Source organism: Vidua macroura, chromosome 8 (assembly GCF_024509145.1).
Source record: "Vidua macroura isolate BioBank_ID:100142 chromosome 8, ASM2450914v1, whole genome shotgun sequence".
NCBI lineage: Eukaryota > Metazoa > Chordata > Aves > Passeriformes > Viduidae > Vidua > Vidua macroura.
The window spans coordinates 26,407,874-26,551,356 of NC_071578.1; the positions used below are offsets into that span (position 1 = coordinate 26,407,874).

Genomic DNA, 143,483 nt, shown 5'->3' on the forward strand with positions numbered 1-143,483 from the left:
CAGAGACTGGACGAGTCTCTTTTGGAGACAGGCAGTCAGACCAGCTTTCCCCTTGGGCACTGCAGCTGGAGACCACCATCCCTTAAGCCCTGGCATCAGCCATTCATGGCAATGTCACTGCTGGGAACAAGCAGGGCTGGGAAGTAGGGGAAGAAGAGCTGTTCCTCACCTGGTTCCTGCCTGGAAGAGAGGCAGGGTTTGGAGCCTGACCTCACACTTCCCTCAGGATACTCAAGTCCCCTCATAATGGCATTTTCTGATCTTGCAGAATTTCTAGTTAGAAGTTAACCCTCTAATATCAATTTGACCTTCTCTAGAGAAATGTAAGATTTCCAACACATGCAAAACATGTTGTTAAAAACATGGCCTATTGAAAAGAAAAACAAGTTTTCCTGTTTATACTTTTGATTACTGAGGAATTGATCACCTATTTTCAAAAAACAGTATCTTCATGAGGTTTCTTTTTTATTACTGTTATTTTTGTTGCTTTGAAAATAACTTTTTTTACAACTATTTACTGTTTTCCAAATCCCTCTTATTGGTGCATATCCATCCTAAAAAAGCCAAAAGTGCTTCAGATCCTTCAGGAATCATCAATACTTTGTAGACTCATAGAATAGCTGAGGTTGGCAGGGACCTCTGGAGATGATCAAGGCCAACTCTCCTGCATAAGCAGGTTGCCTAGGACTATGTCCAGTCAGCTTTTGAAAATCTCCATAGAAGGATTCCACAATGCTCTGAGCAACCCGTCCCACTGTTCAACCACCCTTACAGTAAAAAAGAAAAAAAACTCTAAAAAATTCTTACGTTAAAAAAAAAAAAAAAAAGTTTTATATTTCAGTTTATGTCCATTGCCCATTGTCCTGTCACCAGAAATCAGAGAAGAGTCTGGCTCTTTGCTCCTGCCATCAGCTATTTACACACACTGATAAAGTGCCCTAAGTGCTCTCTTCTGGCGGAGCAGCCCCACCCTCCTCAGCCTGTCCTTGGCAGCCAGTCGCCCCTGGGGACTCTCTCTAGTGTGCCTGCATCTTTCTGCTCTCCAGCTGGGCAGCCCCAGCCTGTGCTGGTGGATGTGCCCCTGCCCAGGTGCAGGGCTTTCCACTCCCTTCTGCTGAGGTGCATGACACTCCTGTTCGCCCAGCTCTCCGGCCGGTCTTCCCCCTGGATGGCAGCACAACCACCGGCTGCAGCACCCACGCCTTGGAGTTCTGTGCCACTGCAAACCTGAGGGCACCTCTGTGCCACCAGCCAGGCTGCGAACAGAGGCGCTGAACAGCACCAGAGCAGGGGGTGGATGCACAGAGCACTTGAACAGGGCCCCAAGGAGGAGCAGTGCTCTGGAGTTCAAAACCCAGCTTCCATGGGGGCATTTGGCTGCTGTCTCCCCGCCAGGCCTCTCTGTCCTGCTGTTATCCCTGCTCTTGTCGGCCGGAGCTCCAAGTCTCAAAGCACAGCTCGGCAGCATCACCGGGTGGCACAGGGACCGAAGTCCTGCCGCAGGGAGAGGTGCAGGGACACCCCCAGGCAGGATCCAAGCTGCTGCTTCCAACCGAGAAACCCCTTGGGATTCAGAGACCGCTGCTGCCCCGCTCACACACAGATTTGGCCAGCTGGAGCATTTACAGGTGTTCACCATCGAGGAGGAAATGATATCTCTTAGCAGGCAAATTTCTGTGAGAAGGCTTCTACAGCTGAGTTTGCTGCAGGGTGGGCTGTGGGTTGCTTCTGACAAAATTATCTATTTAAGAAACAGTTTGGGGAAAAGCTGGGATGAGTATCTTATTTGAAAGTCTCAGGAGAGTTCTTTACGTGATTATATGTTGTAGTAAAAGAGGTTTGATTCCTTGCATAAATTATTACTATTAATAACTTAATTATAAATTTAAGTATTAATTATTATAATGAATCCTTTAGTACCTAACAATTATAGAGTGTTACAAACTCTGAAATAAGCACTACAAGTCTCTAAATAAACAATGCACTCATGGTCTGAAACTGACTTTATTTTTCTTGTGTTGTAGGAGACCTCACTACAACAGACACCAAAGCTCTGGGTTTTCACTTACTCCAACAGAAAGCAAACAAGTGTCAAAGTAAGAATCACATAGTAGGTCTGGCCTCTTCTGATAGAATTTCTATCTATCTGTCATGTATTCTTCTGCTTCATTCTTCTAAATTCCAATTCTTCCTCACAATCTTACATGCTGGTGCACTTTCAGATTTCCTCCGTATCTGATCTCTCCTATCTTGACTTTCATTTTGTGAACTAGCAGGTCACTGTATTGCCTTCCTTACAGTTTAAACAAGGAGGCTCTGAGATACAGAAAGGATAATCTCACAATTCTCAAAAGCCTATCTGTAACTCGCATTCTGTTTCTGGACTTAATTCCATATTCAAGGCATCTTTTTTTATTATACTTGTCTTTGATCCTGCTCAAGACCATTCACAGTCTGTTTTACTTGGCAGGGAAGAACCATGGCCATATGTAGTGTTAAGGTTGAAAGAAATGACACAGCTGTGGTTGGAGTGGAGCTAGAAAGGGGCTCCCAAAGCAAAATTTTATATCAATTTGAGGGTTTGATAGTCCAGGGAAGTGCTACTCTGTCCTTCCTAAGGCTTAGTTTAGGATTAGAGCTAAACATGGAAAAAAATTCAGAGCTCCATTTGGAGTGAGGCTGGAAGGAAGCTGCCACTAGAGAAATGGTTCAGCCCAAAATGGGATGTTTAGCCCGGGAAGGGCTGTGGAGCGCCCCTGCAACGCCGGGCTTAGAGCCGGCAGTGTCCACTTTTGTAATTTACATACACAACCCTGCTTTTTGTGCTCATCCGGCACGCGAGCACCAGCCTTAAAGCATGTACTGTGCCCACAAGGCAGAGAGACGTAACTCCAAAGAGGTTACACAGGGGGGGTGCTGTGCTGTAAGGGGAGGAAACGCAAAGCTCCTGAGCTGTCTGACACGCTGGGAAGGACGAGACCGAAATGCACAGGCGGCAGAGGCCGTGAGCTGTGTGCAGGCACGGGCAGCGTAACGCTGTACTCCCAGAACACTCAGCGCCGCCATGGCACCGCTCCGTTGCCGCATGGGCCCCTCACGAAGCCGCGGCCATTCCCGCAGCCCCGGGCGGGCACGCCCCGGGCCTGCGCCTGCGCCGAGCGCGCCCCCTGCCGGCGCGCCGCCCGCGCGCTTCCAGAACCATCGCCGCCCCGGCCAAAGATGGCGGCCGCGCGCGCGTCACAGCCCCGCCGGCCAATGGCGTCCGCGGGCCCGGGGTCACGTGGCGGGAGCGAGCCAGTCGCGAGGGGTGCGCGGGGCTGCTGGCGTCACTTCCGCTGGCGGGGGGGAGGGCCGGGCCCGGTGCGGCGGCGGAGCGGGGCCGAGCGCGCAGGAGGCGGCGGGGACCGCGCCGGGCCGGGGCCGGGGCCGGGGCCGGGGCAGGTGCGGGGCCGGGGCCGGGGCAGGTGCGGGGCCGGGCCGGGGCTGGGGCGGGGGCCGACAGCGGGAGAGGGCCCGACCCGGCCCGGGCTGAGTCGGGCGCCGCCCTGCCGGGGCTGGGAGGGGTTTGTGCGCGCTGTGGTGCGGCAGTGACTCCCCAGCGTTACGTTACGCTACTGCCAGTTAATGTGTGGGGATTTTAGCTCTCGGCTCTCCGCCCTCCTTGCTCTTGATAGAACACTTGAAGTTACCTTGCTCTGAATGGCAGTTTCCAAAAAGGAAAGTTAAAATCTCCGAGTTACAGCTCCCTTGAGTTAGTTAGTTAACCTGGCAGTTCCTGCAGGCCGTGGTGTCCCCGCGGGAGGGCTGCGTTTGCTGGCACAGTCATGAAGTGCTTCCCGTTACAAAAGCAGCATTTCAGAACTGCGCCGCAGAGCACAGTGACTTTCTAGCAGCAGGATTGTTCTATTCTCTGGCACTCCTGTGTGCTTAATGCGAGCTGTCCAATGCTGTGCGTCCTTGTTCCTCACCCGCGTTCTAACCTGCCTTTCTTTAGAATTCTCTTAGCTTATGTTGGTCGCTGAGCACATAAGGTATGACCGGGCATGTGAAAAAAGGCACTGGTAGTTGGGGTGTTCCGTGATATCAGAGGTTGTGTGTAATTGTAATTAAAGGACATTAAAGTGACTCCAAGGCCTTGGGGTTTTTTGTATGATGTGCACCGTTTGTGGCAGTGAGCTGGCAGTTTTCATGCTGCCAGTGCAACACACAGGCCGGTTCTGCTGCTGCTGTGGATTTACCCGTGAGTGGTGTCACTGTTTTCTGATCAGAATTGCTTTGGCTGATCTGAACCAGTGTTCTGGGCTGTGACCTTGACTGAATGCTGTGCCCACTGAGGTAACTGATTCTTTAAAGGCCAGCTTAAAATCTCTTTCTGCTGTCCTCCATCATACATAATGTGCTGTTTGTTCATTTGGGTTTATACTTACATGGAGTTTTAAGTAAATTGGGAGAACAGAGTAGTCATGCAGTGTTGTGTCTCAAAACAAAGGTTAGTTGCCAAAGTAACTCAAACATAAATACATTAAGGGTCTTGATTTAATTTATGCATGTGGAAAGTGGAATGTGCTCCTGTTTTTGAGTAAGTTTTGAGAGAGGAGTCTCTGCTGGAACTGAGAGACAAATACAGGTAAAGCAAAGTTAAACTGTGTCTTTAAGAAGGTTTTATCTCCTATTACAGTACTTCAGTGATAATATTGTTTTTACTACGAATTTTCAGGTTTTTTTACAGGTTGGTTGGTTTTTACTATTTCTGTTGTAGTTGAGAGTAAGTAGTAAGTGTACCTTGTCTGAAAACCATGTAACAAAACAGCAAAATACATTTTCTTGTGCATTTGCAGGAATACAGTGTGTTAAGTTTTCTCAGCAACCATGCTGGCTGCCAGGCTGGTGTGCCTGAGGGCACTGTCATGCCAGACCATCCGCCCCACCATCACTCAGGCTTCCCCAGCCTTGAGGAGCTCCAGCATAAAAGCATACAGGCTGTGGCAGCCTAGCCAGGTAAGGTAATTCTCTTTCTGATGGCCCTGACTGCACATATTTTAAAGGGTTGAGTGTATTGCTAAAGGAATCACTTTTCATGGAGTACCTGATGTGAATGAGCTTGAGCCTTCTGCTTGTTTGAGGTACCTGCTCTAATTTACTGAAGGAAAAATGTTCTTCAGTCAAAACACAGGGGTTTTGGAGCAGATGTAGTGAAATGTTCTGTTTCAATGACTGACTTGGGTCTTGAAATTAATGGGTGAAAGAGGATAGTTGTGGATGGACAGGCCTTACTAGGTAACGTGAGAGGAACAGAAATTCTTATCCTGTCTCTCTGTTCCCAAGTTAGAGTCTTAGATATACCATTGAAATAAACAGTTTCTTTTTAATTATTTTAGTCCCTATATGTGTTTGGAGCTGTAGTGTAGGTTAGAGCAGTTTCTGAGCTATGACAGGACAGTCACAGATCTAAGCAGCATTTTTAAAAACCACACTGTCATTATCCTGAGACATTGTTTCTCCTTCATTGAGAGAGGATGTCACAGACCTGCAGCTCACAACTGTTAGGGGCTGTTGTTGCTCTTCTGCCATCTTGATGAAAGTGCTAGCGGCAGATTCTTCATTTCTTTTGTGTTTTCCTCTTAAGCATTCTATGGTTTTAGGTGCATGGTGGGCTTTTTTGTGTGTGTGAGTTTTCTAGCATTGGACTGGATTTCATTAGCTGCTAAGCACAGCCAAACTGAAGGGCTCTGGTAAAACCCTTTGAATTGTAGTGCTCTAATGGCTCATGAGTAATGTTTGTAGGTTTTGTATTTTAGTGTTGAAACAAACTCACAGCTTGATGTGAGTCCTTGACTGCTCAGATGCAATTTTAATTTAAAAATTCCTGTAAAAATGGTAAGAAAACATAAAGTTGTTTTTGAACTTAAATATGAGTGTATTCTTTGCTGCTCTTGCAACTTACCAAGACTTTGAGCAGCATACTATAATTACTTGGAGCTTGTTGACCTTAAAAATCTTGAGTTTCTAGGCCTTCATTCAAGGTTTGTTCTATAAATCAAGGTTAGACTTGAAAGCAAGAAGTTTGTGCTGCTTTTCCAGCTTCAGTGTCTCTAAAATAGCAAAAAGTATTGTGGAAATTTTTTTTTTACATTTAAGTGTTTGCATGAAGAGTGTTTTAGCATAGAAAGGAAACAGCTTTTTTACAAAACAAAAAAGCAATTATTATGTTCTTACATTTAACAAAGAGGTTTGTGGCAGTGTTTAGTACAGTGGGACTAAAGCAGGAAGAAATGCAGTCTGAAAAATCCAGCTGCTGGAATTCACTGCATTGGTTCTGTACTTCTAGCATAAGTGAATGTTTTTCACAAGGGTTCCTAAAGTTTAATGTTCAGTTGTTTTCCTCGGCACAGTTGCTTGGTATGTATGAAGGTAAGCACAGATTAATAAGAGATTAATTAACAATTTTAAGTGTAGCAATAAGTTGGTAAGACTATCTTCTATTTTATTTTATTAAATATTTCTTATGTTATTTTTGAATTTAACAGAGTTATGCCACCAGAGCAAGAACGAGTGCAAGGCGTGGAAAACTTAGCCAGGAAGTGAAAGAGGCAGCATTTGAGCCATCTGCAGAAACTGCACTTAAAGGTAGAGGAGCTCTTCTTTAAACACGGAGTATCTTTCAGCCTGAACTAAAAACTTCCTTGGAGGAATATGTTTTTCCCTACTGACTGGAAATTAAGTGAAGCTTCTAGAAGGAGGGGTAAAGTGGAGCAGCTATTGCAGATACATCAAAATTCATGTGAGGATGTTGTTAACTATCCAAGAAAAAGCATTCATGAGAGTGTGTGTTTTTTATTTCTTCACACAGCTGATCGCCTGGGGAAATTCATTGTTGCTGGAGGTGCTGCTGTTGGCCTGGGAGCCCTCTGCTACTATGGAATGGGCATGTCCAGTGAGATCGGGGCTATCGAAAGGGCTGCGTAAGTGAGATGCTTTACCTCTTCAGTGAAGCAAATCTCCTCTTTAGCTGCTGTCACCCCGTGTACACTCAGCTTAGGTTTTTCTAATCTCTGAAGAATAAACCCCCAGCTATGTCTCTGCAGGTTTTTAAAGCAAAATTAGAATTATTCAGTCTTAAATGGGTAGTTTACCTAAATGACCTAAATGAGTTTGTTTGCTAAATCTAATGTGAAGAGTATGTAAACTTGTCTTATGAGGTGTGCTCCAGATAAGTTAGGAAGTGTGGTCTTCTGAAAAGCATTGCTAAGACCAGTTTCCTTGGTGTTCTTATGACACTGTTCATTAAACTTTAATTCAGCTGTTAGAAAGTCTTCATTAAACACAGTATTTTGGCATAAGCTTTGATCTAATAAATGTGTTCTTAAAACTTCGCTGAATTGCTTGTTGGTCAAAAAAAAGCCCTGGCTAATGGCAAAACTCTATAGTTAGACTTGAAAGATGGGTAGTAATCAGCATGGGCTTGGGAGAAATGTGTTGGGGACATTTTGCTTTATTTTGCATTTGTAATTGGAAGTGGCAGTCTGCATTTATGATGAACGTGTGCCATTTTTGTCTATGAGAAGCTTGTCATAGATAGAGCTATGTCTTATTTTTTTTCTTCACAAGTCTTGAATAACAGGTCAAAGGAGTGAAGTGAGAAAAAATATATGCACTGTGTTCAAATTTAGTGTTAGCAGGGAAAGTTTTCTTTCTACAGTGTGAGCAAATGATACTGCAGAAACTCACGTATGTCTAGGTCTGTAGCTATTGTTAGAGCTCTCAAAATGACGTTTGTGTCCTGTGGTGTCAGATAACCATGTGCACTATGACTCAGCAATTTGTGAGCTGCTCAGCGGGCTGCTTAGTGCCAGTACACATTCTGTAGACCTTTTACCTGAAACCAATTTATTACATACACACACCGTTCTTTTATTTTTTCTGTAGTTCAAAGCATCTGTTATTGTTTTCCATGCATGCTTCCTGCTTAGAATTGAATTGTAGTTAGCATTATTTGAATTTTCAGTGTTTCTACTGAGTTAACATTAGATTAAATCAGCAAGATTGACAAGTTCAGTCCCCATTGTAAAGTAAACTCATGGCAGAAGTTGCTAGACCACATCATTATAATGAAACCTCCCTTATATCCATGGCTATGAATGCACTTAACAGCTTGATTGTGTTTTTTAGCTGCTCTCTGTTCTGAACCTGGTACCTGCACAGCTCTGTATGACTGCTTATTTTTCAGTATTTGGCCACAGTATGTGAAGGACAGAATTCAGTCTACGTACATGTACTTTGCGGGCAGCATTGGCATGACAGCTCTGTCTGCTGCAGCAGTGAGCAGATCTCCTGCACTCATGAACCTCATGACAAAGGGCTCCTGGCTGGTAAGCTTTGTTATAAAAACAAAAGTATTTGCTGAGGAACGCCACCAAAGATGGTTGATATTAAAAAATCTGAGAAATGTAACTACTTGGTGGAAAGCAAGGCAAAACTTGACCTACATTAGTGTTCTTGTCCATAAAGACTGTTCAGGTATCCTGATGATATTTTTTGATGTAAGATTCTAGTCACATTCTGACATGTATTTTCTATACTGTTTTGATGGTTTGTCAAAGATAAACTACATGAGCAAAAACTGCTATGCTAGTCTTACCAGCTGTATATGTGCAAATAAGAACCTCTCAGAAATAGCTACCTAAAGGTAATATCACAGTTTCTTTTGCTGTCTGTAAATAGAAATTGAGGTGATCCCTGTGCATTCGTACTCTGCCCTGTGCTCTGCCATGCAGCACTTTTAAAGCTGTCTCTGTTTGCCAAGGCTGAAACAATACTGATAGGCTTAGTATGTATTCAGTGTATTAAGTGGAGCGAAACAGTAACAATTAAATGCCAACACCTACATAACTTAAGGAGATTAATTTGATAAAGCATCATTGGTGATAAAAGTTGAACATTTCTGACCAGTTTGGTAGATGTTGAATGATTCTGCTTGGAATCATGAGTAAGAAGAGCCACTGAGGTTAAAAAAACTTTGGTAGCAAAAGCTGGTAAACTAGGTGTTGGTTTTGGGTGGAGAAATGTACAAGAAAAGAAGGAAGGCTAATACATTCCAGGTACCTTCATGAGAGTGAGGGGCAGAACCATGGGTTTTCCTTTTCTTACTTTACACAGCCAAGAGAGTTGCCAACTTCATAATTAAATTTAGATTTCTAGAAAACTGAGTAAAAATAAATGAAAATTACTAAGATGTAAGCGAACTAAGATCTGCAAAGATTTGACTGTAACCGTACAGGAGCAGAATCAATGAATACTCCCTCCAGTTGTGAATTAGGTTGCTGTTTTCAGAATCAGTGTTGACTATTAGACTAGGAGATTAGAATAGAGACCATATGTCTGTATGCTAACTTGAGCTCTGTAATGCTGTTTCTTCAGGCAATTGGTGCAACTTTTGCAGCCATGATTGGTGCTGGGATGTTGGTCAGGACCATATCCTATGAACATAATCCCATAGCTAAACATGCAGCGTGGATGATGCATTCAGGTATGATGCATTTTAGTGTTTGTTGTAGAGATGTCTGTGTTTCAGCGTGACTAGATGCTTACTTTAGCTTTAAAGTAAATTTTTATATACTGCTCTGGGGGAGTTGAGATTTTTCAGAGATCAGAAAGAACTCCTGAATGTCAGGGAAAGATGTCTTAAGTGTCCTTAAACAGAACTCTAGTTTTTTTCATAGTCTTCTGAAAGTCATGCTCAAGTTAAACTTGAGGTATATATACTCCACACAGAAAATAGAATTAGATGGTTTCATGGCTGCTTTGGTTTTGTGAGTGCTTTCTAACACTACCACTTCTGTAAGTGCTCTTGTCTACACTAACCATTCTTCAGCTGTGCGGGATAGGAGGTATTTGAAACCTGACCAGAAAAAAAAGAGATTTTAGTATTAGTTTACTTTTGATTTGTACTCACAGCTAAAATACCTCATGGACACACATCTCAATTTCTCACTAATGATACCTACTTCAAATAACAATGGCTCTCATTTTTCAAAACTGTTTTGATAGAAATATTTTGTGGTTCAGAAAAGACGTTGGATGTTGGGCACTGGAATCATATTTGCCTCTCCAGAGCTAACATGTCTGCCAAGAAGAAATTATGTTCATTGTAGTGATTAAGTGAAACAACCTAATGAGATATTAATGGGCTAGATACACATTTCCTACAAGCCATTAGTAAAAAAAATCTTACTTGCCTAACTAATTTTTGTATCAGAAATCCATCCTGCTTTTCAGTGTTGAATGCTCCTAATGCTATTATGTAGTTGATAAGTCCATGCTAAATATCTCTTCTTACCAGCTCTGTTATGAACCAATCAGTATGTTGACTTTTGTTAGTCATATTTTTTCCCCAAGATAAACTCCCTGAAGTATTCTAGTGCTAAATAAAAGTACATAATGGAATTTAAGGTTGCTAATTTATTGTGCTCCCTTCTAGATAAGAGCACAATCAAGTTCATTGGTGTTTTGTCGTGCATGGATTAGTTTGAGCCATGCCATCTGGCTGGAGATGAAAATCAAGTGGGTTTGGCATGTGGTGTTCCAAGTCTTACCTGTGTTCTGTTTTGCTTTGCCTAGGTGTCATGGGTGCAGTGGTGGCTCCTCTGGCCTTCCTTGGTGGTCCTCTGCTGATCAGAGCTGCCTGGTACACTGCTGGAATCGTTGGGGGGCTCTCAACTGTGGCCATGTGTGCTCCGAGCGAAAAATTCCTCAACATGGGAGGACCACTCGGCATAGGCTTAGGCTTTGTTATTGCATCTTCAATTGGTAAGATACTGTTTCAGTACTGGCATATAAAGTAGATTATGAACTTAAGCTACTAAGGTGCAGCTCACAGTTGCAGACTGGTGTGCCCAGTGAAGATTTGCCTTAAATATAGCCCTTGCAGCTCCAGCAGAAAATATTCTGTCACATTTGTTCTTGAAAAGTCACATGAAGTTATGGTTCTGGCAGATATTAGTCTGACAAACAGCCGATAGGGGTGCCTTATATTTTAGATACTGCCAGTGAGTAGGGAAGGCAGTAAATGTGATCTTAGTTCTTGATCCACTTGTTTTCCTTCATGTGTTTTAGTCATTGTGGTAGTCATAGGTACTTTCACCTGAAGAAAAATGCGCAGTTCCTCGGGGTGTTCAAAATTAACAGATCAGGTTGTATATGGGACCTCTTCAGTGTGCATGCATAAAGCTCTTAGTATCAAACACACACCACAAACTGAGAATTGAACACGTACTGGAAAATGTGTGCTCCAGTGACTGGAGTTTGACCTAACTTGGAGTAGCAGATACACACAGTTACCTTTAACAGCCTTGTACATTCCTCTGCAGGATCCATGTTCTTGCCTCCCACCTCTGCTTTTGGCGCCGGCCTGTATTCGGTGGCGGTCTATGGTGGCCTGGTGCTCTTTGGCATGTTCCTGCTCTATGATACACAGCTGGTGGTCAAACGGGCTGAAGCTCTGCCCCTCTATGGAGTGGCTAAATACGACCCCATCAATGCGTAAGTGTTCTCTGTTACCACAGCTGATCTCTGTCTGGGTGAGAATTTGCTTCAAGTCTGAAGTATGCTTCAGAGTTTGAAGTATGCTTTGAAAATAGCCTTTTGTTCATTGTTCAAAAGTGTATTCTGTTAAATGTGAAGAATCACAGGGTTTGAAAACAACAGTGAGAAAATAGCTACTGAAGTTAAAACTGAAGTCATTGTGAGAAACAGAATTGAGCATGTGATATCACATACTTCCAGCAATACATTCTAAAATGTATTTTTGTTTTCTAAAGTACTGCTGGCAGAATTTATACCTGCTTTCTGAAAATAACTTTCTGAAAGTATCAGTTGAGACAAAAAAGTTAATCTTCCCATAGTCATTTAATATTTCTTATTCTTTGTCACTAAATAAAAAAGCTGAAATGGTGTGATAGGGAAGGAAGGATTGACTCTTCAATAAAGACCAAGTTTGACTAACAAGTAACTTTCTTGTAAATGTCTGTCTGATGCTAGGTAAATTCTTACCTCCTTTGGTTCTGTTTCATTCTAATTAAAGTATAGTAATATCAGTCTTCTTGAAAATTTTTGGAGATAAACAGCTCAAAGTTCAATATAAAAGCTGAGGCTCCTGTATGAGAGCAGTATACTGTCTGTTAGGATTTCTATAAATAGTTCTTGCTGGCAGAGGTGGTAGAACAAAACACAGATGTTCTTTGACATCCAGAGCACTGAGGGCAGTTATAGCTGGGTTTTGTAAAGATGGTTCATGCAGGCTCTTAAAATGAAGTATAATGGTGTGAAACAGCAAATAATTCTGTGTGTGTTGAACAGCAGTAACTGTGATTTCTTGTTTCCTAGATGCCTGGGTATCTACACTGATACACTGAACATCTTCATTCGGGTGGCCACCATGCTTGCAGGTGGTGGAGGTGGCAGGAAAAAGTAAACGGAGACTCACCTTTGCAACTGTCTGACAGCCTACCTAGTGCACATATTAAATAAACATTCATGATTAAAGCAGTAATGCTCCAAGTGAAAGTTATAAAGCATTTCAGTATATTGGTTCAGTGCAATGTGATTCAGTCTTAGTTTTTCTTCAAACACTTTCCAGCTCTGTGTTTAAAATAGTCTGAACTGCTTCTTCTAATTGTACATTATTTTGGAAAGTAAATTATTTTTAATATATGAATAAAATAGTCCTACCTGCTTTTTAAGGGGTTTCATGGCAGTTCAACTCTTCCTTTTTTTTTTTTTTTTTTTTTTAGCTATTGTTGCATAGTAAAGGAAGTAATTTTTGAACTGGTATCCCATAGGCAGATAGGGATACAAGCTACTTCATGAGATGCTGCTTAGTTGCATCAATTTTCTGTTAAGTTTCATAAATTTTATTTTAGTGGCATCTTCTGAAGAACTGAATAAATTGTATATGGCCCTAAATGCAATCATGACTTTGACCTGGGCAGAAATTTCAGAAAACTTGAAGCAGGATTTGACAGGTTAGATGACCAAAAAGTGTAAAGGAGACAAGATAAGGGAACTATGCAGCATTTGTCCCATATGAACTTCAGTCTCCTTCTGGAGTACACATGAGAATTCCTTGCTTTAATGTTGACTGGCTATAATAGCTAGCTTATTTTGATACTAGATTTATAAAACTGTTGAATGGCAGTATAGCTCTGTCTTTCTTCTGGTGGCTAAATTCCTGTACTGCAGATGAAGGTTTGTCCAGAAGAGCTCCTAGTGATCATCTCTTGGAAGCTTGTGCAATTGGCACAGAAACTGGGAATTCAGGATGGCATGCTGTAAACCCCAGGATTATAAACTTGCCATACTGTTGTGTGCTTTAGTCTGTTTAACTCTTCTCCAAATTGATATGTTAAATGTGGTCTAAAAATGAAATTGATTTAGCACTAAGAAATTTATACTTTCCAGACTCTATATGTTTGAATAAAAGGGGAGTTCTTGGGCCATGAAAATTTTGACCTAATATCAGCAGCTCATATTTTCAGTTTCTGGCAAATATGTTATGTTTATGTATTGACCTATGAACAATAAAATTTTGGCCTCACAAGTTGACTACTCTTACTTTTCCACATGTTAATAGAAATATCTTAGTATCTCTGCACTAACAGCTTGGTGAAGAGTACTATAAATATTTTTTTGGTTATGGTTACAGTTTCCTTTGTAAGAAAGTACATATTCCTCTGTAAAAAAAATCTGCAAAGATGATTCTCAGTTTCACTGGCTAGCACCTTTTTGAGGGTGTTTCCCAGTTGGAAGATACTGGTTACTCTTAAAGTGGTTCTGTTGGTGTAACCTTTTGGCCACTTACTGCAGCCAGTGCTGCTTTTATGTCTATTACACACTGTAGTATTTTTTGACTCTTCAAACAGAGGGAAGAAAGAGTGGATTGTGAAGAACCTTGTTGCAGCTCCTTTGTGCCAAAGATTATAAGGCACAGTCTAGTTCCTGGCACTATTACAGCTGGAGAGACATCTGTAGTTCTGAGAAGGAAGAAATCTTTGGATCATGTCGGTTGTAAGTAGCCTTTTCAGAGAGTTTCATCTTTTTAAGCAATTTGATATCCTTAATTTCTTATTTTACTATAGCCAAAAACAGCACTGTGCTTCTTCTCAAAATCTGAAGTGTACAGGGAGCTGTCTTAAAACTCTGACATTTGTGCTTGTTACAAAAGAAAACTCAGGCAAAAGACCTTTTGTCTAGATTCTGAGGCTGAAGTTTTAGAGCTTGACTATAACCCAAGGGAGGGATTCCAGACTGTTTGGAATAGTGAGGTGTAGAAACCAACGCACTGCTTATGGGAGGTGTTTGCATGGAAAGTTGAGACCAAGAGGAAATGTAATAACCTTTTCAGATAGAGTGCCTGAAGAAACCCGAGTATCACTTGTGCTCAGTCTTGTGGAAAGCTGTGACTTGGCTTCTGTGGATGACATTACAGCACTAGCAGTATTTTCCTAGTGTTTGTCTCCAAAAGAAGAAAAAAAAATTGAGTTCCTTTACATGTGAAGTCTTAAGTCAAAAAGTAAGATGTATCTTAATTAAGACAGCTCTGATTTGATGGGAGATGGTAATCTAAAGCCAGCACAACCATCCGTGACTCCTGACACGCCTACTTACGATGGTGAAATTCTGTGGGATTTTTTGCAGATCCAGGCATGACTCATCAATACGTAAATTGAATTTGCCTAAAAATTCCCCACCTTCTACGGTAATTCCTTATTATGTGTGCCAGAGGACATTAAAGGCATAAATACTGTGTTTAGCCCACAATTTAATTAAATTCTGATCTTTGCTACTGATTATAACTGGTTTCTACAGATTTTCATGATTTTTCAAGTAATTATTTTAAATTATTATCTAAATGAGTGGCTACATAATCATTTAATCATTTACTTCAATTTTATGAAGAATATAAACCAATTCTTTTCCTAAGAAAGTGTTCTTCACCAGCACCTAGTATAATTAAGAAGGCCAAGTCCAACTGACAGACATATTTTAAGTGTGCACAGCAGAATGTAACATAAAATTTAGATCTCATGCAATGAAATTATTTAATGTAATTAGCTGTGCAGTTTTCATCCAGATTGCCCCACCTTGAGAGGTGCTGCTAAAAGCTGTCAGGTAATACACACTTACCTTCATGACACCTTTATAATAGTTCACCTATGACACAGTAACAAGGCTGCCTCCTGTCTTGATGTAACTTGAATTGCTCCCAAGACAAAGATTATTCCTTCATATTCCTGCTGTCTTTAAGAATAGAACATTTTTTTAACTCTTCAATACTTGAAAATAATTCAGGAATACAGCATAATTTTGATTGAACTTCAGTTTATAGCAAACTTGGAATTTAGAAATTGTTGCCATAAGTTCACTTCAAATTTTGAAATAGACCATCTGGAAATAAAAAAGGGAAATGCATTTAAATAACCCCTCAACAGAGTATTTAAGTAAGAACTGGATTTTTATTTTAATATTCAACCATCTCGGTGACCTTTAGACATCATAAGAAGGAGAGATGGGGAAGGCAAGACAGGCTCTTGCAACACAGGAAACCATCCATCAGTCTGTGGCAGCAGTGGTGGGGATGGCTGTTCAGACTTGTCCCCTGTCACTGCAGGGACAGCTGCTACAAAGGTACGTGACCTTGTGGCACAAGGTGTGACATCTGGTGCTAGCCCAGCCTTCCCCCACCCCGTTTTTCCAAATACCACACAGAACTGGCAAACACAAACCCAGCATGTCTGAGAGTGATGGCTTTTAGATCTAACCACCTCTCCTCTGCCAGTGATGAATAGGAGTATGTCCAGAAAATATTATCTTTGCTAATTCCTTCACTCAGTTTTGACACCATTTGGTGTGTGCCTGCAGACATCATTAAGCTTCTGAACAAATCTTTAGTACTGCTGTAAGGCATTTCTTTTATGAGCTTGGGCACAGGAGCTAAACCTTTACTGCAATATAGTGGTGTTTGTTTTTCCTTGTATGAATGATCATTATGTACTATATTATGTAGTACATAATTACATTTTGTATTCTTTCTAGTAAAGAACACCAAAAGGAATTACTGAAACTGTTTCTTAAATTATCACAGTTTCCTTTAAAGAAAAAGCATGACATCACATTCTTGTAATGTTGGTCAACAAAAATTAAAGTGGGATGGGGAAGGTAAGGAAAAGCTTCTAAACATTATAAGAGAAAAAATTTAATCTAACTTTTTACTGGAAAGGCCAAGATTAAATATAGCTCCCATGAAAAATACTAATTTTACATTTTTATAATTTGCATAGTGATCTGCAAATCTATGGAAGTACCAGACTTCTTCCTGGACACTAAGTCAGCACCACGGCAGTGGTGAGATAGCAGAGGCATGATAATGTACATGTATCAAGGTAATGGCCTTGGAGTTACAGGTCTTCCTTTACTGCCTGCAAGCATAAAATCACTGCATCATCCCACCTAGATTGGACATGAGATCTTGCACATCTACTGACCCTACCAACTCAGCTTATTCCTGACTGTTGAGATGTCCATTCTAAGATCTTTTTTTCTTCCTAAGCAGTGCAATACATCCTCATCCATCACCATATTTTCTAAGAAGAATGATGCTACAAGTTTAAAAACCCCAACAAACTGCAAAACTAAACACAAATTGCATGTCTTGTAGCATGACATTTCTTAAGGACTTCTGAAGAACTTGTAGGAGCAAGAGCTGCTGATCAGATTCCTCCTCCTGCCCAAGACAATGTAAGAAAACAAAATTCCACATGTGTTTACAAATTATATTTGAGTCCCAAGGGGATGAGAAAAACTACTAGCTAAGCTGAAATGCAAAAATCTTAACTCTTCTTATGTCTGTCTTATATACAGATGGATTCATACAGAACATGGGTTCTTAAAAGCTTCAGTAGAGTTCTCCTGTCCCATCAAACTTTCACCTGAAAGTAAAGCCATTGTTGCTGAAGTCTTTTTTCTTTTACTACTTCCTAGTCACATTAAGTACAACTGAGGTGACCATAAATGCTTTGGTGGACAGACTGTGTTCAGTGCATTGAAATGGTGCCCAGTAAACTGGGTTATGGGATTTTAGCAAGCTGATAGTAAATCAACAATGGAGTGTTCTCCTCAAATGTCTTTCTGTCAGAAGTGGCTGGAAGAAAAATTGAGATTCATACCATTATAGAAATGGAAAGATCTTTGGCTTCTAAATTCCTTAGTTCAAGTTCAGGACTTTATTACCAGCTAATTTTATTTGTATGAATTAGCATATCTACAATGTACAGAATAACCAGAAAGAAGTGATAGCGGCCAAGTAACAGCATCAGGACAAAACACTGTTATCTCTGCAACCACCTCCTATCAGATAGCAGAGACAGGGCTAATTCATGTCTTTAAGAAAGAGATTAATATGCAGAACAATCTCAAAATCTTTCCAAAAGCCTAGGGGCTGACATCTGCACAGTATTTTCTATTTTGGAGGCTTGCCAGCTGAAGTAAACACCTTATCTATTCAGGAGAAAGAAGAGTGAGATGCCTGCCCAGACATCTGTCATTGTACCACTTCCTCTTACCAAGTTTTCTGGAACTAAGCACTGGGCAGCCAGACTAGTTACTTTGTACAGAAGACCAGATCGACTTCATATTCTTCTATCATCTTTCTGAAAAACAAAGTGCTGAGTGAAACAAGGACGAATCCTTTAGAGCCATGGTAAGTGGCAAGAGGGATAATCTTCCCTGCTTAGGTGCTTGTTTTTTCCCTACTTTGGGGGAAGTAACATGCAGTGGGAACAGATCTGCCTCCATAATGAGAAGGTTACACTCCATAATGAGAAGGTTACACAGCTCCTCTCACCACCCTGTCATGGAAGTGTGAGCTCTGGCAGATTACCTGTCAAAAACAGTCTCTTAAATCACGTCTTGCCTGAACTAGAAGACTGGGCTACCACAAAGAAATGTTTCCATCACACGTAGCACACTGAACACTGCACCCAATGTAAATTTTTCTGGCCTGAACCCTTGCCGCATTTCATTATGCTGTTCAGAAGCCTACAGCCATCAGATAAACCACATCCAAGGCTTGAAAAACTAGAGAGAGAACACATTAACTAAGCAGGGGGAAGGGGAAAACATCTGTTTTTGCAGTTTCCCAGCAGGAGGAAAGTTAAAACCAAGCCAAATAAAAACAGCTGCAAGTTCTATTTTAATACAACTATCTAAGACAGTGAGTGACCTGTGAAGGGAATGGAGTGAACAGCCTGGACACCCTGAACAGCACACAGATTCACAGACACACCAGCTGGCAGCTCTGCAGAGGCTGTACTTGCAGGCACAATGTGAGGAGTGGGAGGACACTCATTGAAAAAGCTGTGTCAAAGATGCTTTAAATGCTGTTCCAGGACAGTCTTCAAAGTGTTTATCAGCTCACCATAAACTGCTAGGAGAAATTATAACCTCAGTCTTGCTCTTCGTTCTGATCTTTGTTAGTATAGTTGGTATATCCCACATGTTGTCATTACTGCTTCTCATATAGTGACTGCTACTGCAGCTTTCAGTTTCTACACTATGTTCCCTTCTTCAAAGACCAGCACGTGCTCCTGGATAACTATGTTGGTTCACCATAAGTGGTCTACCTTGAATTAAATTAACTTTGTATCCTTAAAGTTCTTAATGTTTCCTGCCTTCTTACAGATCAAAAGTTAGTTTCTTTTAGCTCTAAATTTAAGAAGACCATTTGCCCCGTGTTATTCTCCTTATGTCACAAACAGCTGTTTCAACCTGGTTAGAAGAAATTTTCATATACAAAATGTAGATTCTTCTTAGAATGGCATGACCTTTAAAAATATTAGTGAATCTTATTAGCATACCACTTCCAGAAATAATGACTCTATGAAGATTCCAAATTTAAGAGTTTTGGCAAGCACAAAAGGAGACTCTGGACCATGCCTTAATTTAACGTTAAGAAATTTAACTACTTTCTTTAAGATTTTGAGAGACATCCTGTGTGGCTTTTGAACACCAGGTATTAATGCGATCATAATGCAAATCTCAGGATGCATCCCTTATTTCCCTGGATGATTCAGAAATACCTCTGCACTCAATTTTAAACTTTATTTCAACTGAAAAGATGTACAGCAGCTGCTGCTCCTTTCATAAAATTCACGTCCTACAGAAGACTATCATACAGATGCCTCAAACTTCCAGCTGACAGACCCTGAGGACACAGGTTACCAGGCTATTTAGTAATCAGTGTTTTTATTCCATCTCCTGTCTCCAGCCACTCCCTTTCTGTCTCATTATTTTGTATAGTCTGCAACCTTATTTGGTAAAGACTTTTATCTCAGGACAAGTCTAAGGATTATGCTAGGTCATTGCTTCTAGTCTTCCATTTTTAGTTTGCTTAACATTTCCTGTAACATTAGCATCTATAGAAGTATATGAAACAGGGCATTAAGAATTACAGGGTTTAACCACAGCAATGATCAGCTTTTACAGCCTGCAATTTAAGATATAAAGCACAGAAATTTCTTGTGAAAGTATTCAGTTTAGGTGGAAAAAAGGTCTTCCTCAGCTATGTTTCTTCTCAAAACTGCTAAGCAAGATATAGTGCATGGACCCCAATACCTACTCAAAAGAATCTCTCAAGGTTTGCAACTAGACCTCTCAACTGGTGAAAATAAACAAAAGAACTGCTTACAATATCCCCACCCCAATAAGTTATATCGATAAATTCATGCAGTATTTGAGTTTTAGAAAGCTTTTGGGTTTTCTGTTAGTGTTCCTAGAGAAGCCTGACAGTAAGACAGCACAGACTCCTCAAACCGATGCTGTCCTTGAAAAAATGGGCACTTGTTCCTTCCAAACCACTCTCTGGGACTTTTGGGTATGCAGTGATGACTGTACAGGTTTGCCTCATTTCCCTCATAGTAGCTGGAAGGCTTGGATTGTTGTAACAGAGACCAAGTAGCAGCCTGCCTCTTCCACACAGAAAACAAGTGGGGCATTCAGGTAGCATGTGCTATTTTCTTGCTTGGGGTGATTGGTAAAGTTACAGTGCAGTGATGTATACTTAGAAAAACAAGTCTTTGTAAATACCTCTGTTGCCAATATTATGTTGTAAATATTTCAGAAGAAAAGTTTTGAGGTAGGTGTTGGCAGAACTTTTTGTTTAAATGAGCATATTTGGAAATGTCGGTAGCCATCATGTAATGAGGTTCTGTTTTCCAAGTCATCTCCCATCTTACCTGGTTACTTTTCTGTATTCTTTTTTTGTTTCTTATCATGCACACAGAAAGAGAAGGTAATGCTTTTAGTTAAGGCTAAAAATACATTTGGGTATTAACCCCAGCTGGCAACTATGCCCCACACAGCCATTCACTCACATTCCCCAGTACATGAGCTTGCCTGCAACTTTCTCAGAAAGTTTAATGGAGATAAAATACTGTTTTCGCCAAGTGAAATCCTTGCTTCAGTGCTACCACTACTCACACAGCCTGATTGAGTGTTGCAGAAAAATTACTCTCCTACCAACCCTTTCATGTGCCTTATTGACATTTCAGATCCATGCAAACCTTTGTGAGTAGGCTGACCAGCTCCATTTTACATGCTCATACAGTTTATGTTGGGATTTATGTTATTTGATTCAGTCTTAACCAGCAAAAGTGTTGACTTTAAAAGTACAAAATGAGGACTCACACCCATGTGTTTCAGTATTCAAAAGAAACCTGAGATCATAACAACAACATTGTTGCTCTGTTGTCATTCATTTTTCTCTGCATCGACTGAACTGTAGAAGTCCCTCCTGACATGCTCAGCAGGAATGTGAACTAATGGCCTTATTGCAGGCTGAGCAAGGTGTGCCGGTGTGAGGCAGGGCTTTCATAAAGCACTTTGAAGGTAATACTATCTTGTAGCAAGATGTCTTAGTGATTTGATTCTTGAACCTTGGTAATGCTGGCCTTGGCAAACAAAAAAGGCTGTCAGGTATTAGCAATCTTCACCATATATGGCTATTGCTAGGTAGGACTGCAGAAATAAGCTTTTGGGACTAAATTTGATAGATTAAGGGGTGACCCAATTTGGAAGGCTGCTGATGAATGCAAGAAACAAGCCAAATCTCAAACCTGAAATAGGAAACCTTTAAAACTGGGGCTGGGAGCAATATTTGTGCACCAGAGTGAAGCCTTCTATCCTGCTGTAATTCCAAGTCTGGGTGGCTTGCAGATACTGCTCCCACCTTTTAAGGCTACATAGCTTTTAGCATATTCTGTTGTTAGAGACCCAAATCTTACCAGATTAAACTGGGAGGACTGAATGCTCTCAAACCTGACCTTTTTGCCTTTTTTAAGAGACACAGCGCTATAGTTGATCCCTCCTTGAAGCACTTTTTTTTTTTTTTTTTAAGTACACTCTGTGAACCTCGATACCATGTTGAATTTGATGACTTCTTAATCTTAACTGTTATTAGCTGGAATCTTCACAACTTAATTATTCAGATATAACAGAAACTGAGAAGTTAATAATAAACTCAGAAATCTGCTGCTTAACTGCCAGGGCTCACCCCCAGATTGGGGTGACCCCAAAAGATGGAAAAGTCTCTCCTCCAACCCGTGCCTTCAAAGAAAGACTCAGTAGTCTTCAGTCGTCCGGTCTCAAGGTAGATTATTGTATGTTATCTAAAAGATTTTCTTCCTGAACTGCTGCGGTCCATTCAGCAGGTCAGACAAAGGCACACACACTCCCTGACACTGTCTGTCTGTCTCTCCCTGCCCAGGGGGCTGGTGTTATCTTTTATATCACACATTACGTGTTAAATGTTTATGGGTTTTCCCCAATGCCTATTACCTATATTGAATGGTGACTTTCTACTCTAAACCAATCTGTGAGTGCCAACATCACCATGAACATGGAGGTTAGGAAGGAGAAAGAAGGAGGACAGGGCATGCCCAAATCCCTCCATCTTAGAACTAATGACCCCCATGTACAAAGCTTAGACCCCTCTGTACAAGGACTAAAACCCCCGCTGTACAGCATTCAAAGATTCTTCCTTTCACTTTGTGACTACTTCTACTAAAATATCTAAACTTTTGTGATTTCTTGTTCTTCCTGCAAGGTTGGTAAATTGTTCCATGGATCAGATTCAAAGCCACAGGGGTTTCTGGCTGCCTGCCAGGGTCTCAGATGCTTCTGACCTGGGCCCAGAATATCCAAGAGTGTCCAAGGGACATTCTGGGTTCTGACACTTAACGAGCTGTCTTGTTAATTATGCTAACAACACACTGGCAATTGCTTTGATTAAAAGGCGCTGGGTTTGGTTTGCCTTTTCAAGCCCCGATCATTGTCCATACAGATTCAGTTCTGCTGTGCTCCATCCCTTTCCAAGCATGCAGAGGAGCACACCAGGTCCTCTGGAGAGGCTGCTGCGAAGCACAGGACAAGGATTCTGCCTCAGAACATCCCTGTGTATTTTAATGCTACAAGCTCCTGTGTAACTGCTAAGGAACTCTCTATTCTGAGTAAATTGCTTCTTGAAATAGGAAGTGCAGTTTCTTTTCATCTGTTGAGGTGCAATACAAAGGCCAACTCTCCACCCATTCTGAACGTAACACTCCTTTGGCTCTATCTTATAAAAAGCTGAGGTTGTGCTGGCGGAGACCAAGACACTCCTTCAGCCTCCTCAGAAACCTCTCGTGACTAGTAGGAAGGATGAAGCTCCTGGCACTTTGTGGCTTTTTGTTTGTCTGTCTTCTGTGCCTCAATGTCTTTGCTGCAGAAGGTACAGTATTACAGTCTTCTAACACAGCCTTCTCTTTTCCTGTTCTTTCCTTTTTTGATATAAAATGCTTAATTACTCTGTTGATTTTAAAGGAAACAAACAGAGCTTGACAATGAAGAGGATTGAACTTAGAAAAGGACTTAGACTGCAGAATGTGGTAGCATATCAGTGCTTTGGTTTGTACAGTAGTGTTTCCTCTGTTACTGCCTGTTGCACAGCATGATTAATTTTTACCTTAATCTGTGTTCTGAAAAAATCTGCTTTTCTGAAAATACTTCCTGTTACATTTTCCCAGTACATAACCAACCATCCACCAATGTAAAAATAGTATAATTTTCTCTGTAGTGGGAAATGTATTAATGGAAAAAGCTTCTACCCTTATGAAATAAGGGAACATGAATCAGGTTAACAGAGTATATGATAAGTTCTTTATAGAAGAATGAAACAAATGAGAGTAACTCTTCTGACCTTCAATCAGTCGAAACCTTTTTTTCCTTTGTTTTTTGCTGGTTGGTTGGGTTTTTTTACTACTGATAATCCACACTTCATCTGCAGTACCTTGAGACACGTAGTTACCATTTTGCAGTATTCCAAATTCACAGGGCAGTTAAAATCTTGAAAACAGAGGATTTTCCATCTGTCTATAGCCACATCTCTGCAGATGTCATTGTGCATTTGCAGGACAGTTCAGTAGCATTTTTAAATTGAGAGGTGCAATCTAGAGTTACCTGTGCAGATTTGAGGTTTGATATTGTGAATCTCTGAGACTCACTATGATTTTTCACAATGTGTATTTTATACAAGATTTAGAGAGTAAATGTGAGATAAAAACAAATAAGCTAAGTGTCCAAAGGTCAGGAACAGCAGACTTGCTATGCCTGATATTTTCTAGAAACCTTCTAAGAATTGTTTTATGTATAAATATGAGCAAGGAGAAACGTGTGGAAGCTGTTTTTCTAATTGGTTAAGTCAGCTGCCCAGTTTTCTCATTTACTGGTGTCTGTGCTGGTCGATCTATTTGCCAGAGCAGTGGTACCTGAAGCCCTTCTGTTCCCTTTGCCTTTTCTACTTCTTTTTATTCAGGTTTTTCCATGACACTTGAGGAAAACTTTAGAAACAGTGCAAGGGAAGTTGGAGAATTTCTAGATGTGTCTTCAGGAGCATAAAGGAAGCCTGTCCAGGAAGGATATGTTTGTGTTTTATTGATATGGCCATATCAATAAAATACAAATTAATACCTGCCAGTTCCCCTAATAGTGTTTCCCTTCTGTTGATGTGCACGGTACTTCCATGTACAGGAAGGTGGGGAGGAAACGTGCAAAGGACACTCTTCCTTATCTGTAAGCACTGATGTCAAAGTGCTTAAAGTCTAGGTGTGTGCTTTGTATGTTAAACCTGTTACATCAGAACTTAAATTATGGTGATAAGATAGCTCAGCCTCCATCACCAACCTTGGCTGTAAACTGTGCCTCAGTGATTTCTAGAAACATTGACCATATGTTAGATTTTGTTGATGAGAAATCATCTGCCTCTGTCCTTTCTGCTCCATCCCAGATCCAGAGTAAACCTTTTTTTCCCCCTTTATTGTGACCAGCACTGTGGTCAACTGCAGTCAACAGCTCACTTATTTAGGTGTGGTGGGAGGGAATATTTCAGTGGTTTTGCCCATCCAAAACTGTTTATTCTACACTCCTGTGTATCTGGACACAGAGATACTCTTTTTTCCTGTTGGTAATTTTTTATATTTTCTTAAGGTGGTGTAACTATAATTGTTACACCTGCCAGTGTGACATTTTGAAGGATAAAGAAATCTTTACAATGTGTATCTGATGTATCTATGAGTAATGATGGAAAAGAGCAAATAAGTTCCTGTTCCACACTAGGGACAAAGCTGTGCAGAGATCTAAAAATCAGTCATGATAATCCTTTGTTTTACAGACCTCTCCATACAAGAATGTCAGTGGTAAATACAGTAAGCAAAATGTCTGTGGACTCTGACACATTTACTGTATATGTACAGTTATATGCATTACCTGTCTCCACTGATAATGTATTATTTTTCATCCTTAGGTCAGAAGATTAGAAGACGCTGCTGCCCAAAAATACCCAAACGCAACAAAAATCCACGTGAAGGTAAAAAGGTTTACAGTTTCATTAGATGAATTAGGTGATCATTAGAGAGAAATCACAGTACTCTGGGTTTTTTCCATAGGATGCAAACTTCACAGAATTTTCCATGCAGGTAAATATTAGCTTCATTGAATCACTGAGAACTTGTTCTCTTTCCCTTAGGAAACTTACTGAGTGTTTGGATTGGGAAGAAATAAGATTAGAAAATATTAGAATCCATTTAATGCCCACAGTATAAAACAATCAAGAGAAATATGATCAAGTCTGTTTAAAGGAGTTTCAGTGTTCCTCATTGATAAGAACAGTTGCAGAAGTGAAATATTATCCTGGCTTTGCCTTGCTGTATTCCATCACCATTCATCTGTGGCTGCATTCATCTTTATGTTTTGAGAGATCAACCAAAGTGTGGTTCTGTAAATTCTCAAAAATCCAATTTTTGAACCCACAGGTCTACCAGGAACAAGAATTAGCTGAGATTGAATTTGTTCTAAATATGTGCATCTAAAGACTGTGCAAGTAAAAGTACATAATATCCCTGGTTTCAGTGAGACCACAGTGGAAAAAAAGCTAAGCCATGAAGAAGTCTAGGATAAAAGGGTTAGTATTCTCTTTAGAATCTTAGCATCTTAAATTTTAATGTTTCTAAATTCAATAAAATGTCTAGCTGATAACTTCTGTTAAACTCTAAAGATAAAGAATTTGATCTAAAATAGTTTATTTCCTACTTCTAATCTTTTAATCATAAAATTACTAATTTCAAGTTCTGAACAAATGCGTTCTAGATGATAGAATATCTTAAATGCTTTATTACTTTTTATATTTAGATAACTTAGGTGGACATCTTTGTGTAACTCTACAGTTTTCCTTTAACTGGAGCCTTTCCTTCCTGTCCAGTCTCCCAGTGCTGAATCATGGGCTCTGTTTTATAGGCAGAGTCCCATTGGTACCAGGAGCAGTGAACAAATTGCAAAATTATTATGGGTCAGAGGTTTATAGCTGTCTGGGGCTCTTCATTTAATCAGCAGGTGTAGTAGCAACTGAGACTTGAGCAATAGCAGGTTCCCAGCTGGATGTGCAATGCCAGAGGCACAGAGGTAGCTTCTGTCACTCCTGGCCTGAGCTGGATTGCACATGCTGCTGCCTGCCTCAACCTGTGCCTTTTCCACATTACTGAGACTTCATGTGATCAGCACAGCTGTGGCTATTCAGTCTGAGTACTTTCTGCTATCAGACAAAATAGGGGGTGTTTCAGGGTTTTTTGCATGCAACAGGCATGAAAACCCTCTGCTAAAAGCGCTTGCAAAGAGAATGTTCCTTTGAAAGCAGACTGCTGTTTCCTGGGGATGAAGTCCAGTGGTGCTGGTCTCTCAGAGCAATAGAAGGTATTGTGCTGGGGGGCAGAAAGGAGTACAAAGGAAGCACTCCATTAAAACCTGTAAATTCACCACAGAGATCTCCTACAGAGGGAATGTGAAACGCTTTTCTCTGCTGCAAACACAGTAATAGTTTATGATCTTTGCTTGTCCCATTACACTCTGCCCTGGTTCTCAGAGCATTCCAATATGCTTACTGTAATCATCTCCTGTCCTTACCTCCAGCCAAACCTTTTTTAGGTCAGGGATTGTTGTTTATTTGCTTCCTCATAGGATGCACCTTTCTGCTGCAAATGACTTTCTCTAATCTGCTTGTATCAAAATGCTTGATCTGAATTGGTTTCTACTCTTACTGAGAGGCAGTTGTAAAAGCTTGGGCCTAATTCAGCAACTGCCCAAAGCTGAATTCTTCTGTTTAATGTGCAGTTCTTGACTGGAGTTGTACAATGTTGGCTTTGTTTTTTATTGTTGCTATGAGATTTCTGGGTGACTTGTGCTGTCTTTTTTTGGGGAGATATTATTTGCCTTATAGTCTGCAGGCAAAGCACAAGGACTGTTTTTCAGCATCGCTCTGCACTGTTCTTTGTGCTGGGCAATTGCCATGGGCAAGCTGCAAAAGCCACTTGGAGACCAGCTCAGTGTGTCTTGAGGAGAGGGTTTATACATAACCATATATAACCACACTGGCTACTTCTTTTGAAGCAAAACCACTGATTTCCTAGGATGTTGTCATTCCATCAGAAACAATTGCTGTCCCAGAAAGCAAATGCTTCAAGCCAAGTTAATCTATGGCTTCTGACCAGGAAATAGGGAGAATGTGATGATAAGTAAGGGGAATATACTGTTTAATGTGTCAATTGCAGAATTCAAGCTCTGGAGAGACAGTAGCACCATCCTGTCTCTATGAAGACCTTCACCTGACTATGGAAAGTTCCAGCAGCAGCAAACTTTTGCTGATTGAGTACTCTCACTAAAGGGATAATAGGCTGCTGGGCATCAGTGACCTCCAGCAACCTAATGAAAAGAAAAAAAAATCGCCATCACATCCCTATTTATTTTCAGATCACTGCTAGTCTAAGTCTGCCCACACAAACATGGCTGAACTTCAGATATTAAAGTTTTGTGCCATTCTCTGTGCTCCCAATTAAACAAATCTCTCATTTTTCTCTCTTTTTCATGTTTGTTTTACAGGTATAAGTTTTAAAATTATTCCAAGGGAAAAGAGACACTGCAATCCTTGTCGGCGAGACCCTGTGTTTTCTGGACCACTTCCACAGCTAAAATAAGCAGACTGAGAGGAGGGTGAAAAGCATCTGCCTACATGCATAACCAACAGTGCTTCACTATCTTGAGCACCCTCCTTTCACAGGCAGGACATGAGTGTACATTGCTTTGTGTTTGGGGAAAGGCTTCATTATTGTTTATTCATTCCTTCAATCAGGCACCTTTGATAGTATTAACCTGGCAGAAAGAGTCAGGCAAAGTTGTCTGGCTGCTGCCAGACTTTGCAGAATATTCCTCTGCACCAAGCAGGGATTTAGCTCCTCAAGTAAGAGAATGAAGAGGTAGCTGAATTCCACTGGTTTGCATTTCTAAATGCCTTTTAGGCATTCCATTGCCTAAAAGGTGGTGAAGGGCTGATGCTTTTGTTTCTAGTTATCAGTATACATGCATATTTAATCTTTTATTGAATGATTTATTTTATATTAACAAAGGTGTTTGGTTTTATGATCATCAATCATTGATGATTTTTCCTGCAGCCCTTGTGCTCGGTGCTTGCAATCCACTTGGAAGCAGAATTCTACAAATTATAAAAATCTCATCATTTACAAAGAGCTGAGAAACTAGATAAGCAGTTTGTTAAAATAGTGGTGATGGGCCAGATTCAAGTAAGCTTTTCAATATGTCCTCTGAGTGGGCTAAATCTGACTTTAAAATCAAAGTGGCCTGGTTTTAACTTCCTTAAGACTATCATCAGGTGGTTATTGAAGAGCATACTGAAAAGATATTGAACCTAATCAGATTTCATCTGTTCCTCTGAAGCCAGAAGGCAGCTGTTCTTTCAAGACAACGGAGTTGTGTGATCACCTCAATAAACAAAGCTTACTGGAGCATGAAATAAATGCTAATAATACCAAAGGGCTGAATAACAGAGAAACTGAAGCACCCACGGATACTTCAGCCGTGTATCTTCTGTTCTTTCCGAACTGTCCTCTGCATTGCTGCTATTTCTCTGCCTGGGGGAGAGTCCTTAAAACTGAATTACTTGGTTGTTCATAAATTCAGTTCTTCTTCTAGTGAATATGAGGAGGAGTAGAAACCTTTTCTGCTGCTGGGTAAATTGCAGATTGCAAATAGTAATTTTTCCGTCAGTACTCATAGTACTACTCTTTCTCTTAACATAATTGTCAGTGTGATAGAAATGGTTTTGGTGCCCTTCACAATTTGGGGGAGTTGAATGGGAACAGTCAGAGGTCTGTTGTAACTCACACAGGCAAATGCAATTCCAAAAGGTCAGGTTTATGGGCACTTGTTCAGGGTCCTGCTCTTATTGAGAATGTTTCTATTGTACTGAGCAATTGAACCTATTTTTGGGTCTTCTGTGTGCTTGCTATTACTTTATTTTCATATTGGATTTGAGAGTAGGTAGATCTGACACTCAGCTTCCTATTTTTGAAGACCTGACCATGCACAGCATTTTTTATATCAAGGATAAAGGAACTGCCAGTCCTCCTTGCAAGACCTCTGAGTCAGGAGGTTGGTGAAGGAACTGTGTTTCATTGTTCAGTTGCTGATCAGAGAGCCAACATAATTTATTTCTATTGTTTTTTGGAGCTCACAGAAAGAATCTGTAGAATATAAATGACAAGTAAATGTAAAAAGCATTTTTGGTATTGTTTGCAACAGGGTTTTTCTCTGTAAAATATGGCCATGTGTTACAGCTCTGTATAAAGCTTCACTAAGAGGCTTGAAGATTCTATTCTCTATTGTGAGTTTAAGGCCTTTTCTTTTATATCTGAAAAATGCTCTAAGATTTTCCTCTTTGCCTCACACCCTCCAAACAGCATGCTCCAAACTTTTAACCCTCCTTCATGCAAGATATTCCCTCTGATTAAAAAAGCATAAGCCCCAGAGACCACTAAAACAATTCTCACAGAAATACTCTGTGTAGGCACACAGAGTGTGGTGATTGGGAGTGGGGCTGTGGCTGAGCCTCATCCCCAGTGTGCACAGCTGTGAGAAACAGGTGAGCAGCACTGACAGCAATGAGCCATGGAGTGCCCAGGGGCACTGAGCAACCACCAAAGGGAACAGAGGGCACACAGGGGCAGTGCAGGAACATGAGGGGATAAAAGGTTGGGCTAAATGAACAAGCAGGACAGATGCTTGCAGCCTTCTGAAGTGACATGGTGAAACTCTGTATGGGCAGGCAGCTGAAGCCTTCTGATGGGGTATGGTGTTGCTCTGTAGGGGTGAATGCCTAAAACCTTCTGAAACTGTATGGGGATGCTCTGTGTGTGGTGGCTGTCTCAACTGTGGTGTGTGCTGTGGCATGTGTGCGACAGCTCTGGATCTCTGGAGAGATCCCAGGACATAATTTAATGCACTCACAAAGTTTCCCAGGCTGGGCTCAATCCCTGGTTGGGGGCTATTCCAGTTAAAAATGTTACTTGTCTGAAGTCCTAGCCTTGGCTGAGCAGACTACAGCAGGAACCTCCAAATAATTTCAGCATGGATTGTGACTGCTGCCCAAATATTTTGTTGCTTCATATAGAGGTATCAGAATGTTGTGTGTCCTCTTGAGAGTAATTCCTCAGCAGAGTTTTGACTCTTATGTACCAGGCTATTTCTCCGTGTGGTACAACAGAGCTACCATCTGATCATGGTTTCACTTACAGGCATCTGTGCTTCCTTTTTATTTTCCTTTCACTTCTACGTGTATTTGTCTGGCATTACCGGAAGAGAAACACATTTGCTCAGTGGCTTTTCAAAATACACAAGCTGTATGCTTATATAAAGTAAATTTATCTTGTCCAAACTGACAAATGCATTTTTTGTGTCTTGTGTTTTTGTGTGCAGTCGGCTGTCAAGCAAGAAAATTGCACAGCCCTTAAGTTGCAATAAAGATGTTTCTGAAGTGTCTCTATGCCTGACAGAACAGATGTTGAATCCTGGTCTGACCCTGTCAATTAAGTGAGCCAGGTGCCTCCTCACTTTGTTTACAGCTTAATACCACTAGCTAACACCAAATCAGTCTGTTTTATTTGGCACTATGACTGTAAATTGTCAGGAGCATGGGAGAAATGATCCCTGCTGACAGGGACTGTTGGTTTAGAGGCAAGTTTTGGGATCTCTTTTTCTAAGTGGGGAGTAGGAGAAATAAAAATATGTATTCTTTATACAAAATATTATCCCAAAAAGTGTAATGGGGGCTCTTGATATTGGCTTTTCAGCTCTCTAGACTGGCTCACAACTGATGCAAGGGCCCAGGTGTCCTCAAGGAATTCAGGATTTTGGCTGTGGTGAAGTTCTGTTCATCCAGAGTGTGGACTAAAGGGGCAACTTCTTGTGGTCCCATTTGCCAAGGAAAACTACACTCCTCCGTGAACAATTTCATCTCAAACAATAAGCTCAACTGGAATATAATAGCAGAAGGATATTTCCTGTGTAGATACATGGCTAACTCTTGCCAAAACTGAATAGAAGACTCATGGCTTCAGTGTTCTTTGGTTCAAGTCTGAGGACCTGTTGCCTGACTCTGTTTTGTCCAAAGTTATTGCTAACTAGTTTTAGGAAAATATTGTCAGATTGTGCAGGCAGGTCAGATGCATGTGCGCTTTTTACCAAAGTTTTTTCTGAGGAGAATTTATCCAAAGCTTGTATCTTTTGCCCCTCTTGTAGACTGAGAGGAAAACCCACTTATACAGTTTTTTACTTCTGTTGTCGTTAGATATAAGCAGTTATCTTTACCATAGATAATTGCTCTGCAGGACTAATTATTTTAATTGCTGTTGGGGAGCAAAGAGAGCCCTCTAATGGCAGGAGCAAGGGTGTTGGTTCCAATCCACGTATGCCTGTGGTTCCCAGTAGCCTTCAGTATTATAAGACTTACAGCAGCCATTGGATAATCTACCTTGCTTTTGAACATATAACTGTTCCATTATGCTTTGTCTTCTGATCTTAGAGCAGGACTCTTGGTATAGAAGGAATTCCCAGGAATTACTTCTGCTTTCAGTGTCTCAGTAGTGGATCTCTGCTAGAAAAGTTCAGTATCTGGATATGGATTTGTTCACACTGCCATTCAACCTTTGTGCCAACATCTGTTTGTGTGTTTAAGATGTACTGACTGTGAATATCTGTGAGGGAGGGACTTCAGCCCACGTTTCCAGGCTGATGCTCCACAAGGGAGCTAAGGACAGATTTCCTATAGGATAAGCACCTTACACTCACAATGCCATCTGGTCAGGCTCTGAACACGTTATCAGAGAAATCAGGTCACTATGTGTCTGTGAGCAATCCTCAGGTGAACGTGACTGGTCTGGCTTCTGCAGCCTCACAGCCACAACAACCTCAGCTGATTTGCAGAATAAGGGCTTTACAATTAAAAATTGTAAAGCAGGTATGTTTTATTCCAGCTGGAATAATGTTGCAGGTATGTTTTATTCCAGCTGGGACACATGGGGGATATTTCCACTAAAGACATGCGTATCTGGTGAGACAGATTCCAGGTTTAAATACACATTGATCCCCCAAGCCCACACCTCCCTGCCTGCCCATTCCCTTCCCAGAGTCTTTGGTGGTGCCACACCTCCTGGTGGTCCTGGGTGGGCGTCTTTGATGAAGTAACATCATCCTCCTTGATGTTCGCTGCTTGACCCTTTCTTCTGGGCAGGTGCAGTGGAGGTTTGGCTTTCTCTCAGGTCAGTTTGTCCTGGCTAAAACCAGCAGCCTGGTTCTTGCTGGCTCCTTAAGCAAGAGGTTCTGCTTTATGGGTTTCAACAATACTTGAGTCTTGCTTTACTAAGTTTTCTTATCTTTATGGCATTTACCTAGCAACTAATTTCTTATGTGTTCTGTTAGAAGTTGTCTCTACCTAGCAGGTTACATTCTGGTAACAAACTGTGTTCTGTACTTCGGCAAATTTGTTAAATAAGCTATATATATAGATAGATAGATAGATATATAGTTATAGATATATATTTCTGTTTTCCCCCACTTGCCTAAGTACATTATATGCTTCTAAAATTCTGACTTTTCATATAGATATGTGTTTCCTATATCATAGTTCTCCCAAGAAGCTCTCACACCAGGCCCAGTTACTGCCACTCAGGTTGCATTTGGGATGTTCTTTTAAGAACTGATTGCATCCAGCTGCTCATACAGCACAGGCACTCAGGGCTGATGATTTACACCTGGTCTAGGAGGCACTGGAGCTCCAGCATTCAAAGGTTCCACCACACAAAAATGCCTGTTTGTTAACTGCCCACCAGGCACCTGTACCTGTAGGCACAGTTTGTGGTAATTGGAGTGGAGCTGTGGCCGAGCCTCATCCCCAGTGGGCACAGCTGTGAGGAGCAGGTGAGCAGCACTGACAGCAATGAGCCATGGAGTGCCCAGGGGCACTGAGCAACCACCAAAGGGAACAGAGGGCACACAGGTGCAGTGCATGAACAATCAGGGCTATAAAAGGCTAAAGAACAAGAAAGGCAATGTTTGCAGCCTTCTGATGTGATAAGGTGTTATTCTGTATGGGCTGAAGCTTTCTGAAGTTGTGTGGTGATATTCTGTGTGTTGTGGCCATCTCAAATGCAACGTGTGCTGTAACGTGTACGATCATTTAACTGCATTGCTGCACACTCCGTTTGTGTTGTGTGTTGTAGTCACAGCAATGGCTGCATCCTAAAGGAACTCTGAGTGCAAAAGCCAAACAGCAACAGGGTTTCTCCTCAAACACCTGTCAAGCAAGGTGCTGCTTAGGTCAGTGAAGAAGAGTGCTTTTCTGCTGGGTTTTGATGTGTTATTTGGTCTTCAGTACTGATGCCAGCCTCAGGGGGCAAAATATTCCTGAGACATCCTTTGGTGCTTACCTGGTCTCTGAAAATCAAATCTCTGTAGCACGTGCTTCAAATTGTCTCCAAAAACTGAAGTGCACTGGAAAATGCTGTCTTTGCCAGGTGGGACCTCCACACAAAGCTTCCTGTTTGCATTGTCCCAGACAGTGCCAGTTGTGTGTTCTGTTCACTGAGCAATGCTCAAACCTATTTGCATCACAGATTTCTCCCCAAGGGATCAATATGCCTGTATAGGAAGATGTTTTCATTGGGGGGAAAAAAAAAAAAAAAAAGTGTGACAAAGTCCATCTGTTTATGAATGCTATCAGAGAAGCAATGAGGTGGTTAAAAACAAGATTCTGTATGAGCTGAGATAATGCAGTACTGTCTCCAAGTCCCTCTTTAAAGCATTCTTTTTGACTCAGTGGCTTTCTTGTTGTTAGCTTCCATTACTTGGGAAACCATAAATGATGGCAATTGTCACTGAGCTCTTATCTTGCTGTTGTTTGAGTGTACCAAGATTAAACAATTCAGCATTTCCTTTTTACTTAGTTAAATATATACCAATGCTGCTGCTTTATTCTGTACACATCTTCAGGAGCGTGGTTCATGAAAAGAGAGAAAACGCTCTGTGTGTCTTGACCTTTACCTTGTAAGCTCAATCTTTGATAGTCTTTAAAAGGAACTCCTCTTAAATTTCCATTTAAGTCAGGACTCAGCAGTTTTTAAAACAGATCCTTGATTCTGAGCAGTAAAATCAATCTACTCTTCATAATTTTATTATAAAATGTGCTTTGCACTTTTTCCTGTCTTTTGAACAGAACTTTCTATTTCCTTCCTCAACATTCTTTCCATGTTTTCTTTTGCTCCTAAACATGTCAAGTCTGCCTCCTCCTTGTCAGTTCTCATTGAATAGAAAATCAGTATTTTGCCTCTTGGCACAATGGTCCCTCACCCCTTCTTTGTCTATGTGGGATCTCAAATTCTGTGGTCTGAATTTCCTCAATTGCTGAACTACATTAATTTGTCTTCATGAAATTCTGTCCATAAGACTGACTGGAGTGTATATTTTCAAAAAAAATGTTGTAAAATGGGGCTGCATTGCTTTTTTTGCTTTCAGACACTAATTTTGTACCAAGGACACTTACAGGATTTTAACATCTCTGTTTCAAGGCCCCATATAATCATCTTAAAGCCATAGTATGATAAGGGATTTTTCTGTCATTTAATTTGTATTTCAGCTTTCACTGCAGTAACTTTGGATTGTGTAGTCTTAGTTAGCAGATGTGAAAGTCTTTTCTCAGATATTTTATTCATTCCTCATCTTAACATCTATTGTTGAGATTCTTGCTTTGTAGCTCTCTTGATTTATCTTATTGATAGATTGTTTAAAAAAAAAAAGCCAAGTAAGTACAGCATTTTGAGATAAAGTACTAGAAATTGTGGGAGGAGATGGTGAGAGCACAGTGCTCATAGGTAGAGCTAGTAGGAATGAAGAGACAATCTTTGGGCTCTCACCAGGTTAAACTATTTGATTTGAGAACCATATACACACGCTGATTGTAGAAATCTCTCCAGGCAAAGAGTAGATAGTTGATGGAAAACACGAGTGGGACTAGAGCAATAGTCCCATGTGTTTTGGAGGTAAATTACTTCAAAGCTAAGTATTTAATATTCTTGTAATAGAAAATCTGTTGACACATATCTTGTTTTTTAGGTTAAGGACAAGCACTGCCTTGGTATGAGGCTGCCTGGATGTTCAGGTTTCCTCTGGACACAGCAATCCAAGGCAAAGGCTGGTGTATGCCCTGGCCAGTGGGATCTCCATTCCCTAACAAGGTAAGTACCTTGTCACTTAGTCCAGTGTGAGAGTTGCTGACTTGTGGGATTCCCTTTTGAGAATGGTTTAAGGCACACCCCTGCATTCCCAAGAGAGATCATAGGAAGAGCCATCTGCAATCACAGTGTCATGCATTTGTTTACCTGAATAAAATCCAGAGGCTGCATCAGCCCCTGTGGCCAAAGTGCTGGTGTGGTTCAGAGCTAATCTCTAGTGAGAGCTTTGGTTCACCTGTAGTCTTTGCATTCATGCCATTCCTGTGCTGATCAGCTGAGTTTGGTCAGACATGGTACTGAAAGGAGCATGTTTTATTTTCATACATCACGTTCACAAGTCATGTTACAGTCTTGTAAGCAGGACATCCACACAGGGATGCCCCTGGCTTGCACACCAGCCAGGAGATTTATGGGGAGAACACAAGTGTTTCTTTGCTCTGCCTAAACAAGTCTCATTATTTTTCTCAGCCACACTGAGTAAACTATAAAATCTTGATTTATTCATTATTCACACCTCAACTCTGAGTTATATGTATAATTTTTACAGGCAAAACAATGAACAATACTAGTTCTTTCATAAATAACTTGGACTGCCTGTCTGCTGCTAAATGACATCCTTCACACAGATCTGTGCCATGCTCCACAGCACCACATCCATCACAGAACATGCTGCTGAAGTGAATGTAGGCTAGCTAAATATACCTGGATATTCTAGGGACTATTTGTTCATTTTTCCATCCCTGTCAAAAGAAAACGAGGAGAGTGATTTGTAGATCCAAAGAAGGAAAGTTACTGAATTGTAAATGGATTTTGCAGTGGTCTTTAAAAGCCTCTAAGCTAGCAAAATGGATAGCAAGAACTTTAATTACTTAGCAGCTGCAGAAAACGTTCCCCTTTTCTCAGTTACCCGCAGCACCCTTTTTGCGAATGCTATAAAACACTTTTTGGCAGACTAAAACCAGGAGAAGCTGTATCTGAGATGAAGTTACTTCTTTTTCCCACAGGTTCTCCAAACCTCTGCTGCCACCCACAGTGAATGACAATAACTCATGATAAATCATGCAGGCAAATGCTCTGAGATTTTTGGTGTGTAGACTAGCATTTTTTTCTGATGGGATGAAAGTACCATCTCTTTACCTGTGTGGAAAAAATGCCCACCACATTTTGTTGGGAAAGCACTCTGTTGTCTGTTTTGAAGCCATTGTGGAAATGCTAAACTGATAAATATTTGGTGTTTGCACTCCCTCTGTTTTCCTGACATTGTAATATTTAAATTCCTTTGGCGATAAGAACATCATAGCTGAGTGTTCCCGTTCTTGTTATCCAAAATAGGGGGGGTTCAAACCCAAGGGGCTCAAGTTGATATAATGCTGGTAGTCACCTCTCTAAATCTTGGCTTTTCTTTCCATAAATTGGGAATGTTTTCCTTCTTCTGCTCTTTGGGTGTATCTTCCTGAATCAGTTGAGTTACAAAGTCTTTTTCATGCTATGTGTTTATCAGATTAAATTTTTTGTGATGAGGGTGCTGAAATACTGGCACAGGCTGCCCTGAGAAGCTGTAGATGCCCTGTCCCTGGAAACATTCAGGAGCAACCTGATCTAGTTGAAGATGTCCTTGCTCATTGCAGGGCTTTAGACTAGATGAGCTTTAAAGGTCCCTTCCAACACAACCATTCTATGGTAGGACCCAGGTTTCACCATTCTCCTGCACACTGCTGAGCTTTAGCATAGCTGCTTAGTGGAGCTGCAATATAAAAAAGGATGTGTAGTGGAGCTGCAATATAAAAAAGGATGAGTTAGAACTCATGTTGTTCATTAATTTCCTTAAACCAAACAGTACAGTGTCACTTTCAGCCTGGAATTACTGAAGTAAGAGAGGTTTATAAATTTAATCAAGATCACTCATGAAAAACATCAGTATTTTTTGATTACTTTTATGTGATCTTTGGCTGATTATTTATAGACTGTCTGTGCTAGATATGAAAACCCCCATGTGTCAGAACTACAACAATGAGCTCATTTTCCTCTTAGAATGTTAAATTCATTCCATTAATAGCAAGAAAATAAAAGAGAGGAAGAAAGAGGTGTTTCTTTGTTTGCATTTTAATGTGTCATGACTACTAAAACTTCCATGTCATTTTAACAAATTTGCCTATCCTAAGTGATGAGAGGGGGCTGTGAAGAGATGCAGAAACTCTCATTTAAGGGGTGGCATATTTGTTCTGGCAACTGGGAGGAACAGAGGACTCAAGGACTCAAGCACACATCTCTGATTAGATTTAACCACCAAAACATAGGACTAATTCTCTTTTGTAGTTCCTACTGAGCAAGGTTTGGCCTATTGCAAGTCTGTTTCTCTCTCGCAGTTGGTAATTCAAAATGTAGAGATGGACCTTGAAGACTTCTGAGGGACTTTAGTCTTTTCTCTCCTGGCCCAGGTTCTTGCAGATTCCCCAGTTCCTATAATTTCTCCCAGCAATCAGACAGAAGGCATGGTGCTGTGCTACGAAAATGTAAAATTCTTCACCACCAAAACCAGTCATCTGAAATGTCATCAACAGCTGTTCCTCTGTATTTCCAGCATCATCTGTATTCTGTATTAATGGAAATTGGTGGAGAGTCATGATATGCCCCAGTAGAAGTCATCTCTCAGTCCTTTGCAGGGAGCTGTTTAGAAGGAGGAATTATGTGGTTTGGGCAGGCAGAGAGTTTTGTTTGGTTTGTGGTGGGAGCTGTGTGTTTAACTGTGTCTCAGCTCTGGTGAAACAAGAGTGCTCTGACCCTTCCCAGGTGCCAGCCAGGCAGCAAACACCCAGGCAATGAGTGTGATCATTACATTTACCTTACCTCAGCATGTCCTGCTGCTCCTAAGGTGTTTGGAGATCAGCTGAGACAATTCTTGCTCACACCATGCTGTGGGACTTGCTACTGAACTCACCCTTTGGTGCGCAAGGGACAGCCCAGCTGGGCCAGGGTTGTTAGGGTATCTGTCTTACCTATGGTTTTTGTCATAGCCCTTTCCTTTGTTTTCAAGCTAAAAAAAGAACTTCCCAATCACTTTCAAAGACGTGAGAATAGAGAGTTTTGAGAAGATTTGACTGAGGCTCCACTTCTCTCCTTTGCAGAATTGCATGAGGAATTCTGAGTGAACTGTGCTGTGCATAATGCCTCCAGGTATCAATGGCAAGTTCCACAGCCCCTTTTAGCATGTGATTTACAAAGAGAAGGCTACAGTGTGATTTGGTGTCTTCCTGCCCATGCTGAGGTTTATATAAAGTGTGCAGCACTTTCTATGTTGAATTTATTGACACGTACAAATGTGCACACAAAAAATGCTGAATATTCCTCTCCAGGGTAATGCCTAATGTCATATACACCCTGAATTCAAGGACAAGCATATTAAAAAAAAGCTTTATCTGTTGTTATATGAGTGTGAACTTTATTATTTATCAATACTTGTCCACAGCATAGAACAGAGGAAAATGGAAACACAAAATCTGAAGACAGTACATAGTAGTTAAAAAGAAAAGCAGGACAGTGGAAAACAATACCTGTTATTTCTTTCATTTTATTTTTCTCACTATTTTTAAATTGCAAATGCATGTAAGCATCCAAAAACTGCTCAAAATGCAACTCATGAAAACCTCCCATTTATATGCCAAGCAGGCATTCCCCAGGTGGGCAGCTCTAATGTGATCACCCCGAGGTGGAAGGGCCACTCGCGACGTGGAATGAGTCATTTCCCTCCGTGCCAGCTCAGTCATGCCCCCTGCTCAGCCTGCCAGCACAGGTGCCAGCTGGGATTCCAGTGGCACACCAGGGCACTCACTCCCTCAGCTGTGAGCAGGCCTGCCACTGCCCCCACCCCGAGCTCCTGGTGGCTCTGCTGTGCAGCATGAGGAGCTGTGCTCCTGGGGAGCTTTAGGTGCCATTGTACCTTTAGCAGCATCTGCTGCCCCTTCTAGTCTGGCCAACATTTTAGGCCGTGCTTTGGGACTGGGCTCAAGAGCGGCTGTCTTTGTGGGACCCAAATTCCCCCATTCAGGGTTGTGCAAACAGAAAAAGTGCAACTCTTGGTAGTGGTGAAAGCCCCTTTCTTGTCAGTCATATTTGATTAAGGAGGATTGCTAGTCTTAGGCTTAACGTTCAGGGCTAAAATTGAACATGGTGGGGCCCAGGATTCCCCAAGATGCTCAAAGAGATGAGAGTTAACAGGGCAGGAGCTGGCCTTGTGTGTGGCTGCTTTTGTGTCTGGCCCCTGTGCCCAGCAATGATCTAGTTTCATGTTGGGAAGTAGCTTTGTCTTGGGGGAGGAAAATCGCTCAGAGCATCCCAGGGGCTTCTCAGGGCACAATCCAGCAGTTTTACAGCCATGCACTTGTACACCCCAGTACACTCCAGCTGCACTCAGAGGTGGGGAAGTCAGAAAAAATATTCACTGCATTATTGTAGCATCCTTCAACATTTAAACTTAAATTGTATAAAAATTCACGTTGTCTAACAAGCTCCAGTAGATATTGCTAATCAGTCACCCAAACTTCTGTTCTGAAGATATGGGAATCTTTTCTGGATGTTTTTTTGTACTGAATGGTAAACAAAACCCTGGGAAACCAGTTGGTCCAGATCAGGTGGGTATATTTGAGATCAGATGGGTATATTTCATTTTTCTTTTATGTTTCTTGCTACTTGATATGCTAAAGATGTACAAAATAGCAAGTTTCTTCTACATAGAGAGAGACATCCTACCATTCCCAAAAATGTTGGGACAGAAGGTACTGCTTTCCTGAAAACCCCTCCTGCCCCTTTTCTTCCAAAGGAGAAAATTCATCAAAACAAGCCTGGATCCACGAGCTGTGTTGGTTTTGATCAAAGAGTATTTTCTGACAGAAAAAACAACTCTGTCGAATGTTGCTGTGTTAGGTATGGATCTGACTGCATAGACACATATTAGCTATGTAAGGGGATTAAGAGCTCAAACTCATTGAAATTCAGGAGGGAGGCATTTTGCTTCCTTGGAGATGCAGGCCCTAGAGATTCAGATCCCCAGGGGAACAGACAGCTATTAACTTTGACAAGAGCTCTCCATCACTTGTTCTAGGAAAATTCTCTGTAGAAAAAAAATCATGTTGTTAGTTCTGGATTGAGGAGGCAGATGAGAAGACATTTAGATGCTATTTATTTTTTCTTTTGGGCACCATGCAGATCTATTTCTGTGGTTTTTATCAGTGGTTTAATACTATTTTTGACAGAGGTGGGTGATTAAATCTATAACAGGGACTAAATTTATATCTATCTTCTCTATGTGTATCTGCTCCCACACAGTTTTCAGCTTTGGATCCCCATATCATGAATTTAAATGCACTAAAAATACATTTGTTTTTCATAGTTGCCTGCTGCAGGTTTCCCTGAGCTTTACAGGCCACTGCTGCAGTCACAGATTGGTTCAACATGGAGCTTTTGTAAATAGTGCTCTACAAATATCATAGAGTCAGAACAAAGGTTTGATCCCACAGGAGATGGTCAGAAAGAGATCAAGATGTTAAAGAGCCTTCCCCTGGTTTAACTTCCAAGCTTCTGGCAGGTGATAATGTAGTGCTGTACTGAACCAGGGTGTGCATCTGTGTCATCACATTTGTTAGTCATCAGTGAACCCAGTCTTCATTAATTTGTCTCATCCATTTGCAGCCTTCTTTTGCTCTCTGTACCATTCTCTGGTAAATTCCATTATGTATGATGAGTTTTGTTAATATTGGCCCAAGAGTTTTGCTTTTCTTCCTCAGAGAGCCTTACAGTTGATCTGTTCTGCAGGCAGAGATGTCCTGCCAGCAGCACTGTGGATCCCAGGGGATCTGCAGGTGCCCAAAAGCCCTGTCCACAGCATGGGAGCAGCACAGCACTGGCTGCAGCAAAGGCCTCTCCCATGGCCCCCTCCAGCATTTGTCAGGGTAAGGCACACTATAAATGTGTGACAGGATCTAACTGTCTGCTCCTTCTGGAGGAAAATTATATTGGAGCTGCCCAGCCTGTGCCTCCCCTCCATGAGTGATGAAAGCTGTCCTTGGAGCACTGCCCATCTTCAGCTCTGCACCCCACGGTCAGGGCTGCGAGGGGACACTGTCTGTGGGTTCTGTCTGGGTAACAATCACCTCTGCCCCGTGTGAAGCAGCGTCCTGGCTCTGCACCTGCTTTCAGTGCTGCCAGTGCATGTGCCCACCTCACCTGTGCCACTGCAGCCACCCAGCACGGGCAGCTTCTGCCATTTCCTAAAGCACTGTGATGGGGAACTCTGATTAATTCCCTGGACATGTCTTTCACTCTGGCTCTTGATTAACCCAGAAAACTCCATTAACACATCCTTAAAGAGCAAGTGCTTTGCTGCAGGTCAGGTTTAGAGAGCTCAGCTCCAATGTAAACGTCTCAGTGCTTGGCAGCCAGGTGCTGCAGGATCACTGTCACAGAATCATCTGAGCTGCAAGGGCCCACGAGGGTCATTGAGTCACGTCCTGCCACTGATGGAGCTCCTTTCAAACACGTTTATCTGTGAACATCCTCAGTGTGGCTGATTTTTAACCATACAGTGTATTGCAATATATGTACTTTTAGTTAGTGAAAACACCTTTTATATGTCAAACCAAGCAATTTTAAAAAGCTATCCTGTTAACTTTTTCAAAGTGTTGATGGTTAAACACACTTCTTAGTATGTTGAAAATTTCCTGCTGAAAGTAAAAGATGCTTTCAGCAATTCATGAAGTTTAAGAATTAAATTATCAGGCCAATTCATAAAAGGAACATTTTGACTTCTACATTTTTAATATGAAATGTTGTATATGTTTTTGCTATCATAAGTGCTTTCTTTTAAATTGTAACAATAATTTCTGTTGGTTTTGCTAATACTAGATTTTCTTCTTTTGTAGGTTCTCAACATTACCAGAGCTAAAATAAAAATAAACTTCTTTTAGCACTTAAAAACACAGAACTGTCTTAGAGAATTAGAGTTCAGAAAGAAAACAAATTTCTACTTTACCTTCTCCCTGACTTGTGTGTTTGGACAGCACAAATACAGTACCAGCAGCAAAACATGAGTTACACTGATTCCTCCAAATCTTGTCTCAGAGATGAGTCCCACAGCTCCCTGCAAAGTAATTGGTCTAATTAAGTGGTAGGAAGGAGCTTCTTTAAATTCCTCAGAAATTAAGACGTGTCATCCTCTTAACATCTAAGCATCTGTTACTGCCTCTTCCACATTTCTCTCCTACATCAGTCTGAAGGGCACTTTCCTGGACATTTCAGAGAGATAAAAAAATAAAAATAAATCAACAACAGCCAAGCCCTTAAAACACAGAAGAAGTTGTCTCTTTCTTCAGTGGGATGAAGCATGTAAGGCATTTCACCCCCTCCTTATTTCTCAGTCTGGTGCACATTTGCCTGGGTGAGTACAATAATCACTTTGCTAAGTAAAAATATAGGAGAATACAAGCATAACATTAAATCCTGTAGTTATCCTTACTGATGTAATGTTGATCTGAAATATTTTCCATGGCAACTGGTCCTTGTGCAAATGTTACCCTCTGTGTTTATATACTTGCAGTTTTGTTTCAAATGGGCTATTTTGATCTCTAACAGTCAGTCAGTAGAATGACAACTAATTTGTTGTTTTTTGTTTTGTTTTTTTTTTTTAACTTTGCTGTTGTCTGGCAGCAAGTAAGTATTTAATTATGGCTAATTGCTCATGTAGTAAGCATAATTTTAAGGCAGGATGTGCTTAGAACACTGGGTAAGAATACTGGGTAAGGTACTAAGGCACTGGGAAAGTTTCAGGCTTGTATGTGTAGAGTAGGGGAGAGGTGTTCCATCATTGCAAACTGAAAAAGTTAATTTTTCATTGAAGCTGTCTGGAACTGGTTGAGGTTTTTTTAAGGGAGATCCTGCTATTTGTTTTATTTCTGTTGGTTGGGAGGTTTTTTATATACTCTATTTCCTGCTGTGTAAATACTGGCACAGTGGTATGTAGAAGTAATTTTATTAAAAATATCTATACAGATACAGTTCTGAAAGTCCATTGCAGCAACTGGGTGTGTTTTACACTCCCTGTATTCCCTAAACAGCTCCTGTTTACTGAGAGTCAGGTAATTGAGGCAGCCAAATAACTGTCACCTACAAAATGCTTTTGTTTGGCTTCTGTTTTGTTTTAATTGCAGTTCAGGCAAATTATGCCCCCTATTTCTTTGATAATGGAGCCAGAAGCACAAATGGGAACATGGCACTTCTCAGCCTTTCAGAGGACACGCCTGTTGGTCAGTATTAAAATGTGTATGTTTAAACTGTGAAACTGGAATTGCTTGCTCTTATGATTAACATATATATTTTCTTGTAGGTTGTTGTTATATGCTGTGATCTTACATATTTTTCTCACAAGCTTTTAATTGGCCTCAATTTAAAATGACATGTTTGAATTGTAGCTGCAATTTAAAACATGAATTCTAGCTCACTCTTTTTTTGTCCACCAATCTATTCACAGCTTCAGAGAACAGACCTTTGGGGTTAGAAATAAATTTGAGGTGAGAGGCTTCTTACCAATTCTGTAAATGCTTATGAGAAGAAAGCCTAGTTTCTAGTAATTTTATCAGCCTTGAAAAAAGCAAGCTGTACATTGAAAAGTAAGGGGCATGATTTTTTTCTAAACACATTTTTAATATTTATGTACAAATGGTAGAAAATGTTGCCACTTGTGGTGAAAATTGCTTTGTCTACATAGCTGGTGTTTTTTAAAAAGGTTTTGTTTTATTGAAAATTCAAAAATTGATACAGCTTTCAGATTTCCGCACTCTGAGGCAGGTCTATTTATGCTTCTTTTAACTGTAGTTGCACTAAGAAAAGTTAAATAAGAATAAAAGGTGATTTAAAATCAATATTTTCTGTAGGGGGAAAATAATCTCCTAAGACCTAAACAATTACATTAAAAAATATATTAAGTGATGAACATCATCTTTACTTCAAACTTTGCACTGAGATTTTATTTAGGATTTTTTTCTATTCATCTGTAGCTTTCACAGGCTAAATCAGAAAAATATTTAGTTAATGCAAACTGGGTACCGAAGCACCCCTTTACTTGTGCCTCATGCAGGGAGGAGTGATATGGCTGCACAGGGTTGCAGCCAAACACCCCTCCCAGGGCTTAGGCAGCTGGGGAAGGCCAGGATGAGGGAGGGATCAGAGGGCACAGCCTGCTCTGCAAGCCTGACATTGCCACCCACACCTTCTTAAAGCAGACCAAGGTCACTCTCTGCTCTGGGAAGCAGCTGCCTGGGTTTGCTCTAAGTCTCCATTTCTGACCCAATGGTGTTAATGTCATCCAAGAGCCACACTGGGCCTGCTAGAGGGTGAGGAGAGGAGTATTTGGAAGCAGCAAATTCTGCTTTACCTGCTCAGCTTGAGAAGAGGAGGGGGAGAAGGCAGCACATAGTGTAGAAGTGACACATCTTGACAATGAACTTAAAAGAAGCTTGCTTATGATGCAGCAGGAATTTACTATAAGCTTGGTCAAGCTTAAGTGGAAACCTCAGCTTGAAGGCCAGTAGTAATGTAGTGGCATTTGCAAAAGCCAGAGGCAGACCAAGGAGCTGCAATTTTTGCTGTACTTCTGCCTGGATTCTCATGGAAACCACACTTAGTTCAGCCTTGGCAATCCCTATGGTTCTGCTGATAGCTGGAGTTGATTAGCCAGTGGAATCACTTGTCCAAGTGTAGATAAGGCTGTAATGCCAGACAGCCACAAAATGGGACCACAGCTCAGTTTGTTTGGGGTGGTTCTTGCCAACTCCACACTGAAACCGCAGGCAGTACAACTTGCTTGCCATCCAAGTCCCACTCCCTGGTGTGGTGCCAGCCCACAGCCACTTACAGAGCACCAGCCTCTCCCTGCCACCACTGGGAGCCTCCAGGCACCTGCGTGGGGATGAGGAGATAAAGATGGCACAGAGCCACAACAGGGGCAAAAATGTCCCTCCTGTCAGGACTGCAGCACCACATGGTCTCTCAGATGACAGCACTCCCTGCAGCAGTGAAGTACAGCAGTAATTTCCACTGCATCTGATCTGGTGCTCCAGCAGCCAAAAAAAGGACAGTGTGCCTCAACAGCAAAACAGCAGTGTGAGGGATCAGAGCCTGTGTTAGTGCTCTCCTAATTAGCCCGAGTAAGAATAATGAGATAGGCTTCTGTATGTGCTTTTGTAACATTAGCAACCAGACTAGGAACATAGAGGTCTCAGGAGAGTTTGTGCTTTGCTTTCAGCAGTGATGAAGCTCAGGCTGCTCCGTCTTGAGAGCTGCCGTGCTTTCTGCCTGCTAGCTTTATCCAGAACGTGGATGTGTTTAAATTGGCTGGCTTATACTTCTAATTTGATATGTAAATGTGCTTTAAAAGACAAGAGAGAAACAGCTTCTCTCTGAAAGTTCCAAAAGACCTGTAGAAACCCTTGGGAAAGAGAGATAAGACCTTACTTTTGAGAAGACCAAATGTGGTTGCTTTGTCACACAGCTTCCAGTGCTTCTTTGGGCTAATTCCCAGAATACCTTGACAAACAGCTCTAAGTACTGCAAGGTCCTCTCTTCTGAAAGCACTTTCAGAAGTTCCATTGGAACATGGTTGCTTGGGATTTGCTTAATGCAAACTGCTGCTGCCCATGTCAGCGTAGCCACTCCTCGGGGAAGCTTTGGCAGAGACAGTCACGGAGAAGGGCACAAACAGCATTGACACTTCAGTGCTGGGAGTACTTTCAGCTTTGTACAGGGCAAGAGGACCAGAGTTCACATCAAACCACAGCCAGAGCTTTGTGCCAGAGCTCAGTGCTAAATGGCTACCAGGCTGGCCCTTTTCTGTGGCACTGCAGAGGAGAATATTGTTCTTCATCACTTGCTCTGATCTCCTCCAGAAGCAGGAGAAGGAATCTGGTCTCCCATGTCCATGTGCAGTCTCAAACATCCACACTCCCGCAGCCATCTCTCAGGTTGAGCTGGATGATCAGTGACGAAACAGGGGAACTAAAACTTCCATATGTTTGATTCTGGATGGCTTCACTCAGGTTTATGTGCTGCAAAAATGGACAGGTTGCTATTAGATCTTCCCTGTCGTTAAAGTTTGGAGCCATGGGCAGGATGCTTTTCTTGGCAGCAGCTGGTATGTGATTTGTGCAACCCCCAGAAATTTTACAGTCTTTGACCCTGCTGAGATTGCAAGTGGTTGGCAAAGGAGTATGTGTTAGTTTTATTCCCAGACATCTGTAGGCAAGGGGCATGGAACATTTGGGAACACTGAAAGGACACAATGGAGTCTATGTGTGGCTCTAGAAAGAGACATTGCAGTTCTGCAGCTGTGTGAACACATCAAATTCATTGCCATTCGTGTATCCTCCTTAACTTGACCTTCTTTTCCCTTGTCCAGTTTTGCTTTTGTACCAAGTTATCATAAAACAGCAAGTACTATTTCTGCATGAATGCTTGAAAGTACCTGCAGATTCCCAGATCCTATTCATTGCTGCAGGGCTTGAGACCCCTCAGGGTAAGAGGGTCCAGGACAGCAGCCCCTTTCAGTGCCACATTTAAGAAGAATGGGAGAAGTTATGTTATATTTCAGTTATATTTACTGAAATAGCAGTTGGTGTTTGTGGTTTGGCAGGGCAGGTAGGTGATTAGCTCTTTGCATGTGTACATACAAAATGTGCGCGTGCTCCTAATCAAGGACTTAAGGCAGGAGTGGGATGCTATTTCAGGATGTTTGTTTCATCTTACCTCATAATCCCTGTAAGCCTCATGGTGGGGACAGAGTGGGGCTGGGAGCAGCTGCAGAGCAGGGGATTGAAGCATACTCAGAAGGCCTAAGTTCATTACTCTCTCAAAGCCCAAACATCATCAGTGCTCTGTAGATCTCTGCATGATCTCCTTGCATTTCCCTTTCTTGTTTTTCCCTTGCCCCCAAGAAGGCACTCATTCCCTTACAAGCCAGTTTGCAGTGGCAGTTCTTTGATCAAAGCTACAGCTGCCACCTACTCACCACTGGGTGACTGATTCCTTCAGATCCCTCCATCCTTCAAGCTTGCTCTGTTCCTACATGCTCCTGGTCTCCTTTCTTCCCATCATTCACAGCTGACTGAGGAAAGCCTTCTTGTGGCACCTATCATCTTTCCTTGTTTCTGTCACCCTGGTCAACCTCTAGGAAAGCTGGGAGCTACCAGAACAGGAGTGTTAAGCACAGCCTGCCTTCTGCACCCCTGCGGCAGTGCCAGCGTGCACAGAGCGAAGCCGAGCGCTGCACAGAGATGCTCTGAGGACTCACAGGTGTTACAGCCAATTTTGTTTCAATTCTTCTGACAGAAACTGCAGATACATCAGAAAATTGCACTCAGATTGGCTTCTCCTTGGAGTTGGTTGCCGTGGGTGTCGCAGGGACATGTTGCTGCTGTCCATGGGTCCGGGCCCCGTGCTGAGCCCCGTCTGCCATATCCCATCTCTCCAGGACAGGCACTGGCAGCTGCAGGGTGTGTTTTGGCTGCTGCTGCAGCAGCCGTGCCTTTTGGGCTGCTGATGCTGCCATGTCTCTGCTTTGCCAGCTGGCTGGTGCACCAGGGTGCAGGGAGGGAGCAGGAGTCACCTGGGCACGGTCTGGAAGGAGCAGTAGCAGGCAGTGAATGGGGAAGGGACTTTGGGGTTGTCATGGTGCATGTCCATGGCCTCCAGGAGCCTGAGCTCCCCTCTGCTTGGGGTGAATTTGGTGTGAAAACAGCCATCTCTAGCTTTAACTGTCCGTCTCCTCTTCTGCTGGGGAAATGAGCCCTCAGCTGAGACAGATGGAGAGCAGACATGTGACCCTGGGCAAGGTGGTATTTGCTGTGACATTAGGAACAGAGGTGCCTTGTCCTGGGAGCATGGCCACGCATGTCCCTCTCAGCATCTTGTTAACAGTTGTCAGCTGTGGTGGCTAAAATTTGAGTCACAAATGGAGTAAAATGGAGAAATGGCATCATGAGACAGCTATTCAGCCCAAGTGGCAGAGCAGAGAGCAAGTGACTTTTAAGATGAAATAGAAAAAACAGAGTGAAAAAGCCTGGCATGGCTCCTGGGAGGAAGCCACAGCAGGAAGCAGCAAGTAGCTCCCCAGGACTCCCCCGTCCCAGACTGATGCATCATCCTCTGGCTACGCAGAGTATCCAGCTCTCCTAACTGTGGCATTTGCCATATCCTCAAGTAAAGACCCTTCTATTCCCATATTTTTATGACAGGGAGAGGGTGTTTACTTGGTATCTTCTGGTAAGATTTTTATCTGTCTTTTTCATTTATTTCCTTTTCAGCAAGTAGAGGCAGCACACTGAGAACAGATTTTTAATTGGCATTAACACTGTGGTGAGAAGTGTTCCTGGGGGTGTTAATGATATGGAGAGTACTGTGCAGAGAAATTACAATTTGGAAAAAATAAGGAATTATAATGAGTTAGAAAATAATTTTTGATCCACAATCTAATTTAAAAGGCATGAGAGTATTTTGTATTATGAAAAATGAAGTATCAGCTTTAGCTAAAAAGCAAAGAGTCCAATGTAAAGATCAATGAAGTCCATCATTACTTGCTCAGAAAGCTCAGTAATCTCAGTCTGTACCAATATCAGTGTTTCTACTCACATTTAGCAGCAAGAAAGTTCCTGTCTTCCTTATAAGAAAAATCTAAGACATGTAGGAAAGGAAACTCTGAGATTTAAAGAACCAGCCCAGGTTCAAATGGGGTCACATAAACTTTCAGTCTGTTGTTCTCCAGCCCTGTGCCCCCTGAGAAGTGGTTTGCATTTGTGTACTGCTGATATTGGTGTTTCAGGGCAGCCACAGCAGAGACCTTGTGCCTGGTGGTTGCTCTGAGGCTCCAAGAGAGCCCAGATGTGGTGTCCACCCTGTTTCTCCACGGCACAGCGAGCACTGCTCAGCAGCGGCTGCAGATATCCACACAAGCTGGAAACAGGCAGGACAGCCAGCATTGTGTCAAGTGCAAGGGACAGAAGAGGTAGTAAGAAGGGCAGAAAACAACTGAGAAGTAGAGACAACTAATGACCAAAAAAAGGCTGCAGAAAAGCATATTTTTATAAACATATATTTATTTATTTAAAGCATATATTTATAAGGATATCAGTGAGATGATGGCAATTGACACCTTAAATCTCCAACTGGACCCAGCTGTGATACCAAGGCAAAGCTTTTGAGGAACAAGAATAAATAAGTCAGTGCTGGTGCTCCAGAACTCTCCAGTTTTCAAATTTCTCTCTCTTATTTGGATAGTTGTATCAGGAAGCAGGTGTCCTTTCAGGATACTGTTTTATATCAGTCCCAGTTAATTCCTCTCCTTTCATTTCCTTATGTTTAGAGAGTTTTTACAGTCAGAAGTGTCTCATCATACAGCTCGTTGTCTTTCCCCAGTATTTTTCAGGGACCACAGTTACAGATGTGTTATTTTCCATTCTGTTTTGTCGGAAAAGTACAAGAAAAATGTGGAAAAATGTTTTGTAGTTTTGTGAACTGTTTTGCAAGTCTTGATTATTTGATGGCTGGCTGAACCAGCTGATAACAGGGTCTCTTGTAAGTGCTCTTGTGGGTGCATTGGATTTTGCAATGTAACTTTTTTCTGTACAAAGGTGCCCAAATATTGCCCTGATAATTATCATAAGAGAGTTACTCCTAAGTGAGCACAGATTCCACATGGTTTGGTATAATCTCTTGCTATGACAAGAAGACAGCCATGCTTTGCAAATATCACCACTGGATGTCCCATGGCCACTAAGGCCCCTGAGCAGCTTCAGAGTTTGCATGCCAAGGAAGAAGCAAATGATGTCCAAAAGGTTGCCTTGCAAAACTGAGGAAACCTTGGAGAAGTTGACATGTCAGTGGTGTGGGCAATGCTCTAGAATTAAACACAAGCTTACAGATCTGGTCAGTGATCTATGCTACTGAAGAGAGGAGATAAGAAAAAAAAAAAATCTCACTTTTGTGTACTAAATTAAACATCTGCTGAACTTAGGGCCAGAGTAGTTCAAAACTGAGAGTCTTAGTGTTCTTCCTTAACTTTATGCTAACTTCCTTAGCAGGGATGCTTGCATCCTATATTTGGGTTGCATGCACGAGCAAAACTCACTCGTGACAGTGTCACTTGCTACAGTATTTCCATTGCAGAGGGCTTTGTTAGATGTAACACAGTTTCCATAAAGCTTAACTTCTACAACCTGAATGTCTCAGGTAATTTACCCAAGGTACAGCAGATAGGAAGGAAACAACAACAGTGGTTTATATTTCAGGCTCAGTTAACTGGTGTTTGTAAACTGCTTGAAGTTATTTAGATGAAGCTGTTAAAGAATGACAGACATGTAAGTTTAAAAAAATAATACTAATAAACACTCTCACCATGCTTGGAAAATATGGGTGTTATAACTCCCCCAGGAATTATCATTTATAATACACAAAGTCAGTTTAGTGGAAAAACTGGCACCAGCTTCTCGATGCTTAAAAATAGAAATAACAATCTTTCACCAGCTTCTGAAGGAAATACATTGATGAGTTTGAAAAATTTAATAATTGGTATGAGCATGAGTGGGTGTGTCAAGTAACGAATTTAATGAGAGCGAGCTAATGAGTGGGAGTGAAATAGGAAAGAAGACTTCTGCATCAATTAATTCTGAAAGTGGGATAGTATGAGACGTCCTTGCACCTCCCAAGTTCCAGATCTCGGTTCCAGTCCTGAGGGAGCTCTCCCTGAAGGGAGATTGCCAGATTTTCTGCATGCTAGTTTGCAGCTCTGTTGTTCCTACAAAGAAGAGGTCTGTGAGGGCCTTTTGGTGCTGCTGAGATTGTCACCCAGTTGAACAACAGCATCACTTCTGGCTCACCTGGGCTGAGAGCTGGTGAAGGGTTACATAGGATATGTAACCCTTGGATATGAACAGTCTTGACCTGGGTGCAGCTCCACAGGAAAGGGCCTGAAGTGACAGAAACCAGCACTGATGAACTCAATTTAACCAGCTGGCTAAAAAGTTGCCATCAGGACTATTGACCTGTCTGCTTATCCATATTTCCCAGTAAGTGGGTTTGATTGACAAAACCTTTTCCTGGTGCAGGGTAGTCAGGTTCCTAAGGAACAAACCAGTGTAACACTCAGTGATTGATATAACCACAGGGAAATGCTGTTGACTATCAATTTTTCAGGTACCCATGTGTACACTCTGAATGGAACTGACCCAGAAGGAGATCCTGTGACATATGGCCTGACCTATGAAGCTGGATCAAGGCGCTACTTTTCTGTTGACAAGAGTCTTGGAAATGTTACTTTGATCGAGGAGCTTGACAGAGAGGTACAATCAAATGGCACTACTCCAGGTGTTTGTGGAATTTCTTTCAGTTTAATTTGATCTGCGGCTTTGAGGGACAAGGCTAGTTTATTAGCCTCTGAAGCATGTAATATACTTTGCAATTCTAAGACATTATGCTTCACCCATCGTGTTGCATTCCAGTTGACTTGTGCCACTAACATTGCTATCAATTTTTTCAGCTGCTGTCTGTCCAGCTTTTTTCAAAAGAGAAGTATATTCTTTATTTCTTATCTTCCCCCACTCACACCCCATCGAGAGCTTAGGGGCAGCTGCAGTCACCAAATCCTCAGACAGGGAACTCTCCTATCATGAGGAAGAAGTAGAGATTTGTGTAAGCAGTGTTTCAAGACACTCCTCTAGTACATCACAGCCCTTTAGCCAATGTAACTATGCTGGTTAAAGATGCCTAAAGGCAGCCTTATTCTGGGAAGAAGGCATTGAACCCTTCACATCTCCTCACTGAGAAGCTTACACAATATTTGGTAAACACTTTAAAAATCTGTACACTAAAACAGAAGAATTTGGAACCAAAGTGCCATTTTAGGGAACATTTCTTGAAAAGGGTGACTGATTTTTATGAGCACTTTAGGAAGCAATAGGGATTATCAGAGCAATCTCCTGACAGTAGCCGCAGAAGGTTAAAGGAGCTGGAGCTTCCGAGGGGTCTTCCTGACCTCTGCTGGGATTGCTCTGTGGTAATAGTTGTTACTTTCATCTGCTTGCCTAGACAGGTTTAAATCTGCAGTCCCTTTTCCAATCAGGACAAACACCATCTCTCTAACAAAAGAATTTTCTTCATTTACAGAAGGAAGATGAGATTGAAGTTATTGTCAGTATTTCAGATGGCCTGAGTACAGTAAGTATTTAATTATGCTATAGCTTGTCAAACTGTCTGTCCTCACATATCCACTTCTATGAAATTACCTTAAAGGGACCATCTCATTTGATCAGAAAACATAATCTCATTAGAGTCTTACCTCCTGTTCCAAGAGCCACTGAACTCACAGTTACTCAAGTCTCACTTCATCTCCTTGCTCAGCTATTTGAGGATAATTACAATGAATTGTGAGCTGAAATACTGACTGAGCAGCCTGCAGAATTACAGCAGCTTCCTATGAAGTTTCACTGCCAGCACAGTCAGATTCATGCCTAAGATCTGGAGGCTTTTTGGAGAAATATGTGACATTATAGGAACTAGTGTTGGGCACCCAAGAGCTGCCTGTCCCCACCCCCACAGTGTTTGTCTAGCATTATGTTAAGAAGATTTGCTTAGGCTGAGGTGGTGGGGGTTTCTTGTTTGCTAGATAAAGCTTTGTTCATTTCTAATCATTAAGGACTTATCTGAGGCACTGAGCATCCAGTCCTTCTCTCACAGATTTTCTTGGTATTTTCAATTTATGGACTGATGCTGTCATGGCCAGGATGGCAGTCTGCCAGTAGGAGGATGTGGGCTTCATCACTAGAGGTACCACAAAACTGGGACCTTCTTCACATCCACAAGGCTGGATAAATCTAGAGCTCTTCTTCATCTCAAAGAAATTAATTGAGATTATTACAAGAAATATTTGGGATGCTCCAGCCTCCTACAGGCACAACTGCCCTGGAAACCTCTGTAAAAAGGAAATAATGGGATTAATAAATAATGGAAGTCATAATATGCTCTTCATATTCTACTCCAGGTTTCTGAAAAAGTCAGGATCCTTGTAATGGATGCCAATGATGAGAGCCCAGAGTTCATCAATACACCTTACATAGTCCAAGTCCCAGAGGTTGGTGAAGTTCCTTTGCATACTGGAAATATACTCCTATAGGATGTAAACAGGGGCTAATATGTTTTCAGTAAAATAACAGGTTGTGCAGGACACACTTGCATACTTTTGGTTTAGGGTTTGGGTAGATATTTAATATTCACTGCAAACTTGGGGAATAAGTCTGTAGGTACTTAGGGTGTGCTATTTTTGGGGTAAGTTCCAAGATGTGAGTCAATGTGAGTTTTTGGAATTTACTACAGTGGGAATAGGATACACCATGTCTCAGCTAAAATATTCAGTTATTTTTATTTCACAAATTGTTTCTTCTTGTTTTCCAGTTTTAATCTCTTCCCTCTTTCCTTTCTGCTCTTTGGTTCCTTCAGTGCTTTTACATTCTTTCTACCATCACTCTCTTTTTCTGCCTCCCTGCATGCTCATTTTTCATTTCTTTTACCTCACCTGGTTTTCTGTTTCTGTGTGACTTTGCTAACTCTTTCTGGTCACAGAACACTCCCTCCAGCAGCAGTATCTTTAAGGTCGAGGCAATAGACAAAGACACGGGTTCTGGAGGAAGTATTACCTACTTCTTGCAGGTAAAGTATTTTCTGTACCTTCACAAATCATCTCTCATTTACTGAGATTTGAGAAAGCAGATTTTGGGGGTTGAGTTCGCTGCTAGTGCCTATAGGACCAATTTTGTACCACACACAAGAAAATAAGCATTGGCAGAAGGGATGTTGTCTGATTGCAAGCAGCCAAGGGTGATCCAGCAGGCAGCAGGGGAGCTGGAGTTGCCACTGACACTCCTGTGCTTGCCAGCAGGATCCCTCATGGCAGGGCTCTTCCTGCCCCTTCCTTTGGAGTGACAGAGAGAGCGAGATAAGCTGGTAATCTTGTATGCTTATGGGATTTCTGTAGCATGAAATAGCTTTCTTTAGGCAGCAAAACACACTGGAAACATAAATGTGCCCTTTAGTGTATCAAGCTGGTGCATAATTGATACCTGGATCAGTGTGAAATGAGAGGTACTAAATCTTCTCCCCGACAAAGCAGTGGCTGCCTAAAACCCCCCTTTCAGTTGCTGCCCACTGGTGAAGAACTGAAAGGGCTCCAGATTTAAAGCAGAACCTCTGTATTACAGATCTTCTGTCTACCACAAGGGCAATTTTTTGCATTATGCCCTTCAAATTCCTTCTTCCTACAGGCAGTTTCATCCAGGTTATCTGCAGTTCTCTTTATTCAAAAGGAAACATGAAAAAAAGCAAACAAAAAAACCAAAGCAAATTTGTTTTGGATAAGAATATTGTTTAAATTTATTTTATCCAAATTTAATTTTGGATAAGAATATGGAGACAAGTTAGAAGATATTTGCATAGCACTAAAGCTAATCCTGTTAAGAACTTGGGCATACTGTGAAAGAGCACCTTGAGTGTCTTGTTGAAATTTAGCTTTGATTTCACAAATTACGATCCACGTGCAGGATTCAATTTTGTGCAGGGCTTTTATCAAAGAACTGACAGTCTATGAACCAAGGGACAGCAATTTCAAAATTTTATGTCAAGTTTATAATATATTTGTGTGGCAGAAAGGATAATAAATATGTGTATTTGTTGAAAAAATCTCACCATGTCTTTGGGCACAGTTTCTGAGAATTCTCAAGTTGCACAGAAAAAAACCTCTCCACAAGTATGATAAAGGCAGGTGGTAATGTCTGCTCAAATGGCCGAGATTATCTGACAGTGGCCATTGTGTCTGGATACAGGAACAGAGGTGTTTGGGCAGATATCTCCAGTTCAGAAGGAGAGGGAGGCATTTTTTAGGCCTCTTTTAAAATCAGATGTCCTTTAGATTTTGTTTGTACATCACAAAAATCACCGGACCACCTCTGTGTTTGACAATAATCTATACATGCAACCTTCCAGCTATTTTTTAAAACTAGTAGAACTTTGAAACACTAAGGGATAACACCATTTCTTTTTTTCTTCCTTTTTCCCTTCTTTTTTTTACTGTTAAGTCTCCCTACCTCTTTCCATGCAATTAACTGAGTTAACCAAAGTGTAAGTTTTTGCAATGAAATATGAAAATATTAAAAAAATCTACATTACAAGTAACTGATTTATTCTGAATAATGAGAGACTTGTGGTCGGTTCATGAATTGTTCATAAACACGCAGAGGTGAAATTCATCAAGTACATTATTCACCCAAGCCGTGTCATTATTCTAGTCTTCTCCCTTAGCAGATGAAATAAAAGGTGAATCCCTATGGCAATCCTATCTCCATATGTGTAATCCCTGGCTGTTTCTTATTTTCTTTCCTTCTAGAACATCCATGCTAATAAGTTTACAATAGACCGTCACAGCGGAGTCCTGCGCATCAAACCAGGGGTCACCCTGGACTATGAGAAATCAAGAACACATTTTGTTGTCGTCGTAGCCAAGGTAAAAGGTTTTTATGTGACACTAGAGGACGTGGGGTGCTGTGTTGGAGTGGGACCGATTAGTTTGAATACAGGAGCTGCTGAAACATGAAGGCAGCAGTGTTACTCCTGCTGTAACATCTGGAGGTGGGGGGGGTAACGTGGAAAGGTGAGGGAGGAAAGGTAGCAGGTGTCTGCTGCTGAACAACATCTGGAGGATTTGGGAGGGAGTTTCCCACATTTCATTCATGTCACCTGAATGCCATGAGACTCACCTAGAAGTGAAGGGTTGGTGTATCCAGCCCTGGCTTCAAGAATCATCCAGGGCTCCTCATGCTGCCCAGGGCACAGCCCTACCACCACAAGGACAAGCCCCTGGCAGGCAGATGGGCCACAATCACTATCCACAGTAAGACACAGGACACAGCTAAACCCAGCACAAGTGATGGAATTCTCTTCTGGAAATATCTGTGAATGTTTCTTTTTTTCACTTCCCTGCTGCCTCGTGGCAGGAGCTTATTTAAATCCTGCAAATATTGCTGCACATCCCTTCTTGCCACTGTCTTTCCCAGCAGTACTGTGCCTGTGACTGCACATGCTAACAGGCGTTACAAGTTTATAGCTTCTGAAGTCTCCCACAATCCTGTGGGGACCTGTCACACAGACAGACTCACATGGGTGGAAAGAGGGCAATTTTGCTGGAACTTATGGGGACTTGGAGTTGCTCTTATTTTTTAAAAAATGTATGGACCTTTTCATGTATTTTTTAGCCAAGGTTCATTTGAGGAGGAGTAAAAAAATTTGGCTTAAATTCTGCCTTTGGGGCAGTAAGGAAGAAAAAAAAACAGTGTATCTTTTTTTAAAAAATTGCAATTTTTAGAATTGGTACTGCAGACATGTTGAACAATTCACACTCTTACACACCAGCATGACTACTGACCTACAGCTGGTGCTCTGAGACTGAGGGTGTTAAAAGCTTCTGAAATAGCAAGTTGTCTTCCTAATTGGCTCTGGTGTATCAGTCACACAGAGCTGGTTGTAGCCAAGTCCCCAGCGACTGCTTACACAGTGTGGCTGTCTCACAGGTTTTGGCTGCACAGCTCCTCTGTGCTTGCACTTTATCACTTTGGAGTTCCTAGGAGACTGAGCATGTACACTGTTTATTTCCCTCTAGAGATGCACTACCTTGCTACTGTGCACTGTCTTGTGTTCATATGTGGGATGAAAAGTTGTAGACCTTGGTCACTAACTTTTGCTTCAGTTTCTAGTGTTCATTTTTCCTGAAAAAAATCTTTGAATTCCTTGTCCCTTCTCTAAAGATCATTTATGACTGCATAGATTGGCTCAATCACTTTTAATATAAGAAATTACTTATGAGGCACTGCAAGCTGTCTTCCTAATCAGAGAGAGAGCAGGACAAATGGAAAAGAGAAGGGAATTGGGCAGCACAGATTAAATCGATATGTTCAGAGAGAGAAAGGATTCCTGGAACTGTGCTCCTGAAGGCTCATGAGGTCCATGCAATGCCTCAGCTGATTTGCAGGCATGCTTCAGCAGAGGCATCTGACAATGGCTTCTTTTCTAGGATGGTGGTGGGAAGCTCAGGGGAGACAACAAAGTCTTTTCAGCTACAACAACAGTTACTATCAATGTGGAGGATGTTCAGGACACTCCTCCTATGTTCATCGGGACTCCCTACTACGGATATGTCTATGAGGACACGCTCGCAGTAAGTTCTGGTTTTCACCTGTGAGAGAACAAATACAGCCTTTCCCATCTAGCTAGCATAGGCTTTACTGGAAATAGGATCCAAACTCCTGACTCCTAGGTGAACTGAGCTGACCAAATCTCACTCTTGTTCTTCCTTATGTCTACTGCAAATTTGCCATGCGAGGCTTCCTGTTTTTTCCATTGAAGTCAAAAAAGTTTCTGCCCATGTACATTGGTCTAAGCCCAGACAGTGACTAAGAGCTCTTCTGTAGCTCTGACCTCCAGAGGCACTTGGCTGAAGGCTTAAGCAGGATACCAATCACGTCACCTGAACACATCATGCTTAAAAGCTTTTGTGCGTCTGTTTGCTCTGTGGTCTCACAGTGCTTTTATTTTCTAGCTCAGATCAGTCTGCTGCCACCAGTTAGTTGTACATGGTACAGAACTTATGCCCAAATACTCCAGACTCTCTGTTGTCCCATGGACATCACCTGGGGAGAAGCAACCCTGACATCCCCAAAATGCAGGATGCTTTCTGCTCAGTGATGGCTGGTTAGGCAGGATGGGCCAGGAAGGCCTCCTAGGCCTAAACTCAACCAGATTATCAGTCAAGCAGGGACATAATTAGGAGAACCAGTCATTTTCAGCCACATATTCTTGAAGCTGCAAATCAATGAATTTTCTCTGTATCTAAGCAGTGACATGATTGTGTATGGATCAGCTTTCACCCTGATACATAAGATTTAGTTAAAATTTTCTTCATATATAGGACAAGAAATGGTATCTACCCATTAAATTACCCAACATTAGGCTATTGATCAGTTTAGCAGTGTGATTGCACTCTCTTCATTTGACCTTCTGTCCTAGTTTAGGGCAAATTTGGGAGAAAACCTCCAGGAGGAGCCCCCAGAAAGCAAGCCCCCCACGGCCCCTCCCCGATCTGGTTTGGGAAGAATTTCCTTGGAGAGAAGTGGAAAAAACCTGTTTATTTAACAAGCAAAACACTCCCCAATAAAAAAAAAAAAAAAAAAAAAAAAAAACACCACCAGATGACAAAACTATTTCACCGCTCTGAAGAGAAGAAGAGAAGACAAATTCAGGAAGTCTCTCCTGGGAGTGGTCGCCCAGCTATCAGTCTCTGGCGCTGGGGATGGCTGCTGCAGGTCACAAAACGCAGACTCTCGGTGTTTCTTGGTGTTTCCCAGGTCTCAGTCCAGAGCAGGTTCAGATGATATTCAGGAAAGGGAAAGGGGAAAAAAAAAAAAATAGTTCAGGGTAAAAGTTGGACTGCCTAGCTAAACTAACTAATAAGCAAAAGCAAGGGCAAAGTGAAGCAAGCAAGCAAACCTAGGCTCTCCTAGACACACACACAGGGGGGAGGTGAGCTGGCTGATAACAAGACAAAACAAACCTTCACTTTTCAGAGTCGGTCCTGAAGGCACAGAACATAACATCATGCATAAACAGAACACACAGCTGGGGATACAAGCACCATAACGTCACCCTAGGACACCTTCCCTTGCGTTTCAGGAAAGATTGTGTTGTCTTACCTTTCTATCCAGAAAGGTACACTGCAGCCCGTGCATGACTATATACTGCAGTTCACTGCAGAGGCTGTTACATTTCAGCAGGGCAGAGAAGTAATGCCTGTGTACTTTGCAGGTGTTTAAAATGAATGATATTATGTATATTGATTTATTCTGCATAGTTACATATAGATCTTGAAATAACTATCAGGTGCAAACAGGAGTTGGTGTTTACTATGGAAATGAGAATCAATAAATGTTAATTACATCCAACTTGAGCTCATAACTTACACCATTATGATATAATGATGGAAGCACGAATCAGTCCTTCCCTGTATGGGTTTTGCCATTAGAATGAACTCCACAGAGAAAGAGGCAATAGCTGATTTTAGTGGTGTTTCTGCATTTGGTGTTAATTTTGTAAACTTGCTTCTTTTCTCCTTTGGTGGAGTTGTCAGGATTTACAAGTACTCTGTCACCTTCAAAGGGACTGCACTGCATTTTGCCCAATAGGCAGATTTTATTGCTGCTACCAGCATAAACAATAATAAACACAGTTCTGTATTTCCAGTTGCTTTAACAGAGCCTTGCTCTTGTTTGAAAAATTCACTCAAGGGTTGTCATGAAAATGTTCCTTGTTGCCATTTGTGATTCACTGACAGTTACTTCAATGTTCCCTGGTTCTGCAGCCTCAAACAGTAGCACTTTAGTTCAGAGGCCTGAATTGTACAGCTCATTGCCACTTGGGTGAGCATTTTAATGTGACACTTATCATCCCTCTGAGCTGATAGGAGCAGTCACATGAGCCAATAGGTCCTCTGTACACAAATTCTGTATACGTATGGCCCACGGCAATGTTACTTGTGCAGAAAGACAGACAGTGAAGCTTTAAGGGCAGTTAAATCACCATCATTTTCATCACAATTTTATGCCCTAGATGTTCTGTGGACCAAGTGCTCTGTGATCTCTGTTTGCTTCTGTCTGAACTTAATTAGGAAGGACCAAAGTGACCCAATGACTTCTTGGCAGCTGCCTGTGTCTCAGCACACAGTGTGGCCATGGGACACAGGAGCCTACACAGAGGCAGCCTGAGGGAATCTTGGTAGTGCCCCAAACTCAACTTTGGGTTTCAGATTGGCTGCTCCAAATCTTGTGGCTCCAGGCAGGGGTCCTTGGCCACAGCTTCCAACCATTCCTGTGACCAGCCAGCCCCCCGGGCTGAGGCACCCATGGCCACACAGGGTATACAGCCAGTTCACCCAGAGCAGTGGGCACTGGCCCTTTTTGTGCTCCCCATATGGCACAAGTGCCCACTCTGCCACCAGCACTTCACTGCAGAAATACTTACAGGAGTTCAGTTTATTAATGTGCAGCTGCAATTTCACTGCTCTGATCTTGGCACACAGACTGTGATTTCCCATTTCTCCCCAGGGCTCTGAGGTCCTTACTGTTGTTGCTCTTGATGGAGACAGAGGAAAGCCTAACAGTATTCATTACTGCATCGTGAATGGTGAGTAGGCTTGTCTTGTATGAAATTTGAAGGGCACTCAAAACTCCATCTGGCATTAAATTAGAACAGAATATGCTAGAGTTTAATAAACCTGAGACAAAATCTCAGGAAATAATGTCAGGTACCTCAAACAACTTCAGGGCCCTGTCTAGCAGAGTATAGCCAAGATTCAATTCAGTGAGTTTTAGTATCTTCACAGAACTGCACGTGGAGCTGTAAATGTTGCTGATTTGTTGGGCATCAGTAGCCTGCTTGCCATTTCAGAAAGTGTAAAGGGAGATGCATTCACTCTTCTGAGCATCTCTAATGACCCTAATCTGGGAGGTCAAATAATTCATTGGGAGACCCAGACATGGCATTTGGAGGGATATTTTTATTAATACAGTGATGAAAGTGACTAAACAGTCAAACCTCTGATTTCTTGGAAGAAATTATATTTACCAGTGAAGAGACATCGGCTGTACACTGAAGTGGAAGAAAACAGATGTTATCAGAAGAGTAATGCTTTCCATGAGCTATTCTGAGAGTGTCTGTCGCACATCTTTTAATAGCATGAATGTGAAGCTTAGTGGAATTGGTGATTCATTAGGTGGTGAAGACAACAGCTTAGAGCAACTAAACTCCAGGCTACAGCTTTGGGAGTTTTGGGTTTTATACACTCTCCCTTCCACAACAAGGCTTCTGCAGCAACTGGGCACCCCAACTCACAGGTGTGAAAGATCCCAACACTTCCTAAGAGAAATCTGAGGTGTAGTTGAAGAGCTGTGGAGTAAGTGCTTCATTGTGTTAAGTGATCTAAACAGCCAGAACAGACAGATACAGCTGAGTTTTTGCATTTGTATAGGATGAGACCCATGCTAAGGTTCCTTCTTAATGTGAGGAAATAAATAGGTCAAAGAAATGTAGAAACATTGAGGAAAAGAGAGTTGCAGAAGACATTGGATAGAAAATGAGAAAAGGTAAAAAGAAAGGTGCAAAATGAGGAGCAAGAACAAGTAAGTGGGATGAAAATATGCTAAACAAGGGAGAAATTAAGTAAGGAGAACAAGAAGGCAGAAGAACCAGGGAAAATGTCAAAGGGAAATAAGATTAATAAGGAAAGATACTGGATTGACAAAGAAAAGAGAGAAGGACCAAAAGAGTACTCTGGGTTAAAAAAAAAAAAAAAAGGTAAATGTTTAGGAAAGAGTGAGAAAGGAAGATGGAAGAGGATAACAGATAAGTAGAACAAAATATGACTTAATGGGGAGCAGGCTTTTCTCATGCCCATTAACAAAGGGCTTTGTTTGTGTGAAATGGAAAAGAGGGGAAGGGAATATGCTTTTAGTCCATAGAAAGTTGAAAAACAGAGAACAGAAGATTGCAACAGGTTTCTGCCCCTGCACCTCAAACACTGGCATTATTTTTGACAAGCCATTATTCCAATAACTGCAGGCTGGGATGTTAAAGGACAAGAAAACACTAACAGCAAAAAAGGAAATTGTTTGTTCTTAATAAGCATTTCTTATCCCAGGAGTGTGGGATAATGATAGGAAATGCTCCAATCTTCTGAACATGCTGTCTGGAGGAACACACATACACACATGTACTCCAGGTTACCAATTTCCCTGCGATAACTAGTTAATAACATGAAGTATGGTGGTTTGAAACTACTATTGACTTAAGCTTCTTCTCAGTCAGAATATATTTTGCAGGCCAATGTATCTTAATAATTGGGTATTGTGAGTCAATATCTGTTCAATGTTGTGTCTAGAGTGCTTTAATGAAGTTGCAGTTATTGTGGGTATTAGCAAAAGAGGATACTATCGGATGGTTTAAAAATCAGCATTGGGAATGAGTTTGAGGAAAAGAAGAATGACTGGGCTTTCAGGTCATCATCCTTTATTTCTGAAGGCTTGTTCTCCTACATTTAAAGGGATTTTCTCTCTTTTCCTTTCAATGGTAGACTGTCACAAAGCACAGGATGTGGCCAATACTGTACATGAGGCAGCATCAGGGCTGCCCTTCCTGGGCACCAGCCTGCCCTTGGCTGTGATGTGAGATAGTTCCTGACATCCTGGTGAGACGCTGCTGCCTCTCTGCAAGCTGCCATTTGCTTCAGATCAAACATACCAATCTCAGTAAACTGCTGCCTGGAACTGGTATTCTCTCCAGATCAATGGAAGTTGGGTAGGAGTAGCAAAGTCAGCTGCAGCCCTGTCCTGCCCTCTGTCAGACTCTGCCTCAGTTCAGAAACCTTGGGGTTTACCCCAGATACTCCAAAAATCCCTTATTGTTCAGGAAAGCCTTGCAACAGACTGAAATCTTTTTTCTGACAACTCAATGTTTAAGACAACTCAGCTTCTCCAGAGATGCTGTCTGAGGGAAGTGACTGTGTTTATTTTTGGCAGATTGTCAGATTTCTCACCTTAACTGATATTAGTGAGAGAAATGTTCTTGTTTCTCACAGACTTAATTAAGCATTTGCTAATTACAATGACAAATGTCTGGTTTTGTCTAAACTAGCATATAAAGAAGACAACATAATAAAAACTAATACCAAATTTGCATTGGTAATGTCTGGATGCTGAGGCTTGAGAGGAGCCCAAGCAGGATGGGAAGAGGAAAATGCTGACAGTTGCCCATAAGGGAAGAACTCCACTGTGCCATTCCTAGGGGAGAAAACCCTTTCAGGCTCTCATCTGTGTTTTCATCTCACTGTGACCAGTCACAGAAATGCTCCATTTTTGAAGAGTGACTTCAGATCTACTGATACATATGGATACACTATGGACAAAGATGTGCTTAATGAAGTGTACAGTTGATTTGCCCATGTTTGTTCAAGGAAAGAAAGTGTGGCATGTAACCAGAGCATCTTGGTTTCGTTGCAGGAAGTGAAGGTTCATTTGAAATCAGCAACACAACTGGAGCCATTTCTGTGATAAAAAGCCCAAATCAGCTCAAGAAAGAAGTGTATGAACTAAAAATTAAGGTAGGTACTGTGGCCACTTTAAGACTATTGGTCTAAAATGACATGAGGAGGCATGATTGTCCAAAATTGTGCAATTTGTAGCTGACTTTACCTGTTTCAGAAACTACCTCCTATATTTGAGCAGAGTGCCAGATAGTATAAAGCAGCACTAATTGCTTTTGTTGGTATGTTGGGATATTTAGTATCTCAAATTACTTCTTTCAAATGAAATCATCTTGTCCTAATTTCATCTCTGAGGCTAGAGAATCAATGTGCTTTACAGTCCGTAGATACTGTTCTCTGTGTTTCCAGATTTTATTGCTCAACTGGGAATTAATGTCTGGAAACCTCCATGTAACAGATATAACAGACAGGTAACATTCAAGTCTATGATTAGTAATAGCACTGGGCCAGATCATGCAGTGTCATGTCAGCATCCAGTCCTGAGGCACTCATCAGCCACGTACCAATACATGCTCACACCTTGATGAGCTAACACCGGATGAGCCAGTACTCATGTGACAGGCTGTGTTATTTTAAGCCATTTCTAAAGAAAAAGTGTTTAAAAATGAAATTGTGAAGACTGTATCAGTTTTCTCCAACACATTGGAACTGCACATTATTGTTGTGATAAAGACAATACCGGCTTAAAGGCAGCTTTGAGGAATTGCACACTGCCAGAACCAGTGTGTAGCACCCCAAAGGGCACTTGCTTGCTCCTGGGCTCAAGCAGTGAGCTGTACCTGGGAGAACACAGAGTTCTCATGGGCTCAGTTAAACTCAAGCACCATTTCTTCCTCTATCAGCTCTGCTTCACTGAGTCTCCTACCACTCCCCAGATGCAGAATGGGTTAAAGCCTTGCAAGCTTTTCTGATCTCCTAATTATGTATGTAGTGACCCAGAGCTCATGCAGGCTGCAAAAGCTGCTAGAGGAACCAAAAGGGTGTTAAATTACCCAGATACACAGTGACAGGCACCTCAGTAGCCAGACTAGTGTCTTTGGAGAAAGGGCCTTTGGTTTTGAGCCCTTTGAGCAAAAAGGCATGTTAGATACAGCTGTTGGGACAAAAATACCAGCCAGTTTCTGTCCTGGCAGAAGAAATGTCTCAGGTTCAATCCAGTGAATCGGGCCACATGTTGCAGTTGTTGAAACCCAGACAGATTTGATTTTGTAGTTCAGAAAAATACCAGCTAGGTTTGCCTGTCTGTCTAAATTATATCCACTTTAAATTAAGCTCATCTAAACATCACAGCAGAATTTTGAATTAGACTCAATCTTAAAAAAAAAAAAAAAAACAAAACAAAAACATGCACTTCTTCAAATATTTACCTAAATGCCACAAGTACAGTTTTTCTCACAGTATTAAAGACTGCAGTCCTTGCAGCAATGAGACAATGAACTGCCTGTGGTACCACAGCAAATTTAAACATTGTCTTTGTTTTCTATTCTATCAACACTTTAGGCAAGCAATTACCTTACCTCTATTGGATTGTTTTTAGAGAACTTTTTTCACCTAGAATGAGTTACTGAGATGACAAAATTAGAGAGAGAATCAACTGGGGCTCTACTGGGAGTGGTTTATTACCATTATCTTCTAATCATCATAAACTTCAGCGTGAAATGGGCTGAGGTTTTAGAGAAATATAAGTCTATGAATCTTCCTACAAGTTAGAGTGCTTTGTATATGTGGAATAATACCTGAACACGAATCTGAAGAAGGAGAAAACTGCTTCATCATTCTTTTCTTCCTCTTGCCTGCTGCAGGCATCAGAAGTCAGTCAGGAAGGTGACATCTCCGAGCACACGTTTGCCATGGTGACCATACGGGTGGTGGACCTCAACAACCATCCACCAACGTTCTATGGAGAAAATGGTCCCCAGAACAGGTTTGAACTGACCATGTACGAGCATCCCCCAGAAGGTGAAATCTTAAGGGGATTGAAGATTACAGTCAGTGACTCAGATCAGGTAAATGGAAACTGTGCAGACTTTCTGTTTTCCTGTCCTATTTTCCTAAAGACTAGAAAGAGCTCTCAGATGGAGAAATTTAATTTTAGAAATTCAACTGTTTCACCTGCATTCCCTAAAAGCCTGGGACAGACAAGGTAGTTGTAGGGTCCAGTACCACAGAGAGACTGGACCCAGGAGTTCAGTTAGTCTGTCATATACTGTTATGCCAATGGGAAGGGTGGTCCTAAACCTGCAGCCCAGGTATTGTGGCAACTGAAGTTGAATAATCCTTATGAACTTCCCTAACTATTGGTTGTGTTCATTTGTTGCCAGTGTATTCTCTGAGAACATACTCCCTCTGAAGATTTTCTTGGAGGTTCCAAGCCCTTTAGTAACTTCAGGTGCAATAACTGTCTGCATCTTCTTCTGGCCTTTATGTTACAGTCAGGGTCTGCAGTCATGTTTTGATTAGTCATTCCCAGTGGAATTATATTTTTAGGTAGTCTTAAAAATTATGCCTGAGCCAAACTAACTCTTACCAGATCGAGGAAAAGGAAAGGAGACTCCACCCATCTCAGCCTGCTGTCTAACTGACCTGTGATGCCTGTAGGTACTATGGCAGTGGTTGCTATAGGGACCCCTAAGCTAAATACTGTACAAATGACATCCATCTGAGTTAGCCTCAGGTTAGATAGTGACAAGAAAAAAGCTCAATGCATCTGAGAATTGTATTACTATTGGAAAGAACTCTCTTCTGTAACTGTGCTCAGTATTGTGCTGCTTTGATGGTATTGTACTTTATCAAACCCACTGGCTTCTTCCCCCTCCCTCCTGCTGCTCTGCAGCGAGCAGATAAATGACTGCTTTCAAAGCAGTGCTGTGTCTATCCTGCTATTGTCATGGGGGATGGTGCTGCAGAAGGGGAGAAACAAAACCCATCTCTTCTCTTTAGAGACAAAATATATATCTAGGCTGACAAAATATTCAGGCTGCAAGTTAGGCTATAAAATAAGCAGAAAACACTGATAAATACACTGTATAGATTTCTCAAGAAGCTTCCTAGTACAGTGTAAGGCATCACTCTAGGGGGGATGGGTTGCTCTTCTTCTAAGACAGAGAATGCAATGTTTTCCCTTCCCTCCAAGATGATTCCATAGAGAAGAAAATTAAGCATGTGTCTGTCTCTGTCACAGCTGCTAGAGACTCTTTGTTTTGGGGGAGTGGATGATACCAAGTGGAGGAGGAGGAGGAAGCTGTTGTCAAGATCTGGCTTAGGCCTACAGTATGATGGAAATGCCATGCTTACTTGCAAGAAAATTATACAGAAACCTCTCTCCCAGACCTCTTCAACATGGCTTAGAACTCAGTGCTGCTGTTCCCTCAGTCATTCCTGCCCCTTGCAGTCCCATGGCTGTCTGCCTGCAGACATGCAGCATCATGGCTGGCTCTGAGCAGATCTGGGTTCCGTGGACATCAGTGGCAGAAATCACTCAGCTGCTGGAGGGAGGCAGTTCTCTCCCTATCCCATGCCACCCTTCTAGTCATGTACAGTCCCATGCGCCACACACTTTGTATGACTTTGTCAGACTGTCCACTCTTCCCATCAGCACTATTTTCCATAGTCCAGCAGCTCTGGCTTTGTGTGCTTGGCTTTAGCACCCAGCAAAAGAGAGCCCATTATTATCTCTGCAGCTGGGGAGTGGGTTTGTGTGACCAAACTACACAGACCATTGAATTTGGATACAAGGTCATTCTGTTTCCCTTAAGGGACTACTGCTGACTACTTTTGCTCTTGACATGAGCTAGGGCTGCTCAAGAACTGCTCATAACAAGCTCTCCAGGGATACTGCTGAAACTAAAGTTGTCCTGTTTGAAAGTTATTATTAGAAATTCATCATCTCAGGCAGAATGTGGCACCAGGCAGGCAGTGAATCAGGCTGTTTGTCACAGTGTAAACATGACACTGAGAAACTGGTGAACCCAGAGAGTTTGGTGAGGTAGGCTCAGCTCATTTTCACATCTTCCCTGTAAGGCAGAAATACGATGATCCCCCTTTCATCTTTTCTTTTACATGTTCCAGTTTGGTTTAAAAGAACTAGCCTGGCCAGCTGGCTCTGGCTCACTCTTTCCAACTTGCACACACACAAGTGGTGATAACCTTTTAGATACTGCTGCTTCCCATGTTCTCTCTGGCTAGAAGGTTTACCTGTGTAATGATATTTGCCTTCTCACTTCACCTGGAGCTGTCAAATGTGTGTCAGATTTTGTCCAGCACAAATGGATCTCCTCTCTCCCCACAAGTGCATCAACTTCCAAAAAATTTGGTGTTTGCATCTCTGGACTAGCTTAATTCAATCGGTGCAAAATGTGGAGCACCACCTCTGTTTGGAAATTGCCTGTCTTTGTGATTCTGCGTCTTCATCACGCATCATGCAGAATGCATGAGGAACTCACACAGCATGTGAGTAATTAGGACACAGGCCGGACATGGGAAGTGTTCAAGGCCAGGCTGGATGGGGCTCTGAGCAACCTGGTCTAGTGGAAGGTTGAAATGTGGTGATTTCAAATGTCCCTTCCAACCCAAACCATTCTATGAGACTGGGTTTGTGAGGGTTGTGTTGTCTTTCCTCGAGCAGTTAACTTGTCTTTCCTTGGTAGGAAGCAGGAAGAGGCAGGACTTCCCTGCCAATATGCATGTGGTGTCATCTCTGTCTAGCTCCCAGTGTGTGGCCCGAAACCCAAGGCTGCTTGCCACAAGATTCCTCTCTTAGCCAGGCCTGCTGTAGGGTTTTTCCATTATGACTGAAAGAATAACCAAGCTTGTCAATCTATTTTAAGAAAAGCTGTGTCTGTCTTGTGACTAGGGCTGGAGGGATTATACAACTAAGCTTCTTAGTGATCTCCTGCCCAGGGGATGGAGAGCAGAGAGCTCTCAACAGTAAGGCTCGTTCTCATTTTATATAGTTTGAAGAAACAGAGCAATCTAGGCTGTAAGAAATGTGACATTACTGAAAACAATCAATGTCATATCTGCTTTTATTAACAGGGAGCCAATGCTAAATTCAACCTCCGTCTTGTTGGACCTGGTGGCATCTTCCGAGTGGTTCCTCAGACTGTCCTGAATGAGGCTCAGGTTACAATAATAGTGGAAAATTCTGCTGCTATTGACTATGAAAGCTTCAAGGTGTTAACCTTCAAGGTATTTCTGCTTTCCAGGTCCTCTTTTTCAATATATACAGTATGAGTATGATGGCTTTTGTATCTGATGTGATTTAGCTTCTTAATCCACCCAGAGTTGTCTGATGCATTATCAGAGATATGATAGTCCATGTAAGGGAATCTCATTTCTGCCTCTGGTTCACCACCTTCACAGGGTTTAATGGATGCATCTATGGACTGTTTTAGTCCAGTCAGTGCAAAATGTTGATTTTTATGTCCCTCTGGAAACTTAGATGTACATGTTGGTGGCTCTGAATCATTCTAGACTGAACCCTCAGGGTGTTACTTCTGCACTCACAATGATACAGGATTCACAGGATGAAATCCTAATTTCTCTGCAGCAAGAACTTTACCTGCTTAGTGCTAAGTAATTTGATTCATGATCATGCTTTTGGATATTGGCAGCCTGAAGACCCCAGCTGACTGGAAGATAATTCCCCAAAATTGTTCACTGCCTTTGTCAGAGTCGATCTATCTATATGGCCATTTGCAGGCTGACCTGAGGCTCACCCATGCTCTAAACCAGCCCTGCAAGAACCAGTCTCATCCAAAAGCTGGAACCTTGCATTATCACCTTCCCTGATGGATTCTTTGGCTCATCAACAAGATAATTAAGTAGTCTGGTTTTCTGTCAGCTGCCTCTGAACATGAGCGTAGATGTTTCAGTTCTGACTGCAAAGAACTGCATAGACAATCCCTGTAATCATAAAAAAATAAAAACTGCCAAAACAATCTAGTTGAGTATTTACATATGCTAGTTTTGTAACATACAAAGAGGAGCATTTCTTGCACAGTCCAAAAGCCAAAATTCCACAGTTTTGTTCTCCCCCTTGCTTGCACGGCTTTCTTTGTGTCCTTACCAAGTTTCACTTCAATATGTTTCAGGCCTCTTCTTGTAATGTTCCTAAGCCATTTTGAGCTTTATAGGTTATAGATGCTACAAAAATATGAGGCATCATTACTGTATTAAAGTGGAAGATTCTGAAAGGGCCATAAAGTGCTACTGAAGCTAATTATAACAAGTGCACATTTATTCAGGTTAAACAAACACAAGATCAGTAAAGGACTTACACATGGCCTCCTCATGAATGCCAATAGAAATCAAAGTAATTAATGTGATTGCCATGAACACCAAAAGAATTAATTATCAGGGAAAAGGATACATATTTTTACAGCTTAAGCAGTTATTCACCTTTTTTATTATTATTATTTCCACTGGAGAAAGACTTTCCAAAATTATTTCCACTGGAGACTATAAGACTTGGCTTAAAAAGTGCAGCCTTTTTCTGGATTCCAAATGGAGAAGGTGCAGATGGTAGCAATATATGGCAGCAAATACTTCATAAAGACCTCATTGCTGGCTTCATTTTCCTGCAAAGTTCAAATCACTTCCTCCCCAGTTTTAGCTGTCAGTGTAGTCATTCTGGTTAGAATTTTGGATGAAATGTATTTCTATTTAATGTGTATCTCACAACAGCTTTGAGAGGTTATCTTCAGGGTTTTGTTTTTTTTCTGTGAGCAATGATCCCTCTCCTCTAGTTCATTTTTGAAGAGTAAAATGCCAGAGAGTAATTAAAGCTAATTTGTCTGGGAGATGCACTGAAAAACTTTCCGAAGCAAAGGCTACTAGAGAAACCTAGCTTCCATTTAGTGCTGGCTCTTAAATGTAGGTGGTAGTCAGGAGTTCCTTCATTTTCAGCTGTCTAAGAGTTCAAATGTGTTTCCCAGAGTATGGCAGCTATGGTAGTTCACACATCTCTCCAATCCCTTTGCCACAGGGGCCAAATATTGCTGTTCCACCTTGTTGTGGGCTGCCATGCTTTGGGGGCAAACCTTCTGCTTCCATCTCCTTCAGCTTAGAGCACATCCTGCCTTGGCAGGAGCCTGGACATGCTGCAGACACTCACATCTACAGACTGGGACCTGGTGAGGCTGCAATTATCTTCAGCTGCCAAAATCAAGCTCTATTTTAGAAATTTACCTACCACTTTTAAGATTGCGTGTCAGTTTGCTCTTCTGGCACTTAAGTATGAATTGTTGATATGTAGTCCTGTTTTTTCTCTCTGCATGAAACAAACGATGCAGGTCTGCATAAAGCACTGCAAGCAAGTAAACTGACAAAATTTCCTCCCTGAAGGAAGATGTTTCAGCATGTTGACACAGCAGGACCGTGCTGCTTAAAGAAAAGGGAGTAAAAAATGAGTGTAGAAAAAAGTAAAAATAGTGACCTTTCATAAGGTGTACAAAGATGGGCTGATTGCAGCAGCAAAGTTGATTTAACAGCAGATATTATAATTTAGTAATAGCTCCATGTGCACAATCAGCACTAAGATTTTACCTCTGTACTGCTTTAGGAGCTGAGATTTCTCATGAGGAGGTTTTTGCTGATGTCTGCATGGCTGTCCCTTCAAAAATTTCTTTTGCTGTAACACCACTTGAGACTCGCAAACACGAAAGTTAGCACAGCAATGGAGTGACCAGGCTCCCCTTTTAGAGCAGAAGTGCCCTGCAGTAATTGCAAGCAATCCTTGGAGATTCATTTATTCTCTTTATTTCCCAACATTATAAATGTCCACACAGCAGGCACAGCTCTAAGATGACACTGAGATGGCCTTTTCCCTGTCTACTTGAACAGCTCCCTACCCTCTGCTTTCACCTCGAGGTGGTACAAATGTGTCCAAATCTGGCAGAGCAGAGGCTTGAGCCCAGTGTGTGTCCCCCAGGCAGTCGCTGGCGAGTGGCCTGGGGGAGCAGGGGATGCTGTGACAGCCCTGCTGCTCCTGCCAAAGCTCACTTAGGCACTCCCTCTTTGTGGGAGCTCCTGGGACACATCTCCTAGGAATTAAAACCCCTGCAGCCAGATTTTTCAGCTGAGCCTCTTAGATCTCAGTTCATGTCCTGCTCACTACTAGTCTATTAGTGGTGTGCTGTCTTCTTAGAGCCCTCCTGCTTTGTGTTAACTATGTCTCTGCCCAAGCATGAAAACCAAACATTAGACCATTGTTTTCGGTGTTAGCCATTTGGGCTCAACCCCCACAGAGCCCAAAACTCATGGCCTAGTGCTGATCCTGTGTGATGCAGCCACCCATGGGACAGATGCTGTGAAGGTCCCAGTGTCTCTCAGTACCTATTGCTGAAACTGCTCTTTCTTGCTCAGCCACAGACCACCTGAGCTTGCTGCTGTATCAGCTGAGGCATCCTACTGATGCTCCCCAAATCCAGTAGATTTTGCTCAGTAAGGAGCAGATAGATACAGAAAATACTCAGTTTACTCTATGAGACTGCCTGTCCTTTAGATGAGCAGAATGTGTGATGTCAGAGAGCTCTGTTCTCCTCAGAGACAGCGAGGCAATTCAAAAGCCCCCACGAGTATCTGATAAAGTCCTAATCAGCATGAGGCAATGAGGGTAGAAGTGCCATGAAGTTGGTAGTAGAAATCCTCACAATCTTTGGGAAATGCTGCTTCAAAACAACTGGTTCCCTCATCTTTTTACCCTGTTTGGTGCAGTTTATTGTTCCTGACTTCTTTTCCTGGTGAAGAACTTCCTTTACAAAGATCACAATTAAATTTATGTGGTTATTGAAAATAATTCAGTGCTTATGTTTCCTGAAGTTCTAGGAGCTGCCTAGATGATTGTTTGACAGTTTCTGTTCTGGCTTTTAGATGTGTGTTGGTTAGTTATGTTAGTTATGACTAGTCACATCTGTCACATGAAGTCTAATATGAATACACAGGTTTGAAGGCCTCTCCCCACAGCTTGATTGCCTGTCTCAAGCAAGCACACACAAGCAAGCTGAGGCCACACGCTGACCTGGCTCATCATCTCCCTCGTTCTGAGCTGTCTGGTCCAACCAGGCTAAAATGCACTGATGTGCCATGGGGTGGTGGAGGAAGCTCCTTTAAGAGAACTAATAGCTGCTTTGTAGTGATTTCTGGTCTTTGTCTTCTTAGCTTCTTGCAATAGAGGTGAACACACCGGAGAAATTCAGCTCGACGGCTGACGTAGTGATTCGCCTGCTGGATACCAATGACAATGTCCCGAAGTTCTCCTCTGACTACTACATTGCCAGGATCCCCGAGAACTCCCCAGGGGGCTCCAATGTAGTTGCTGTCACAGTAAGTTTCATTCACCTCTTAAGAATTGTTCTCTTTTCTGGATGTCTCTGGAGAGAGTTCAGGCACAGTAAAAATAGAGGACAGGGCAAATAGAAAATCTTACTCAACATTTGACTTCTGGACCAAACTCCAATTCCTTTCCAGAACCAACTGAAAAAAAAAACCGCTTTGGGAAAAAATAAAGTTTTAGACAAATATTATTTAGAACAACAAGAGCCATCTGCTTTTAAGACAAATCACATGGTCTTTGGGTATTAAGAAAGCCTCAGCCAAATCAGCGTCCAGTGGGAAGATTCAGTTATGGGTAAGTGGAATTGGATTTACTGGATTTACTTCCTTAAGTATGAGTAACAAGAAAACAAGATGGCTGCTTAGTCAGTATTAGTGTCCTCCTCTTGGGAGGAACCTGGCTGCTAAAGGAATAATTAAACAGTTAATGAGGGCAAGAATATAAAATTAAAGTGCTTAGGACTGGGGAAAAAAGATCCCTATGTATGTATCTTCTCACAGTGGGAAAAATATGCCTATAGCTTTTCCAGTATCTTGTGTTTTCATACAAAGAAAGCCAGGGTATTACATGGGCCCTGAGTGCTGGAGGAGCATTTCCAGCTGTCTCTCTCTAATGCAACTGCTGAGACTGGAAACAGCCCTGATCTCACAAAGCCAAGAAAGCTTCTGGCCACCTGGGCCTTGGTGGGGGATGCAAGTCACCTTGCAGAGGCCACACAGGTAAGGATGGTGGAGGCAGGTTGCCAGAGATCTCCAGCAGAAGCTGGCAACATGTAAGAAAGACAATTAAATAATCAGAATACTAAAGTGCTGAAGGCAAATTTTAGCAATGGAAGAATCAAAGAACTGAAACATAATCAACAGAGAAAAGGTTATTGCATGAAACTAATAGGAAATCTATTAGAGACTCTTAAATTAAACATTGCTATCTTTGAGGTAAGAGGAATAAAAAAATTCTAGTATGTGGAAAGCAAAAAAAAAAAAAAAAAGATATTTAAAAAATGTTTGCAGAAGCAACAAAACTTCTGAGCCAAAGTGCACGGGAAGGTGTAGCTGAGGAGCCCACGTAAAATTTAGTCATGAGCTGTCAACTCAGTACTTGACCCAGATCCACAATTATATGTGAAAAACTAAGATGTTTCAAGTACTCAGATTAACAATTCTGGAGGAAGTCCCAGGTATGCAGATGTTATAAATAAAGTTAGACAGTACTAAACTAGGCTGTGGTCAAAATTTTGGGGTCAGAGAATCTGACAAGCTCATGCCAAAGAACAAAACTACATCTTCCAGTAGGGCTGCAGGTGTGTTATGTTAATCATGCAGGAATCAAAGACATTGTTCCAGTTCTCAAATATTTAAACAGGAAGATGAATTAATCAACCAGGACCACCATGAATTTTGATGGCCAGATACAATGGTATAACACCTCCTCAGAGCTACCAGAGAAGCAGGAGCTTATGGAAATAGCTGCTACCAAATCAATAGCTTTCCTAAGCCTGAGCTAAGAAAGGAAGCCAACAAGAGTATGAAACAAAGATATCATCTGGTAGTAGTATTTGCATTATTAAAAGTCACACAGGCACAAGAGTGATTTAAAAATAGACAAAGCTGAAATACAATGTATAGATTGAAACATTTGTTATTCATTACTATAAATTGACTCAATTAAACAAGCAGAAGCTTAAAAATACAATATATAAAGTAAATAATTTTGTCTAGGGCATATTCATTAATGTTTAACTGATAATTAGGAAGGTCTGAGAGCTGGCAGTGTGTTCATGCCATTGAGATTATCTCCCTCTCTATCAAAGGAGGATGAGGTAAGTGTGGATGGATGGGGCCATCTAGCGTCGCTCTCCGTGCCAGAGCCCCCGGGCACCAGGGACAGCGTTCCGGGGACTGGCAGGGACATTTCCTGGCGTTAGGTTGTGCACTTTCTAGGTGCATATTTGCTCATGCGGTTTCCTACTAAAAATGTGATGGCAAAGGGAATGAAAAGCATTTGGGCCTGTTGTTAAAAGAAAAAATGAAACTGTTCTTTTTCCATTTTAGTAAAGTAAAACTCTCTCTCTCTCTCTCTTTTTTTTTTTTTTTTTTTTTTCCTTAAGGCTACAGATCCAGATTCAGGGCTTTGGGGGGAAATCAAGTACTCTATCTATGGAACAGGAGCAGATCTGTAAGTAACAAGTAAATAAATAAAACTACATAACCTCTAAGCAGAGTTCTAAAATCGTTTGAAAAGAAAGCTAGCAGGCTCATTCTCGGTCTGCTCATTTCCAAGGACATTTATGCCATGCTCTTTATGAGTTCTGTGAACACAACAGTAAAGTTATTGTGATCATTAAACATCTGCTTCATGAACCCAAGGAATTCTACCCACAAACCCCCAAAGTATCAATACACAGGATTTGTTCAATCACCATTTGAAAAACACTTGTAAGAGAAAGAGAGGCTTTGGTCTAGTTGTGAAAGGTCAGTTCTACAGAAAAATAATTTCTTGGTTTTTTCCCCTTCCCTTCCCATATGGCTTTACAAATAGCTCTTGTCAAGATAAATCAAGGAAGACAAGATACTCAAGGATATACACTTCAGCTTTGGAGGTCAGCTGCACTGGCTGTTAAAAGCCTTTCATATATTTAAACCTAATAGTCCTGCATCAGGAAAAAGGGAACCTGATGCTTACTTGATTTGGTAATAATACCTCCCTCCCTCTCCCTGTCTTTGGGGACAGTGCAGGGGGTAGAACACCTTGAAACACTGGTTCCTTCACACCATGTCCATCCCAGCTCCCAGACATGGCTGGGGTCAGTGGCATGGCTGTCACAGATATTCCTGCTGGAACCTGCATTCTGCAGGGCAGAATTCTGGAAAAGAATGAGCTTTTCAGGCACTCATCTCAAGAATCTTTTTTCCTCTGTACATTATCCACCTGGAGCTAAAGCTGAACTCTCCTTGTTAAGGTGAAAGCCGTTTAGGAGGCACAATCAAAGTCCAAAATCCAAGATGTTAAGGGTGAACCTCTTCTGTTGCCAGAAGGATACACATATGGGAGCATTTCCACGATGGATTATTTTGAGCTCTTCACTAAGTCTTTAAGCTAGCTGCTAACTGCACGGAGAGAAGCAAGAAAAGGTCATGTCATGCAGGCAGACCTCTTAGGTTTAGAATGTAGCAGCTGGTGGAAAGAAGCTTGAGAAGGTTGTTGACAAAGGATTTACAGGGAAAAAAATGTAAGCACAACTTTATTCTGATTGGCATTATGGGGATGCTCAGATTCACTGTTCTTGTGCTGTTGAATGAAAGATTTATGATGTGAACTTCTCTTTTCCTTCTTAAGTATTTTTGTTTGTTTTCCTCATGCCAGAATGGCATAGCTCTGTGAGGCTGGATTGATTTTCTAGCCCTGGCACCTCTAGATGTGCTGAACACACAGTTTGATGCAGATAGGAGAATTTCAACTAGAGGCACGATGTTTCTGTCTTGGATATTACATCAGTGGGTGTGCAGTTGCGTGGGCAGAAAGATGAGTTGTACTGGAGTAAGAGAAGTAGTGTTAAGTGTTGAAGATGAAATCCATCTGATGGTAATCCTACTGTGGTAATCCAAGCTGCCAGTGGGAGCACTTTTCTTCCACTAAAATGGGAATGATGAGAGTGCTGTCTGCATGGTTAGGCTGGGCTGGGTGCTGAGGAGACAGCACAGGCACTGTCTCCTACACAGCTATTCCCACCTCCAGATCTTAGATTTCATCAAAACTTGTATTTGTATTTAACAGGTTTATGAGAGCAATTGAAGACTCTGAATTGCTAAATGCCCCTTTTATAATCACTTTCAATTGTATTCAGAGTTGGAATACAGAAAATATTTTGCTACCTTGTACATTGATCAAAGGAAATACTGCTTGGAGCCTACAGTGGCAGTCCATTTTAAAAAGACACTGTGTTGGTATCCTCTCTATAAATCCAAACTTTGGGCTGACACTTTTGACAGTGTCTCTGTAATTACAAATGTGTAAAACTGAACTTGCAACAGATAAATCTGAACACCCACTCCATCCCAGTGTCAGTCTATGGAAAAAATTATTATTTTTGGAGAAGATAATTTGCCCTGTAGTTTGGGAGATTTAAGAGCAGATTTTTTTCCTACTCATTTCCTACCCAAGTGAAGAGCTTAAATATGATATTCATCACACTTCTTTTAGATATTTAGGCGACATAAATCAATCTTCATTTATGCAGGACATAATCTATTGCACTGTACTTTTAAACTGAAAAAAAAAAAGTAAAATTAGGTTTAATGTTTTTCCTTTTAATGCAAGAAAATCACTCTGGGAGAAGACCATCACACTGAGCATTTACTAAGGACAAAAGACTTTTAATGAAAAATGCAGCTGAAATGGCACAAGAGAGAGAAAACTATGAGACACTGATAGTTCTCTGGTTTTCAAGCCTAAAGGAACTAGACAAAAACTAGGTAGAGAGAAGGATTTGGAAACATCACCCAGAGAGGAATTAGGTTAAGAGTACAGGTGTCTGTGGTACAGCATTTCAGTGTTTACAGCCTGGAGCAAAGGTGAGATCTAAACACACATTAAGTGATCAAAAGTCTTCTCTTGCTTCTTTTCCAGGTTCCTAATCCACCCATCAACAGGTATAATTTACACCCAGCCCTGGGCTGTACTAGATGCTGAAGTGAACTCGAAGTATAATTTCTATGTGAAGGCAGAGGACACAGAAGGGAAATACAGCTTGGCTGAAGTGTTTATCACCGTGCTAGATGTCAATGACCACTCTCCAGAGTTCAATGAAAACATCCAGGAAAAGACGATGATCATTGGGTCACCGGTGAAGATAGAGGTGAGAGATGGCACCATGTGTCACAAAGCAGAGTGCTTTGGAAAAGCCCTGGCTCTGCTGTTTGCTCTCAGGGGTCATGATGAATGTCTGAAATTTGCCTTTTCTTGCAGCTTTATTTTGCACATCCATTTGGATGTAACAAAAGGATTAAAGTGTAGAATTACAGTATTTACTGACTGCTGAGGAGAAATAATTCTACAGGCAGACTATAAAGTCTTGTTATAGTATTTGAACAATCAGCTGGGAGACAGTCCTGGATTACACAGTGATCACAAGAAGCCCAGATAAGATAAGTGAATGAAAGTACAGGGTTTTGAACACGTAACCTTCTTGACACAGAAGGTGTGTTCAACCACACAACGTGGTTCCCTTCATTTTGAAGAACTGTATCCAATAATCCAGTGTGGAACAGAAGATGAAAAAATGCAATAACAATTCCCAGGCAGAACATCCTATGTTACACACATTTAAATGCATATCATGAAACCTGATCACACAACACCTAATGTTAGTAGAATAAATACTACAGCACAAAAATTAAGGCTGCTATAGTTTATGGCATTGAGCTAATCCCATTGTTCTGTATCACTCCACATTTGTCCCCCACACTGTGTGAGAAGCTCCCAGCTGAGGACCCTTTGCATTCTACAGATAAGTTACAGTTCAGTTTTTCCTCTGAGTTTATTTCATCTCAAATAGAAATAATTTACAAAGAAAGGAGCCTAGTCCTGCTGTTTTTCACTAGAAAATGTAGCCTAGCTTCCAAGATGAAATGGAAGTAGCCCAGTCATGGCATAGATACTATCAGAAATATGCTCAGAAGGTGTTTGTCCTCAGGCAAAGATACAATAACACCTTTGTTTTACACACTTCTCCTACTAGGCTATAGACCAAGATGCAGAAGAACCCAACAACATCGTGGATTATTCCATCATGCAAGCAGATCCAGCCAATGTGTTTGACATAGACCAAAGCACTGGGGAAATCAAGCTGAAATCCTATATCCGATCTCTGGACATCATCCACAACATCACAAACAATAAAGACTGCATATGGTCATTGGTGGTCCAGGCCAAAGACCGAGGCTCCCCATCCTTCAGTACCACAGCAGTTCTGAAGATTGATATCACAGAAGAGGTAAGAAAATGTTTTAGAAAAATTCTTATGGGAGACAATCCCTGAAAGGCATCAAAGGGTAGACATTGCTTACTCCATTTCTTTCCTGACGTGGAGACATGGAGACTTTCTTGCCAGCTCTGTTTTGCAGAGTATTTCTATAGCCTTGTGGTGAAGTTGGACTCTACAGCCACAAATGTGAAAGATATTTTGATCAGAAATATTGCAAAGGTACAAAGGTAGGAGCATAATGTAACCGGAAGATGAGTTTTTTGTTAGAGATTGTTAGATATGAATTAAGGTCTATAGACTTCTGAGAGTGAAGCTAAATCCCAACTGCTAAATTTCTGCTGCTTTATTTTCATCCAGATAAAAAAAAAAATCTTTTTTCCTTACAAAAAGTGAGTGGAAAGCAGCTGGTGTCAGAGTGAAATAAATCAGAGAAATCAACCCAAGTGACATAGAAAAAGTGAGAAAAAAACTTTACAGAAATACTTTAAAGTACATAGAACTTTGGATGAGAGTTTAATAATTGCAGTATTATTAGCAGATGAAACAAGAAGACTCTCTTAGAGTCTTGCACATGTAGGTTGAGATTTTCCTTAGTCCAGCTTTTATGTCAGCTGAAGAACAAGCAGCGATTTATGGTGTGCAGCACACGCACAATTCTTATTTATTGTAACTGCCTTGCCATGCCTTTAACTAGGTACCAGCAGGGAGGAAATGGGCTTTAAAGTAAAAGAGAAACACATCATTAGCCTAACAGTCTCTGGACCATACACATAAACTGGGCAAAGATGTAAATCTCATCCAACAGACAGCAGCTGGCCTTCTCTTTGTTTGGTCATAATGCTCCCACTGCTCTTAGGTCTGTTATAATCTTTCTCTGTTTTCTCCATCTCCTCTTATTCCACTGATACTCCATATGAGGCATATTCATATGATAGGTTTTGTACACAGTTCAGAGCCTGCTGGACTGCCAGGGGACTTGGGTCTGCCCTAGCCTGGCATGGGGCTGCCTTTTGGGGCTGTCCAGCCCCGTGGGCATGGGCTGGGCTTGCTGCTGCAAGGCTCTGCCATGTGGACCTGGGGGACTCTGCATGTGGGGTGTCTGTGGTAAGTCTACAGATTTAGCTGTTCTTACAGATACAAAGAATATGCTTAACACTTGGATTTCTCATGGAAATTAAGTTCTGGTGGGTTTTATACAACAAACAAGAATTGCTGCCCACAGCCAAGAGTGGGAGTACTTGCCCTCCCTGCCTTGCTTCCAGGCTCCTCACAGGCTTCACGTTTCAGGAGTGCATGGCAGCGGTGGACACAGGCACAGCCCTCAGGCATGTCCCTGCTGGTGGCCACCAGCCTTCCCTTCCCTCCCGGGTGACCTGCAAACCTCTGTCAGCATGTGGGGCTGATGGGTGTGAGTGGAGGGAGGGTGTCCCACACCTCCCCTGCTGGGGAACAACATGTCCCTGAAGCAGCTGATGAAGGACAACTGCAAGGAAAGCAAAAGTAGCTGATACTTTGGGATAAGGAGTTTCCTGAATTTCCTTCTAGTGCTTGAAGCAATAGCAGTACCTGATGAAAGATGGTGTCTTGTATGAAGTCCCCTGTCTGCTCCCTTTTCTCCCTCTCCAGCACAAAGTGAGGGAGAGCCCTCCTCATAAAGTCTAAAGGGGAAGCCGAGAGCATGTGATGACATGGATTTTCTCACACACAGTTTTTTTCCTTCTTCCCATGCTCTTCTTGATGCCAAGTCTCAACAGAGAGTCTGAGATAGCAACAGCATCTTCTTTCTTCGAGTAGGTTTCTTCAGCAGGATCTGGGCTACTAATCTAGTGTCACATCTTCCATAACCTTTTGTACATGTGTCTATTACTTCTTCCATGGCTTGTAATGATTTGGGTTGGTTGGGTTGGGGGATTTTTTTTTTATCCCATAGCATGCCATCTTTTTTGCAGAAACTAGATTTCAGTTTGCAGGTACGTGACATGCAAAACCCTTGGTCACTGCCTGTGTCCCAAGGACAGCACAGTCACTGCTGACACTTTGTGAAGCAAACAATCTCTTGGTGTAGGCATATTGCATACACACTCTCTCTCTCCTTCTCTAAGGCTGTTACAAATGTGCATTTCATCCCTCTGTGCTCTAGCTGTACAAAGGCTCTTATTTTGCTGTTTGGTGGGCATTTATGTATTACTGATTTTGGATAAGGAGGATATTTTTGAATGCATCCTCTGGAGGTTTCCTGCAGTGTTAATCACAGTAAGTAATTAAACAGGCATATTTTCTGATTAACGTTTACCATTGCAATTAGCACAAGTCTGTGTCCTTCGAGATGGATGCCTTGTGGCTAAGTTCAGCAGTATTGCACATCAAAAGGACCTTCTCTTGGAATAATACAGTGCTAAAAGAATCCAAAGGCCTTTTAATTTAACTGAGTCTGATTTTATGGAAATTGGTATTGAGGGGCATCTGTTAATATCCTATCCTTTCACAATAAATAAAAAATACCCTTTTACAGAATAAAAAACATGTGCTGGAAAAGCCAGTCTTTTTCCATCCATATGTCTCACTCAGAAATCTATTCCTGCTGCCTGATATTTTCAGAGAAGGCTGATTCCCACTCCTGTTCCTGAGAGTTGGCCTGATGGGGGCATCCCTGGGACTCCTGATGACCCCACTGAGGTTCTGCAAATGTAGAGGGGGCGTTTATTTACACCTCCTCACAGACTGAGGCTTAAGTCCATATTTAGACAGCATAATCTGTAGTTCTTAATAGCTTTGACCACTCATTTAGACTTCTAAATATAGCTGGTGAGTCTTAGTTTTAGATTCTCTTATCTGAAATGTTCAACAAAAATCTTTGAAGTAACATGGAGATCTTTTCCTCTCTCGTACTAATGGCAACCATGGGAGCTGTGGTTGATGGCACTGAACAGCCCTTGCCACATTTGCAGAGCAGTTACCCTCTTTCCACAGTTTCATGGACTTGAAAAAAATATTGGTTTGATTTGAGAAGTTTTGCTTCATGCTGGTGTTTGTATTGCAAAGCGATGCAAACACAGCTTTCATATACAGTGATAGCACTGAGCTTGGGGATAAGCACTGCAGGGGCAGCTGGTGTTCTAGCTGAGATCAGGAGTCACTTCTGAAGCAAATCTCCTGATCATCCCCACATACTGTGGGACGGCCTGCTCCTCACATAGCTCCAAGCACCAAGGTGGACTTCTTTCAGAGGAAAATGAAAATGTGTTTTGGGAGCACACCTAGTGTTCCTGGGCACCAATAGGCAGTCCCTCCCTGCAACCAGGCTAGAACAAAACCCCAGAAACACTGAATGTGTGGAAGTGGGCTCCTCAGAACCAGCTGGTTCATTGCACAGATTGTACAGATTCACTTGCTCAAGTCAACACAGCCCGAGTTGTCTTTAACACAATCACTGAACCAAACATTTAAAATTGAGTCCAACTGTTAACCCAGCACTGCCAAGTCCATCACAAAACCATGTCCCTTAAGTGCCACTTCTACAAATAATCTGCAATAGCTCTTAACAGGTTTGCCTACTTACTTAGACTCCTAAATATAGCTGGTGAGCCTTAGCTGCTCTTGTGATTGAAGAGCTCAACCACATTCCTTTTGGGTCCAGCTTCTGGATATTTGGCCCATGTGCTCTGCTCACTGCAACCCATGCATTAGGAAAGGCTCTTGAGAAGCTACCACAGCTAAAAAAAAAAAAAAAAAAGCAGCAGAGCATAATCTTCTGTGTGAGTATTTTAACTCCCTTGATGTCTGTTAAGAAGGAGTGTTTCTTCCAAGTCCTGGCCCACAGAGATATGACAGCTTTAATTTAGTCATGTATCTGCTTTATTTTATGTGTACCAGAAAAACTAATACCCTTCAAAATGCAGCCTGCCTTTTAGGAAAAAACAACAGCTTCAGCAATTGCAAAGTGGCACTGTTTGTTGAGCTGGCTACACGGCACTGCTGGTAATCAACACAAGGACTTGATGTTTTAAATGTGCACTTCCCATAAGTCTCTCTACAGCCTGGCTAAGATTATGGCATTCCTAGCCTGTATTGCAAGTTATTCCTTCTATTTAACCTGCCAGTGTCATGGCCATGACAAACAGGAACTCTCCCACTGTGTGTTTACAAAATACCTGATGTTTTTATGCAGAACAGTTGCTGTCCAAGGCTAATTCCAGGCAAAGCTTTGTATAGTAGAGGTCAAGTAACTAAAATAGAGGCTGAACCAGCTAGCTGTTAATGGGTTTAGTTTTGGTATTAATCATCTCTTCATCATTGGAGGCTCTGAATAGATGCCAGACTTTCTGAGACCAGGCAACTGAACAAAGCCAAATGTCAAAACTCTCCATACAGTTTTTATCTGTTCTTACCTCTGCAGCTGTAAAGCACAGGCAACGTGTACTTCTGTCTAATCTCATTTATTCAAGGTTTTCAAATAGCTAGTCAGATACTCTTCAGCCATCAGTGCCTTCCTGTAAAATAGATCTTGACAAAACTCGTAACAGGTGGACTCAGGTCGTGTACTACTTAGCAGGGTTTATCTGACACTTGATTCATCTGACTTTCACATGAAGTTAAGTAAGCCAGGGTAGAATTTCTATCATCTGATGGGATTTAAGTACAAAAAAAATCCATGTAATGCAGAACAGCAAAGCTGATGTGAGTCTAAGCTCCACCAAAGCCATGGGCTGCTTTGCTTTTGGTTTCAGGTCCACTCCTAATTAAATACTGGAAGAACTCTCTGTACAGCAAAATTATGAAAATTTGTCCCTACTTGCCCAGTGACATGGTCTGTGAGTTTCACTAGCATTTCTTTGCCCCTTTCTTGTTGGCAATGGGGCACATTCAGGGTAGGAGAAGAGTGGGCTTGATAATGTGTTTGAGATAGGTTGTGAAAAAACAGAAATTAAGACTAGGAGGTGTTTATTAGCTCATTTATATGCCCCAAGTTTATGGATGTGACATTAATGATGAGAGGTACTCTGAAGCACACTCTGGGATACTCTTAGTCATCTTCCCCCACAGACTGGGGAGGGCAAAGAGATGGGCATCCTAGATTAGAGTCATACAGCAAAATCCATCTGATCTACAAGTCAGAGGTTCAAGTCCAAGCTACTGACAAGGTTCTCCTTATACACACTGTCTTTGATACCTATTTTGGCACATGGTGACTACTGCTCCAGAGAGGTCCTTTTCTTCCCATTGACCAAAAGCTGGAGCTTAGACCTCTAACTAAAACACAGATCACTGGACATGCAAAGTTTGGGTGAGGATTCCCTCCTGTAGTCAAAGACAGAGGACTAGGGCACAGTGGACAGCCCTGTCTTTCTGCAGCCACACATCACTTTATGACCAGCTCTCAGTAACCAAAACTGCATGTGACTGTGCCATTTCTGAATGATCTCCTGGCCTTACGTAGCACTACTGTCTGTTCAGCCTATATTCATGATGAACTTCTCTTGGAAATGCAGTCCAAGGATAGGCTACGATGCCCTAAATTGGGGTGATCTATGTGCCATGCCTCTAGCCTTTACTCCCCAATCAGCCAGCTGTTTATATGTGCTTCCTAACTTCTTTTACTGTTTCTGGATTCAGTTCAACATCATTGCAACTGCCTCCTCTCCTGTGCCTAGTTCAACACTTAGCTCCATTTATTTTATAGGCTCTCTATCCTGTACACATTTCAGCCTAGTTCCCCAGCTGTATTTATAATATATACTGGCCTCTTTCAAATATAACCATGTGAGGGTTGACCATTTCTCTTATTTTTGATATTTCCAGATCAAGTCCAGGGTAAAATCCTATATTTTAGGCCTCAAGAAGCGTCCATGGACAATATATGGAATATGCATGAGTGGCGTCCTTTCCACCATTTCTGTTACAATGGTGATCTCCACCATCATGTACTGGAAAAGTGTGAAAAGATCCAAGCTCCACCCGCAGGGCAAAATCCGCAAAATTATACGGGGACCTCCAAGACGCACAGTGTGCTAAGCTGGAAAATGAACTGGCCATTCATTTGTCCTTAATATGCCATATGTAGCTTATGTCATTACTGATTTCTTTTCTTTCTATAAACAAAGCTCTTTAGCTCCACTTATCTCCCCTACCTCAAAGAGTTTTGTTATGTCTGTAAAAGAGTACTTGAAAACAGAATGCAGCACATATCTGCTAACTACTCATTTGTACACTGACATTTTATAAGCAGAAGCTTTCTCCTAATCCTTTTCAATGCCATGTTCAGTAATTGAACCAATTATTTTCTTGTTCCATTCTTGCAAGTTAAACACTATGGTCACATGCAGGAATCTGCCCTAATTTGGTGGCAGTGCTTCTGTAAGCTTTTGTGTTCAAGTCATCTACCTCACAATATTATAATGTTTACCCAGTCTCCAGCCCCATCTAAATTCTCCACAACTGAACTGGCTGTATACTTCTCATATTTTTTTTTAGAGACAACTTTCATCAATCAGCTCTACTTGTAACATATTTTGGACAAATGAAATTCCTGGGTCACTGTCTGTCCCCTAGAGTAAGTCATGTGTTTTCTTTGTACTCCTTTACAGACTCTTCACAAAGGGCCTATGGCCGCCTTTTTGATGCAAACTAAAGATAACCCCATGAAAGCCTTAGGAGTGCTAGCTGGTGTCATGGGCATAATGGTGCTGATAACTATCATGATCTCTACTGCCATGTTCTGGCGCAACAAGCGGTCCAACAAAGTCATGCCGGTGAGAAGGATCATAAAAAAGAGACAGATGCCGCCATCCCGGACAGTCAGGATGGAGTGGCTGAAGTTCAAGAGGCCCAGCAACGCTGCAGAGAAGTTTGTCGTTGAGGAGGACGTGAAGAGCCTACACAATGAGAACAGCAACAATAACGTCCAGGTTGTCCCCGTGCCGCCGGCAGCCCCCCTGCCCCCGCCACCCCCTGCCCTCGCTCCCCGGGGCGATGCCCCAGGGTGGCGGGTGCCGACTGTGTCTGGGTCCCTCACTCCCAAGCATATAATCAAGCCACCGAAGAAGAAAGGTCACAGCAGCACCCACAACGCCCTCGTGTCAGAGCTAAAAATGAGGTTTGAGAAGAGGAATGCAGCTTATGGGGAGCCCCACATCTAGGTGCTCTCAGCAGGCCCCAGAGACTGCAGACTGTGGCTGGGCATGGATGTTTTTACTTGCTGTCTCTTCCCTGTGTCTGTCAGCACCCTGTGAACCAGAGCAGCTTCTCGCTGTGATAGCCACCCCTCACCTTCTGCAAGTACCATCGTGACAGCGGTTCCCTCGGCCGTGTCCCGTGGGCCCTCCCTGCAGCTGTGTCTGACCACGGTGCTGAGTGTACCAGCCACAGCCTCCCCAGGTGAACAGGGACTCAGGTTGCCCCTGGTTTGAAGATCTCTGCCCAGAGCTTGGGTTTTCAAACAAGATGCTCTGCAGCCAAGGCCCTGGTGGATGCTTCTTCTGACCTGGTCTGGCAGGTGGGTTTGAGGTGTCTGAAAATCCATCACTTCAATTCTCAGACCCATTTTTGAAGATGTTGGCCTGGCTGTGGCAGCAGCACTGAGTCGAGGTGCAGGTCTCCTACAGCAGTGACACTGCCCTGTCCCATGCACAATGTGCACAACAGCTGGCGGAGCGATGTGCTCGTGGCCTGAGTACCTTCATTCCCAAAAGGTAAGCGGACAGGCTCGGAGAAGTTCTTTGTTTTCCTGCAGCTTGCGCTGGTTTTGCCAGAGCACATTGACATGATGCTGTGCTTTGCTCCTGCCCTGGACTTGCCTGCTGGGGAGGGACGGGATGGGCACCTCAGCCTTCCCTGGACCAGCAGGGGCAAGATTTGAGCACGGAAGTTCAATAGCAGCACTCAGCACTGCCTCCTTCTGACACTGAGCCCCAAAAGAGCAGGAGCCCAGCAGGAGAAGGACGTGAATAAAAACACTGGGAAGACAAGATAAAACTGAGAGGCAAATGATAAGCGGAAGACAGAGACAAGTGCTGTAAAGTTGCATATGTTGGTCAGGAAAGTGTCTGGAAAGATCATGTGGTGTTGTACACTGCTAGCAGAAGGTGTCAAGGAATATATTTCATCACCTCTCCTGGCTTGTTTTGCACACTGGTGTGTGCAAAAGGAGTTTTCCACAAAATATTGTTATTTCGTATCAGTATTTTTGAGTGAATTAAACAACAGTTGATGGAAGGGGATTGGCAGGGCAGCTGACAGGTTTTTTTTCCTGTTACGTGACAGTAAAAAGGAACCAAGAGCAGAGCACTGGATCTACCCCACAGACTCGCCCTCAGGTTGGTTTTGGAGGAGATGTTTTTTTAGCTGGACCTGTCTGTTTCTCATCCCTTGGGGAGAAGGCAGCACCAACCGAGCTGGCTGGGTAGCAGCACCCTGCACCCTCTCTCTGAGACCCAGCCCTGCAGAGAAGCTGTGCTGTCATGGTACCAGGAACATCAAGGTGGGGAGCACACCGTGTTAATTCAAGGGGTTCATGAGAGTTCTCCAGCTGTCATTTCAGTTGAACCAGCAGGCCTGGCCCTCAGGATCTCCTCTCACTCCAGTAGCTGAAAATAATTCCCCTTTTTGCACCAGGACTTCATCAGTTTAGAGGATGCCTGGTTGAATATGAAATTATGCAGTTACAAGGAAAATCTTGTATTTTTTAACCTGTTCAATCTGCCTAGAAGCCATAGTGCTCGTTGCTCATGTCACCCGTGAGCTGAGCCAGCAGCTGTAGCCAAGAGATACAGGGGAGAGTCCCAGCTGGGGGACATGTCAGGAAGGCTGCTCCCAGAGCCTCTCCTGTCACATCTCTCATTTTCTCTACTGTTTTCTTGCTTATCCCTCCTCCTCGGGCCCTGTGATGTGAGGCCAAGTTCTCACCTGTCCAATTGCCACATCCTTGTCCCCTGGCCATAAGCTGGCTGGAGGGAGGGGACGTGCAGCCCCTGACCCCAGTCCTGCTGCTCTGTGCAAGCACCTGACTTCTGCTGGCTGAATGTCTGCAGGTTCTGCAATGTTCCCCCAAGTTCCTGATTTATTCCCCATTCCACTGTCTTCCCAGTGTTGTGTTATTGCCAGTATTCAGTGTTCATTCTCTAATGAGGAAAGCCTATAAAGACCATTCAATTAAGTCAGATTTAACAGGAATTACAGGCTTATAGTCTTAGAGATTATATTTAAGAGGCAATAAAGATGTTTTATTACTATGTTGTGAGACTCTTTCCCAGTTACTCTGTATTTCAACTTCAAGGTTTTTTTTGTTGTTTTTTTTTTTTAATAAATAAATTTTCTAAAAATCTGCAAAAGGTGCTTCTGTGTGCTTCTGCTGGCAACGATGCCTTGTGCTCACCTGACAGCCATAGGCAGCCAGGCCACTTTTTAGGATGGCCAAAAGGACCCTTCTGTGGGCTGTGAGTCAGGAGAGGGGCTGTGTGGTTTTTGGACAACACCAGGCTGGAAGGAGGGCAGGTGAGAAGCTGGACGCCACTGGCACAGGCCATGGGCAGGGTCACAGGAGCCCCTGGCCGAGCTCCGGTGGTACAGCCCACTGCAGCATGCCCTGGGGCAGGGACGTTCAGTCTGATGCCAGTGTCCGGTGTCTGCGATTTGCTGTGAACTTCCTCCACGTGGTCAGGGCATGTTTTGTCTTGCCCTGGCTGTTTCCTCACTGTGATTCAGCAGCTTTCTCCAGTCTCTACAGTGTGCTGACGTCCCTCCCTGCTGACTGGGATGGAAGAAGGCCGGTCATTACTGACGGTGCTTTGTTATTTACTCCCCCTCACCCACGGCCCCACATTGGTCTTCAACCAGCATCAGCTCATGCCTCACTCTGTACTAGCTGTGTCTGCAGGTGGCTTTCCCAGGACAAGGTTTTCCTGCTTGGCCAGCTCCTGCTGCCCCTTCCTCACCACTTCAGACCCCTGTGACTTGTACTGAAGCTGCCTGGCTTTCTCCATCCCTGCAGCCAAACCCCAGAGCTCCTTGTAATCCAGGTTTCTTTACAATTTGTAACTGTAAAAGGCCAGAGATGAAGCACAGGACCTCTGTGTATTCTGAAAACCTGTCGTATTTATTCCTTTGACACTAAAAGACTGACAAGCCTAGGATGTCCTGTGAAGTATTAACAGTGAGAGTCAGCAGTGACAAAACAGATCTGTTCAAAAGCTGTGCAGTACGGTACAGCAGAAGGAGGTGCTGGGAGAGGAATCATAGGCCCTGAGGAGAGACAGCATGGAAAACACACACCAAAAAACACACCACCACAATTAGAAAGCCAAGCTACCACACAGCATGAAGTTCACAACAGCTGGGGTGTCTAGTCTAGATTTTTCTTTTTGAGATGATCTATAACACATATAACAAGGGCTGTGGGTCTGTGGGCCACATGCTTTGGTTGTGCTGGAAAGCATGAGGTCAAAAAAAGAAAAATAGTAAGTCACATGTCCTCAGACCTCTGAGAATCACAGCACTGAGCTGCTTCACAAGCAGGAGGCAGTTGCTTTTACATGCATCTTTGGGGTTTTTTTGCCTCTAGCAAAGAGGTGAGCTTTGGTTTCAAAGCAGCAGGGTAGGCAGGCACTGTTTGCACTTAGGGAATGTGCCTGGTTTGCATCCTCAGCTCCCAACCCCCTGCTCCACTATATTCTCTGCCCCTGTCCACTTATTCCACTAGCCTGGTTGAAGCACTTGAACTTTTCCTGTTTGTGGTACAACCAAAGCTGTGAATCTCTTAGGGCTGCGTAAACCTTAAAGAGGAGTAAAAAAAAAAAAAAAAAACACACAGCCAAAAAGGAAAAAAAAATCACAACAAACAAAAAACCCACCCCCAACACCAACACCTCTGGTCAAAAAAAAATTTTTTTCTCCAACTAAAATAAAATCTCTTCATCGTGTTGACCCAATCCTCCCCACCATTTGTTGTTGCTGGGCTGTGATGGCAGGCGTGCCCAGCTTCCCTGTCCATTCCCAGCAGCTGGCACACAGGAGAACCGGGCACCGAGCACTGGACAGAGCTGCGGACGCAAATATTTAAAGACACACCTGTGTGGGTGAGTGAGGGGACACTTCTGCCTTTGGCCACAAGCATTGCTATTGGTTCGGGGGTTGCTTTTTGTTAGTGTTGGTTTTCTTGGTGTGTCAGTGTGCGTTGCTCCGTGACAGTGCTGCAGGGACAGCCCGGGGCGATGGCGGCGCAGCTGCACCCACAGCTGCGGCCGGGCAGCCCGGGCGCCTCCATCCCAGGGCTCCCCACGCGTGCGGCCAGCACCGGCGGTGCGCCCGCCGTGCCCCGGGCCTCGCAGCGCAGAGCCGCCCTGGCGCTGTCCTTCGAGACGGCCAGCACCGGCTGCGGCCCGCGGTGGCGAGCGGAAGGTGCCGCAGCGCGGCAGAGCCGGGCTAGTAGAGGTCGGCGCTGTTCCTGTGGGGCGGCCGGGCCTTGCCGGGCTCCGGGCGGTCCGGAGGCCGCCGTGCGCCGCCGTCGGGGCGGCAGAGCCCGTCCTCGCTGCCGGCGGGCAGGCTGTCCAGCGTGCTCTCCTTGCTGCCCGCGGCCTGCGCCGGGCCCCCGCGGCGGCGGCGCGGGCAGGCGCTGGGGCAGCGGGCCAGGCAGCCGGGCAGCGCCTCGGCCGTGCAGGCGTACATGCCGGCCGGCACGGCCAGCACCATGGCGCACACGATGACCACGATGTGGATGAGCTTCTCGCGCTGCTCCATCTGGCTGACGTCGCTGCCCGTGACGAAGACGACGCACTGGCCCTTGCGGGGAGCCTGGTTGCGCACGGCCACGCACACCTCGTACTTGGTGGCGGGCAGCAGGTCGGTCACCGAGTACGTGTTGACGCCGGGCCCGATGTAGATGGTGTCCTTCTGGGCGGCGTCGTAGCGGCCCACAAGGAGGGTGTACCAGGTCTCCCCCGGCTCCGCTGCCGCCGCCGCCGCCGCGAACCACTCCAGCGTGATGCCGTAGACCGTCTGCTTGGCGATGCGCACCTCCACGTGGGCGCCCGGCTCCGCGGGGGCCATGGGCGCCCAGCCGCGCGGCGTGGTGGACGCCCACGGGGCCACCACGCGGAGGTTGATGGCCACCGAGGTGTTGCCCAAGAAGTTCGCGGCTGTGCAGGTGTAGTTGCCGGCGTCTGCTGGCCGTGCCGCCGGGATCAGCAGCTCCGAGCGGACGGCGTCCTCGCTGATGGGCTCCGTGGTCACTGCGGGCAGAGGTGAGCGGGTCAGCAGGGAGCCACCGTGCCCTTGGGCAGCCCCAAGGCCGGTCTGGGACGGGACCCGCCCTGCCCAGGGACAAAGGAAGAGGGGCACAGGAATGTGCCAAACCCCACAGAGCTGACAGCAAAGCGTTGTCTGTCTGAAGGGCAATAAACGCATTGGGCACCCAGGCATGGGAGACATGGGGTGTGTCCGACCCCTGACCCAGTACAAGCAGCTGGAGAAGCTGCTGCGGGCAGAGGCCGAGCTGCCCATTGCCATCAGCATTCTTAGGTCAGGGCAAACCAGGAGAGGCATTGAGGAGACGCACCTACATTTTGGACACATGCTCCATCCTGTGTTAGGATTAAAAATGTCAGTCTCAAGAGGCTCAGACCAAAATAGGTGTATGAAGCTAGAAAGTGTTGGGCTGGAAGTGAAATGCGGTTTTAAGAACAGTGTGAAACCCTGTCATCTACCCAAACAGAGGTGTGTGGCTGTGGTTGAGAAGAAACTGTATGTAATTAATCAGCATGTGCTTGTGAAAAGACACACAAGTGCTGCTACAGCACTGCAATTGAAGCAAATATCAGCCCAGGATTAAGGGCTAATGCTATCCTATTTAGTTAGCTGGCTTATTAGGGACACAGAACCTGTGTGCTGGCTGCCTGTGTGTCTTACTTTACCTGATGAAAATAGCAACTTGTCCTATTGAAGGCTCTTAGTAAAAATAAACATGAGGGAGGATGGATTGGGAGGAAGAGGAAAAGGTCTCATATTACAACACCTTTGCTAAAGAATGTAAATAAGCAATACTTCAGGTAAACAACAACCTCTGTTTCAGTTCATTCCAAACATGAATGGGCACAGACAGGAAACAGGGCTGCACAGTTTTGTGGTTTGTTTTCTATTTCTTGAGAGAATACATGGGAATAGTGTAGGAACATAGAAGTCTGCATATGGGTGTGGGCTCATACAAATACATGTACATGTACATATAATTATACAGAATGTGTGCAAATATATATAGTATATGACATAATAAATTGTGTAGTCTATAATATATAGTAAATATACATGCATATTTTGATAACTACATTTTTATTAAATATGTGCAACTAATATAGGATTAGTAGCTCCTACAATCACGTATCATGAAGAAAGAGCTGCTTCTTAAAATCCACAAGTATGATAATTGTATAAAAATGAGGCCATGCTCCTTTTATCTTTGACTGATATCCTGCATGAAGCAGCTCTTCTTATGCTGGTCAGATGTGCTTAGATGCACAGGATGATTGAGATCATTTGGATAACTGCCACCACAATAACTGTGGTGTTCTAAAGGGGCTGGGTTGCTGTGGTGACTGTGATGGCCTGGAGACCCTATGTAAGTAGAATAGTACAGCATAAATTTTTAATTAAAAAAAAAAAAAGAAGAAGAAGAAAAAGCTTTGCTTACCATTAAATGCCCTTAAAAGTTTGAGTGCATAGGTCCACCAGACAGCCGGGGAAGGGCTGGCTTGCACAAAGCAGGTCAGGGTGATGTTTAACCCTGCTGGGACTGTCAGGTTGGTGTCAAGGGCTGAGGTCAGGGGCTTCGTGCAGCTGTTAAGCTCCACTTCATGAAAAAACTTCCCTGTCCTGAATTTTGGGCCTGAGCAAGTTAAGTAGGAATTCATCAGAATAATAGGTGGGCCCACAGACTTGATAAACTGGACAAATCCCCGCAGGCGACAGTCGCAAATCCAGGGGTTGTCATGGAGGGCCAGGACGGCATTGGAAATAGCTTCTAGCGGCCCCTCCGTCCTCTGGCTTCTCTGGTACACGGGCCAGTTGTAGAAGACATCCCTGGATATGATGGTAAGCTGATTTGAGGACAGATCTAAATAGGTCAGGTTGGGCAGATAGCGGAGTGCGTGTTCTGGAAGGACATCCAGCCGGTTGTGCTTCAGATCCAGGATTTTCAGAGTCGGAGTGTCTTGAAATGCTGTCCATGGCACCGAACTTAATTTGTTCCCTTGCAAGCGCAGCTCCTTCAGAGCTGGCAGATATTCCAGGCTCTTGATGTGCATCACTGTGATGTTGTTAAAATTGAGCCACAGGTACTCCAAGGCACTAACGTTCTCAAAAGACCCACGAGGCAATTCTGTTAGGTGAGAATTTTCTATTCTGATTTTCCGGATGTCCTGAGGGATGTTTGCAGGGATCTGCCTCAGCAGTGCAGACATGCAGAGCAAACTCCTAGGGAGGAAACCAGAAAATTTTCCAGGTCACAGACTACATTTGAAGCTAATAAACCAGTTCCCTATGCAGGTCTGCAAGCACTTGAATAATTATAAGGTATTGTATACGGGGCGTGCATAAGCCATCCATCCATCCATCCCTGGAGTTTATACCAATTTTGCTGTAAAGAATGCAATTAAGTCATAAAAATGGCTATGTATGTAACTACATATCTCAGAGAAATAAGAGAGCTCTCATTCTATGCTCAAGACAGCACAATTCAAGTATTAGAGGTGGCACTACATGCATAAATCTGCTTGGTTTTGGTGCTCACATCATCAGCAAGTTCCTACTGGGGCTGTCTGAGCCACTTCACTGGTGCTACAACAGGGGTAACAGTGTTCTTACCTTCCAAAGTTGTCCTGAGAACAGGAGCATCCTGTGATGCAAGATGAAACAGATGGGTTTATCTTGTGGAAGGCCAGAAGAAGAAGAAAAATATGACAGACAGGGTCCATATTCTCCTTTAAGAAAGCACTGTGCAGGGGTTTGCACCAAACACGCCAACAGCCTCCAAGAAGCAAATCCTATTACCTGTAATCTTCCTTGACGCAGAAATAAATCCTGCTGGGGACCCAACCCTAAGGAAGACATGTAGTGTGGTTCTCAGTCTGTGTCCAAGTGCTAAAAACCACCGCCAGGATCACTCTTGGCATTTCTCCTCCACCTGAGGGGATTCTGACAGACATATTTATTTGGTTGGGAATATGAAGATGGAGCCAAAATCACTTCTTTTGCCAAGCCCTTGCAAATAATTAACCAGGCCAAATTTTTTTTTTTTTTAAATTTCACAGGGTCTGTCTCTATCTCCTATATTTTAATGACTTTTATCAAGGCAGAAAGCCACAGTAAGGGCCAGACTTCAGCTGTAATGTCCATAGTGCCCCATTGCACAGTCCATCCCCCCCAAACCCTGCCTGCAGTGCTGTGCAGGGTGTGTTCTGCTCATGGTGAGCATGAAGCCCGCTCCCCAGACCTAAAAGCATGGAAGCATAAGCATGGCAACTTTTTCCTTTGAAACATAGCTGTGGCCAGTCCATGGGTTTCTCTGAGTCTCTAAAAAGTCAATCTCTTTGTAGAAATAAAAATTTTCCGTGCTGTTCTCTGGCTTCCCTTATAAGATGTGTGCTGGCTACCTTTCAGTCATCTTGAAAAACTAAACCGTTCTGAAAAGGGATTTAGAGTAACCAAATTTATTGATCTCTTTTAAGCCAAAATAGCAGGTTTAGTTAAGCTTTCCAAGGAGTTCTGCGTTCTCCTGGGGCCATCTAGTGTGGATGGGCTTCACTACAGCCTGCACGGGAGCACGCCTGGGAAAAGGGCTGCACCTCACTGCCCGGGTGTGTGATGCTAGGTCACAAAGCAAGATTAACCTGAACCTGCTTAACCTCTAACCTATGGGACCAGGATAGGAAAGTACTTAAAGTGTGGCAGCTTAGAGCTATATGTGGCTCTCATGGTTGTGCTGCTTTCAGCCTACAGAAGACACAGGCTTGATTCTGAAGTGTTTAAATCAACAGGAGCTTTTATTTCATGGCAAATCAGCAAAATGAACTGGTGGGGAAACTTCTGGGGACTGATACAGTGCTCTGTTACTGTCCTCCATGTACAGGAAACAGGCCACAAGGAATGGGCCTGTGGGGATGCTATTTCTGGCAGTGACTCACATCTAACCACAAGCATAGGGGATTTTTATGGTTTGGGCTTTTTAGCTGAAATCTTCTTTATTTGTCTGTGGTGCAGTATTTGATTTTTCAACAGCTGCCCTGTATTCAAACCTGTCAGTGGGCTGGGAAGGGGAAAGGCTGCTGGTCTGTAGCACAGCAGATGCAGCAGCTATAAATCCCCCACTGGGAGGGTGGTGGCTGCTGAGGAGTTTCTTGGTGAAGCTGCTGCTGTTGTAGTGGGGGTGGCACCACTAGAGCCCCTGTCACCTGAGGCACACACTCCCTGTGCACTTTCCATGTAGCCAAACAGAGGGGACACCCATCAGCAGGGCTGGCAGGCTAAACTGAGGATGTTGCAGGAGCAACAGTGGCAGCTACCGTGGGAGGGTGTGTCCTTCCCCATCACCCATCAGCCGCTGAAGCAGAGGGACTCAGGGACCCCCACTCCCACCCAGCAAATGCCACAGTCACTGGTGCCTTTAGTCTCTTTCTGTGGTCTACCATGAAAATATTCCCTAATAAAACAGTTATAGTTTTTATAATAATAATTTTCTATTTTTACACTTTACAGTAATAATAAATATAATTTTACAATAATAAAATAATACAATATATTAAAATAATACATGATTCTATATCATATTATATTATAAAATATTAACTAGAAAATAGAACATAGTTACATATTATATATTATTATTTAATTATATTATATTATATTATAATATATTATCATTATTAACTTTTTATATACTCAAGGTACTTAGTGTAAGTTTCTACTAAAAGCTAATATCTATATTCTAAATCTATATTTCTATTTCACCTTGTGGCTTCATATATTCCATTTCTCTAGGGGTTTCAGTTCAATTCCTGTGCCTGGATTTCCCTCTGGGCCTGTGCCCTGAGGGTCTTGCATTCCAGCATCTCCCTCTCCTATTATATTATTGTATATCAAATTACATTTTATTATAGATAACATATATTATATTATATTATATTATATTATATTATATTATATTATATTATATTATATTATATTATATTATATTATATTATATTATATTATATGCCATAATAATATTATTTTACTATAATAAAATAATATTATTTTACACTTTACCACAGGCAATGACATTAATAAACTATTTATGATGTAATTAGTTAGAAAACTCCTGGGTGTCAGGAGTGAATCCTGGAGTTTGCCCATGGGTGAGCTGCAGGGCCTGGGAACAGAAAACTTTCACAGAGGCAGAAGAAAATCAGTGCCTTGGTATGTTCAGCTTTAGAGGGGATGGGACACCTCCCTGTGAGGGGATCAGTGGCTGAGCCCCCCCAGATCACTGGCATGTTCAGTCAGGCTGGACAGTTGGCAGCCACGAGGGATGGAGACACCCATCAGTGCCTGGGGTTCAAGGCAGGCGGGATAGACAGCAGCACACATGGTACCAGGGAGGCTCTGGGGTGGGATGCTTTGGCTGTGCCAATGGCACCAGGAGAGACAGCTGGAGGGATTGACCACTTTTAAGGCCCAAAACCTCCTTTGATTGAAAGGAAGCACCCTTCCTTGCCACCTTCCCACCCCTCCTCCATGGCCCATGGGGAGGGTCTTAAAGTATGTGGCAGCTAAGTCACGTCTTCAAAAAATCTTTCATGAAAAGTGAAGTTTATAAACTGCTAAGTTTTATAAAGTACTAAAAGGTTTATAAACTACTGGAGTTTCCCTCCATGTACATCTTCAGGCACAATGCCAAATGTCCTGGGATGCAGGAAGCAAAATGATATCCAGGGTTCTCTGTTAGAAATACCTTATTTTAAATAAATGAATTGCTTAACAGAAAAATCAATAAAAAATATTTGCAGTTGTTTTCCATTTCCCACATGAGAATTCCTGCCAGTCTGACCTATCTTCTACAGGGCTAGAAAATGGCCTTTCAAAGAGTGGTGTTATTCAGTACCATGGGCCAATGCTCTGGCTGTTTTCAGGCTGACATTTATTTGCTGCTTGAGAGGCCATTTATCTAAATATATCCAAACCCCAAGTATATTCAGAAGGTTCAGTATTAACCTGAGAGTCCAGTGGTGAACCACTTAACTAAGTTGGATGAATTAGGGTAGAGAGAACGGGGGGGGAGAAGGGGGGAGGGGGAAGTAAGGGAAATAAATCCCCCAGCATTATCCACAGTCATTATGTTCCCTACTGGACTGGGATTTTGCTGCCTTTTTAATTCTGCCCAGTTTATGCCTGCTTGTAAATGTAATGGTCACTATTGTGACAGCAGATGTCCACTCAGTTCAGCTGCTCTTTAACATCATGTGGCATCCCAACTGAAGCCAAAATGCAGAACAAGCTGTCTCAAACTCTGCTCAAACAAGCTGTCAAAATAAATCTCCACAGAGACAGTGTCTATGGGAAGTGGAGTTTAAGAGACTGCGCTCATTGCCAAAGTAAATGCCAAGAGATCACCCACTGTGTGCTGCCAGCTATGGCTGGGGAGTCAAACTCCATCTTGAAATGACATTTCTTCTTGTAAGAAATCAAGTCTGGGCTGATGCTTTTCAGTTAGTCCCTCTGCCACGGCTTTCAGTGTTAGAAATCACTGCTGGGCAAGACATAGGCATTGAAGGCTACTGTTGGGTGTTTCACACAGTGTATGTATCAAAGTGCTTAAAAAATGAGTTGACATAATATGGTTTAGTGGGCATGGTAATATCCTGTCCAGGCTTGTTAAGAAGGAGTTCAATAGCAGATGTTTGCTTTGGTTCTTACAGCAATCTTGAGAATTGACTTTAAACAAGAAAGAAATGGTTTCCTCCTTACCTGGAGGTAAGGATGAAACTAGGTGCCTAACAGCCCTCCCATGACAAACAGAAAATCCAATGAGGTACATCTTTACATGTCTGATACCTCTGAAAAGCTGACCCAGAGCATTGAAGTCACATCAGTTTCCTTAATGGTTTGAAATTTCTCTCATAATTTAGCAAGTTCAGGGTTTCTTCTCTGACCAGTTCCAGACAAGCCAGAGCTTGTGCAAGTTTGTTCCTATTGCCAATTGTGTATGAGCCATCAGTGCAGTAGAGAAAGGCTTGTCTTGAACAGCAGCAGCTGAGATGAGAAACTGCAATGCCTCAGCTATGAGACAGTGAGAGAAGGCACAGGAATGAGAGAAGTCACATTTATTCTATTTGGGATCACTATTTATTGAAAGTACAAAAAATATCCAGTAGAGTCTGTAAAATTGAGCACCTCCACAGTTGAATGTCCCAGGATGATCCCTCGATGGAGCACAAGCAAAGAGGGACACTGCTGGCCCAGCTGGTGCCTTCTCCACAGCCAGCTCACAGACCAAGGCTCGCAGCAGGTGAGGGCTGCTCCTCATCAGGGCTGGCGCAGCAAATGGCCCAGCTCATGTCTCCAGTCAGCTGAAAAGTGAATAATTCTGGTTCCCAGTCAGCTCCTGCAGACCTGACTTACAGGAAGGTCCTTGGGCAGCAGGTGCACTCTGTTCACCACAGGAAAACTTCAGGACAGCCTTGGTTCTTCAGGAGCTTACCCATCCAGGGCCATGGTAGGGAGAGTTCTGCACAGCCCAGTGCTCCTGCTACGTATGTGGGCAGGACCCAGGCTTACATACAGCAATCTTTGCAATTCAGCACAAAAACTACTGGAAAGACAGTTTTTTCCTGACTCTAATAATCAGTCTGGACAAAAATTTAAAACATTTTATTAAACTTTATAAATAAGGAATAGATCTATTATGCACCATCTTTCATCAGTCAATTTGTTGCTTTAAAATATATAATTTTACAAAACTTTATTTGTAAACCTAAAAATCTACACAGTCCAATGATAGAAATAGCATTAATTATTTTATACAGGGACTGACAAATTCTCCCAATACAAGAGAAGTTCCTTATCATAAATGCAAGGAATACAGGGAGTCCTGTCAGAAACTCTTGTGATGTATCCCTGTTGCTGGTATTTATGTTGAGATCAAATGGCTTGTTTTTTCCATCAGGCCAAGTAATCTGACATAAGTGAAACCCTTCTGTACAAGGAGGACTTGCAAAATCCATACAGGGCTCCATTCCAGCCAGTGAATTTTGTTAAGCCACACTGTACATCATCCAGAATATGAGTGGAAGTCCTTCCAATAAATTTACAAACACATTTCAGAACAATTCAGCAAGCTTTATCCATTAGCATTTCAACTTGACTGGATCTTTCCCATTCAACATTTGGCAGAACATATATCATTTTCTTCATGAATAATATTTATTACAAAGAGAAAAATGTTATATACAGTATTACTGCATGAGGGACTTGAGTGGAAAATTACACATCTGGGAATTAGTCTGTGATAAGCACTCAGATTCAAATTTCAGTGAAGCTGCAGAACGTAAATGACTGATCAGTTCACCCTGACTACATTTAGATTAATGTTAGACAGGTTTTTTCAGGGTCCTTGAATTTGTAAAATGTTTGAAACCCAAAAAGACTGCACTGAGCCTCTGCCACCACTGAGACCATAGTCAGGAGTGGCTGATGTGTGCATGGCCAGTGGTCTGACACCACATCACTTTCTCCTACTCTTCACAAAGCAACTTCTTTCCATGACCAAGTCACAAGTACCTGGCTGATCGTGTGGGCCTTCATCAGTTTTGCCAAGAGCACAGGCAGCAGTGACAGAGCTGGTTTGGGAGATTTTTGCAAAACTGTCTAATGTAGCTTTTCCAGTATGATTGCAAAGCATTACACCATCACACACAATGTGCAAAGTAGGCCATTGTATGATTGTAATCTAGCACAGCTGGTATAAAACATATTCTACTAATTACAATACAGATACAAAATGCCAGCTAGGACTGATACTGAAAGACCTTTGCTATTGTTCCATATCTTTAGAACAGAGTTTAGGGCCAAAATGCAATCAGCAAATGCTCTCTATTATACATTCTTAGGAGTGGATTGGGTTTTGTCTCTTCATTTCTATCTCCTTTGCACGTTTCTCTGAATTCAGAGCATAGAGTTGTAATTATGTTGGACGTATTAGAAAGGGTTGCTGTACATGTCTGTTTGGTGATCTATTAAGCATCAAGCTGCATGTTTCATGCTAACATGGGGGATGTAAAAGGTAAGACTCTCAATCTTCACTTTCATAAGTGTTTTTATTAAAATTACTAAATACTCCCCTGGTTTCTCAACCAAAAGAACATCAAAAGAGCTGAGAATAAAATACTTAGCATATTGCGGAGCAGGTCCTAAACAATACCAAGCAGAGCACACTCAGAAATGTTTCTTAATGTCCTTACACTTAGTGTGCATACTTCATTTGACAGGAAAAAAAAATGTGGTCCAGGAGAATGAGGCCATTATCAGAGAAGCTTTTGACTGGGTACAAAGCAGCCAACCCCAGGTGGTGTGAGCAACATGTTTCTGTAAAGCTTGGGTGCCGTCTGCCCTCTTGCATCCTCTCCCAGAACATGTCAGAAGCATGGACAGGGTGGCCTGCAGTGCTGGTGCAGAGTCACAGATAACAGCCACACGCTTCCCACTGGGCGAGCTGCCAGTCAGCCTCGGTACTGTCAGCAGAAGTATTCATTAGGCTGTCCCTCTATCTTTGGTATGGCTTCCGAGTCCACGCTGGAGCGGGCCGACAGCAGCCTGTTGGACTCGTCAGGGGTGTGCCTGGTCAAGTACTCTCCTTCCACGCCTTTCGCCTTGGCCCCGGGAGACAGGCTTTCAAAGGTGACGTACGATTCCTGCACGTCCTTGGGCTTTCGCACAAAGCATTTTTTGCAGCGCCGTTTCAGTGCTCCACAGCAGACCACCAGAGTCAGAGGAACAGCAATGACACAGGCCACGCTGATGACAACCACATTGATGAGCTTCTGAGTCCCTCCTGCACTGACAACCTCATCTGTGGAAAATATGATGCACTGCTCCTTCCTGGGGATCAGCCCTTTCACACAGACACACACGATGTATTTGGTCTTTGGCAGCAGCCCATAAAGAGTGACCTTGGTCTTCCCTGGCTCCACATTGATCCGCCGCATGTCCCTCTCCCCAAAGACAGCATAAAGGACGCTGAACACTGTGGTGTTCTTTGCCATGGGCGCCTTCCAGGCCAGCGTGATGCTCTGGTCGGTGTCCCCTATGACCCTGACAGACCTCACCATCCTCTCTGGCTCCTGCTGGCCCGTGGTGGGGCTCACCAGCAGGTTCTGGGGGTTGCTGTCTTGTGCCATGTCCGGGAGGAGGATGCTGTCTCCAGTGCCCGCCCCAGCCCCCAGGGTGGGCACGGTGGAGGTGGTGATAACATACCTTGCCACCAGTTTGTCATTGTAGGCCGCTGCCTCCATCCCGCTGGCCTTGCCATTCCATGTGCCTTTGGCACTAGAGTTAGGGTCATCTGTGCTTTCTGAGTCTGTGATGATGAGCGAGATGAACGCCTCTGTTGCCCCCAGGAAATTCTTTGCTTTACAGATGTACTCTCCGGAATCAAGGTAAGAGACTACAGGCAGGCCCAGGATAGACCAGCTCATCCCATCACTGGAAATCTCTTGGTGAACTGCAAGGCAGGAAAAATGTTAAATAAGCAGGCAATAATAAACGGAATTAATTCCAAATTTGTAAAATATTAAGATTCCATCACCAAATATCTGCTCAATGAAGTTTGTGGTAAAGAGTCATCATTTCTGCTCGCCGCCAAGAACATTACAAAATCAAAATAAACCTAAGAAAAGGACTATAATTAGATTATGTCAGGATTTGAACTGCTTGAAAATGAATATACTTGAAAAAGTTGATGCTGTTTCCTCCAAATTGATGTACAGCTTGAAAACATAGCAGGAAAGGTTTTTCCATTAAAAATAAAAGCTTGAACATTCTTATGTAGGTACAATACTTGAAAGAGTGGAAGGAGCAGGCAGCAACATGATCTATTTGAGCATTAGATGCAGACTGTGGAGGCAAAGAAAATACAAACAATGGAGATTTTATTGTAATAAACACACACAGACTAGCCTAGAGTATATGGAAAAATAGTCGAAAGATAATATCCCTTCTACTGCTTAATTATTTCAGGTGTTTATCTTTACACAGGTGTACATTTGGTTACCACCAAATGATATGTACATAGCTGAGTGTTGATTTGCTCATGTGATCTACTTGCAGACTAAAACTGGCTTTCTTCACCTTTTTCTACTGGTGCAGAAAAAAAAAAAAAAAAAAAAAAAAGAGTTGGGATCTTGTGGAAGGGTAAAGCACCCTGTTCATGATTTAACCAGCCTCCGTAGGATGGGCATGTGCTGTCTCAGCCCTTTCCTGCTGAAAGGTAAACCAGGTAGATGTCTGAAAGGCAAAGGTAAGAGAACGCAAACTTCTCCCAAGCCCTCTTGGGGTCAGGATCCAGCCTTGGCAACCAGGGTCCCTTCCAATGGCAGCAAAATACAAGGTAAAAGAATTTGCTTTTTCAGTTTAATTATTTACTGAATGAGTATTTTTAAAAACATAAAGCTATGGATCTACCTATGGCAATTACCTGTAGATACAGACTGTGGGCTGTTTCTTACTCCTTTCTGCTCAGAACACCAGCATTTCAAATAGTCACATTATAGCATTGGCACAAGAAGCTGCCATTGCTGAGAAATAACCTATCTTTCCAGCTAGCTTTTTATTGAAAGGTGCTGGCATCTGATTTAGTTGGGCACAAAATACATCATTCTCGGTTGTAGCTCAAAGTAAACTCAACATAGGCTTTCAGGAAATCATCCTGTTCTATTTTTTGTGGTGGCTCTCTTTCAAGTGTAGGAGGGATGTTTGCAGCATGATGGGTACACATCATCATCATGAGGAGCAGCTCTGCTACATCCTGCACATCGTGCACAACAGAGCAATGACTTGTGGAGATCCAGGAAATGATACTTACTACAAATGGTTCTACTGCTGAGAAAGAAAATTGCTCTCTTCCCTGTTGTGTGCACCGAGGAGCCCTGTAACCCTTTGAAGATCAGACCCAATACTTAGCAATTTATCTGCTGGGTTTAGATCCTCTACGAAAGTCAGGGCAGGACTAGGATACAGGAGTATTCAGGGCAGGTTGGAAGCAAGAATGTTCAGGTCCTGACTGAAAACTTCTAGGACAAAAAGCTAAGGACAACTGTCTTCAGCAGAACAAAGGTTTCTTCCCTAAATTCCACACAAATTAAAGGACCAGTGTTGAAATTACAGCTCCAAAATTTCTTGTGAATGGAAATGAAATCATGATTGGTCACAAAACCAGTGTCTGTTTGAAGGCTTCCCCCAGGATAGGTGCTCAGACCAGGTGGTCAGGGTTTCTTCCACAGGCCTTTTTCCCCAGGACAGCTTGTCAGTCTGTCAGAGGGAATGATTCCTTGGGGACATTCCCACTGAAGTATTGTATCCTTCAGCATTTTAGTGTGGTTTTTTTTTTTAATTATTGTTTAATATATCAGTAATGCTGTATGTTTGCAACCTTTTCTTTTTTCTACAGCTGATCTGAATCCCAGTTGAGTTCACATCAGACATATCTCTGCCAGAGATGTTTCCTAATGGATTAGCAATTAATAGAATATAGAATAATTCAGTGGGAAGCCTTTTCAGTTACTGAATAATTAACTAACTGAAAACAGCTAATTGCTACTGTTGGAAATATTTCATTTCTTTAGCTCCAACAGATTCACAAAAAATCCTCGTTTCACCACCACAATTGCTATGAAAGAAAGCAAAACCAACTTCCTGCACATGATAACAGACATTTATCTGATAATATTAAGAACAACATATAAGTAATCCTATAGTCTATAGAAAATCACAATGCCAGAGTGGATTGCACCTAGTACAGGTCTGCCTCACTCATCCCACGTGTGCAGAAAAGCTTAAACCAAACCCACCTGTGCCATTCAGCTGAGCCCCATCAGCTCTCCTCCAGCTGAGCTCGGGGATGGGCACGCCCGTGGTGCCACACCGCAGCAGCACCGTGCTGCCCAGGATAGTCTTCACCTTGGCCACAGATGTGTGCACCACGGGGCTCTGACACTTCCTCAGCTCCACCTGGCTGAAGAAGATTCCTGCAAGGCTCCGGGGGGTGAAGCATTTCAGCCTGGGCTCAATGAAGGCTATGTTAGGAGACTGGAAATTTAGGAAATGCACCATTTCGTACAGACTGCAGTCACACACCCAAGGATTGTCTTGCAAGCCTGTCAAAAAGAAATCGGGGCACTAAGTCACTCCAACACCACCTTTTGTTTCTGCCACTTTCATGTCTATTTTTCAGCAGGACAAAGTGTGGTAGACTCCCAGTCTGCTCTACAAGAACTGCCTGTGCAGGAGTATGTGGGGAGGGAGAGGTATGTCCCCCACTGCTGCTGGCTGCATCTGATGGATCCTACAGTTGCCAGAATGGAATAAATGTGACTTGCTAAAGTATCTCCAAATCCGGATCTGAAATAATACTCTTTAAGTTCAAAGCAAGATTATTCATATCATGAAAACATTGTGATTTGTGCATATAAAGAAGCAAAACAAGAATTTATTATAAACACATTTTGTTGCAGGATGAAAGAAACAAGTATTCATGGGAGAAGGGCTGTGGATTCTTTCGGCATGAGGAGACCATGAAGTCTCAGACAGGCCAGAAAATTGTCACTGGACATTCTTAAAATACTAGCCAGATTGTCGTGCCACTTTTCACACCTGCAATAGCTGTGGCTGATCCTATTTGCCTGTCATAGTTCTCTTCCAGCCCTGTTAGTCTAAGTTATTTTCATTATTTTGGTAATCAGTTGCTTTTCCTGAAATGCTAATTTATACTGGATAACATGAAAGAACTGTTTTAAGGATTAAATTGGAGAGTATGCCTGTTATGGTATATAAAAAATGTAGATAGACCATAACTATATTAAGGCTATACACACAGAAAGAGATATATTGAAAAACACACTCCTGTGTCAGACTCTTGGAACGTCTCTCTTCTTTATTCTGCTCTCCCAGTTTGCAGCTATTGAATTCCAATTCTGAAAAAATTATGCATTATTAAAAATAGACTTGTGAAGATAGCACTGAAAAAGCAGATTTGGAACTGGAGCAATGCATATCCATGAACAGAAGTTGCTGCATTCTGATTAAATCTGTGTCATCCTACTTACAAATGTCCACATCCAGCTGTGCTGTGGACAGGTTGTGGTCTCTAATGATTTTAGCTAGCAGAATTGGCACTAGGGATATTAATGCCATCAAACCCCAGGCACACATTTGAAGCCTAAGCCGGGAGCATGGCTCCCAGGCATCCTGCCTGCCACAGGGGTGAGCTCTGCTCCCTCTGAGGGGGCTGCACCTCCTCTGCCATGCACAGCCCAAGGACATACCTGGGGGCTGGCACCTGCCTGAAAGGGAAGAGTACTAATACTCCCTCAAACTGTTTTTAAGATGCTGTGGAAAAGCTTCTGAGTGCATTCCATATCTTCTTCCCAGGGCTTAGAAGAGGATCTAGAAGTGATGGGTTTTGGCAGGAGGTCAGTTCTTGTAAATTAATATGTTAAAGTGAAGGAGACTATGTCAATAATGAACATTCAGCTTGGCTTTGTTGTTTTATGGCATTTTTGCTAGCAGTTTCTAGTTCATGCACTAGATAACAATTGATCCCAGGTTCCCCAGCAGGTGCCCCAGCTCCAGCTGAAGCAGCAGCACCACAAAGCCCAGTGAGGCCTTTGCTGCCCTGCAGAGCACAGTTCCATGGGCTCACGTGGGCAGTCCTCATGTGGAAAAGCTTGCACCCTTGGCACAGACTAGTAGCCAGCAACTTAGCAGAGGAATTACTCTTCTTGAAAGAGTCTGCAAGTGGTGGCTCTGGAGTCACAGTGATGCACTGCAGACAAGAAATGGATCGGGCTGCCTCTTTTTATTATTCATGATTTTTTATGCCTCCATGAGAAATAGTCATGAGCAGAGTGAAACAGAAACATGCAGCTGTGTTTTCCCAGCCTGCTCCTGTGAGGGATATGCATTTTATCTCCAAGGTTCCTATGGGTGTCCATAGGATAGGACCTAGAAACTGGAGTGTCTGTACATTACTGCATTAATTTTAGCATTGTACTCATATGGCTACATGAATTTTTTAGGATCCTGGCACAATCAGCCTGTGCATAGCTGGATACTACTCAATTTGGCCACATGCATCAAGGCATGATTTGTTCATGGTAAAACACTCTTCTAATCTGTATTGAATGGAATAACATTTTTACACATAACTTGACTCTAAAAATAAAAAGGGAAAAGTATGATCTAGGCAGTCTTGCCACAAATGAAATGGGCAATCCCAAACTGCCAATTTTGGCTTAAAGAACTTGTTACTGCATCTGGCAAAACAGGATCATGAAACACCTGCTTCTCTCCTGATGCTAGTGAAACTTTCAGCAACATCTGCTAAGGACACTAAAAGCTTTGTAGGTAGTATTTTGTATATTTTCAAGTCTTGTATCTCTTTCCACTGCAATCTGGTTTTAAAAACTTCACCTCCCTAAATATATCAAGGGAACAAAGAGCAGCAAGTACTTGCTAGAGTGAGAGGAAACTTGCAGTGCCTCTGCTGAGATTATCAGCAGGTGCCTGAGCTCACACCCCTGTACATGCAGATGGCAACAACTCTGAGCCATCATCAGCCTGCCATGGATTTGAACAGTAAACAATGGCTAAAAGACCATGTAATAATCCCCTGAATTAGGAAATGGGCTCAAAACCTCACCTGGGCATCCTGCAACTGAGAGTCAGCTGTGAGAAACCCTGACACAAATATGGGTAATTGCCCCAAAGCTGTACCTCTGGGGAGCCTAGAGCTGCCACCAGAAAGGGTATTGGAGCTTCTTAGGTGCCCTTCTTGGAGCTTCATAGCTGCCCTTTAATGCAGCACTGTCTTGGTGTGTTTGGGTAGACTAGGGTTTAATTCTCTGTGAACAGATAAACAAGGCTCTGGGAAGAGACAAATTGGCAGCTCTGACCCAGATTTTATGCTTAGTCGTGGCATTATTCCTCTTTAATTTAGACATAATAAATTATCCATCCTTTTATTTAGCTCTGCTTAAAATGGGTCAATTCCAAACACAGTGCTATTAGAAAAGAACACATAAATGATGAAGAGCTGTAAACATATTTGTATTTCTATCCAAAATGGGAGTGGCAATAACTAAAAAAGCCCTGAACAAGAGTCACCAATTTTGTGCTGCAAAGATCCAAGCAAGTAATCAAATTTATGGCATAATAAGATGGGTGTGATGAACCTGAGGTGAGTTTGTTAATATGCAAATGAATTTACACACATTATTTGGGGTATTAAATTGTATACATATAATAGCAGTGTACTTGCTATGGTAACCACAGTGGGTGAAGATGCTGTAAGGAGATGAGGAACTCTTGACATTTGTGCCCCCTGCAAAACGGGAGGCAATTTCTCTTACCTAGGATGATCTTGGAGTTATCATTGGGGAAGTAGGGAACAGCCTGGAGGTTGGCCCAGGTGGCAATGAGAGCCTGAGGAAGAGTCATCAGCTTATTGCTAGACAGATCCAGGTATGTGATATTCTTGACATAACGAGCAGCATCTGGAGGGACTGAGGTGAGTTCGTTGTTGTGTAAATCCAGAAGCCTCAGCTGTGGCATGCCAGCCAGGCTCTCCCAGGGGAATGAGATTAAGTTGTTCCCATCCAGCCTCAGTTCCTGCAGACGACGAAGGCCCTTGAAGGTGATGCTGCTGAGGCTGGCCAGGGAGTTATAGGGCATCCAGAGGTACTCCAGGTTGTGAAGCAGGTGGAAAGCCTCTCCTGGCACCCTGCGGATGGCTGTCTTTTCTATCCGAAGCTTGGTTGTATCAACAGGGATGTTCACAGGAGGGAGGGTCATCTCTGGGTCATTACACAGCACTGTCCTGGTGGGGAAAGACAAGGACAAGCAAAGATGTGACTTCCTTTTATTTTGAAAAGATGTGAAACCTTATTTTAATTCAAGATCTTGATCTGCCTTTCTATTTTCACAAGATTTCTTCTTGTCATTTCTTTCTTGCTGCTGATCTCTGCATCATCACTGTAAATACATCACCTTGCAGTAATTCATATGTGCCTTCTAACTGCAGAGATCACAGTATTGTGCCTCTCCTGGAGTGGTGTGAGCCCAAACCTGGCTCATTTAGTCTTCCTGCTGGGTTTTGCTATCAGGTCTTTTAGAGTACTGATGATAGCAGTGACAACATTCATGCACAACAGAGGATTCTAGTGCAAGTTAAAACAAAAGGATCCATAAATCGGACTACAAAATCCCTACAAAAAGAAGCCTTATTGACATGCGGGAGGGCAAGAAGTTATATAGATTAAATATGACATGGGAACTCTGGTTTGAGAAATGAGAATAAGAAAGTCAGGTAACAACTCCTTGGAAGTACTCTGGAGTAAGCTCTGCTTTACTATGGAGGGTGTGTAAAGATGGTAGCAGTCACTGCACCGCAGACACATATAGTCATGAGAGTGAAAGCACAGCAAATTAACTCTTTGGAAAATGCTATACTGAAAGCAAGGCAGATTTATATGTTTTAATCATTCTTCCCCATTTCTAATCTCTTAAAGGTCAAAGCATGAAAAGCTTATGCTGCATTTTTGCAGCCTTCATACAAAAAATTGTGACATGGGATTGTAGAGCGCCATAAGAAATGAAGGGAGACAAAACAGGTCTCTCAGACTGAATTTTAATTTGCCTATCAGCAAGTAGGGGAAGGCAAATTCTTAACAAAACACCAAGCCGCCTGCAAAAGGTAAGAGGTTGGATGGTCGTGTTCCAGCCCACTTGCTGAACAAGACACCACGAGAAATGTAATGTGATAAGTAACGTTTTCCTATCACACTGTCTCTATAAACAGAATATTACAAAGCTGTCAAAACCAGGCTGGTTTTGGCTGAAAGCAATTATTCCTCCACTATCAACAAAAATAGATAACATTGCTGAACTGCTCAGGCAGACTTCTCAGATTTAAATGCTATTTGAGCCTGCAGTTAAATTGTTAATTTATAATCAAAACACACTACATTACTCTCACCCAACATTTTTATTGTGGCATTAAATCCTGCCTTCCCTCTGCTGAAAGTTGAGATTTTGAGGAAGATAAAAATCTATCAAATAAGAAAAAAACAGAAATCCACTTTCAATAAAACATTTTTTTCTTTGTGTAGTCATGTCACAAAATGTTACTAACAGAAAGACCATGGCAGTAAAGCAGAATGCTTCTTATAGTGTCCCTAAATTATGTCAGTGAGCACTGAACTATGGGATAATCTATGGGATAATATCCTTCTAGTGAGAAATATGAATCATAATACAGAAAAAAGGCAGCATTATGCTCCTTAAGGGACTAATGGATATTTGCTTCATTATGTATCTTACTAAAATCCACAACAGCTTTTTCCAGTCACTGAGAGGAAATTCCCCCTGGGAACTGTGACAGTTATGGGAGAAATAATTGGCTCTCACACTGTTACACTCCCTTTTAGCAATTGCAGGCTACTTGTGTCTCTACCAGGCTTCTTCTTACTGGCAAGTTTCTAGTATTAAATCTATAGCACCATTAAAGAAATAAGAAAGTAGAGCTATTTCATGGGGTTCCAAAATACCTCATTTCAGTAATGAAAATATATTTCAGCCTAGAAAAAGTTTGTTACAAAGGATTTTGCAAATCCTGTATCTCTGTCACAAAACCTCCTCTTCTGTGAACCACACCTTATAAAAATATGGCCTCTATTTTCTTTAAGTCAGATACTGTGTGCTTACCCTTCAGAAGGACTCTTTTATAACAGTCCTCCAGAGAAATGTATGTTCAATGGCTTTGCTTTCAAAGATGGATGTCCTTCTGGTCTTGCCTTCTTTTTCAATGGAAAGTTTCCAGTCTGAGAATGAACTTCTTTTAATTTTTTTTTTTTTGTTACTGTCTGGTTTTTTAGTTCATTCTTGTCTAAAGTATATTGGTATGCCTAAAATCTCCAGCTGAAGGATTTTTTAAGTAAATTGTTGGCTATTGTACCACAACATGAATCAAATCTAGTCACACTTTAGCAACAAACCAGCAGAGCAGAATAAAACCTTTTACAACCAGAATTTTCAGCAGAAAAGTAAAAAAAAATAAAATACTATTTAAATTTTATTCCCTTTTTGCCATTACACCAGCAATAATTATGTCACTTCTGTTCTCACAGAAGAGATGCCCAAACGCTTTCTCTGAAATCAGCTTACTGTGTTTTCAGAAGCTAATCCTCTGCAAATATAGCTAGAGCGTGGAGCATCCGGAAAAATAATGGCCACGAAGTCGAGACACAATATTTTCTCCTGCGAGCATCCTTGCAGAGGAGCAGAAACACCCCCCGACCCCGCCGCGAGAGCGCCCGGCGTACCTGGCCTTGGTCCCCTCGCTGAGGCTGTGGAAGGCGCAGCTGCACTGCGAGGGGCAGGAGCCGCCCGCCCGGGGCAGCCCCGCCAGCGCCCAGCAGCACAGCAGAGTCACCGCCACCCACATGGCGACCTGGGCATGGAGCGCACCTGGCTCTAGGCAGCGTGGAGGGCTTCGCCTATTGTTTTATCCATCGGCCGCTCGCATCTTAACTCCCTTTTGTTTTCAGCCACACTGTGATCTTCCAGCCCTCGCTGAGTCCATCAGATAAAAAAGGATAGGCAGGGATTAAGGATGGGGACTTGAGTTATTTTCATGAAGGTGCTTATTGCTTCCCGGAACTGGACTAACGGCATTTCTTCCTTCAGCAGCCCCTTCAAAACACCTTCCTCTGGCAGTCTGGGGCTCCCAAGCAAGAAAAAAGCAAATACATTTTTGGGGGACTTACATCACAGGCAAGATAACTGTTATCTGACCAGGAATTAGCAATAATTTAGTTCCCCGCAGAGGTATTGGGAAGATTTAAAACAGTTATTTGTGCTAATGGAATGTAAGCCTTCTATCTAAGAGCACTAAAATATATATATATATATAGTGATGCTATTAAAAGGCTTTATTTTCTTTTAAAGACTCCTAGTTTGATAAAGCAATTATTGAACTGTTGGCAACAAGCCTGTTACTGATAAACAGTTAATAACCCAGTAAATAGGTACATATTTCAGTTTCTACCAGGGCTAGCACCCACCTGCAGGACTGACTACTGTGCTCTGACTCGCTGACACAGCTAAGCTCAGGTAAGCGACCCTTTTGGGAAGTGCCACCTGATGCAGGGCTGAGTGGCAGGAATTCAGGAATGCTAAGAAAAGCTCAGTTCTCTCTTAAGGTCAGCTGAAGACTCACCTCACTTCTCCAGCACTCCTCCCTGTTGTGGACCTGTTGATAGTGCTTTTCCTTTTGGAATACATAATGAGAAGTTACCACTCAGAAGTGCAGCAATAACACAGCTATCTATGTACAATCTACCTGAAGGTTAATGACTGTGCTTACATCAATGTTGTTTCTAGCAAAGATTGCTCGCCAGGATTTCTGGAGTGGAGATGCAAAGTTCAACCTATGTTCTTCACAATGAAATTATACTGGTGATTTTTCAATAATTCTTGGTAATGAACTTTTGAAGTTTCAAGGTAATTCCAATGTGCTTTGGGGCTAACTATTAAACAGATATTTTATGGTGCCATAGTTTCACATAAGCTTGTTTCACAAGTTACTCCGATAAGTAATTAAGGTTTGCAGAAATCATTTATTGAGAGGATGTCCCAAAGGACTACTTTCCCCCCTGCTATTTTCACATTCTACATTTACTGTTGTTCAAAGAGGAATTCAAGTATCTTATTATTTATCTCTGAAGAGGTGAGAACATAATGCAGTACTGCTCATTAACTATCCATAGTTCTCTCATTGACTGCCATTAGGTCTCATTTCTAGATTTAATGATTTCTCAGTTCCCTTAATGATCTCCAAGCTAAGACCAAGCTTATTGGTTTTTTTTAGTGTACTCATTGGTCAGCTTGCCTTGCTGTCCAGACTCTGCCTCAGCTCAATACTTACAACATTGACTGAAACATCTGAAGTTAAATTCTACTTGAAAAGGCAATGCAACATAATTAACCTCTTGCATCTGTTTTCTTTTCAACGCATCTGATAAAGTAGTTTCCCTCCATTGGAGCTCTTGGATAATAAACTTGTAGAAAGCAGAACTGTATTGTAAGGTTTGCTTTCATGAACCTCAATTTTGCCTCACTAATGAAACATTTAAGTTACCACTAAATGTCAGGAGCAGGAGAAGTAAACTTAATTTGTAAAAATCAACAGCAATCAATAAAGCATACCTTAGCAGCAGCTAATGCTCTGCACTTTGTCAAGAAAGCTGCTATTTACTTAACATGACAGAGTCACTTCTCAACAAGAAAGAGAAAGACCTGGAGGTAGGCTGAGAGATTAATAAAAACAGATAAATAAAAGAGGTAACATTAACAGGTTTCACATCTTGGAGTGTATTCACAATGTGTCTCTGGAAGGAGGAAAAGGAAGGGAAAAGGACCAGTTAACTATTAACCCAGCTAATGTTTTATCAGCACTTACATTTTGGAGTTTTCCCTCCCTGTTGACTGGATTATTTTATAATCCTTCATCGACACATCACCACCAAATGATGCAAATGATGGGTTAACTATCAAGACACAGACACCATGTTAGGCTTGATCTGAATGGTCAAGAGAGTGAGTCTGCCCTCACCCTGCAGAAACTCAACAAGAGGTTCATCAGGAGAGTGGAAACCAGCTCAGGTAGGCTTTGGACATATGGAACTGGAGGAGAAAGAAGCAGAGGAGTGTGGCAAGCACATTTCTCTCTCTCTCAGGATTTTTATTGAGGTGCACAGAGAGAAATGTGCTTGCCACAGAGGAGGAAGGCCTTGGTGCACAGGGAGCAGATATATTCCCCTGGTTCACAGGCTGCATAGATCATAGCATCACACAATGGTTTGATTTGGTTTGGAAGGGACCTTAAATATCACCTAGTTCCAGACTTGCTGTAGTGGGCAGGGACAACTTCCACTACAACCAGTTGCTCAAAACCCCATCCAACCTGGCCTTGAACACTTCCAGGGATGGGGCATCCACACCTTCTGTGGCCATTCTGTTCCAGTGCTTCACTGCTTCATAAACAGTAAATAATTTCTTCCTAATATATAATCTAAACCTGTCCTCTGCCAATTTAAAGTGATTCCCTCTTGCCACTACATGCCCTTGTGCAAAAAGTCTCTCCAGCTTTCTTCTAGGCTCCTTTTAGGTACTGGAAGGCTGCTGTAAGGCCTCCCCAGAACCTTCTGTTCTCCAGGCTGAGCAATGCCCATTTTCTCAGCTTGTCTTCACAGGGGACATGCTCCAGCCTCTGATCATCTTTGTCACCCTCCTCTGGATTTGTTCCAGCAGGTCCAGGTCCTTCTTTTGTTGAGAGTCCCTGAAGTGGATGCAGTACTCGAGGTGAAGTCTCAGAATGGAGCAAGCAGAAGAGAACAGAGAGAATCAGTGGAACAAAGACAATGAAAATAGATCCTTAAAGCTGTAAGAGTAGATGCCAGTACCTGCACGTCAAGGACTGCATGAGGCAGCATTGATGAGTGGGCTGCAAGAGGATGCTGCTTCTGCTTACATTCATGCTCCCTCCCTAGTACAGGGAGATGAAAGAAATAAAACTGGAAGCAAAACCTGATTGCTGTGTTCAACAGGCCTATGAATTCACTTCTACAAAAAATTCTGGTTTATCCTGAAGCACTGTTTGCAGTACAACAGCTTTCTAGATTTTCATGGTATTTTTAAGGCTTAAGTGTATTACCTCCTCCCAACTACTGAACAGTAATTCACACATTATGCTATCTAATGTAAAATGAACACTCATTAGATAATTTCCTTGTAAGTGTAGGTGATATTTATTTGAGACTTTAAAATCAATACCGTATTTTGCAGTGCAGAGTAAAAACATTTTTTTTCATGACAGACAATTCCATTCCATAATGAAACTAGTGGGAGTTAGGCTCTTTACTTACAGTTCTGCACACCCAATCATAATAATTTTGCTCCTTGCTGTTTACTTAAGAAGGGAAGTAAACAGTTTCTTCTCTGCACCAAACTAAAAATATCAGTTGTAGAAAAAACATACAAAGAAGCAGTCAGAAAGTGTCATTCATCTGAAGTGTAAGAATTTGTTTTTCATTCTCTGAGAAGAACCAAATCTCCTGTTTATATTTTTGGTGTAAATAAATGCAAAGCAAATGGGGTCAAAGTCTACTGTCAGCAAAGTTCAGCTGTGTTCAGCCATGGCAGTCTTTCTTATCTTTCTTACGTGGGGTTATAATTCAGAGAAAAAAAATTTGCTTTGTATTTAATAAGATTTAGTTAATTATTTGACATCATAGTTCCAATTTTTTTTCCCAGGAAAACCAGAAATGTTTTATCAGAAGATTGTCCTCACAAACTCTCCAGCTAAACCTGAGTGACAAACACAGCATGTTCCACTAAGTAGTTCATTTTTAATATGGCAATTAGACAGAATTTAGTTTTATTTCTTTTCTCCATATACTTAGAAAAATATGGCATAAAGCAAATCAAACAGCATATATTAGCATAAGTGAAAGCCACAAAATACATTATTGTCATGATTTTGTCTGAAAGATTTTTTTAGCAGGCAGCACGGGCCAGACACTAAATCAATTTCATTAGGTAAATGCACCTCCAAGAAGCTTCTGGCAGGGCACATGTAAAGTGGAAAATCCTTCCCACTGATGCAAGCCGAGCGCACGTTAATGCACGACGTCATTCTAAATTGGATCTCGCACTTAATGCTGCTGAAGGCAGCTCCTCCAGACCTGTAGGACCAAAGTCATTACCAGAGCTCTGGACATGCTGAAGAAATAAAATAAACCCACACAGCTTTTGGCATGGCACATTACAAGCCTATCAGTGGTGGTTGTTTTGTGTTTTTACAGCCAGAGCAGAAGAACAGATGTGAGGGCAGGCCTCTGGCCCGTGGGAGAGATGCACTCACACACCTCCCTCATGAATGCTGCACTGTACCCATTTCTGTCCGTGCAGCAGAAGCCGCCACGAGGCCCCACTGTGGTCAGCAGGGCAAAGCCTGGCAGAGGATGGAGGGGTGTCACCCAACCCCCCTCCGGTGTCTCCCTGTCTGCTCCCTCTGCGCTCAGGCAGCGAGAGAGACCTCGCCCTGGCTGAGGCAGATGTGAAGGGCTGGGCAGAGCCTCCAGGTCCAATGGAGAATGAGCCCCTCAGCACCCAGTGAGATAAGCTGGACTCTTGCCTCACCTTAGGAGAGGAGTGGGCCAGCCACCATGGCCATAGCTCTTCTACTTTTCTTCTACAAAGGCCCCACAGTGACAGGCAAATTCCACCAGGATTGGACATTCAGGGCCCCAGAGCAAAATTCTCTGGGACAAGCCCTTTGTGAACTCCTCTACAGAGGGAAGGCAGCAGAGGAACTGATTATCAGGGAGTTACCAAAACATACACCTAGAACAGCATAAATGTCTGTCCAGCAGCATCATTCTCACTGAAAGAAGTACTGTTCTCTGAGATGCCTCATCCACATACACATCCCCAATAGTCCAATTTAATGACTGCACATACCATGGCATAGCTGATGTATTTTAAATGAGTGACGCTTTCTTAGGTTTATACTCCTGGTCCCATATCTCTATTGTACCTTTATTGCCTAAAATCCAGTGCAGTTCCCTCAGTTCAACAAAATCAGCTAACTTTGGGCTTAGCATCCTCAGCTGCATGACAGAGGGGGTCATGCAGTAATATTGCTGACTGCAACCACCTTTTCTGATTTGGACCTTAATAGTATTAGTCTAAGCCCAGCAGAGTCACCTCTGCTTAGGAAACAGTGGCTGTTTTATTTTGCTTCTTCAGGCATGCAAGAACTTCCAGCATTGTTTATCTGGCTCCTGAATGCAGATGGAGCACAGTGTTTTACACAGCCACCCTCTGCCCTCTTGCCAGTCTGACAGTCACCAGCTTTCCTACTCTGATTTACCTGAATACAGCCCCAAGATTTTGCAGGCTGAGTACATACCTTTGTGGCCATTCTAGTATACTTCTTGGAAGCTGCAAGTCTCACAAGGACCAAGAAAATGTTTGGGAAAACAAAACAACCAAAAAAAAGTACAAAGAACAGGAAAAGCAAAGCTTTTACCTTGTTTTTATTTTTTAATGTTATTCTTCTCTGCCCATTCCATCCAGTAACAGTAAACAAAAGCCTAGCTTAGACTAGATAATTAACACATTTGGGTTTTATATGAGAAAAAATTTAGAAGTGATTAATCCCTGTAGAAGTAAACACAGCTCTTACACTGAAGTTGAGGAAAGCTATGCAGAATTCAGGCTAAAGTAATGTTTGTGAGGGAAATATCATCAGGAAATTTGGGGAAATCCTGACACACAGACACTGGTAGAAGACTGCTGAGACAAACAAGATATACAATACTACAATGACAGGAAAAAGATGTGCTTATGTCATATGTGGTCTGGAAGTTCATCTACATACATGGTCAGTAGCATAGACTCATGAGAAATGGTTCAGGGAGAATCACGTTGCTTTTTTACAAGAGCAGTAATAAACAGGAGAACTGGTGTGCAAATCCTCTCTTAATACAACTAAAGCCCCTCTTGAAAGCAGAGGGTTTTTTGATAACTGGGTACTGGTCTTTGAACTGTAATCCCTGGAGGAGTTATTCTTCTCAGCATCAAGGGGGAAATACACTACCAGTGTTAGGTACATCCTGCATTCTGTAGGACTGCCTTCTCCTTCAAAGTCCTGAGATGCGTCACTGTTCAGCAGGGAGAGACAGCACATCTCATTATACTGTGAATATGTATATGCCTCTAAAACTAGTAGGCTAACTGAAAGAAAAACACATTTATAAGTGTCTAGAATGAATTTTGAGGGATGGGTAACAGACCAGGGCAACAGTTATACATATTTGATAACCATCATGATTGGTACATCCAGCAAAGGCTAAGAAGTCTAGGGTGCAATAAATGTTCTAGTAACTTTATTAATTTTCTAGCCTGGGTGGAAATACATATATTTATGAATTACATATTCAATTTATGGTGAATTAAACTACCTGTCTCTGGAGAGGTAACTCAAACAGTAGAGGCAATGCTTCCCAGCTCTACAGGAAGTTCTGACTATCAAAAGACTGAGGTGCAGCAGCAGGCAGGGAAGCCAGTCTCAGTGCTGCCTGGTCCCAGGCGTTGCATCCTCATGGAGCCAATCACAGGGCTAAGGTATGATATTTGGGGAGCAGGTGGTGGATCTGTGTCCTTTTATGAAGAGACTTTGACACAGCACTGCTCTGGCTCTGACTCTGAAGTTGCCCCTCCTGGCTTTCTTACTTCCCACCAAGTTTACAGCTCCTTCATTTTTGCTCAGCATGGCCAAGGAGCTTTCCACAGATATTATCCCTGACCTTGATGCTTTCTCTGTACTTGCAAGTGAGCCCTTTCCTCTACCTCCCTCTGCACAGACAGCACCTCCACCCCTGAACCCCATCCTGCCCTGGGTCCCTCACACGATCCCCACCACACCTGGGGCTGCCATGCTCGCTCCCCAAAGCACAGCCCCTGGCTCCTGCCTGCCCCAAGCTTCCTGAGCCCTGCCCAGGCCTTCACCACTTCATCTTGCTTCAACAGCTGTGAGACGACAGCAGAGAAAATCAGATTGAGCAGAGTGCCATACTGTGTTATACAGACTGTTGAGGAGAAGGGTTATTATGTGGCTGCAGGCATTTCCAAAGGGCTGATGCCTGTCCACACACTGCTGTGATGACTTTTTCCCTGCATCATCCCTCTTATGGCCAACACCAGGTGCCTATTTACAATCTGGGTCATATTCCCTATCACCCCTGAAACACATTTACACAACTGCAACTAGAAGGTCTCCAGACAATACGCTTTCTGTTTCCTTTCTTTGGCAAGAAGCCTTTCCCATGAGGACCAAGATTACCACTCATTTCAGTGATACCAAACTGCAGTTCTGGGTGACTGCGTTCCCCGCCTCCTTCTGCTGAAACGCTGCAGTTTTTCATTTAAAGGCATATTTCAGCATAAAAAGTCAAATTTTGCTAAACCTGAATCAGAAGAAAGGATTAGGAAGGCAGAGGAATAATAACACATCAATTTAGCAAAGTTCTTGCTGTGAATATAAAATACTGTGTCAGTAATCTGCATTGATTGCTTGAAGAAAATTCAGAGTGCATGAGCACTCTGTTATCTTTGCACTGCACCTTTTTTTGTTGTGCTTGTACCAATGCATATTTTACAAATATTAATATGCTCCCACCAAATCTCTACAGTTTTATGAAATCCATAGGAACATCTGGCAAGAACCTATCATATACTTTTTCTGTGTATTCCTTGCAAACAGATTAGTAACCAGTGAAATATTCTTAAGTGAGAGGGTAAAAGGAAATGGATCTGTTATTGATGCAGAAAGGAAATCACTGGGATTAAAATGATGTAGTTCTAGGATAACATCAGGTTGAGCAAAAAGACCTTTCCCCCTCAATTTGGAAAGAGCAAGTAGCTATTGAAAGAGTGCATAAAATAGAAAGTCATAACTAAAAATTTCATCACTAAGAAGTTAATGAGTGTCTTTTGCAAACCTGTTATCATCTGCATGTTTTCCCTGACTTCACAGGAATACACAATGTGGGTTACATCTTACATAAAAAGGACAGAAAGGAAATGAATGCAGCTTTGTTTTACCAACTGGAAAAAGAACTATCTTTAGAAGATTCTATCAAAGTCAGTAATTTATTCCTTATTTGCACCTCCTCTTTGCTTGAAGAAAACCATTTACAACCTGAACTTATAACTGAAGTTAGCAGCCATATTGGACCCTATATCATTCCACACTATCTCAACGTCCCCTTAGAAAGTCAGCTTAACACAGCATCAGCAAAGGACTTTAGAGACTGATGCAGGAAGTTTCTGTCAACGTGAATTTCACTTGAGTCAGATGCTGAACTGCCACTGGAAAGTTTGCCTGTGACTGACTTGTGCAATTAGACTCTGCACTGATAAAATAAATGAGATTTAGATATGGAAATTGTTAAGATACTTTAAGAAGAGCAATCAACAAGTTAATAATAATCAATCTAATAAAGGTATTTTAAATCCAAGGGGACTGGGGTAGTAGCCTACTTTCATGGAAGAAATAGTATTGGAATGAGCAAAGTTTGCCCCACAGACTTTACTACACTCCACAAAAACTACCAGCAGTGTAACACATCTGGGATACTTGCTTGGGAGCGAAGGTGAAGTATAGTGGCAGGCAACCAAAAGTACCTGACAGGCCTCAGGAGGGCAGTTCAAATATCTGTGTCCTTTGTCCCCAGTCTAGAGCTGTGCAGCTTTATGTTGACAAGCATTGCAATGAGCCATCCATTTTCAGAACTGTCACACTAGGAAGATTTACAGCACATTTACAAGATCTAGCACTAATATTTTTGCAAGAACATACAATGGATCACTATTAAAACACAGGTTTATATGATTCATTTGCCATGCTAGGAGGCCGGACTGTCACCTTCTTTGTCATCAAGACGTAGGTGAGTGAAAGGCAAACATAACAATGGATTTATGAGGTGCAATGTAATTTTACTCTGCTTAAACCAAATATCTGTATAGCCTAACAAATATCATACCCTCCTGAATTCTACTTCAAAATCTAAGAGCATATCCATCAAGGCAATTACCTACATCAAAAAGAACTGTAAATTGAATACCAGATATGAAAAAAAACCTCAGCAAGATGATTTCACAACAGCCTTGAAGCTCTAATCAGTTCTCCTGGGCATCACAGCCTTTAAGCACAGATTTCAGGAAAACTGCAAAAAATCCACCATCTTCAACCAACACCCCTGACTGTAAATGCACCCCTGAAATGTAAACTTCACCACGTAGTCAGGAGAACTGAACAAGCTCTGTGGCATCTGGAGTGAATTCACTCTGACACCTCAATCAATCAACAGGGAGCCAGGTCAGCACAGCGTGGGGCTTGAGCTGGGGGAAGCTCATATCCCCTGTGCTCATATCCCTTTCTGCTCCTGTTTTGCAGTACGATTATCAGGATGAAGAAAGTTATGTATCAAAGAAACCACTATCATGCTAGTGGCACCTTGTTAAAGCAATGAGCTGGAGGTTGGAAAGCTGCAGATGCACACACTCCAGAGCCACTGTACACCCAGACTCCAGTCCCCAAACATCTCCAAAAGGACAGTAAGGTGATTCCTGTGAGTGCTTTCCACTGAGCAACTCACTCACATCCTTGTATGTTTAGGGCCCCAAATCAGTACTTTGTGTTTGTCTTTAATCAAGCTGTGCCAGTGTGCATATTAATTTAAGCCTCAGTTACAAAAATGAAATATGTTAATATAGAGAACAGTCATTACCAGAAAAATACACTGGCCAGTTTCTAAAAAAATGGGTGAGGGGAAGATCCACAAGCTGCAGAAATTATTGGTTCATACTTTTCCTGTAATTATCAACTCAATGAATGCCCCTTTGTTTTTCAGGTCACTCCCCAATTACATGTTTCCTTTGTTCCACAACATTTAATTCTTTTCCAGTGTTGCAAAATTAACTGGACAGGTTTCTTAATCTTGTGTCTACAAAGAACTTGTTGTAATTGCCATGAATGCTTTCATTTTGCTGGTGTCTGAAATACGATTTGCAGGGGAAGGGGGAGTGCGGGTTGATGCTAGTCCCATCATTAATAACATTCCTGCAGGGATTGTAGTGGTGGGAGTAAAAACCCCAAAGCTTTTATATAATAACAGCATGTGTTTGCACGTGAGCTGCTCCTTTAAGAAGCCTTGGGCTACTGGAAGTAGAGAGATCCAGAGAAAAGGCAGCCCCACAGCTATAACAGAGGGCAGAGGTTAAATCTTTTGGCATATTTACCATAAGAATGGTCACTGCACACCCTCTCCCTGAAGGCTTCACTGAAATAGAAGTGTTTGCCATTGGCACTGCCCTGCTGGTTGAAGGTAAGTTTGGTGTGGGACCTCGGCAGCAATAAGATATTTTTCCTCCTATTATTTCTGGTAAGAGGGGGGAAGGAAAATTGAAGTGAACAGCAGCATTTGTGATATGCTGACCCTGGCTACTGTGGCTAGATCACCCACCACCCATTACTTCTGGTGAGTAAATCAGGGTGAGCTGCAAGCTTTTTGCTGTGAAGATCTGCACTCTGTGCATAGCTGTGGCAGTGAAGTACTTGCTACTCAGCTCTCTTCTGCAGAACTTGGAGTGTAATATTTTCTTGTTGACTTTTAAAGGCAATTTTATCTTCCTCTGGGGAAAGAAGTTGAAATGACTGGTAATCTCTCAATAAAATTGGACTGTATGTTTTGTGGGTTGTGATGGCTGTCTTACAATCAAACATGATAGCTCCAAAGAAACCTGCAAACTGCTAGCATACATCCAGACTGAATTGGTAGCGCTGCAATTAATGGCTGCTGGGAAAAGTAACAAACCATATCAATTTAATTTAGCCAATGTGATCTTTTCTTAAGGCATATTCCACTTATTGAGAGACTGCACCACAACTGTGAATTTATATCTACCTGACAGCTAACAAAGGCTCATAGCTAGGATAATGTGATTATGTTGGTGTCAGTCCCAGGGCCTGGGATCCCATTCCTGCATTGTGCTGATCAGAGGGGGATGTCAGAATTGTGGGGCCCAACAGCAGAGGAGGAGAAGCTGTGAGCACCCTCAGAGTGGGATAAATGCTTGTTAGCTCACCCCATGAACGTGGAGCATGGCTGCTCACCTTTGCTTTGCACCTGAGCTCGTGTCTGGCTGCAAAGGACAGCTGGAAATGCTGTCAGACACTCCTCCTTGGAAGACAGGGGAAAAAGCTTCAACTTCTTGCCCAGGGGCAGGTTGCTGCCTAAACAGAACTAAGCCTGGCCGACAGTCCCTGAGCCATGTGCACAGCCTGGCAGGACCTGCACTCTGATGCTGAGGGGTGGGAAGCAGCAGGAGGACAGGGAGAGCACTGGGGGCTGGCAGAGCCTGAGAGCTGGGTCCTGCTGGGGACCTGCTTGTGGCACCATGGCTCTGCCAGTCCTGACCTGTGCTGGGGGCTGCAGCCTGCCAGGGCCCTGCAGCTGTGGAAGTTCCAGCAAAGAGCCCCATGACAACCTTCAGTTAAAACTAGGTGTAGTCTAATACATTTGTGATTTACTAAACATAAGTATTTTCCATAGAGTTTTAGGCAGAATGTGCCCAGTAGATTGGCATTAAAATTTTATTGTCATCTGGGTTAGAAGACCAATCTAAACAATCAAAGATTAATTCACTTTTTGAAACACTCTGAGACAAAGGCAATGAAGACTTCTCCTTTTCTTGTGGCAGCTTCTAAGTGCAGTTTGCAAAAAAAGGTTGTGGTGAAGACTTGCATTCACTTTATTAAGTGAACATATTTGCTGATCTAGAAATGAAAATTCAACGCTTTTTAAAAAAATAAATAAGTTCTCTATTTGTACACTCATGCTGACCTTCAAGGAAGCAGAATCTGGTAAAGCCTGAGGCTTCCAAAAAGAGGGAAAAGATAGAAAAAAATCTGATATAGTAATAACTTCAGCTCTACTCTAAATATGCTCAGAACACATCTCTCCTAAAGGCTTCTCTGCATTTGAGAGAGTTGACATCAGTTTTACCCTGTGGGTGGGAGGTAATCTGGCAGGGAGGAAATAAAAACAGCAGATCTCAAATGGCTCCAAATATTTCTCCTGGAAATATTTTGTTATATGTTGTGCAATGATAGACACACATCAGCTGTTACTATGGTTATGCCATCAGCCATTAATGCAATAAAGGTAGAAGCAGGATTTCTGACTAGAAAAAAAAATCATCCATCTTATGTAACTGCAGAATTAAGACAATAAGCATAAGTAACTACACTACTTTACAGAATTAGGGGATATGGATTTTTTCTGTGCTACAGCATTTCTTTTTCCAAGAAGAGCACAAAGGCATAGTGCCTCTCATCTAACTGAGACTTAGAGACTGGATGTTGAGTCAGATCCTCATCAGAGCTAAAATAATTCAGGTCGCCTTGAAAAGGGCATTAAAGGACAAAGCTTGAGTTTAAACTAGTGAAGGATGGGCTTCAGAGTGGCACAGCTCTGTGCTGGGTGAATAGCTCGGGTTGCTTGGATCCCTCTCTGAGGAACACCATAAACTTATTTTTTTAAATCTCTCAGTGACTGCTTCTCATAATTAGATTCTTCCTTTCCATGTATAGTCTGTTGACAAGGGACAGTAATAAGATTGAGCTGGTGTAATTCAAGCACTGTGTAGGTTACCCTGAGACAGAAGCCCAAAGGGAGGTAGGTTGACTGAAACATGGCTGAGGGATTTCTGTGCTTAAACAAAAAGGAATGTTATGATGGATATTAAATACAAACCATTTTTCTATCAAAGTCAGGCCTGGACATGTGTACACCAGCAGCATGTGCTGGCTGTCAGCTCTCTTGGAACTGCCCCCTCTGCACCTCACTTGCTCTGAACCCTGAACCATGTGTCCCTGCATGGAGCCTGACAATCCAGTTTCTCTTATTATAACAAAAGGCAGAATTACAAATAAGATCAAATTGCTTCTGCTCCACATGACTCAAGAAGTCTGAAGCACTGGCTTGAGCTGTCATCTAGGACTTCCCTTCTGAAAGCCTTTGTAACTTGTGTGCAGACTGACCACTACAGATCTATTCCCTGTGCATAAGGTTCCACTGTAATTATTGTTCTCTCATCAAAGAAAATTGAACTATCATTGTAGTTATTTTCAATTTCAAGTTGAATCACACCAAACAATTCTGTCTTTCAGCCCTGCTTGGTTTCTGTCTGAATGGCTTGACAATTATTTCTTTCCGAAAAATCAAAGAGCTCCGAACACCCAGCAATCTGCTGGTTCTCAGCATCGCCCTGGCCGACTGCGGGATTTGCATCAATGCCTTCATCGCTGCCTTTTCCAGCTTCCTCAGGTATGGCACTAAGGTTTTCCTAAAGCATGCTCAGAAGAACCACATGAAAATTAACTGCTTAAGTTCTAAGAGGTCTAACTAATTAAATGGCTCTCTTTCTACCATAAGTCATAGCCAAACTTCTCATTCCCTCAATCTGAAACAACAAAACAAAACCCTACGTGGTTCTACCAGGCAAGTAGAAAAGCAGATTTTACTGCATAACATCACTGATAGATTATAAGACTGACTAGAGAAGACATTTAGCCAGACAGCTTTGCCAGTGGTTATAGAAGCTACTTATCAAAATATCACTTCACTGAACCTCTAGATTGACCCTAAATTTGTCTGCAAGTCTTTATCTGTTTGTTGTGTTGCACTGACTTGCACACATTGACAAATTGGCTCCTCACAAAGGAGGCAAATCTTAAAGATCTGGATAATTGGATGAAATGTAGATTTCAAATTTAAAAACCCCAGTTTTTTAATACACAGATGCAGGGTTATATCTTCTTCTCAGTATTAAGAGTACAAATAGCTGTTGTACTGTAAGAGACACCACAGCAAGAAAAATGCTGGCAAATACCTAGAAACAAGCACAGTAACATTTTTCGCAGTGTTTCTCAGACAGATTATCAGGATGAGCACAGGCTATCATTTTACCCTCTCTGTTAATGCAATTTCCAAACATGTCTTCACCTTCCTCTATCATTTTCATAACACATTCCTTGTTTGCTAACAGATACTGGCCCTATGGTTCTGATGGCTGTCAAATCCATGGATTCCAAGGCTTCCTGACAGCCCTGGCCAGCATTGGCTCCAGCGCTGCCGTCGCCTGGGACCGATACCATCACTACTGTACAAGTAAGGGCTACAATTTACCTCACAACCTCACCCACATGCTGCAAAAGGCAGCTGGCTTATGTTTCTGAGAATCAAAGCAAGCACATATTTGTGTATCGTATATATAAGTTTGTTTTTCTTACACCCTAGATAGAGCAAATATAAACAGTTTCTCCAAAGGACCTCTTCCCATACAGGGGAAATTATCTACCACCTTCAGGAGATATTTCCTGGTCCAGATCACATCCAATTTGTGACCCTCTTGCCATGCTTTCTTTTAATCCATAAGTAAATTTTAAAACAAATCCCAAATAAAATCCAATTCTTCATATTGAAGGAAAATCTATTCATCTTGGGCTTTCATCCAACACCCTGCTGTGTACCAAACAGATCATCATGTCCATGCAGAGTTTACTACTGACAGATAAATTTGGTGTAAGCAGAAAGCTGCCTCTGCAGAGACGGTGGCTGGAAGAGAGCCCATGCAGAGGCATGACTGGGCAGACACAGCTCAGCAGCCCCTTTGTGCAACACACAGGCATTTTGGGGTGCAAGAGACTCTTTCTACCCACAGAGCCTTTCAGGCACAGCCTCCATATGATTCCACCAGCAAATGGCAAAACACACCCAAAGCACACAGGGAATATGGTCAGTCTGATGATCCTGTTGAGGAAAGGCAGCCAAATTTTTTGTTCTGCAATTTCTGCAGGAATCTAGCTCAGGCAAAGAAATCTATTTTTTCATGTCTAGACAAAGGCCCTTGGACACTGAAATGCATTTGGAGCTAGAAGAGGAGCATCTGTATTTTACAAGAGAGAGCCTTGAAAATAAGCATGTCTGGGAAAGACATTTTACTCTCTGCCACATTGACTTTAATGCTTTTGTGTCATGCACTCCTCCAGTCAAGAACATGCACTACATTAAGAGGGCAGAAGGACCTTAAGGGCACAAGCTTCTTTACTTTGCTCAAATTGTTACTTACTGATGGCCAAACACGACTCCTAAAGCGAACATTTTGAACAACAAAACTAAAAACCCAGAAGGTGCTCATGCCCTGTGGTTATTCCAGTAAAACCAGCCCCTTCTAGTTCAATTCTTCACATGCTGATTGCAAGGAAGATTAAGTCATATTTCATAGATGTGCTACACCAAGCCCACAGGCTGTGCTCTCAATCCATACATTAAACTCCTGTTGACACAGGTGCGAGTTGCACGCCTGTACAGAAGGTACAAAATACCTTTACCTAAAATACAAAGCTATCAGCCTTTTATCTTCATTCCCCAGGATCTGGTACTCCTTCCAGGCTCAATTACATCATCCCCAGTTTTTTGTTATGTCCTAACAGTTTCCCAAGAAAACCTTCATTGTGGCATTCCTCAGCTTGGCACTTGATTATTCACTATCCACATTTCTGGGAAGAAAGAGCTGATGAGAATGTAAGAGATTACTATGTTGATAGGATAACTTGGGCTTTACAACCATTCTGGATGCTAATATCACAAATTTGTTCACCAACATTCTGAAAATTGAGCAGGTGTTTCGATTTGGAAGTCAGCACAGCTCTAAGTGACAAAGCTCTGCCTTTAAAGTGTATTGAAAACTAGACAAGTCATTCACCAGAAATCAGGTTGATGTTGCTTGGCATATGGAAGAAAATAGTATTATCACCCCATGTGACAGAGAAGGTGAGGATTTTTTACTCTCCTCTCTCTTGGTTTTTTTTTTTTTGGTTTTTTTGGGGGGGGTTTTTTGTGGGTTTTTTTGGTTGTTTTGTTTTTTTTTTTTTGTTTTTTTGTTTTTTTTTTAATCCCCTGAGTGTGGCTCTGGGGTCTATGAGATGCTACTTTCACAGCAAAGAGGAGAGAACTAGATAAATAACCTAAAAGCATGCAATAAGAGGAGAAATAGCAGGGGAGTCTGAAGGGTATCAGTGTCAATCTCTAGCAAGATGGGGAAAAAATATTTTAAAATTTGATCATTAGGGGGAAAAGAGAAAACAGAAGTAGTTATATGTTAGTGCCTGACAGTGAAGAAGGGCAGATTCTGAGGAAGCTGTCTCTCAGCAGCCAGGTATTCAGGACATAAGGTGACAGTTTAGATCAGGGCAGACATTGTCAGCTCCTCTCTGGCCATTCACATTGCCATTAGAAGTTTGGGAAGAGGGGAAGTATCCTGGTCAGTTCATAAGCACAGCAAAAAGTTATAGATATAAAAGGAAAGAAAAAAATATAAATTTTTAACTTGCATTTAAGAATTAGGGGGAAACAGAAAATCTGAAGTGATTTATATCAGTACTTCTCTCAATATTATAAAAAAGAAGACAAACAAAACCATCAGGGATTTCACAGCAGCATTCAATTTCTAAAAGTGGCATTACAGTGACTTTTATCTAATCCTTAATAACTGAGGTAACCTGGGTTGTTATATCAGTATTCAAAGATTACCAAACTACCATTTGCTAAAATGGCATCTGTCAGCTCTGTCAAATTAGGAGTAAATCCTAAACTCCTGTCACACTGACTGTATTCCCTTCATCTAGTTTTGCACCTGTATCAGTTTTCCCTGACAAAATGTTGATGTTTTTACAGATCTCATGTTTTTCACTGAAGCAAGAGGTAATCACCAAGATAGTCACCAAGATTATGGTGAACCACAGCAAAATAAATTTAAAAATTGAGTAAAAAAATCCCTTAATTAGGTTATTTAAAAGAGCTCTTTATAATGATATGCACAAAATAAGCTATTACACATTACAGCTTTCTTATTCCTACAGAAATTTTATACCTGTGAGCACCAGTGACTGGTGCTTTTTGCACTGCAGATGAAGTAGGTGCTAACACCTATTTTATTGATGACTGATATATATTTTTCCTTGGCAGATTTTCAGATATTTCTGCCTTGCCTTTGACGAGCTTAGTTAATTTTAAACGATGCATGCCATTAAGTTTGGTACAAGCCATATACTGTCCTGGTATATATTATAACTTAATATTTACAGCTATTATAACTTAACCATTTGCAAGAATGAGAAAAAGGGACTCTTTTTCCCCTCCCTCATAGAAAGTCCTGTTGACCTTTTATTTCAGACAATCCTTTTGAACAGCAGACTGAAATCAAGCTGAAAGGTAGCCCAGTGTCAGAGATGTATTTTTCAGTCTGTGAAAATCAGTTAAATGTTTGAATAAATCCTAAATCTTACAAAAATACATTCATAAATGTTACCAAAAACTAAACCCTGCAATATAGTTATGATTATATCACTAAAAACTGGCTTTCATGATCAAAAAGATTATGGTTTCCTGTTCTATCTAGCACTTGCTAAAAGTTCATCTTTTGGCATCACAATTTTAGTAATCTTTGAATTATGAGGGAGCAGTCTTTCTGTTCCAAAGCAATTAGAGAAATTGTTTTAAATTCCCTTTTTCACTGTGTGGAAAAGAGGGGCTTCCCCTTTGCTTTTCAAAGAGAGAAAACCAGAGCACAAGAGTGATTGGACTTAATAGGACCAAACTGCCAGCACTGAGCCCTAATTAAGAATTATATCTGCAAGCATATGCTGAACCCCATACATGTGCATTTAATTGAATTAGAACCTATACAGCTATTATATCAATTCTTTTCAGGCCAAGAAAAGGCATTTAAGGTAAAGCAATGGCCTTCTGTGCACAAAAACAACTGAACTGCTCTCAACTTGTGCTCTTGCTTTCAGCCTTCTCAGGGGAGGACATTTTTGCCACATGAGGACAACACGATTCTTTCACTGTTCTTGTACTGAAAGTGTTTTTTCTGAGTAAAACTAAAATAATCTCAAGCTTGTTTAATTTTACATTCATGCATTTTTAGCTTCTGATATGTGTGTGAATATTTTCTGAAGGGTCAACCAGCAGCTGATTTCACCAGGTCTAAAAATAAATGCACCTCATCCCCAGTCCTTCACCTCTCAGGGACAGATCAGAATTGGCCTGAATCTTCCTGCCTGCTGTCATGATGCTGCTGTCTAAAGGCAGACAAAAAGATTGCTTCCCAACCTCAGTGAAAATGACATCATTACTTGTCCCTAATGGGAGATTGGATTAGAAAGGAGTGCTGGGGAAAGTCACTGTTCTCCTTGCTGGCGTCATGGACTGCTCAGTGTGGGCATGATGACAGACACTGGCCTCAATAACAAAATTATCCAGACCTTTTTACGTGCAAGCAGTGAGGCTAGCACAATATCCTGCAGCAGCAAGGAAACTTCCCTGCCTGCTTTCTCCATAAATGAATACTTCCTGTGTCTTCTCAAGTTTCCAATCTTCCATTACATTCCTACAGTACTTGGTGGAACCGGATGAGATAGGCACAAGAGAACACTTTATTATAAAATTAGAAAAAAATTACTAATGCTGAGCTTCACAGTTCCTGTTATAGGCTAAGTGATGATCTTAAGGGCAAAATTACTTGTCTGGTAGTATTTTTAGAACAAGCTCTGTTCTCAGGTTGCACACATATATATATTCACATATATATTGATGACCAGTAATTTTAGAACAGGGTATGTGAGATATCCACACATGCCATGCACTCCTGGCCTGGCAGGAAGGAAGAAGGCAGGGGCTGGGGAGTGTGTGCAGAGTCACATTTCTGACCTGACCCACACTCTGCAATGGGACTCTGTTTCTTCAAACATTGTTTATTGCATCACCCTGTTCATTCTACTCATCTGTGTCTTAAAACACATTCTCAAAATGCAAGAATATAATGTTTGTAACAGCAGCTGTATCTCCAGTGTAGTACAAAGCTGAGCAGCAATACAGCATTTGTGTAAGTAAAACACACAAAAGGGAAGTACAGTTTGCTGTTTCCTAAAAGCCTCCTTCATATTTTATGGAAGACTGATTCCTCCAGACTCAGGTCAGCTCCAGGATACAAAGCACGAACAACTGCTTGTTTCTGCCTGAGGCCCAAGGGCCTGACAGCTGTTTCCAGTGGTTTTGTTCAGGGCATGGAGACCCCCTTTCCTCTTCCCACAGGGAGCAGGCTGCAGTGGAGCACAGCTGCCTCCATGATGGTGTTTGCATGGCTGTTTGCTGCCTTCTGGTCCGTGATGCCCTTACTGGGGTGGGGAAAATACGACTATGAACCGCTCCGAACCTGCTGCACCCTGGACTACAGCAAAGGGGACAGGTGAGGGCCAGGGCCAGCTCCCACAGGAGCAGAGTGGAGGCTGCCATCCCCTGGGACAGCCTTGGTGGCACACAAACCCCCCCAGCTGTGCCCAGCACTGTTCCTGGAGCAGATGTCCCTTTCCAGCAGGCAGGCACCACGCCAGGCTGCCTGGACTCGCATGGTGGCACACGGAACAGCTAAAGTCAGCTTCCTCTGTGGGAGAGGCTGGTGCTCCACTTTCTGCCACTCCCTCACTCATCTACAGGCTGCATCTTTTCTGGGCTTAGGGCTTGAAACTATTTCAGAATGCTTTTGGCTTTATGCAGGCCAGCACAGATGTCTGAGTAGTGGTGTTTGGGTTTAGAATACAAATACCTGTTGTGATTTTCTACAAGACTATCCATCCCACACACAATAGCATGGCACAGCTTAACTGGCCTTCAGCAAATGCTGCAGCTTAGGCACATTGACAAAAGTGGTTTTAGCAATTCTAAAATTACAATTTGGTAAATACTTATAGCAAGTTTACATAGATGCACTAGAGTTGAATTAACACCCTCTTTTTTTCTTCTCTCCTCACCTTTCCCAGAAACTATGTCACATTCCTTTTTGCTCTGTCCACTTTCAATTTCATGATCCCAGGCTTCATCATGATGACAGCCTATCAGTCCATACACCAAAAGTTCAGGAAAACTGGGCACTTTAAGGTAAGAAAGCTCCCTGAACCCCTGCAATCACCGTGACAAAATAGGGCTTCATTCAGTAGAGACAAAGTCCTTGAAAAAAAACAATTTCTTACACAAGGACTGACTCAGCTCCTTTTGCCCCAGTGCTACTTGAGTAGGAGGGTAGTGCAACACAGGATGGGGCCATTCAGAAAGTTCATGGAAACACCATCCTTGGAAATGTCAGCATTTTACCAGATGGCCACATCTGCCCCAACCTAGTGCTGTAAACAGTTCCCCATCAAAGAGGCAGTTGCACCAGTGATCCTGAAGGTTTCCCTCCATCAACACTGGCCCAACTCTCCTCAAAAAACAAACAGAGCATACAGAATATTTGCCAATAGCATATAAATGTTTATCCAGGAAAATTTATCTCAGAAAGGATTGTTATTTCCTGCTTTGCCACAGGCCCTTGGCTTATGGCTGAGGAAGTCAGACAGAACTACAGCTCTGCAAGGAAACACGCAGGCACCCCGTGGTGGGAGCAGGACCTTCCCATACACATTGTGTTAACACTTGGCTGAGGAAATTCAGAAATCTTTATGAGCTGGAAACAAAGGAATTGTTCTGGTGTGGCAGATTTATGGGAATCTAATGTGGTGATTATATGAGTTGTTTGCTAAGGTGCAGGCTGTACAGTCTGGGGCACTATGCATGGCTGGTGGGCACAGCCCAACCCCTGCACTCAGTACAGACAGTCAGATCTCAAGAGAAATGTTATATTGGCAGAGACAGTCAGGCAGACTTGTTTGTAGCTGATTGGAATAAATATTTGTGCCCTCTATATATTTCTTGAGCAAATATCAGTGTTCATTATTATGTCTATTACTTTTTTCCAGTGAGTTTGTATGCACTAGCATGTGATTTCTCTCTTATGATACTCTGTAGCTGTGCAGACAAGTTACAATGCAGAATATTTAAGGATGAAATTATTACTTCCTTAGTCATTAATACTTATAAGATACTTGGGAACAGCTGGCCACAAACACCATGGATAGGTCCTAGCATAAAGGACAAGAGAAATTCTCCTACCACAACACAGCTGCTGCATCTGTACCAGCATAGCAGTGGCTTCACAGTTTGTCTGCAAGACCATCTAGGAAGTCTACAAAATATCATTCCTTTTAATCAGCTTTTAAATTTTCACACTGCTCTCTCCCCCCAGGAGCAGTTTCTGGCCATGACTTCTATATCTAGCACACACAGATTGATCTGATCTACCATAAGGTGTTTTGCCACCTCTGTCCCTCCCCACCCACGCCCAGGATCAGGGCTTTGGTGCTGCTGCACTGTTCTGTCCCATATCCTGTTGGCTGATCCTCTCCAGCTACTGAACACAAACCACGGTCAGACAGGACCTCTCCCATCCATTTGTTGTAGTGTGTGATTGTGAAACACAAAGAAACCTATTGCTTTTGTTTTCCAGTTTAATACTGGTTTACCACTGAAGACACTGGTCATTTGCTGGGGTCCCTATTGCCTCCTGTGCTCCTACGCAGCAGTGGAAAATGTGATGTTCATTCCACCAAAATACCGCATGGTACGTCAGTGCCACCCCAGAACCCAAACTGACATTCTCCTCTCTCCCCCCTCTCTCTATGGAACATTGCCAATTTACTCACTTCTGGGTTTACTTGTAAAAACATGTATAAGAAGTAGTCCTTTTCCTCAAAGCATTCTGTTCATCTACAATTTTTTAGTGAAAACAGGTAAGCACAGTGATACAACAGCCATTGCATTACTGCTTTGATCAACAAAAGATTTAGGAAGTCAGGGGCATTTTTCTGCAGCAATTTGTTTGGGGTGTGTAACCTGTACTGTTCTGTGCCATGTAGGAGCTTTTTGTGTCCTTCCCAGAGTGAGGTACCGGCTCAGAATTTTCAGTTTTAAAGAGACTGGTTGTCTCATGCATATTTCTAATACTTCTCTCTCCTCAAGGAAGCTGTAATTGATCACACCTAAGGTTCTGCTGCCTCCTTTTTCTCCTTTCTTCTATGAGTCTTGGCTCCAAAGCCACTGCTGGGACTTAGTAATATCACATCAAACCTTTCAACTTTCATTCCCCAAAACAAGGCCAGTTTCAGGTCACCGAATGCATTACTGTATTCAGTATCCTACATTAAGTGTGTTAGCAGCATCAGCCTATTTATCCATCCAAAGGTGTCCATGGCACACCTTTTACTCCTCCTAAGTGTTTGTATTCACTCTCAACTGAATTGTCACTGTTTCAGGCAATGCCAACCTAAACTCTTTCTCCTGGAAGCTATAATTTCCTGAATAGGGTTTCCCACCAGCCAAATTGCTTTTACTTCTCCCCTGTCTTTGAGTAGCAAGCTAATGCCATTGAAGACAGGTTTTTTTCTGGTAAAGGGAAACTAAACATAGGCTGACATCAGCCCATTGGCTTCTCGGTGTGTTTTCCTAGTAATAAATATTGTGTCTCATGACAGATTCCTGCTCTTATTGCCAAGACTGTGCCAACGGTGGATGCCTTCATATATGCCCTGGGAAATGAGAACTACAGAGGAGGAATATGGCAGTTCCTCACAGGACAGAAGATTGAGAAAGCAGAGGTTGATAACAAAACTAAATAACCCATTATGGTATTAAACAAAATTACTGCAGGTACATCACTGAAAGCAAAATTCAAGAGAAAACTGAGTGCATTATCTGATATGTATGTGCAAGGGTGGTTCCACATTGGAAAGTCTGTGCACTGGCTACAAACAATGAAGTATGGAAAGAAAGCCCTCCAGATAACTGTCCAAACCATCATGAGCTGCTTGTCAAACAAGCAGCCTTAAACTTGTGTCAATTGTCATCAGTCTCATTTTATAAGTCACTAGGAATAAACTATGTGCTGGAAAGCATTTTTTTTCCCCTGATAAAAGGTAACATAAAAGCTCAGCAAATTAACTGGAGCAGGATATTCATTTACCCAGTGAGGCCTCATCAGATCAATCTGTGCAGGTTGTCCATATGGTAATGTCTGGATTACCAGAAGATTAAACCAGTATCCAGTATTGACCACATGTCTGTATAAATAGCTTGTTCATCTGAACAACTCGTTTTCAGTGCACCCAAAACAAGCGTTTCCAAATTTCCATCGCGAATCTGACATCCTAGTTCCATAAAAACATTTCAGTGAGCATGTTTCCCCAGTAAGGAATACTGGCTTGGCTCCTATTGAAATGAGTTACTGCATGACATTCAGCTTTGTCACACACTAAACTGCATCGGATTGTGCAGCTGCTGCTTAGTAGGACAATCGAAAGCTTATAGTCCCTCATAAAAACCATTCATCTTTTTGTTGAACATTGAGCAAAAACTAAAGGGAGGTATGAGTCAGATTCTGTTCAAAAATGTCATAAGAATAAAAATTAACTTCACATCTTCCATTAAATTCCCCTATGTTCTACATAAGAGAGCAATCTGTGAATCGGTGGTGATTAAAGACTCTGAGCAATTAAAAAGGCACTTTCATAATTATCATAATTTGTATGTATTTTAAACTCTCAGAAATGTCCATTTTAAACACTTGTATTTGCCCATGTTGCTCATATTGCTTATGGGATGAAAAACTGTCAGTTGATATTGCCTGATATTACAAGATGTGTCTCAGAATTGCCCATTTGTAAAAAAATATGTGCACAACACAGATTAGGAGAGATTTTGTGCACAAAAAAAGCAAACCTAATTGATACTTACAGGGATCATATGGTTCATTTCCAAGCACTGACAGTGAAAGGGTTTTTGAAACTAACCAAAGAAAAAGCTGATCCATCCTTTTGATGCCTTCCAACATACTAAAAGAGAAACCAGTTGTTTATGAGATACAAAAGGGTAAATGGTACAATCCTGCAAGCTAAACAATCAGTGGGTAGAAGGAACATGTCTAGAGATAGGGAATAAATGTCATTTTGTCAGCAGTTAACCAGCAGGATCCCATTCAGAGATGTGCTTTGGGACTTTATGAGGTTCAATCTGGTCACAAACTACCTGACAGAGCACTGAAGAATGCTATGACAAAATTATGCAGAATAATAACATCTAATGCTGACAGCTAAGACTTACATCTTAGGTACACATACTATAAAGTGAGCAGATGACAAAATGTTTGCCCTGATAAGTGCAAAATAATGTGTCTGGGCACAAAATTATCTCTAAGTATGTATCTACAGTGACAGGTTCTGAACGTGCAATTATCTCTCTCTCAGGAAAGAGGCCTGGGTAGGTCTTGCAATCACCAGCTCCATTGTCAGCGGGGTCACAAAGACAAATCCCAGCAGAATGCTAAAAAAGAACTAAAAAAGGAGTAGGTAACAAAACAGGACACAGTCACACCATTTGAAAACCATTTATTCAGACTTAGTGAACAGGGTGCATAGTTTGGGTCATTCCAACTCCGAGAGGATAAACTAGAAAAGGACTACAGAGATGATCAAACACAGGGAGAAGTTTGAATACAGTAGGGAGGAAATGAAGGAGAGTGTTGGCTCAGAACAGAGACAGCCTTATTGAACCAGGGATACAGGGCATGAGAGATGGAATGATTGTTTGCTGCTCCCAGGAGCAGAAGAATGATGGGGCATACAGTAAAATCAGTTTGAGATGTGCATTTTCTGAAGTTCATGGTTTGAGGAGTGTTCTCCATATCTGCCTACTGAAACACATTATGGCTTACATAAAAAGACTGTAATAATCTAATAAATAACAGCTAAAGACAATGGGTTGGGGACTGAGTCCCTTTGGCTTAAAGGAAACATACATCAGGAACTCATCTCAGACTTTGGCTCTCAGTCCATTTGCAGATTGACTTTTGACTTGCTCTTGCTACAAACTTTCTAATGTGGGAGTAGAAAGCAGCAGAGCTGTTTCTTCATTCTGTTGGACAGCTACAAATCTAAACGTGCCTCTGCTTAGGATTGTGCACTCTTTTTTGTATTGATTACTGAGAAGCAGTGATGAGTAAAGCTGAATATCATGACTTAGAGAGCATAAAACTGGTAAATGGTATTCAAGCCTTGAGACAAATGGGGCCTCTGTCCTGAGCAGCAACCAAAGCTGTCCTCTAGACCCCACTGAAGAAATGCAAGGTAACAGAGTCACCGAAATCTTTCAGATGGTGCAAAACTTAGAGATGGATTGTGAAGAACACAGGGCGTGTTCATATGGCCCAGCGTAGTGCTATAAGCCTGGGACTAAGCAGAGGCAGCAGAGTGCATTACAGTGAGATGAGAACAGCCTGTCCCACCCAAGAGAGAGAGACCTCACTTCAGATGGTTTCCTGTGCACATTGGGTCAGAAATTCCACCTTGTTTCGCTCTGCACCTCTAAACCTAAAGATGTACACAAAACTCGAGTGATTTCTCCTGTCATTTATCTCCCCCCTAAATATCTTCAACGAATGCTTTTCAGCCAGTCAGGTCCAGCTGTTCCAGCCTGAGGGTTCCTTTATACAAGTTACAAAAGCTCCTGAGTTAAGAGGGATAAACAAAGCATTTGGACAAACTGTTCAAACTGTAGTTTATAGCCTTGGCTGCTGACTCCCTGCCTATGAGGGGAGGAACTGAGGTTGTTCATGGCTCATTTATTGGATTATGGATACTTTAAAAAAAAAATTGAAACAAAAAAAGACACGGAAATAAACATGAGACTTTCCAGGGACTGGTCACCAAGACCTAGCAGTACCTGATAACTGGTCACTCTTCTGGCTATGACTAGTTCTCACCACTGGTTTATCCATGTTAAGAAGGGGAGATGACCACTAACAAGTGTTTAGGCTGATGGCCTAAAGAAGCGCACTGTGCTTCAGGAAAATGTCTGAAAGCAAACTGCAGTTCATCAAGAAGCCCAACACGTATTTCCAGTTAATTACACAGTTTATCCTTAGCACAGTCAGCCTTCACCACAATGGGCTGCCCCGGTGCCCCATGGCACTGCTGGTTGTCCAGGTCTTGCCAATGGGTATCTCTTACCATCCTGATAACTCCTGTCACAACAAGGTATTATCTTGAGTAGTTTAGGCTGAAGCATACAAGATCCCATAATGGTTTTGCACTCTGGAGAGTCACAGATGGCTAGAAACAGGATTTACATTACCCTAACCAAAGTACAGGCCAGGGGGTTATACAGGGGATGCAAGACACTCCTATACACGTAGTATCCCCCCTATTCTCTAAAGCAGACTTTAACTTTTAATAAAACTATTATCTAAAGCAAACTTTGCATAAGAGCAAAAAAATGGAGACTCAGCTTAAGCCAGTACAGCCAGTATGAACAGCAGTGATTAATACCTGTCCTGTCACTAAAGATGAGAGTGACTACAACAATTGTGTGCCCACTGTTAAAAGTAATTAAATGACACCTCAGGTTATGTCACATTAGCCACTGCAACTCTTTGTTGGGGAGATTTTGAACACAATCAAAATAGAAGTGGAAGGTGGCCTCTCCTTAAGCTTCAGTTACTTGATTCAGTATCCAACCCTTCTTAATGCCCAGTGATCTGCAGCATTATATCCAATATCACTTAAACACCCTCCCATGCCTCTCCCAGGCAAACTAATTCTGCTCATTTGTGTCAGAGTGAGCATTGTGACACACTGATGAAAAACAGACTCTCAAAGCAAAAACAGAAGGCAATTTTTCCTCCTTATCTCTAGATACAAAGTGTAATTTCTTCAGGTTTTCTTTCAGCAGACATAAATGCCTCACACCTCAAACAGCATTTCACGCAGTTCTATTTTCAAGCTTATTAAACGCCCACAACTCCAAATGAAGTTACTGTGTCCTCAATAATGCTGCAAATCCAGACCTGGCTGACTCAGCTTTCCTGCACTGCCCACACTCACAAACACCCTACAGTTCAATAAAAGGGAGTCAGGCTTTTCTGCAGTGCACATTCCTCATGTGCCTCACACACATTGTGATGTGTTTTTCCCAGCACCTGCAATACAGGTGGGAGCATTACACAACAATTCTGCAAAAGGGCCAGAGGAAGAATCTGCACTGTTCCCAGTCTATCATCATACTTCTTTGAACAGCATTACTGTAAAACAGGGCAGTGAGCTGGTTTTGTCATCACAGAGAAAAAAAGGACTGCCAAAATCTTAAACATGGACCCAAGTGCTAATGATCGGTTTGCTTCAACAATGTGGGATACAAACACAAAAAGTGAAACATAAGGTCCTTATAGCATGGTGAATGGCAAGTGTTAGTCACAAGTACTCATCCTTCCTGTTATGTCTCACTTAAATTTCTGTTTGTGTCCCACCTGCAAGGATGACAAAGTAGAGGCTCACACCTCAGCCCATGATAGTGAGAGTTTGCATGTTGGAGTTAAACTGCAAAAATATTTGTACCATCTGCCTTTTTATACATATTCCCATTCGAGATTGTTCATCAGAGGATTACAGTCAATGGTCTGTATGAGCTACCCTGGCCAGGCTAGCACAGTAAATACTCACAAGGCTTTTTGTTATGAAAACAGGCATTCCACTTTCTGCAGAGAAAAAAGGAGGGTGGGCCTGGTGCATTAATATTATGTAAAATAATAAGAATTTTCAAATGGTGAACACACACGCCTACACATCTATATTAGGTATTGTTTGGAAGCTTAATAATGTAAAGTAATCTTTTGTGTATATCATTAAAAGACAAAAGGATCCAGTAGCAGCACTGGGAAGCACAAAAATGCTTCTCAATGAGATGCAAGTCTGAATGATTATTAACACAATTTAAATTGTACATGCAAGATTTAAGAATTATTTTTTAACCCTTTGAGACCCTTGGATTTTTGCAGACTGTCACTTCTTCCAGTGTTCGCCATGTATGAAATTTTCCAAAGCAGGTTTTGTTCAGAACAGAACATCAGATCACAGAACTGTCAGAAGAGGAGAGCTGTGTAAAGGGGCTGTGCTGGGCTACAGGTTTTCTTTGTTTCAGAAGAAGCAGGAGACAAGCACAGGGCTCACTGGTGAGGAATAATACCCCTGAGCAGTGCCAGAGAGGTGAGGCAAAGGGAGCTGCAGAGAGCTGATACCTCCCTTGAGACTCTGACCCACAGAAATGGTCAAGACAATTAAGATTTTACACCTAAATGCCAATTTAATGTCTTCCAGATGCAAATTCAATTACCTGTTTTAAAGGAATCTAATTTTAATTAACCCAGGTCTCAAATTAATGTAAACTAATTAAACATTGTTTAGAAATATGTTTCAGAAGAAAATACCTAGTTCAATAGGTCTCTAATGCCAGAAAATGTGTTTTCTTTACCAATAATTTGTTCTTGGGATTTAGAAAAATAATTGTGTAGCTATAAAGCAAGGCCTAATACTTTTTTGCTATTCTGTCAAAAGTCAAGTTTAAAAAATATTTTTTTCTAATTATTGTAGTACAAAAATATGACTCTAGGAAGACAAACATTTGTATCCTACAAACATATATCTTTCTTAAAATGGAGACAGCAATAGTTACATGTAGGCCAAGTTGGATGGGGTTCTGAATAACCTGGTCAAGTTAAAGGTGTCATTGCTTAAGGCAGAGGAGCTGGAACTAGGTGATCTTTAAGATCCTTTCCAAACCAAATAAAGCCATTCTGTGATTCTATGTTATAAAAACCAGCAAAGACTATTATGCAAGTGGAAATAGGGAACAAACTTGCAAGTGCTACAGCAAGAGTGCTAAATTTCCAATGTGCTTTAGATCCTGACAGTGAAAACAAACTGTACTTTGACAGCAACAGTTGGAGGCTCAAATTGCTGGAGAAGCCACTCTTTTAATCTTCTTGGTGAACAGTGAGAAAACAGATTTTTTCATGGTGTTCATTGATTCATGCCGACTGTCCCAAGATTTCTTCCACTGATCTACACCGTGAGGTGCCACAGCAACATTCTTGATTTCTCTATCAATAAGCTGACCCATCATTCAAAGACAATCAGTTTGCAAGCAAATTATATCACACTGGATGAGAAACCGTTGTGCTGAAATCAGCTGTAGAAGCAGCAGGTTAAGGATGCTATTAACTACGGATGGGGCAGGGAAAATGCCATCAAACAGAAGGAAGGCAAACCCAGTGCTTTAGTAGCAATATTTGTCAGCTCTTTCACTACTGAACCAGAGTTAGTTCAAACTTTAAAGCTGAAGTTTCAGCACCCTGCAGTTGTGTGTCTGTCTCAGCAGCTCGAGTGGCAGCATGCCCTAGGTATCACATGGAATGGTGCCTCTGAGGCATGGATTAAATACTGCATTTCCCAGAGAACTCTGAAGCCTTTCCTTTACTAGGAAGGTTCAACTTTCTTGAAATAGATAAAAATCTTAATGGAGACAAGACAGTGGGCTGATGTTCTGTTAGCCCTTTATCTACAAAGAATCTGCATATTGAGATGCGTGCCATCACCACGTGATACATCAGCTCCTGGAGGATGGTCTCCAAGCCTGAGTTTGGTACATAAGCTCTCCCCAAAATTGGAATCCACAGAGAAAGTAAGGAAAGGCACCTTAAACAGACTATAAATCTGAAAAGAGGGGAAATTTTTTTTTTGTGTCCTTTCTCAGCACATTGAGCCACTTCGCTGCAGCCTGTTTTCAGCAAGGTTTCAAAACCTGGGTCTAGGCAACTCAGCATCATTGAATTATTTAAGCCAGAAAAGACCTTCCTAGAATCATATTCTTGTACTACCAATTAGGAATAATTATTTTTAATTAATGGTTGGACCTGGTTTTGCCAACTGAATGAGAACAAGTAATTTGGAATTTATTTGACTTGACTAGATGTGAAGAAATTTAGATCGTGATATTTTTTTTCCAAGGATAGAATGCAAAGACTCATGTGTTCCTAGTGAAAATTTGAATTTCTCCAGGATACTTGTAAGGATAAGTAAGATACAGCCAATTACACCTTTAATGGAATTACCACATAACATGTTCTATGAACTGGATACTAGGTTACTGGCAGCTCTTAAAATACAGTTCATGGGTAGATACCACTGAATGGGGACATTTTAAAACCAGAGACTTTTTCTTCACTGACTCTTTGGTTTTGCTTCTCTGTGCTATAGTCCCATCTTCAGATGACATAAAACTGTGTGGAGCAGTAACTAAGAGAGAGATGGGTAAATGAGCCATCAGGGTTAATAGTTGTAACCTGAAAAAATGCATTTTGGTAAGATCAACTGTTTGAGATCCAAGAATGGAAGTTGCTTATATTTACGTGATAGAAGAGTTTGCTTTGAAAAACAGAGCTCAGAAAAGGATTTAGAGGTCATTATAGATAATCGCCTCAATGTAAGCTGTCTGGGCAATGCTGTTGCAAAAAGGACTAATGAGATTCTTGAATATGGGTGGGGGAGAATAATAAGAAGCAGAAATAATGAAGGATTTCAGCATCATTTGGCAGCACTGCCAAGACCATTACTAGGTTACTGAATGCTGTCCTAGTGTCTGCATTTTAAGAGGATTTGAAGACATTGGACCGAGTTCAAGTGAGTGTCACAAATGAATTCTCTGGCTTTAAAAAAAAGCCCATGCCTTCTGACATGATGGGTAGGAAGCTCAGCATATTCAGCTCACTGAAGAAAAAGTGTAGACATACCTTCACCACACTGCATAGGTAATTGCTCTTGGGGAAGACATACATGAGGAGCTTTCCAATCTGGCTGACAAAGACCCAATGAATAAAAGTTGAAGTCAGAAAAATTCATCCTTGAAATAAGGGGAAATTTCCCAGCAACAAAGTAATGAAAGACAGAAACAGCTTGTCAGGGGAACTAGTGAAACCACCATCACTTGCAACCTTTTAGACAAAGATAGCTCTGAAGATACATTTTTGGCCTAGTTTCAGACTAGATGATAATGGTTGTCCTTCCTGGCTCATAAGCCCTGACCCCTTAGTTTCCCAATGCACAGCTTTATTTCCTCAGCCCTTGGTGAAACAGGGCTGCCTATACAGTAATCAGTGTGCTTGCAATGATTCCATGATGGCTCAAATGATGCTACAGGGGCTGTGATTGGCAAGGATGAGGGGTTAGCATTGTGGGGCCACGTTGGCCTCATGGTCAGGGAGAAAGGGTAACCTTATGTCCTGTTCTGACATAAACAGTCAGGGAAGGTTTTGATAGCAGGTGTTTGAGAGATCATCCATTCCTAAGGATGCAAACCAAGTCTAAAATCTTCTTGGGTAGCAGTGGAGAGTGATCAACCCTTGTGAAGCTATGAATGCTTTCCTTTATATTAAGGCCAAAACTATTTTGAAACATTTCCCTAGTTTCTCCAAACTCATCCCCAGAGCACTCGGAAAGTGAATCACATCACAGATCCAGTCAGATCTGATCCCAATGTGCTTGCTGAAGGGAGTCACACTAGCCAACTTCACTGGGCTAAAAGTTCAGATGACACCAGGTGCTTATTCAGGGGCAGGATCGTCCAGGGGAAACTGTACACTGGTGAGCATTGCAGACAGACACACACACACACCTGCTGTGGGAAAGACAGATGGGGAGAGCAGAGTATCAGCACCTCTGAAACAATTGCCTAAAGATGGCATTTGAAATCAAATGTATATAGCAGCCATACCTCTAAATACAACACATGAAGCAGCAATGAGTGCCTGAATACAAAACCTGAAGCATCAGTGAAAAAACCATGGTTCTTGACTCCAGTGAAACCCTACCCAGCAGCTGAAATTAGAAACATTAATCCCATGGCATTGTCCATAAGTAAAGACTCCATCTACCACCAAACAGCTGTGTAACTACTGCTGGCTGAACCTTGGTGTTTGAAATAGGATTAGGAGGAAATTAAAAGAGAAGCAAGCATTGCAAGCATCAGTAAGACAAGCAATACCATTGTGTTACATGGACCAAATTATAAAATTGGTGTTCTTTTACAGTCACTCTTTCTTAGAATTCATTACCAGCAAAAATGAGAGTATTACAAACAAAACTAAGGAATTCAGGACTAGAGGCATGTCAGAATCATATCACCCAACAGTCTCTGCCTACATTGAGCATTTATTAACTTCTTTTTGCTATATTTCAGGGGCCTGAACTTGCCATTTGTTCTGGTTTTGGCTGGGTCAGAATTAATTTTCTTCATAGCAGCTGGTGTACAGCAATATTTTGTGTTTATAATATAGTTATGTTTTCCTAATGGCCGATCAGCATTTACACAGAGCCAAGGCCTTTTCTGCTTCTCACCCCACCCCACCAGTGAGGAGGCTGGGGGTGCACAAGAAGCTGGGAGAGGACGCAAGCAGGACAGCTGACCTAAGGGATATTCTAGACTGTATTACATCATGCTCAGTAAATAAAGCTGGGAGAAGAAGGAAGTACTTCCCAAGTAACTGTTATATGTGAGGAAGCTCAGCTTTCTTGGGGGTGGATGAATCCTGCCTGCCCATGGGATGTGCTATATGAATTCCTTGTTTTGCTCAGCTTATGGACGTGGCTTTTGTCTTACCTATTAAAATGTCTTTATCTCCACCCACAAGCTTCCTCACTTTTACTCTTCCAGTTCCTCCCCATCTCACTGCAGGGGGAGTGAGTGGGCAGCTGTGTGGGGCTTAGTTGCCGACTGGGGGTTAAACCAGGACACCACTGAAATCTACTCCATTGATTTACCACCACAAGAGAACACAATGCCTCAGACAAAGATTTACAAATAATTATCCAAAGGGATGGTGTTCTCTCCCTGAATGTCTCTAAACAGTGCCTGTTGTTTTTCTGACTGAAAACTATTTGTAGATATGGACAAATGACAGGATAGCAATAAGAAAGTGTCATCCTGTGAGAAAGGTGCCATATGGCAC

General features: G+C 42.3%; 5 protein-coding genes across 5 annotated transcripts; 3 read left to right on the plus strand and 2 right to left on the minus strand.

Moving 5' to 3' along the window:
• Nucleotides 1-3,442: 3,442 nt before the first annotated feature.
• GHITM (growth hormone inducible transmembrane protein) lies at nucleotides 3,443-13,594 on the plus strand. The gene is made up of 9 exons (XM_053983701.1): nucleotides 3,443-3,464; nucleotides 4,839-4,998; nucleotides 6,528-6,627; nucleotides 6,851-6,962; nucleotides 8,228-8,369; nucleotides 9,418-9,526; nucleotides 10,618-10,806; nucleotides 11,367-11,538; nucleotides 12,382-13,594. Exons 2-9 carry the CDS (start codon nucleotides 4,870-4,872, stop codon nucleotides 12,467-12,469), a joined length of 1,041 nt encoding a protein of 346 aa, XP_053839676.1. The 5' UTR covers nucleotides 3,443-3,464; nucleotides 4,839-4,869; the 3' UTR covers nucleotides 12,470-13,594.
• Nucleotides 13,595-42,575: 28,981 nt separating this feature from the next.
• Nucleotides 42,576-87,326, plus strand: CDHR1 (cadherin related family member 1). Its single transcript, XM_053984345.1, has 17 exons — nucleotides 42,576-42,636; nucleotides 43,406-43,501; nucleotides 51,435-51,580; nucleotides 52,404-52,454; nucleotides 53,278-53,367; nucleotides 53,856-53,942; nucleotides 55,672-55,788; nucleotides 57,352-57,495; nucleotides 60,434-60,512; nucleotides 63,383-63,483; nucleotides 65,229-65,432; nucleotides 68,461-68,613; nucleotides 72,586-72,750; nucleotides 74,868-74,935; nucleotides 77,387-77,615; nucleotides 78,498-78,752; nucleotides 85,328-87,326. The coding sequence occupies exons 1-17, from the start codon at nucleotides 42,576-42,578 to the stop codon at nucleotides 85,877-85,879; spliced, it is 2,598 nt and encodes an 865-aa protein (XP_053840320.1). The 3' UTR covers nucleotides 85,880-87,326.
• Nucleotides 87,327-88,838: 1,512 nt separating this feature from the next.
• LRIT2 (leucine rich repeat, Ig-like and transmembrane domains 2) lies at nucleotides 88,839-93,700 on the minus strand. Its single transcript, XM_053984347.1, has 3 exons — nucleotides 93,591-93,700; nucleotides 92,419-93,200; nucleotides 88,839-90,964 (listed from the first exon to the last, which is right to left on the minus strand). Exons 1-3 carry the CDS (start codon nucleotides 93,698-93,700, stop codon nucleotides 90,159-90,161), a joined length of 1,698 nt encoding a protein of 565 aa, XP_053840322.1. The 3' UTR covers nucleotides 88,839-90,158.
• A 6,792-nt stretch (nucleotides 93,701-100,492) lies between these two features.
• LRIT1 (leucine rich repeat, Ig-like and transmembrane domains 1) lies at nucleotides 100,493-111,627 on the minus strand. The gene is made up of 4 exons (XM_053984346.1): nucleotides 110,351-111,627; nucleotides 107,381-107,847; nucleotides 103,823-104,128; nucleotides 100,493-101,478 (listed from the first exon to the last, which is right to left on the minus strand). The coding sequence occupies exons 1-4, from the start codon at nucleotides 110,470-110,472 to the stop codon at nucleotides 100,493-100,495; spliced, it is 1,881 nt and encodes a 626-aa protein (XP_053840321.1). The 5' UTR covers nucleotides 110,473-111,627.
• A 9,148-nt stretch (nucleotides 111,628-120,775) lies between these two features.
• Nucleotides 120,776-134,167, plus strand: RGR (retinal G protein coupled receptor). The gene is made up of 7 exons (XM_053983861.1): nucleotides 120,776-120,982; nucleotides 123,829-123,985; nucleotides 124,707-124,828; nucleotides 129,818-129,971; nucleotides 130,543-130,660; nucleotides 132,105-132,218; nucleotides 133,129-134,167. Exons 1-7 carry the CDS (start codon nucleotides 120,904-120,906, stop codon nucleotides 133,270-133,272), a joined length of 888 nt encoding a protein of 295 aa, XP_053839836.1. The 5' UTR covers nucleotides 120,776-120,903; the 3' UTR covers nucleotides 133,273-134,167.
• The last annotated feature ends 9,316 nt before the right edge of the window (nucleotides 134,168-143,483 follow it).

Bases quoted from the DNA above. Each gene is read 5' to 3' on its own strand.
- GHITM (XM_053983701.1), top strand. From the start codon at position 4,870: ATGCTGGCTGCCAGGCTGGTGTGCCTGAGGGCACTGTCATGCCAGACC. The intron at 4,999-6,527 runs GTAAGGTAATTC...TGAATTTAACAG, and splicing joins GGCTGTGGCAGCCTAGCCAG to AGTTATGCCACCAGAGCAAG. The intron at 10,807-11,366 runs GTAAGATACTGT...ATTCCTCTGCAG, and splicing joins TGTTATTGCATCTTCAATTG to GATCCATGTTCTTGCCTCCC.
- CDHR1 (XM_053984345.1), top strand. From the start codon at position 42,576: ATGAAGCATGTAAGGCATTTCACCCCCTCCTTATTTCTCAGTCTGGTG. The intron at 63,484-65,228 runs GTAGGTACTGTG...TGCCTGCTGCAG, and splicing joins TGTATGAACTAAAAATTAAG to GCATCAGAAGTCAGTCAGGA. The intron at 72,751-74,867 runs GTAAGTTTCATT...TTTTTCCTTAAG, and splicing joins CCAATGTAGTTGCTGTCACA to GCTACAGATCCAGATTCAGG.
- LRIT2 (XM_053984347.1), bottom strand. From the start codon at position 93,700: ATGGACCCTGTCTGTCATATTTTTCTTCTTCTTCTGGCCTTCCACAAG. The intron at 93,201-93,590 runs GTAAGAACACTG...TTTCCTCCCTAG, and splicing joins TCTCAGGACAACTTTGGAAG to GAGTTTGCTCTGCATGTCTG. The intron at 90,965-92,418 runs GTAAGCAAAGCT...CTCTGCCCGCAG, and splicing joins ACTTTTAAGGGCATTTAATG to TGACCACGGAGCCCATCAGC.
- LRIT1 (XM_053984346.1), bottom strand. From the start codon at position 110,472: ATGTGGGTGGCGGTGACTCTGCTGTGCTGCTGGGCGCTGGCGGGGCTG. The intron at 107,848-110,350 runs GTACGCCGGGCG...TTTCCCCACCAG, and splicing joins AGCGAGGGGACCAAGGCCAG to GACAGTGCTGTGTAATGACC. The intron at 104,129-107,380 runs GTAAGAGAAATT...TCTTTTTGACAG, and splicing joins TAACTCCAAGATCATCCTAG to GCTTGCAAGACAATCCTTGG.
- RGR (XM_053983861.1), top strand. From the start codon at position 120,904: ATGGTCACTGCACACCCTCTCCCTGAAGGCTTCACTGAAATAGAAGTG. The intron at 129,972-130,542 runs GTGAGGGCCAGG...CACCTTTCCCAG, and splicing joins GACTACAGCAAAGGGGACAG to AAACTATGTCACATTCCTTT. The intron at 130,661-132,104 runs GTAAGAAAGCTC...TTTGTTTTCCAG, and splicing joins GGAAAACTGGGCACTTTAAG to TTTAATACTGGTTTACCACT.